General features: G+C 47.0%; 1 protein-coding gene across 1 annotated transcript; it reads right to left on the minus strand.

Moving 5' to 3' along the window:
* Positions 1-11,587: 11,587 nt before the first annotated feature.
* On the minus strand, positions 11,588-107,256 carry LOC147661192 (PAN2-PAN3 deadenylation complex catalytic subunit PAN2-like). The gene is made up of 5 exons (XM_086951249.1): positions 107,131-107,256; positions 98,097-98,174; positions 38,347-38,614; positions 17,127-17,469; positions 11,588-11,633 (listed from the first exon to the last, which is right to left on the minus strand). Exons 1-5 carry the CDS (start codon positions 107,248-107,250, stop codon positions 11,588-11,590), a joined length of 855 nt encoding a protein of 284 aa, XP_086807375.1. The 5' UTR covers positions 107,251-107,256.
* Between the last annotated feature and the right edge of the window lie 28,687 nt (positions 107,257-135,943).

Consider the following 135,943-nt stretch of genomic DNA (forward strand, 5'->3'; position numbering starts at 1 on the left):
AATGGCTTTTTACCAATTTGTCTTTCAAAGAGGGAGCTTTTCGGTATGTAATCTATACATATACACTATATATATATATACACACCCACATATATATACACACATATATATATATACACACACACATATATATATATATATATATATATATATACATATACACTAACACATATATACACACATATACACACATATATACATACACACATATATATATACACACATATATACACACACACACACATATATATACATACACACACATATATATATATATATACACACACATATATATATACACACACACACACATATATATATACACACACACACACACATATATATATAGACCGTGGTGGTGTGGTGGAGAGCAAAATAAAATAACTAGCACCAGTACCTGGGTTCGCCTCGTCTTTTTAAAACCTGCGTGACTGCTGGAGACGTCTTTTTGTCTAATAAATATATATATATATTTATACACACATATATATATATACATACCCACTCTGCACCAGAAACCCACACCAGAGTCCGAGTGGCTCACCTGTGCAGTGAAGCCTCCTCAGTGATCCTGACCATGTGTCCAGCACTGGCTGACCTCTCCTGATCTCCATGGAGGCACCAGCAGTGTTAATCCAGTTTCCCCCGACAGGCACCAGTAAGACTCCAGCTTTGAAAGGCACCCCTGCACCTGAAGCCCCCGACACCTTGGCAAGCTGAACCGACTGTGACCCCACAACCCCCTACATTTCTACTTACCTCTGCTGTAGTTCGTTTCCCTCCTGCAACCTCCAGAGCAACGCCTGCAGCCTGTTTGCCAACAGAAAAAATTCCATTGAAAAGCACAGGGCGCCCAACACTAATTTTGCACCCTGCCGCCCCTGTGCTGCTGGTAGTGAATGTTTGGTGCTGCTTGGTTGCCCCCTCCTGTGCTGGTGTTAACTCTCAAAGCTTAACCCCTGCAACCGATCGACTTACCTGCAAGCAGTGTGGCCCAGGCTTTCCCAGTCTTCATTGAAAAGCATTGGACTGAACTCCGACCTGTGCACCCAGCCGCCCGTGCCACTGTTGGTGCAGTTTTGATACTCACCTGACCCTTGCCCCTTGTTGGTCCCGAAGACTGGAGATTAAAGTGTATTACTTACCTGTATAACCGCAGTATTGTTTTCCCGATAAGATATGATTGAACTGTTCTGAAAAGCTTTTAAGTGTAGATTTTTCAAAGTGAAAAATATTTTTATTTAAAAACGTACTTACTTTACTGCGAAGATCTTGGGCCTAAAGTAAAATACAAACTAGGTATATTTTTCTAAAATTGATCTGGATCTCTTTCTTGAGTCGTGCGTCCATTATTGTTGTGCCATACATGTCTTACACTATTCTGTGTTAGGCCAAAGGTTGCTCGCCCACACTACCACTAATAGAACGCTTTGGGTTTTACATTGAGCCCTGTAAACTTTTGGGGGACCCCTGAACTCTGTGCATTGTATAGCCACCGAGTGGTCATACCATATACAGGTCAAGCTTCCTACAGACTCCACATTATCACAGTTTTTATCCCTTCCTTCAAGTTACATTAGTCACTAATCAATCATTATGTCAGCAATTTCCTCATATTACGCTCGCAAACGGCAAATGCAGAATTTCTTAAAGTTATAGAACTTTAAAATAATTGACTATGTAGAATATACTGCAAAGGGGGAAATCTTATATTCCCGGGAGTGCACCGTCATCTTTGTTTCTGTAATAAAATGTTGGGGTAATGGTCAACCCAATCCAATCCAATAGTTCTTTATTTCGGCCATTAAGACCATAAAAGATGCAATGAAAAACATTAAAATCACATGTTAACATACTATATAAAAATAATGCAAGGAGGAGAAACTACTTAATTCATAATATGTGAGGATCCGGGGAATTCAAGGTACCATTCACTGCAGTTCATTTCATGGTTATGGATTGCACTTTCAGTATTTTTTTCCTCTTCAACCCCATAGCCATTAGATACTTGGATTAGTGCAAAACAATACAGTGCAAAGTACTTGTCTATAGAATTCTATACAATTGTAAAAGTCTCTAAAGCCTAGATTCCTACACAAAGGCACAAGCCAATACTTTCTTGGTCTGCTATAAGCAGGGCAAAAAAACAGCACGTGTAGTTCATCCTCCACATTCGTGCTGCACCCAGGACAGGTTTTGTCGTCCGATGTAGACCATTTACTTGTAAAGTCTTTAAGAGGCAATGTACCAAACCTCCATTGGATAAAAAGTTTCCTTGCAGTAATGGGAAAAATAATGTCCATAAATTCTTCAAAGTTAAATGAACTTTTGGAGACCAAAAATTGTTCAGTGCGGGTGCCAATTTTCGGGGCGGACAAGAGCGTAGTTAGGCTTTTGTCCTTGTAGATCTTAGTGAGCATTTTGCAGGACACCCGAAAACAGCCTCTTTCAGGATCATCCCACAGATCAGCCAAGCCCAATCGGAAAAATTCTCGTTTTACATAGGCCAACCATGAGATTCTATCAGAACAATTATAGCTCAAGAAGTGCTTCAAATCTTGGCTGTAGTGGGACAGTTCGGTAGTGGACCATAGCCTGTGCCAGAACCTCAATGGCTTTAAGGCTAACTCGTCCCCTATTGAAGGGAGGACCAAATCTAATCTCAATGGTAGAAGAGGCATGCCTTGTGGTAGAGACAACAACCGTCTAAGGAAGTTGGTCTCCACCTTGACAAGTTCAGTCCCAGCGCTATGAGGCTGCTCTGGCTTGAGTTTTGTACATCTCCAGGGCTGGACTAACTGGCTTGAAGGTTAACCCCAAAATGCTTGCCCCAGCATCAAGATTGCACCGCCTTATGACGCATTATATATATATATATATATATATATATATATATATATATATATATATATATATATATATATATATATATATATATATATATATATAAATATTTATATACACACAAACACATATATATCGCAGGACCCATGTAATTGGTGTGTGCGTTCCCCATATAAAAAAAAAACCTATGCATTAAGAAAATAAAGCTCACATGCATAAGCATTATGTTACTCACCCAGTAGTAACTACCTGTTTATGGCATGTATCTTGTACATTCACATGCTCTGCCTAGTCCTGCCATCTAGTGTTTGGCTTGAACATGTGCAACTAATTTTGGTACGGTATAGTACTCATCCTATGACTGGTAACGGGCATTAACTTCATTTTTAGACTGTTTTCTGCACTACATGTGAGGAGGAAGATGAATCACAGAAAAAAGAAAGCTAACCATGCAAAAAAATAGAAAAAAAGACATTAGAAATAAACAGTGGTTCCCGAGAAGGAGGGTGCATGTGAATCTACAGCACTGCATGATACAAACAGATGCTTACAGGGTAATTAACATATTCCATTTGTGGCATGCTGTGCATAAACTGTAAGCAGTTCTCTCCTAAGCAGTGGCTAGCCGGAGGATGTTGCAGAGGCCTGTAAAAACGTTCGCAAGACAGCCTGGCCATGCTTTGCTTGTTGGTGTGCTAATACATCCAAACAGTAGTGCTTGGTAAATGTGTTTGGAATGGACCAAGTAGCTGCTTCACATAAAGCAGCTATGGGGATGTTGCCAAGCTAATCCACTGAGGCACCCTTTTTGGGGGCAATGGGCCTAGTGGGGCAGGCAATTGTCTTTTGGCTTTAGCGTAGCAAGTCTGAATGCACTTGACAAGCCATTTAGTTATGCCTGCTTTCGAGAGAACATGGCCTGTTTGGGGTTTAGTGAAAGCAACCTTTGTTTAGTTATGCATAATGGCTTCGTCCTGGCAATTTAGTTCATGAGGGCCAACTTGAGATCCAGTGTGTGGAGAGCTCTTTGTACTAACGAGTGTGGCTGTGGGAAGAACATGAAGCTTAATGGTCTTATCAAAGCGGCAGAGGGATACCACCTTAGTTAGAAACTTTGGGTTAGTTCAAAAGGACAAGATTGTCGTGGTGGACTTGAAAGAAAAGTTTGTATAGAGTAAGAAGAGCTTAAAGTTCATTTACACGCTTCAATGGAAACGAGGAAGGCAACCTTTCAAGAGAAGAACTGAAGGGGATCAAACGGAGGACCCTTGAGTAGAGTTAGAACTATGTTGGGGTTCCAAACAGGGACTGGGATACCCTGATGGATAACTCATTTAAGTCCTTCCATGTAGGCTTTAATGATTGTGACTCCGAATGAAAAAGAGTGTTCCCTGTTATGTAAGTAAAATGCAACTGCAGCCAGGTGGAAACGGATAGAGGTGTAGGCAAGGCCTGATGTCTGATGATAAAGCAGAAAACAGACGATCTTGGACAGCTGGTTTAAGCGGATCGATGGGTTTGGGAAGGCAGTAATGGGCAAAGAGTGACTACTTGACTGCATAACAGGCCAGTGTGGTAGGCCTAGGGGCCTCTAAGGATGGACATGCTTAATGAAGGCAGCTTGAGGTAACCAAACTTTAGACCTCAGAAGCCAAACTGCAACACTGAGCTGCCCGGGGCTGGGATGCCTGACCATGTCTTGGTTCGGTTTTAGATTGTCCAGCATGTTGGGCGGTTTCTTATGGGGAACAACAAGTAAGTTGAGAAGAGTCGTGAACCAGGATGGTCTAGCCCAGGTGGGAGCCACCAGAATAAGTGAAAAAGATGTTTGCTGAAGCTTTCGAACCACTCATGGAAATGGGAGGAGCAGAAAAGCGCAGGCAAATATTCCTGACCAGTTCATCCATAGTGCATTGCCCATGAACGGTGGGTGAAGGAACCTGGAGGTGAAGATTTGCACTTCCCGCAGTTGAAAAGAGGTCTACGTCGGGGGCGTGGCTTAGCTGGCGAGTATGAACGTCGTGTAGAGTGTGAGATCCGATCAGACAGCACTTATCCTGGTCTGTAATTCTGGCCCTGGTCATCTTGAAAGGTACCCAGTGACCCTGTATAGGTGCCCGGTCCCGATGGCATCTTCCGACGGCGAAAGGCGGCGCCGAAATCTGCTCCGACTGTCGCGGAGCGTCCCGGCAGAGTGCCGCTATCGGAGCGGTCCGGCGGGACCTATAAAGGTGGAGGCTGCTGGGGTTGGAAACTGGAACAGCGTTGGCCCGCTGCCCACCCGGGAGCCAGGAGATCTTGTGGACCACGTCTCCTGCGGGACGGTGACAGGAGGACTCGGAGACGCAGTGGGCAGATGCTGAGACCAGGGGCAGCCGGAGAGAGGGGACGCCATCTTGTGAGGTCTACGCTGCCGCGCTGATCAGCGGGAAGGCGCCACTGGACGGACGAGAGGCGCTGCCGAGTACCCAGGTCAATGAGGAGTGCTGAGAACCTCTGGGGCTGACTTGCTGCTGTGGACGGCCCAGTGACTGGCAGTGAGGTAGGGGCGGCTGGAGTCCGGGGTCTCGGGGGTCAGATCAGGCCCCGGTGCACACATATCATAGCTCTGGCCGTCTTGAGGGGACCCTCCTAAAACAGCGCCTTGAGCCTGTGCGGCCGTGGGGCTTGTGCCCAGTTCAAGTGAGCGCCTGCCAGAGAGACAAGCCGCAGATAGTAAAGAGTCGGCGCTGTGGCGACAGGTGGAAGCCCCCCCCCCCTCAGGCAGGTGACCAGCGGTTGGCAGCCACACACTTGGGTGTCGGGCCTGCGGCAGGCACAGGCCATACAGCGACCAGTGCGTCACCCCTCGCACCAAGGGCAGCATGACACGAGGCGGAGCTGGTGGAGGCCTGGCCAAACAAGGGACGATAGATAAATTCACGGAGACGGCTGGCCCAAAGGGACCACAGGCACAGGTGCCGGATAATACGGCGCTCTTGGCAGCGATTACGCAGTCAAGAGACGCCCTGAATGCCAAAATTGGTGCAGTCGGCTCTGATGTTATGCTCCTTCGACAAGACCTGCGGAACGCTGTGGAACGCATTACAGGCACGGAGACGCGTATATCGGAGGTGGAGGACAATGTTTCTACCTTAAAGAAGAGTGTCTTGGCATTGGAGAAAATTCAGAAAGGCCTGGCTCTGAGAGTTGAGGATGCGGAGGGGCGTGCCCGGCGCAGTAACCTTGTGATGCGGAGCGCTTCATGACACAATGGCTGGAGAGCTGGATACCAGCAGATGTCCTCTCTCGCTGCTTCGCGGTCGAGAGGACCCACCGTGCACTGACGCAGAAGCCCCCGGCTGGTACGCGCCCACGTCCAATGATCGCCAAATTTCTGAACTATGCTGATCGAGACACTATCCTGAAGCAGGCAAGACTGAAGGGCACGCTTACCTATGAGAATGCAAATATCCTTATCTTCCCGGACTACACAAAACTGGTTCAGCAACAAAGCCAATCCTTCATCGCAGCCAAGGCTCGTCTCCGGGGCCTAAAGCTTCAATACGCATTGCTCTACCCAGCGAGGCTGCGGGTCGTCTTCCAGTCTCCCACATTATTCTTTGACACTCCAGAAGAGGTCTTTCAGTAGACGGATGAAACCGTGAAGATTCGGACCAACACAGCGAAGGGAGGGGAATCGGACTCCTCCTCGAGTAGTATTACCAGGGGAGGCCTCAGGAATCAACGTCGGCGCCGTGGGAGATCGCGCTCGAGCCGTGGCTAGCGTTCTGGGTCGACCTCCCACCGGGATGAGGCTATGCCGGAAGAACAGGAAGATGTGCCTTGACTATGGGGGGAACTGACTCATGGTCCATTGTAAATGTCTGATTTAGATGACCAGGTGCACTATTGCTCAGGCTGGAAGTCACACTCGGCCTTGTTGGGGGAGGAAGCGACAGCCTAGTTCTTTATGGGCTGCCACGTGGGGATCCATTGGAGGGGGTGGTTCTCGGCTACCCGTTGGGTCCCTGTCCACGATCCGACCACGACAGGTGCTTCTGTGTTTGGGAGGTGCGAGTGGGGGGAGGGGGGTTGGGGGTTAGTTCCGGGGGGGGGGGGGGGGCCCACGCTGAAATTGCTGCTTGCTGACTGTCTCAAGATATGCCGATGTTGCTTGTGTAAGGCCAGGCTGCGACATGTAGTTCTACATAAATGTCTCTTGATGGTGAGGGAGTGCGGTTAGGCCCAGGTGGGATACGGATCATGAGCTGGAATGTGCGGGGGATGTTGGATAAGGTGAAAAGGGGGGCAGTATTCACGTGGGCTAAGAGGAGGGGGACAGACGTACTCTTATTGCAGGAAACACACTTGCTTGGTTCTAAAGCGTTGTGCCTTAAGCGATGTGGATTCACACACACACACCACTCAGGGTTTACAAGGGGATCCAGGGGGATCGAGGGGGGTGGCAGTCCTCATTCATCGTAGGGTTCCCTTTGCTCATAAACGCACCTGGACAGACGCGCACGGTAGATTGCTATTTGTGCAGGGAGAAATTGGAGGGGACACAGTACTCTTTGGCAGCGTATACGCCCCACCACCTTTACAGTGGCCACTAGTAGAGAGGCTGCTGTCCCTATGGGTTGACATGCCCACTGCTCTGTCCATTGTAGGCGGGGATTGGAACGACGTCATGGACATCTCGTGCGATAGATGGCGAAGTGCTGCTGGCGTCCAGGACCCGGGAGGGATGGAGGGCCCGGTTACCAGATTGCGGGCCTTGGTCACAGGTCTCGATTGGGTGGATACATGGAGGTATAAGCATGAGTCACATAGGGACTTCACATATTTTTCCACGTCGCGGGAATCCTTCTCTAGGTTAGACTATGTGTTTGTTACGAGAGTGTTTGCTAATAGAGTGTTGTCCGCTGAGATTCTGCCGCGGGCACTTTCCGACCACTCGCCGGTCTACGTTGTACTTGATACTGGTCGCGCTCGGCAGCCGTTTCGGTGGCGTATGTCGGCTTGGCAATTGATGCAAGACACCTACCGCGCTCATATGACTAGCGAAATTGATCACTTTCTATCTGTCAATGTAGGTACGGTAGACTCCCCGGCGACACTTTGGGAAGCGATGAAGCCCACATTGAAAGGCATTGATATTTCATGGTGTGCGGCGGCGCGTAGGGAGAAGCGTAGAGACCTGGTGCGGCGTGAGGCGGACCTGGAGGCATTGGAGCACAGGGGTCGGGAGGAGGATGGCAGACCAGCTAGGCGGCAGCTGGCACTGGCGCAACAACAATATGCTACGGCACTGCTAGACTAGGCACGGCAGGCTTGGTTGGCTACACGCAGTCGTATTTACCAATGGGGCGACAAGTCCTGCAAGATGCTGCATCGCCTGTGTCAAGGCATCATGCATGCCCAGCCACTGCCCCGGATAGTGAGCCCAGATGGGGCGCCTATCTTAGAACCTATTGCACTCGCTGGAAGCTTTGCTAATTATTATGAGGAGCTGTATGCGCCCCGGGATTGTTTAGAGGCTGGGGTCATACAACGATTCATTGATTATCTCCCACCGAGAGCTATCTAAGACGAGGCTCGTGATTTATTAGACCGTCCCCTTACAGACGATGAGTTAGCCACGGCACTGGGTGAAATGAACCCAGGCAAAGCACCAGGACCTAATGGGTTCCCTAGTGAATTTTTTCGGCGCTTTGCGACGCAGCTGAGTCCCCATTTTCGCCCAGTGATAGAAGAGGCGCGCAAGAGTGGTACGCTCTCCCCAGACTGGCGGCACGCGGAAGTGGTGGTGGTGTTCCTAAAGCCAGGGAGAGCTACGCGTCCTACCGCCCAATCTCCTTGCTAAATACAGAGGCCAAGATACTGGCTAAGGCCTTGGCCAATAGACTTAAACCACACATTACAGACCTAGTTCACCCGGACCAGGCGGGCTTTATACCACAGTGTGCCACCCGCCATAATATTAGACGGGCCCAGGTCGCGATATCAGCGTGGCGACGATTGGGGGAGCAGGCGGAGCTGTTTCTGGCGGACATGGACAGGGCGTTTGACTCCTTGAGCTGGACATATTTGTTTGCCCTATTGGGACGCCTAAACCTTGGCCTTCGTTTCCTGGCGTATGTGCGGCTCCTATACACAGATCTCACGGCCTCCATGCGGGTGGGGGGGGTGTCCCGGTTCTTCCGGATCCGGCGTGGGACGCGGCAGGGCTGCCCCCGCTCTCCATATCTATTCGCGCTCCCTATGGAACCCCTCGCGGCATGGGTGCGTATAGACGCTCAGCTTGAGGGATTTCGGTGGTCGGCGGGTCTAATGGATAGAATCGCCCTATACGCCGATGTGTTGTTTTTCCTTAATGACTTGAATCGATCTGGGCCCGACTCCTGTGTATCTTGCAAATCTTTGGCGAAACCTCTGGCCTATATATGAATCCCGGGAAATCCACGCTTTAGATATTGGGAGGTCCGCAGACGGTTGGGGACTGGGCATGAGGGCTCCAGTTTGCCACTGACGGAGTGAAGTACCTGGGAGTATTTTTGTCTGAAGATGCGGCCATAGCCCGAGAGCGTAACGTTACCCCGGTTTGGGAGCGTACTCGCGATGACCTGAAAGTGTGGTCTAAGATGCCGCTTTCTATACTTGGTAGGTCTGCCATCTTTAAGATGGTGGCGCTCCCGCGCCTGATATACCAACTGCAAAATCATCCACTGATAATCTCGCCCGGTTAGTTCTGGCGCCTTAACTCGGCACTGAGTGGGTTCTTGTGGGAGGGGGCGCCGCGCGAGTGGCTCTACGGACGTGCTTTCTATCGACGTATACTGGGGGTTTGGCCACATCAGATTTACTATCGTATCGTATATCCCACCTCTTAGTATTAAATGACTTGTGGTATGCGGACAGGAGCGACCCTGCATATGCAGTTGAGAGGGCCTTGATGGGCACTGCGTCCGTTCATACACTCCTATATTCAGCACCACTCAGGAGGTCCCTTCCGTCAATCACGCAGGTGGTCTTTCAGGTGTGGAGGCAGGCTCTGCATAGGATGGGCTGCTGGAATGTTCTTGCCCCGTTGTGGCGCAATGGCTGGTTACCCCAGTTGGGCAACCTGATGGGCTTCCGGGGATGGGATGCGATCGGCATCTCTACCCTAGGGGACGTTATGTCAGAGTGTGTGCTCAAAACATTTGATAATTTACGGGACGAATTTGGGATGCCACGTACTCAATTTTTTAAATATCTCCAATTCCGTCATGCCCTAAAACCATACATTGCGGGGTTGGAGCGACTCCCTAAGTTCAGTCCGCTGGAAGCTAAAATCTTTATGGGGGAGCTGCCTGATAAGAAACTGTCACGTATCTACCAAACTCTGGTGCGACACTGCTCCTCAGACCTGCAACAACTTAAAACTGCATGGGAAAAGGACGTTGGGGAATTAGATGAGGAAGATTGGGTGGAGGCACTGGAGGGTCCTAGAGGGGCGGCAATATCCACGCGCCTGCGACTCATCCAATTCAGATACCTACACCGCACATATTACACTAGACAGCGCTTGTGGAGGGCGGGTTTGGTAGCATCTCCCGACTGTCTTCGGTGTGGGACGGAGGTAGGAACATTGCTGCACACAGTCTGTGACTGTAGGGCATTACGGAGATTCTGGGATGGAGTGTTCCAATGTCTAGATGAGGTTCTGCCTGGGTGCTTCAGAGGGATCCTAAGCTGGCCCTGTTACATGTCAAGGCTGGGGTAGGGGGCAATAGGTATAAGCGCCATTTACTTTTACTGGGGCTAACGATGGCGAAAAGAGATATTGCACGATCATGGAAGGCGCCCCGAGCTCCATCGCTCATGGCCTGGAAAAATGAGATAGACTTCTGTATGGGGCTGGAACAACCCATATTTATTGCTAGGGGCTGCCCTCGGAAGCACTACAAAATCTGGAAGAGGTGGGCGGACTATCGTGGACTAGAGCTGGATCCGCCACCTGAGGACAATGCCCTCCAGCCCCTTTGACAGATCAACAGCCATGATAACAGTGTTGGCGCATTGGTGTGCATGGAATACATTACACTTGATGTAGATGATACAGGTAGAGCAGGCAGCGGCGAGCGGGGGGTGGGCCTAGCGGGTGGGGGGCGGGGGGTTTCATAGATATGCTTTTTCTGTTTGTAACTGTTTCATTATAGAAAATGACTGAAATTGATATTGGTAAATTGATAATGGCGAATGTCTCTGGATGGCAGAGCATTGCATAACATGTGCTTCTTTTACAGTCAATAAAATCTGTTTTAAAAAAAAAAAGAGGTCTACGTCAGGTAAACGCCAACAGACTGAGCAGATCTGCAAAGTTGTTGTCCACTCCCAAAATGTACTCCTCTAGAAGGACTATGTTTTGGTGGAGTGTCCAAACGTCAAATGTTCTAAGCTAGCTGTAGAAAGCTGGCTCTGTATATGGTATACTACGAAGTGGTTATACCGTGCAGAGTCCAGACATTCCCAAAGAAGTGTACAACGTTCAAAGCAAACCCAAAGTGCTCTAATTGTGGTAGTGTGGGCGAGCAGCCTTAGGCCTATCAGAGGAGTCTGAAGACATTTGTTGTACACACAATGACCAATGACACAACTCAAACTTGAGCCACACCAATTTTATTAAAATAAGCTTTGCTCAAGATTTATTTTAAGACCAAGATCCTCACAAAAAGATAAGGATAAGAACGTTTTTAAATAGAAATACTTTTCAGTTTTAAAAGTGGACACTTAGAGCAATTTTCAGTCTTTGCAATGTTAACCTATGGAGAAAAACAATAATGCAGTTACAGAGGTAAGTGTAAAACTTACAATTCCAGTCTTTGGGTTTCAGGGTCAGCAGGGGGGCAAGGTTCAAGTAAGAACAGACACTGTACCACCAGAGGCACAGGGGCAGCTGGGTACTGAGGTCAAACCTAGAGGTCGGGCCCAGTGTTACCCAATGGAGACGGGTTCTTGAAAACAAGCTGCTTTCAGGTAAATAAAGCGGCTACGGGGATCAAGCTTCGGAGGTTTAGGCAAGCACCACCAGCAGCATAGGGGCGGCTGGGTGCAGGGTGCAAACACTGTCAGGCACCCAATGCAAGTGAATGGAGGATCTGGGGGTTGAAGACCAACTGCAGACGTCTAACAGGAGGCTTCACAAACACCAGCGACAGCAGAGGTAAGTTGGAATGCCATAGGTCACAGGGTCACAGTCAGTCAAGCTCCTCAAGGCCCAGGGGCTTCGGGTGCAGGTGTGTCCTTTGACGTGGGGTTTCTCTTACCAGAGCAGGCTGCGGTTGGGGGGGGGGGTGGGGGGGGGGGGGGTCTTTGGATTCACACTGCAGGTGACATTGGGGAGTCCAGAAGGGGTCAGTCAACGCTAGACTTGGAATCGCGGGGGAACCTTTTCTAGATTAGTGGGCTACCTAGACATAGGCCAGAGGAGTGTGGTGCAGAGTGGTCGAGGATCGGCGTTCCGGGGGGCACCAGAGTCCTTTGTGTTGATTTCTGGTGGACAGAGCGGCAGTCCGAGAGTTCTGGTCTTTTTTAAAGGCAGGCCATCTTACCAGGGGTTGTGGCGGTCACTGCCTGCAGAACAGGCATGGTCTCGTCGCAGGATCTTTGAAGCTGCAGACAGGCCAGTAGGGCTGGGGCCAAGTCAGAGGGCGTCGTCAGTCTTCTCTGCACGGCATCTTTGTCCTTTTTAGGTCGAGCCTTGGCAGTGTATGCACTCCTCTGCGAGGCATGCTGTATTAGAGTATGGACTTTGAGCCCTACCCACTCCCCGCCCATATTTTTCATTGGCTTGTGTCATTGTCCTTCGTAAATGCTGGCTTCTGATACGTTAATAGGCTTGCTAGTCCCTCCTTAGTGCAGCCTTGTCTTCATTTGTAACCTTCCATGAGGACACCCTCTTTTACATTTGTTGTTGCCCACTAGGTTTGAATTACAGCCACCGAGCACTTATTTGTCTAATGGCTTTCTCCTGCCTGCCTTTTACATAGCATGCCACGCCGATAGTGGCGGCTGTTCCTTTGCTTTACTTGCTACGCCAAACACAACCCCATGTTTGTTTTTTTACCATTTATTTGTTTGTTTTCTTACCATTTTTTTAATTATTGCTCCATGCAGCACTTACACTTTAATGTCGGCCGCGCCCTTTCCTTAGATGAGCCAAGTCTAAAAAAAGAGGCGTACCCGCCATTAAAGTGAAAGTGCGGGCGAGGTCGACATTACAGTTAAAGTGCCACATGAGCGTTTTTACAAACTAGCATTTGTAATGCAACAGGTGTCGCATTTACGTAACTCTTGTAAATGCGAGACCTATTGATTGCATTGCAAATGCTTGTTCTTCTCAGGTTGGTAGGAATTCGTTTCATGGTCTGGGGGAGCCACCTGAATACTAGATTTAGGAGCGTTTTGAGCATGTGACAGCTAGGGCTGATGGGCACTTGACATGCAGAGTTTACACCCTCAATTATGCCACCCTACCGTGGGAGGAGGCACAGTCCTAGCCCTGACTGGAAGTGTCCCAAAATCTTCAAGATGGCGGGGACTGAAAAATGTGCTTCATCTCGCCTCCTACACCTTAGGGGTGGAGTTGGCAGAGGTGGCCACACCAATTCTTCCTAGTTTTTCCCCGCCGGTTTTTCCGCCCAAGTGGGGGTCTAAACTGGGAGCAGCCATCTGCTGCTAGCAGCAGAAGCTGGGGTTCACATTACAAAGGCAGCAGGCCTTTGCAGCTTGCCTCTCAAGCACTGCGGTCATCCTGGGGGAGGGGGTGTGCCACCTCCATCCAGGATGGGCTTAATTTCTGGTCACAGAGAGCAAAGGCTCTCGACCCAGGGGTCCAGAAACAATTCTGGTGGTGGCAGGCTGCCTAAAGCCAGTCAGAGACCAACGCAGGTTTGATAGGTTTTCAGGGGGCACCTCTAAGTACATCTTTTAATCAAACCAAAACTCATAAGTTTGGGTTTATTAAGAGTAGTTTGGCACCAAACACTCCTGGGTTCAAGGAAGCTATCATAGTGCTAGGAAATTCAAATTGTTGACTTTCCAGCCAATGTACTCTGTCTTCACTGGCACTTACAATATTGAAGACTAGACTCAAATATTGTAGGGGCATATCTGCACATGAAGATACGCCCACATCTATGATATAGTGCACCCTGCCTTAGGACTGTAAGGCCTGCTAGAGGGGTGATTTACCTATACTTTAAGCAGTGCTTGTTGGCATGGCACACAGGCAGTATGCCATGTCAATTATGTAGTTTTTCACTGCACCAGTGCATGCCAACTGCAGAAACATGGCCTTGGTGAGGGGTCCCTAGGGGACCCTTTTCCATTCACATGCCCTGTGTACCAAGGGTACCATTTACTAGGAACTTACAGGGGGGTGAAGTTGCCAATTGTGAAACAGTTTTAGGGAAGAAACACTGGCACAGTGGACCTGGTTGGCAGGGACCCCGTGAACTACAATCAAAACCACATCATTTTCCAGGCAAAAAGTAGGGGGCTTACCATGTCAAAAGAGGCACTTTCTCTCACTATCGCTGACAACTGCTGACCGCGCATGCCCCCTTGTTTCTGATGGTGATACTTGGCTGTCATGTCTGGTCTGATGAGGACTATCTTGCATTGAACCGGACAGGGTAGGGCTTTGAGTGCTAGCTGGGTACCAGCAATTTCAAGTAACTGATGTGGAAGCCCTGTTGATGAAGCACCCACATGATATGAACTGCCTCAGCTTGCAGGCGTGATCCCCATTCCATGAAGGATGCGTGCGTTGTGATGGTCACATGCTGGACTGGGGCTACAAAGGGCCGGCCCTGCAACAGATTGTTATGGTCCCATCACTGCAGGGTGATGAGTGATTGCCCACAACACCAGATCTTTCCAGTGATCCTCCTCTAATGTCCATAGTGCTGCCAGACACACTTATAGTGGACGCATGTGCAACCATGCACGGGGGACGATGGCGATATGGGAGGCCATCATGCCAAGGAGGCGCATGACTGTTCTAACTTAAGTGGTTATCTGGTTGAAAAAGACCATAACAGCTGGAACGCTAGGCCCCTTGCCTGGCTGAGATAAGGTTTACCAGTGACTGTTTTGAGAACCATGCTCAGGAAGGGCTGTACCTGAAGGAGTTGAGGATGGGATTTGACAGTATTTATTGTGAACCCTAGGTCATGTAAGAGGCCTATTGTGATTGAGTTTGAGTGAGGCATAGTTGTCTGTTTAAATTCTTGATCAGCTAGTCGTCCAAGTTAGAGAACATGTGGATGCCGCACCTTCTGAGATAAGTGGCTACCACTGAAAGACGTTTTGTAAACAACCTGGAGGTGGTAGTGACACTGAAGAGCAGGACTAAGAGCAGAAAATGCTGACCACTTACCACGAATCATAGGTAACAGTGGTGAGCAAGGTGGATTGGGATGTGGGAATATGCTTCCTTCAGATCAAGGGTGGTCATTGTTGCAGCAGAGGAATAAAGTCTTCAAGCGTCAACATATGGAGTGCTATGACAGGATATTCTCATTGAGCAGTCTGAGGTAGAGTGTAGGCCTGAGGGTCCCATCTTTCTTTAAGTTGAGGAAGTTATGAGAGTACACCCGTTTGCTGCACTGGATTGTGACAAGGGCTCCAATGCAAGGACCTCCACGCAAGTCAATTTCCTCTTTCTGGTAAGAGTCACCTTAGGAGACAGTTTGGAAGAGCTTATTCCCAGTCTACAGGTGGAAGAAGATTCTTCTGCCGAGCTGTTCCTGGAGACGCTGGAGGGTGGGCTGCTCCAGATACTCTGACCCCACAGAGGAACAGAGTTTTGTGTGCCAGATAACTCTAAGTCTAGGGAGCCTTTAGGCTTGTTGGCACAGAGGTAACTTTTGGTGCAGAGTGATGCTTTGGAGCCAAAGGGGTCTTTGAAGCAGATTTTGATGCCAGCATCAATGGTGCAGTGCTTTCAGCATTGAGTGATAGCTCAGTATAGGCTCCAATGCCTTTTGTTGGTGCTAAACGTGGTCTGCAGGTATTGAAGGATTGGAAGCTACAGGGCTCTGGGGCTTCTGGGCTCGACGCCCATCCCCTGCTGGAGCGGTGCTTGGCCTGTGCACGTTGTTGATGTGCAACCCGCGGAAGAGTGGCTGTACTCCTGGTCTAACACTTGACACCCTAAGGCGCTACAGATCGCTTTTTCTTTGACTAAGAGGTAGATCTTGGCTCAGGACTGAAATGGAGGGGTAAGTCTCCAGAGGGTGGGCCTCTGGCATCTCCTTGGTGCCCTTTCCTCAAAGATGTTTGGAGTGTCATCTTTCTGCCGGGGCTTCATTCTGCTTTGAGCGAGTCAACGATCCTGCTGATACCTTAAGGTCTTTTTGAGTGGAAGGCAAGATTGAACAGACTGTCTTGTCCTACTCCGACGAAATGCACAGGTTGCAGACCTGGTGGTAGCGGTTGAAATGACTGAGGGCAGTATACTGAAAAGGAGTACTTTTTTATCACTTAAGTCCTCGACAAGCAAAAATAAAAAATGGAAGATAAGGCAAAATGCCCCACAAGGGGTATTGAGTAGAAACCCATTTGCTGAGCTCAAAAGAAAGATGCAAAAACAACAATTGATGGACAGAATGCAGAACAATGTCATACATTCACCCCAGTGCAGAGACCTGGGCCTAAATCCATCGTTTCTTTGCACTCCACACCACCCCAGTTCAGACATGGCCATATGCAAATGAGTCTTGACCCTGTGCCTCATGGGAACAGTCCAGCCCGAACTGCCAAGCCATGTCTTTACTGGACCGGAATCAAGCATCCTAGGACCAGTTTCTGGCTATCAGCCTTCTTCAGCCAGGATAGCTTGACTTAAAAGAAAGAGCAACAAGGGGAAACCGATCACTGACAAAGGGTTTCAGGGCCAAAGGGGGGATGATAGACCAAAGATGTCAGATGGCCAACACCACGAGGCACTGACGTGGAACTCTATGAGTAACATCCAAACCTGACGGCAGAAAGAAAATCTAAGAATGGAGTCAATGCTCATGAACATTACCAGTCATAACAAGAGTCACTATACCTTATGACACAAAACAATACGAAGAAAAACAGGTTGCATATGTCCAAGACTAGATGACAGGAGTATGCAAAGCAAGTGTATCTACAGCTACACTTGCCACGAATATATGATTTACAAAATACAATTTTTAATGACGTGTTCAAAAACAGATCTGTTTCCTTCATAAACTGCTTTGGTACACAAACTCATAATGTACCTGGGGGCAGGAGCAGAGTTGGATGCCGGCCAGTCGGAGAGTAAGGGTTCACTGGTGAGGGGTACTGGGATGAGAGAAAGGGGTATCAAGTCCTGGCTCCAGTCCATGTGCGGCAGTGTGTCCACTATGCAGGGTAGAGCAAATTCCGTCTCTCTGGAGTAAGCATTAAAGGTGGCACTGGGGCCGTCAGCCCAGAGGTGCACGCAGCCCTCAGAGTCCCCAAAGGCAAGGGTTTGCTTGCTTGCTGACACATCGAAGGACATGATGAGCTGCCCCACTGTGCTGACGTGGAAGATGTCGGCGGGGCTGGCCAGGCCGGTGGGCTCACAGAACTGGCATTGACCTGGGGAAAAAGTACAGTGCATTGGGACCCAGTGACTGTAAATCCATTGCTAACGTGTTACTTTCACATTCATTTTATTAACAGTATCAGTATTTAGTGCTGTAACACTCAGTATTTGGGGCATAATCTTATTGAGATCACACAAGGACAGCAACTCGAAAAGCTACACAACCAATGTAATGTGACATTTCAAAAAGTGATCGAATAGCTCTCTGGGACCACCTTTCAAATACATAGTGGAAGGAAAATGCTACTTACCAGTATGCATCTGTTCTTGGCATGTACAGCTGCAGAGTTACACACTGTGCATGGATCGCCACCTAGTGTTGGGCCCGGATGTTTGCAGTTTGTTTTTCTCCTGAAAAGTTCTTTGGAAGTCACGAGACAGGTGACTCCTCCTTTGGACCATATTGCGCATGGGCATCGGCTCCATCCTCAGATTGTTTTTCGCCATTAGGGAAATGATGGAGCTTTGCAAGTAAAGGAAGGATTTCCATGTAGCTGTATCTAATTAAGATAATACTGGAACAGACAAGGGTAGCCGGGGAGGCGGGTGGGCATGTGTAACTCTGCAGCTCTACATGCCAAGAACAGATGCATACTGGTAAGTAGCATTTTAAGTTCGAGGCATATGAGTGGCACATTACACACTGTGCACAGATTGTATAGCAGTACCAACTCTTAGCGGCGGCCACCCCTATCTGTTGCAGCAGTTTGAAACAATGTTTTGAGAACAGCCAGGCCCACATTAGCTTGGTTTGCACATCTACACATTAGTATTTTGTGAATGTGTGCGGAGTAGACCATGTAGCTGCTCTGCAGATGTCATCTAGGGGAATGTTCCCTAAAAATGCCATTGATGCCCCTATTTTCCTTGTAGAATGGGCTTTAGGAGGGACAGATAACGTACTTTTAGCTTTGTGGTAGCAAATCTGTATTCATTTGACAATCCATCTAGCTATACCAGATTTTGATATGGGATTACCCTTGTGTGGTGGTGAGAAAGACACAAAGTTATTTGGTCTTACGAAAGGGTTGTGTTCTCTCAATGTAGTATAGCAATGCTCTTTTAACATCTAGGGTATGAAGAGCTCTTTATGCTACTGTTTGTGGCTGCGAGAAGAAAACAACAGTTGATGGACAGAATGCAGAACAATGTCATACATTCACCCCAGTACAGAGATCTGGGCCTAAATCAATCGTTTATTTGCTCACCATGCCATTTCAGTTTGAACCCAGCCATTTACAAATCAGTCTTGACCATGTGCCTCATGGGAACAGTCCAGCCCGAACTGCCAAGCCAGGTCCTCCCTGGACTGGAAGGCTGTTCTTGGCATGTAGGGCTGCTGACATTCATATTTTAGCATAGATCGCTACCCCAACACTAGGCGGTGATCTACGCTAAGATATGAATTCAGCAGCCCACATGCCTCGAACACAAGCATCCTAGGACCGGTTTCGCAGCCAGGATAGCTTGATTCCAGTGGCATGGAGAGCGCAGGACTCACGTCTGAGCATGCCTGTCCCACTCCTAGGATGCTTGATTCCGGTCCAGGGAAGACATGGCTTGGCAGTTCGGGCTGGACTGTTCCCATGAGGCACAGGGTCAAGGCTGATTTGCATATGGCCATGTCTCAATTGGGGTAGTGTGGTGAGCAAAATAACAATGGATTAAACCCAGATCTGACTGGGGTTGAATTGTTTTGCCATTGTGCAACATTCCGTCCATCAATTGTTGTTTTTGCGTTTGTTACCCCAAGTGGGACGGTTATGATCAGACGCGAGTGCCGTGCCCTCCATGCCACTGGAATCAAGCTATCCTGGCTGAGGACGGCTGATAGCCAGAAACCGGTCCTAGGATGCTTGATTCTGGTCCAGGGAAGACCTGGCTTGGCAGTTCGGGCTGGACTGTTCCCATGAGGCACAGGGTCAAGGCTGATTTGCATATGGCCATGTCTGAACTGGGGTGGTGTGGTGAGCAAAATAACGATGGATTATAACCAGATCTATGACTGGGGGTGAATGTTTTGCCATTGTGCAACATTCCGTCCATCAATTATTGTTTTTGCATGCGAGAAGAAAACGGGCAGTTCCACAGATTGAAAAACAGCAAAAGCAGTGAGGGAAACAAATTACAGCCACACTTACTCTTCTACCACTAAACGTAAAGTCACCTAAAAGTTTAGCTTGTGCCCTCCTGTGTAAGTCCACTGCCATAGGACCTACATTTAAACTATACAATACAATCACGCAAAGAGGTACATTGTTAATAGCATACAATATGCGCACAAATCACATAGATTAATGAGGAGTCTTGTCTTCATATAAACATCTTCTTTATTCTCGATTCACACAGCCAACGCGTTTCACCCCAGCGGGCTTCATCAGGGCTGACGTGAAAAAACTAAATTCCACATCCTTGCAAGTCAAAACGTAATCCTCCAATATACACTTCTAGCACAAATATCCTTTTCAATTTCAGAATTTTCTGTGAGGTGTCCCCACATTTTATTTTTATTTTATAAAAATAGAAGATGGTGTGGCATACCCTAATTTTCTAATGCAAATTCAAACAAAGTAGTCTTAGAAAACTCAGTGTGTTATTTTTGGGCGCCTCAGGAATGGTCTCTTATGGCTGGTGAGAGACTCAAATATTGGAAACAAGTAGCTAGGGAGCGTGGGGGATTCCCACACTGAATCCTGTGGTGCTCCTGTAGAGGTAATTACCTCAGTTTGTTCAAAAGTAATCGAATTAAACAATCCAATCAGTTCATCATAGTTTTAATCCATCAAGTCTTATATTGATATTCATATAGGCTGTAGAGTTTGGTTCAAGTCATTTAACATACACGTTTTGAAATGCCAATATCCCTATGCATTTCGGGACCTGGGTCCCTTCATCAGGGGAATGAGTTAATCTGTGGAGGAAATAAACATTGCTTTAGGAAGGGGACTCTTCCCTCAACTTCATTAAAAAAGGACAGTGGAAAATAGTGACTAGAGTGTGAAGATCACGAATGGTGGAAACAAAGATGTAAATAAAAATAAAAGCCGAACACTGATACAATTATAGGGTTCGCTGCATGGTTTTTATGTGCTCAAGAAAGGTTAACGTGAAAAAACGAACACCAGTGTGAAGATACCCGAGTGGCGTCAAAAACGGGCCAGTGAAGTCAAAACCGTTAACTGGACAGATCCTTAAGTTCCTCAAAGATTGACACCCGATAAAAGTGCGTCCCAAAGCGTGAGGGAAACATGCTGTCGTTTAATTAAAATCTTACCCAAAATGTTCTGTGAACGGCGTAATGGCGTTCTGCGGTTACCGATTCATTGACCAGAAGTGCCGAAGTTCACGCGATGTTAGTAACAGAACATAGATAAAGGACCAAGTCGAGTGAGGTGCATAACATCAAAAAAGGACTAAGACCATAAGAAGCGTTGTGATATTAAAGATAAGCGTACCACAGTGAAGGCGTCCCGCGGGTTTTAAATGTGCGAAGATTTTTCACGAGGAACGTGGTTGAAAAAATCAAAATAGTAGCAACAATAGGGTTGCACAGTAATAAAGTGCCAGAAAGAGCGATAATGATATGGAATCGGTGTCGGCCATGTTGGGTAGGGGAGTATCACGTGGTGTACAAAATACTAATGCGTGAATAATACATCACAAAATGAGTAATTCCAAAATACAACAAAAACATTATGCTATTTTTACATCAGCAACTAGTAAAACATTGGAGACAAAAGAATAAGCAAGAACTGAGACTATGTAGAGAAAGCAATGTAGAAAAGAAAGCAGAAATAAGGTAAGAATAAAAACTTTTCACAAGGGAAAAAGGTGGAAGTCAGAAAGAATAAATAAATGAAGATACTTGTGGGAAAAAATGAGTGACAGGCAATAAGGGAAAAAGAGATGAAATGAAGAAGTAATTTCAGACAAACAATTAATAATAATTATAAAGATGAGCAATTATAAACAAGTCAAAAATTGACGCATGTTCTTAAAGAAAGCAACTATATTCGATCCGTTCGTTGAGTCCTTTTGGTTGGCTTGATTTCAACAGTTTGATCCCAAAAAGTTTGCGTTGTAATAATCTCTTGCGATTAATAATAATAATAATAATAATAGGGGGTTTTATAAAGCGCTTGGTGACGCACAACGACGTGTCCCCGCGCTAAGGAGCGAGTGCTGTGGGAAAGTACTAACGCGGGAACCTGTTACCGGGTAAATAATAATGTTTTTAACTTGGCTCTGAAGATAAGTTCTGATGGTTCTAGACGCAACGCCACAGGAAGTTTATTCCAGCTTGACGCAGCCAGATACCTAAAGGATCTTCCGCCCATCCGAGCTTTAGACACCTTGGGAATAGACAGGCGCCCCGTGCCGGAAGATCTTAGGGAACGGGAAGGCTCGTATTGTGTCAGCAGTCCCTGCAGTGGAAGGGGTGCCTTACCATTGACAATCCGGTGGCAGGTGCAGAGTGCTTTAAATTCCACCCTGCTTCTCACCGGGAGCCAGTGCAGGGCCTGGAGCGCCGCTTTGGAGGCTGCTCTTCTAGGTAATCTGAGCACCAGTCGGGCAGCAGCATCCTGCAAAACCGGCAGGCGGCTCAGATTCTTCTCTAAGGTCCCTAGATAGAGAAGATTGCCATAGTCCATCTTCGATGTGACTAATGCATGCACTAATGTTTGGCGTGCTTTGATAGGCAGAAACTTCAGAACCTTCCTGAGGCTCTTGAGAGTCCCGAAGCATGATCCGACCACCCGATTGATCTGGGGTCCGAAGGTCAGGTTGGAATCGAACCAGATACCCAAATTCCTCGCCTCCTGGCAGGGGATTGGTGCTGGTCCCAGGCATGGTGGCCACCACGCCGACGTCCACACCGCCTGGCCTCCCCCCACGACCAGCACCTCAGTCTTGCCTCCGTTGAGCTTGAGGCAATTGGCAGACATCCAGGCAGCAAGATCTTGCATGCATGCTCTGAAGATGTCCACCGCGAGACTGGGCGCACGTGACAGGGAGATGACCAGCTGCGTGTCGTCGGCATACGACACCATGCGCAGGCCGTGACTCTCCACTATGGTGGCAACCGGGGCAACGTAGAGATTGATAAGAGTTGGACTCAGGGACGAGCCCTGCGGCACCCCCTGGTCCAAGGCTACTCGCTACGAGTAGCAGTCGCCCTGCCTGACTTGGAAACCTCGGCCAGATAGGAATGATTGGATCCATTTCAGCGCTGCACCTCTCACCCCTCCTTTGTTTAGACACTGTAGCAAGATGGAATGTGCTACAGTGTCGAACGCAGCGCTGAGATCCAGAAGGATCAAGGCCATAGTCTGGCCCTCGTCAGCACCCTGCCTGATGGTTTCGGATGCCATGAGGAGAGCTGACTCCGTTGAATGCCGAGACCGGAACTCGAATTGGGTGGGATGAAGAAGGTTGGTCTTCTCCACAAATTGCATTAGCTGCACGTTGGCCACCTTTTCCGCCACTTTAGAAAAATACGGTAGCAGGGAGATGGGGCGCAAATTATCCAGCTTCTCAAAGCTCATATTGGGCTTCGTGCGGAGGGGAAGCACCACAGTTTGTTTCCATACCTCAGGCATAGAACTGGACCGGAAGGAAACATCCAGCAGATGCCTAATGTAAGGTTCGAGTGTCATCAGGCTATCCCCCAGCCGTTTAGGAGAGGCTGGGTCCCGAGGAGAGCCCGATTTCACTGAACTGCATATTTTAATTAGGTCTTCTGCTGGAGGGGTGGTAAAGTTGAGCAGCATGTTTTGTCCAGCTTCCTCTCCTACTGATACTTCTAATTCGTGCCCTACTGAGGGTTGGGCAGGAAAGGCAAAGTAGATCTTGGACACTTTGTCCCCAAAGTAATTAGCAATTCGATTGCAGGTAGCTGCTGAATGATCTTCCCCTCCTGTGGAGGTTTTAGGGACGGCCAGGGATTTATATACACTGAACAGTTCCTTAGCTGAGTTCTCTGCACCCAGTATCCTGTCAGCATAATAGGCGGCTTTCACTATTCTAATCTGATTGTGATACGCCCGTCTATTGACGAGGTATCTCTCTTTCATCTGGCTATCATAGGCCACTCTCCACTGTCTTTCTGCACGCTTACAATCCCTCTTGGCACAGCGCAGTGCCTCGTTGAACCATGGTGCAGTTCTTTGTTTACGGACGCCCTCCTTCGACCGGCCTAATGGGGCTGTGCAATCCAATGCGGCCGTGATACGGTCATTAAGCAATTTATTTGCCGTGTCCGCATCGTCACCTCCAGGGGGTCCCCCTGCGGTGAGAGCCTTATTGAACTCCGGCAGGGAGAACCTAGCCAATTGACACCTGGGGTAGTTGGGGGGGTGGGGTCAGTGGCTTTTTGTTTAGGAAGATAGATTGAGAATGGTACAAAAAAGTGATCGGTCCAAGGCAGGGGCACAGGAGAAGCCACCGTGACTTCCTCCCAGTTGGCGAATATTGGATCTAGCAGGTGTCCATGCTGGTGTGTTGGAAGCTGCCCCTTTAACTGTAGGGTTTGAAGTTCTTGGCGCAACTCCATTGCTCCATTGTCGGACAAATCTTCAAAATGCGTGTTCAAGTCTCCGAGTAACAGAAACTTGTCTCTCCGCATCGCTGTCTCCGTGATGCCCTCTAAAAGGTTGCCTTTGAACCTTGCCAGAGTACCCGGTAGGCGGTAGATTAAATAGCCCTTCACCGTCGTGCTCCCATCAATATTTATGGTAAAGACACCAGCCTCACTTTCCGTCAAATGGACTGATTCCAATTGACAGGCAAGTTGCCGTTTAAAAACAATCGCTATTCCCCCCCCTCTGCCTTCAGGTCTGTCCAGACTCACCATCCGGTAATCGTCTGGTAGTGCCTGAATAATGTCGGGGTCAGAGTAGGCATCCAGCCACGTTTCTGTGATGAATAGCAGATCTGGTTGTATATCCGCAAGGAGATTGTATACGTTAAGCTTATGGCATCGGAGCGACCTCACATTGATCAAACCACAGGACAGAGTGGGCAACTATCCCGGGAATCAGCAGTCAAAGTACAAAAACGGAATTGGCAATGTCTGCACCCTTCAACCTCCCCTACTTTTATACTATGGTGGCCTGGTGTGCAAGTATACGAGGACAGACTTACTAAATCACTCCTGCTCCAGGTGATACAGCTTTCGGGGCCAGGGGTAGTGGCCCTAGGCCGTGTCGGGTCGCAGACGGGCGCAGACGGGCTTGGCTTAGGCGCAGCTTCGGCGCGCATTCGGCGCGCCCGCTGGGCCAGCCCGCTGCGCCGTCTAGCCGTGATGCACATTATGTAAGGAGTGAGGAGGGTGGGAGGCCGGCGCGCCTAGAGCGCACCCCCAGCCACACCTAAGATGGCGCCCACCGCCGCCAGACACCGATTCTAAAAACGTCTGGTCGAGGCAGGGAAGAAGGACTAAGAGCGTGTGGAGGGTGTCAGTGTTCCTGAATTACTAATCACATGATAATTACAATTTAAAAGCCCCCAAAGTTAAAAAGATGTTCGATTTTAAAATGCTCCTAAAAACAATTTAGCAAAGGTATTCCACCAGCAAAGTAATATTTTCCAACAACCAAGCTCGCAGCCCTAGTTGCACTCGCTAGGGAGAGCTCCAAATTATCAACGCCCGGTCTCGTGGGGACAACCTCTAGTACATGGAACCTTAGTTGGCTGATGTTATGTTGGGCAGATATGAAATGGGCTGGTAAAGGAGACTTCAAGTTCTTGTTCCTTATGGTGCTTTTATGCTCCGTTAAACAAATTTTGAGCTTCCTTTCAGTCTTTCCCACATAGGGTAAGCCACAAGGGCACTTTAGCAGATACACCAAATTCATTGAGTCACAGGTGGCGTTAGTTTTGAGTTGGATTTGTTTGCCAGATCGAGGATGATTCATGGAGTTACCTTTGATTATATTGTTGCAGTGACTGCAGTTATGGCATGGTTTGGTACCAGAAAAAACTGTAACTGTAGATTTTGGTTTGGATTCCAGCATATTTTTCAAATTATTGGCTCTTTGGTAAGCGAATAGTGGAGTGCAGTTGAAGAGACCCTGAAAGTCTGGTTCAAGTTGTATCATTTGCCAGTTTCGTAAAATAACATTTTTTATCATAGGACATCTTGAAGAATATTTAGAAACAAATACAGGTCTTTCAGTTTTGCGCTGTCCCAAATTGGGAGTTAGAAGATCTTTTCTGTCTTTGAGCGTGGCACGCTCACTAGCAGCCAGTAGAGTGGCTTCAGGATATTTTCTTTCCCTATATTTTTGCAAAATGTTTTCTTCAGTGTGCAAGTATTCCTCAGGTTCAGAGCAGATCCTTTTAGCCCTGAGTAACTGTGAGAAGGGTAAGTGTTTTTTCAAAGGAACCGGATGGCAGCTGGTGTACAGAAGAGCATTGTTTCGATCCGTTTTCTTGACGATCAGTGAAGTTTTTAGACTGGCATTCTCCAAGGTAACTAGAATGTCCAAAAAAGGTAGACACTTTGTATCAGTGTTGTAGGTAAATCGAATGTGATCGTCAACCCGATTGATGTAAGAAATGAATTCATTCATTTCCTCAGGAGGACCGGCCCAAATTAGAAAAATGTCGTCGATGTATCTCCAGTATGTCTCAATTTTGTTACCCCACTGGACATTTTCCAAGATATTGTCAATTTCCAACCGGTGCATGAACAAATTTGCGTAGCTGGGGGCTGCAGAATTGCCCATGGAAGTGCCAACTAGTTGCAAACAGAACTCATTATCCCAGCTGAAATAGCTGTGGTATAACATGAATTGCATAAGTTCGAGTAGTAACACTTTCAAATCAGCATCCATAGGATTTAAAAGTAAAAAAGATTCAGAGGCTTCAATGCCCCTGCTATGCGGTATTGATGTATATAAAGCACACACATCGATCGTAACTAGAGTGTATTGAATGTTGGAGTTTAATGTCACTTTGTTCAGTTGGTTCAAGAAATCGGTAGAGTCTCATATATATGTGGACATGCCTCTCACCATGGGCTGCAGGTACATGTCAACGAACTTCCCTGTGGGTTCGTGGATGGAATTTTTTGTCGACACTATGGGTCTGAATGGTGGTTGATGTAAAATTTTTGTGGATTTTGGGCAGCATGTGAATGCTGGGGCAATTTGGTGAGGGTGAATCAGATATTTCAAATCTTTTTGTGCGATGGTCCCCATTTCCATGGCTTTTTCCAAAATCGTTCTCAGAATCTTTGCGAAAACTTCAGAGGGGTCAGAGACCAGTTTCATGTAGAGCTCCTTATCATGTACATGGGTAGTTACACTTGCTTTGTAGAACTCTTGAACCAATACAACAACAGCTCCTCCCTTGTCAGCTTTACAACAGGTGATTTTTTGATTGTTGGTAATTTCCCTAAAAGTTCTGTAATCTCTGGTATTGAAGTTGTTGGCCTTGGGCGGTGATTTTTTGAAAACTTCTTTCAATGCATTGCGAGTAATGGTATCATAGGAATCCAAAATCCTATGGCTCACAGGGGCCATAAAGGAACTCTTGCTTCTTAGGTCTTTACAAGCGTGAAGTGTAAGAGGGCCTGTGGGAGGGTTCACGTTGGTAATAAAGTGGCGTAGTCGTAAGTTACGCATAAATTTGAATAGACAAATTTCCATCTCGAGTTCATTGAAGTGGTAAGTGGGGACGAATGATATCCCTTTTTGTAACACATTTATTTGATTGGTGGACAGTTGTGTTTGTGAAATGTTTATAACTAAGTTCTTTTGCTCCTGGTGGCCTGAGCTATAGACGTTGCTACTGTTGTGGTTGCGGTTTCTGCCCCTCCTGGTTCTACGCTTATGACTGGGCCTTTCTCTAAAAAAGGAACACCAGTGGTTGTAGGGATGTTCTGGATGTTTTCGGGTCGTTCTTTGAGCCCTGCCCTGTGGTGGGCCCCGTCTTTGAGTTGTTGATCCGTCAGATGAAGTCTCGTCAGATGATTGGTTAGTGAAAGGACTTTGTTGTCTCCGTGAATTTGGTGTATCTGCTAAAGTGCCCTTGTGGCTTACCCTATGTGGGAAAGACTGAAAGGAAGCTCAAAATTCATTTAACGGAGCACAAAAGCACCATAAGGAACAAGAACTTGAAGTCTCCTTTAGCAGCCCATTTCATATCTGCCCAACATAACATCAGCCAACTAAGGTTCCTTGTACTAGAGGTTGTCCCCACGAGACCGGGCGTTGATAATCGCAAGAGATTATTACAACGCAAACTTTTTTGGATCAAACTGTTGGAATCAAGCCAACCAAAAGGACTCAAAGAACGGATCGAATATAGTTGCTTTCTTTAAGAACATGCGTCAATTTTTGACTTGTTTATAATTGCTCATCTTTATAATTATTATTAATTGTTTGTCTGAAATTACTTCTTCATTTCATCTCTTTTTCCCTTATTGCCTGTCACTCATTTTTTCCCACAAGTATCTTTATTTATTTATTCTTTCTGACTTCCACCTTTTTCCCTTGTGAAAAGTTTTTATTCTTACCTTATTTCTGCTTTCTTTTCTACATTGCTTTCTCTACATAGTCTCAGTTCTTGCTTATTCTTTTGTCTCCAATGTTTTACTAGTTGCTGATGTAAAAATAGCATAATGTTTTTGTTGTATTTTGGAATTACTCATTTTGTGATGTATTATTCACGCATTAGTATTTTGTACACCACGTGATACTCCCCTACCCAACATGGCAGACACCGATTCCACATCATTATCGCTCTTTCTGGCACTTTATTACTGTGCAACTCTATTGTTGCTACTATTTTGATTTTTTCAACCACATTCCTCGTGAAACATCATCGCACATTTGAAACCCGCGGGACGCCTTCACTGTGGTACACTTATCTTTAATATCACAACGCTTCTTATGGTCTTAGTCCTTTTTTGATGTTATGCACCTCACTCGACTTGGTCCTTTATCTATGTTCTGTTACTAACATCGCGTGAACTTCGGCACTTCTGGTCACTGAATCGCTAACCGCAGAACACTATTACGCCGTGCACAGAACGTTTTGGGTAAGATTTTAATTAAACGACAGCATGTTTCCCTCACGCTTTGGGACGCACTTTTATCGGGTGTCAATCTTTGAGGAACTTAAGGATCTGTCCAGTTACCGGGTTTGACTTCACTGGCCCGTTTTTGACGCCACTCGGGTATCTTCACACTGGTGTTAGTTTTTTCACGTTAACCTTTCTTGGGCACATAAAAACCATGCAGCGAACCCTATAACTGTATCAGTGTTCGGCTTTTATTTTTATTTACATCTTTGTTTCCACCATTCGTGATCTTCACACTCTAGTCACTATTTTCCACTGTCCTTTTTTAATGAAGTTGAGGGAAGAGTCCCCTTCCTAAAGCAATGTTTATTTCCTCCACAGATTAACTCATTCCCCTGATAAAGGGACCCAGGTCCCGAAATGCATAGGGATATTGGCATTTCAAAACATGTATGTTAAATGATTTGAACCAAACTCTACAGCCTATATGAATATCAATATAAGACTTGATGGATTAAAACTATGATGAACTGATTAGATTGTTTAATTCGATTACTTTTGAACAAACTGAGGCAATTACCTCTACAGGAGCACCACAGGATTCAGTGTGGGAATTCCCCACGCTCCCTTGCTACTTATTTTTATTTTATAACCTTGCTTGATTCTGGCCGTTTTGGGCTCCAGGGATGTTTAGTGCAATTCACTAGCTCCTCAGTTTATTCCAAATTCAGTATTCCATTTCGCATACGATGCCAACAGGTGATGTGATCATCGCCTCTGGTAAAAAAAACTATCGTTTTGACTTGCAAGGACGTGGAATTTCGTTTTTTCACGTCGGCCCGGATGAAGCCCGCTGGGGTGAAACGCGTTGGCTGTGTGAATCAAGAATAAAGAAGATGTTTATATGAAGATAAGACTCCTTATCAATCTGTGTGATTTGTGCGCATATTGTATGCTATTAACTATGTGCCTCTTTGCGTGATTGTATTGTATAGTTCCACAGATTGATTGAGTTGGAAGGGAGAAATGACCTTGGGCAGGGATTTTGGATTAGTAAGGAGAACCACCTTATTATGATGCGTTTGCAACAAAAGTTCTTGAAGAACAAGTTACTTATCTTCAGTAACGATATATCTGGAAGAAACAGTAGTTAGTATTAGATTCCTTACCTTAGAATATCCCCAGGAGTCGGACTGGATCAGGAAACTTTTGCGTAGCAGTACCCCTGTGCGTCGGTAGGTGTTGTCTGCGGCTCCGCGTCTGTCCACGGCTTCGTTTGCGCTGGGATGACGCCACCCTCGCGCGTTGACGTCAGTTCTTATACACAGCTTTTCCACGCCAGAAACGCAGAGCCATGATAAAAACCAACACTGGTGCCATGAAACTAGGGCCCTGAAAGGGGATGACCCTAACCCTAGATATCGGTTCACAGAAGAGGGAGGATGGGTGGGTCGGTAAGGAATATAATACTAACTACGGTTTCTTCCAGATATATCATTACCGAAGGAAAGTAACTTGTTCATCTGAAAGAAACAGGTTAGTATTAGATTCCTTACCTTAGAATAGATACCCCAGCAATACCAACCCGGATGGTGGGTCTGCGAACCAATAATCACACCAGAAAGTCCTGGAGGACGGAACAGCCAAAGAAGCCATCCCTCCGGACTTGACTGTCCAGGCAGTAGTGTCTTGCAAACGTGTGCAGCGAGGCCCACGTAGCTGCCTGACAAATGTCCTAAAAGGGACTCCCTGGCCAAGGGCAGTAGTAGCCGCCGTGGCCCGAGTGGAATGGGCCCTCAGCCCAACAGGAGGTTCCTTCTTAGCCAAGGAATAGCATGCCTCGATACACAACACGACCCACCGAGAGATGGTCCGCTTGTGTACCGCCCAACCCTTCTTAGCGCCCACGTAACCAACAAAGAGTTGGTCATCCACCCAGAACTGGCGTGTGCGGTCCAGATAGAACGAGAGCGCACGTTTTGGGTCCAGACGGTGGAGCCGCTCTTCCTACTTTGAGGGATGCGGAGGCGGAAAGAAGGGGGGCAAGGTGATGGACTGCCCGATGTGGAAGGCTGTGACAACCTTCTCGAAGGGGAGGGAGTAGCCCCTTCGGACGATTTGCAACACCCACCTGTCCAAAGTGACACTGCGCCAGTGGAAGTGGTGATGCCGAATCCTGCCCCTCACTGGCGTCACATGGGCCTGAAAGCACGGACTAGGAGGCTTTAGAGGCGGATGCTGCGGGGGAAGGTGTGGACTGGCCACAGCGTTGTCCCCGATCGCCGCCACGGCGGTTTCCACGGCCGCCACCGCGTTGGATGTTAGTCTGCGGTGCGTGGCTGGCAGCACGTGTGGGAGCGCCCCTTCCTTGGCCAGAAAAGGAGCGAAAGGCACCCGTTTGCTGGTGCGGGGCCAAGAGGCCCAAGGACTTGGCCATAGGCCTGGAGTCCTTAAAGCGCTCAAGCGCATGGTTTGCCTTGTCGCCGAAAAGGCGACGGCCATCGAAGGGCATGTCCATAAGAGTGTTCTGGACATCAGCCAAAAAGTTGGCGGACCTCAACCAGGCGTGGTGACGAATCGCCACCGTCGTTGCCATCGCTCTGCCCAGTGAGTCGGTGGTATCCAGCCCACACCGGATAGAAAACCGTGCTGCATCTCGACCCTCCGCAAGGGCTTGGGTGAGTTTAGTCTGGACCTCCGCCGGACATTGTGGCAGCACGTCCGCGACTGTGTCCCACAGAGAGTGGGAGTAGCGGCCCAAGAGGCACGCGGTGTTGACTAACCGCAGTCCCAAACTCAGGGAGGAGAATACCTTCTTACCGTATTGCTCGTACCTCTTGGATTCCTGATCGGGCGGGGCCGTCAGGAATGCATTCTGGGAGGTGGAGGCCTGGATGACCAGGCTCTTGGGGGTGGGGTGGGTGGACAGGAAGCAAGGGTCGCCCGGAGCCGGGCGGTGGCGTATGGCCACGTTCCTATCTACAGGCTGAACTGTAGCGGGCTTGGACCACGTGCCCAAAAGAACGTCTGACAAGGCCTCTTTAAACGGCAACAGAGGCGCAGCCGAGCTGAACTGCGGTTTAAGGACCTCAGTGAGGAGGTTAGTCCTGACGGCTGCGACGAGGAGTTCCAGGCCCAAGGCCTTGACCGCCCGCGTCAGCACCACACTGTAGGCAGCCCCCTCCTCCGTAGCCACGGTGGGAGGGGAGACAAAACCAGTGTCTGGCAAGGTGTCCAGTTCACTGGCAGTCCCAAGCTCACCTGTCCAGTCCTGCTGAGACGGACACTCCCTTGTCAGAGGGTCCTCAGACCCCTCCCAATCCCCCTCGTCACCCATCTCCTGGTATGCAGGTTCAAAGGATGGGGACGGTTCGTGGAAGTAAAAGTCTCCATACGACGTCGAGAGTGGTGCCGAATCGAGGGCAGGATCAAGGACGGCCAGGGGCCGGTGCCGGTGAGGTCGTGAGGTCGACCAGCGACCATCCGGGACCGGATCCAGTGAGGACTTGCGGCACCGGGGCCAAAGCACCCGGCGGAGTCGGAGCCGAAGCACCGAACCCGCTAGACCCCCCATCCGGGGCCGCTGGGCATGAAGGCGCCACAGAACCCGGCGGAGGAGGGAGAGAACTCATGGCCATGAGTTACCGCTTGATCTCCTCTGGCGTCGGGTCATGTCCAGGGACCGGAAGGTATGGGGCAGGTTGCGACGCCGCGACGCCATCGGAGCCGCGTGGGTGGTGTCACCCGAACCCCCGGCCGCGTCGCGCGAGCATCGGGGTGGGTCGGAAGAGCGATGACGCCTTTCCGACCTCTCATGCCTCTTACCTGAGGATCTTGAATCCGAAGACCGATGCCGACACTCGGAGCTACAAGGGCTCCGACCCCGCGACCTGTCCCTCAACCTCCTGTGGGACCGGGACCTCGAACGGCGCGGGGCCGACTGCCGGAGCTCAAGTCGCTTGCGGGACCGCTCCCGCCTAGCCTTAGACGTCAGGGCCCGGCAGTCGGAGCAGGTTCGGTCGTCGTGGTCGAGGCCTAAATACTGAAGACACCGGCGATGCGGGTGGGTAACCGACATCAGTCGGCTGCACTTGGAGCAGGGTTTGAACCCGGGCATCCCTAACGGCACGTCGGAATCAATCGACTCGAAAAACAGATAAAAAAAATTAACGTTTTAGTCAAAAAATGACTAAAAGGTTACTACTTCTCCGGATCTGCGTTTAGCTGGCACGGAAAAAAGAAGAACTGACGTCAGCACGCGAGGGCGGCGTCTAAGTACTCCGGCGACGTCATACCGGCGCAAACGAAGCCAACGACTGACGCGGAGCCGCAGACGACGCCTACAGACGCGTAGGGGTACTGCTACGCAAAAGTTTCTAGATTCAGTCTGACGCCTGGGGATATTCTAAGGTAAGGAATCTAATACTAACCTGTTTCTTTCAGATTGGTTAGTGCTTGTACTTCACTAACTCTCCGTAGAGAAGTAATAGCTTCAGGAACGCAACCTTCCATGTTAAAAATTGTAGTTCACATTTATGTAAAGGTTCGAAGGGAGGTCCCATTAGCCGTGTGAGAACAATGTTCAAATTCCACACTGGTGAAGGTGGTACTCTGGGAGGAATTATTCTCTTAAGGCCTCCCATAAAGGCTTTAATAGTAGGCCCTCTGAACAGAGATATATGCTGTCTGTTTTGAAGATATGCGGCTATGGCCGCAAGATGTAGTCTAATAGACGAGTAGGCTAAGTTACATCTTTGGAGGTGTAGTAAGTATCCTATGATGTGTTGAATAGACATGTCTAGGGGATTAATATTGTTGTTGTGACAATATATTACAAAGCATTTCCACTTAGCTGCATAGCATGCTCTAGTGGTTGGACGTCTAGCTTCTTTTATGACATTCATGCAGTCTAGAGGAAGGTTAAGATATCCAAATTCTAGGATTTCAGGAGCCAGATCGCAAGATTGAGCTGAGCTGGGTCCGGGTGCCTGATCTCTCCACGGTTCTGTGTTAAAAGGCGTGGAGACAGGTATAGGTTTTGGTGCGGTACTACAGACAGTTGTAGCAGTGTGGTGTACAACGGCTGTCTGGCCCACGTTGGAGCAACTAGGAAAAGGGTCAGAGAATGCTGCTGTAGTTTGCGTACTACTAGTGGCATGAGTGGTAGAGGTGGAAAAGCGTATGCAAATTTGTTTGACCAGTTGATCCATATCGCATTGCCTGTGGACAGTGGGTGTGGATATCTGGCGGCAAAGCTTGGGCATTTGGCGTTTTCGTGGTTGGCAAAGAGGTCTATCTGAGGTTGTCCCCACATCTGAAAGAATGGTTGAAGAACTTGCAGATGAAGTTCCCATTCGTGGATCCGTTGTGTCTGACGACTTAACAGATCTGCTATGGTATTTTGTACTCCTGGGACATGCTGGGCTAAGAGGAATATATTTTGAGGTATAGCCCACTGCCATATGTTTTGTGCTAGCTGAGAGAGTTTCAGGGAGTGTGTTCCGCCCTGTTTCTGTATGCAATACAAGGCTATCATGTTGTCCGTGCGGACTAACACAGCTTTGTTTGATACTTGCCCTTGGAAAGCTTTCAGAGCTAGGAATATAGCTAGTAACTCCAGGTGATTGATGTGGAGTAACTTTGGTTGCGTTGTCCACCTGCCTTGCATGGTGTGTTGCAGTAGGTGGGCTCCCCAGCCGGAGAGCGATGCGTTTGCTGTCAAGACTATTTGAGGAACGGTCGCCCTTTGGAAAGGTTCTTGGTGTTCCACCATTGCAGAGAGCGATGAGTCCGACTTGTCTACCAACACTATGTCTGTTAATTGACCTAGAGCCTGGTTCCATTGATGTGATAAGCACTCTTGTAGAGGATGCATTTAAAGTCTTGCATGGGGCACTCTGAAAATGCAAGAGGCCATCATCCCTATGAGCTTCATGAACACTCGTGCTGGAAGGGAGTGTTGTGGCTGAAACTTTGTGAGAAGAGTTTGCATGCTGGCAATCCTTACTGGAGTGGGAGAAGCTAGCGCTGTTGAGGTGTTTATTGTAGCACCGAGGTACTGTTGTACTTTGGATGGTTGCAGATGAGACTTGGTGTGGTTCATTGTGAACCCCAAGTTGTGGAGCAGTTGGATCGTGGCATGGGTGTGTACCACACACTGGTTGTATGAGCTGGCTTTTATGAGCCAGTGGTCGAGGTACGGGAAAACGTGGATGCGTTGTCTTCGTAAATGTGATGCCACTCCTACTAGGCACTTGGTGAATACTCTTGGTGCTGTTGTGACTCCGAATGGGAGTACTTTGAATTGATAGTGCTGCCTGTCTATTACAAATCTGAGATACTTCCTGTGAGCTTAGTGAATGGGAATGTGGAAGTATGCGTCCTTGAGATCTAGAGTAGCAAGGAAGTAGTTTTGTAATAGGAGAGGAAGGACTTGTTGGAGTGTGACCATGTGAAAATGGTTTGACTGTATGTATATGTTTAGCGGTCTCAGGTCTAGAATAGGCCTTAGAGAGCCGTCCTTTTTTGGGATAAGAAAGTATACGGAGTAAACCCCTTTGTTTTGTTGGTGCAGAGGAACTGGTTCTATTGCACTTTTTTCTAGCAAAGGTATTACTTCTTGCTTTAACAGTGATAGATGTTCTTGTGACATTGGACGCTGTTTGGGTGGTATGTTTGGGGGGGTAGATGTTCGTTCTAGACAGTAACCTGACTGAATAATTTGTCGCAACCACCTGTCTGATGTGATGTCGGTCCAGGCAGGAAGGAATTGTTGCAGTCTTCCCCCCACCGGAGTGGAATGTTGGGGGGAAGGGGAGGAAAGTCATTAGGTAGGGGTGGAGGCAGAGCGGGAGTTATTGGTTTTGCCTCGGTCTTTGTTGTTGTTACCCTTGTAACCCCCTCTTTGGTAGCCCCTAGTGAATGTAGATTGGCTAGGGTCTTGTAGGAAGTGGGTGGGCTTTCGGAGGAGTAGCCTCTTACGTTGCCTCTGTATGATGAGTGACTAAGAGAACGTCTGGGAGCTTGCAGCTGCAAGGCTCCCATAGATTTAGCTGTGTCTGTGTTTTTTTCCATTTTCTCTAAAGATACATCGCCATTAGGGCCAAATAAGTGTTCCTCATCAAATGGCTGATTGAGGATGGAATTTTGTACCACAGGTTTAAAACCTGAAATACGTAGCCAGGCATGCCTACGCAAAAGGACACTAATATTGATTGCCCTTGAGGCAGTATCTGCAGCATTTGGGGCACAACGGATGGAAGTATTAGTGATATTTTTACCTTCTTGTATGAGTTCATTGGCCCTATTTTTATATTTGTCTGGTAGATGCTGCATTATGGACTCCAGTTCATCATAATGTGCCCTGTCATATCTTGCCAATAGCGCTTGGGTATTGGCAATGCGCCATATGTTAGCTGCCTGTGACGTTGTTCGTTTGCCTGAAGCGTCAAGAAGTTTTGATTCATTGTCTGGTGGTGAGGCCTCACCTGATATTTGTGAATTAGCATGTTTACGTGCGTTAGAAACTACTAAGGAATCTAGGGTTGCTGGGCCTCTAATGTAAGCTGGATCTGTAGGGCAGCTTTGTATTTTTTCTCAATGCGGGGGTTGAGGACTCAAGCTCCGACAGGATCTTTAAAGACCTCTGTTGCATGATTAATGACCCCCTTAAGCATTGGCAGAATGGTAGTGGACCTTTGTGTATTGTCAAACGTGTCCAATAAGAAATCTTCCTCCACAGTGTCTGTGTGCAAATCGACCCCATGGTATTGGGAATCCCTCTGGACTAGTAGGTTGAAACCTATAGTGTCCTCTGGGGGGGAGGGAGTCCTGTAGAGATATACATCGTCTTGAGGGACGTAAGGTACATCAGGGGTGTTATAATCATCCCATGGATTAAGTGACTAAGGGGGACTATCGTTCCCTACTGGTTCATAAGCACCCCCACCTGTGTCGTCAGAGTCTGTGTCTACATCATCATCTGGGTTAGGGGATGGTGTAGGAGAATGATGTGGTGGAGGAGGTGGAAGAGTATGGGGAAGTGGAGAAGGGACACTTAATGGAGAGGTTGCAATGTCTTTTCTGTGGAGGAGGAGGAGGAGGAGGAGGTGGAGGTGCAGGCACCTCTAGTGGTCTCTTCTTGGAGCTAAGAGACAGTTGTCCAGTCTTAGGATCCTTTACAAGAGTCTTTGGAGTAGGATCTGGTAGAAAAAGCTCTTCTGTGGATAGCCAGTCCTTCGGTTCCGGAGGTTTTTTCGACACAGATTCGGTAGCTGGTCTAGGGTCTTTTGGCTTAGAACTGTGACATTTTGAAATGTCTTTAACCGGAACGTGTTTTTTCAGTTCCGTGGGTTTTTTCGGTTCTGAAGAGTGGGAGTCGGGACCTTTAGATAGTTTTTAACTCGGCTCAGAGTGCGGTTTTGACGTCGATGAGCCGGTGCCAGCCTTCGGCGCAGAGTGCTTTGGTGTCGAAGCAGCGGCCGGCGGGATGAGGAAGATGGCTTCTTTTTCGGTGTCGGTGTAGGATCGACACGGGAATAGGCTGACTCGAGCCCGAGCCGCCTGAAGGCTTAGTAGGCTTCTTTGCCGAGCCCGAGGGCGGGGCTTGGGAAGCAGTCTCTCGGTGTGCAACCGGGCCCGAAGTTGAGGGTGGGACCGAAGCCTTTTTGGAGGGTGTAGAGGAAGGGTCAGGGTTGACGTTCTTACTTACGACCCGTTGAGCTGGAGTGATGTCCTCGTCGTCTGAGTCTTGGGCATCGGAGGTGCTGGCACTTATTTCTGCCAGCTGCTGTTCTGGCATGTCAACGGCCTCTTGGAAGATGTCGTCCGGGATCGATGCTGACGAGCGAGCCATTGTTCTTCGAGCTTGTCGGTCCCGAATTGTCTTCTTGGAGCAGAAGGAGGCACAAGCGGAACAGTCTTTGGCCTCGTGCTCCGATGAGAGGCAAAGGTTGCACACATCATGTAGATCGGTGTGGGGAAACTTCGACCTACATCGAGGACACCTCTTGAATGGCGTTCTTTCCATGAGCCAGAGAGTAAGGCCTAGGTAGGCCCGAAGGCCTTTGTCAACAACTGGAATCGAAGACTTCGAAGTGGTGAAGAGTCGGGTCGATGGGGACCGAGATCGAAACAATACCGTCAAACTGGGTGAGGATTGCGCGCCGAAGGAAAATCGGTTCCAAACTGGAGCACTGGAAACACATCGGAGCCCGATGGTGGAAAAAAACAATCTGAGGATGGAGCCGATGCCCATGCGCAACATGGTCCAAAGGAGAGTTCACCTATCTTGTGACTTCCAAAGAACATTTCAGGATAAAAACAAACTGCAAACATCTGGGTCAAACACTAGGTGGCGATCTATGCACAGTGTGTAATCTGCAGCTCATATGCCTCAAACACAATTTTCAGGAAAGCATCCTCTAAGTCAGTCTATTCAAAACTAAGAGTACATCTAATAGCTCAACATTTCAAACTAAATGAGGTACTAGAATTTAGAAATTGTTTCCTCTCCTTGGAACCTTTAATGTGGAAAGGTTCTCACGCAATAAATTAAAAAGTATAGGTCACTCTTCAAATTGCACGTTTTCCCCCGGATCTATTTCTACACTACTTCCTATATTGCGGGCACCATCAACTCAAGAGTTGCACATATCATCCAGTTTCACAGTTTGTTTTATTGCCCTAGAAAGGATGAGAGCTTGAGCTGGCCTACCAAGATTCAAATCTGGGAGATGCAGGCTACCCACTTACATAAGCAGAGGTATAAACACCCTAATCTAGGTTACCAGCTTAGTCATTTTATCATACCCAATAGATAGTCATGCTTCCATGGACTCACCAGTCTGAGAAATGATGGCCAGACGAGAGGTGTAAGTGGGAATGAATCTCAGAAAGAAGGGGTCCACATGCACCTGCAGTGGGGTGATTGCCCGCATCACACGTAAGTCAAACACCTTTAGGAAGCGGTCACAGGCTAACCCATTCATGCGACTGGAGTAGCCACAAGTCACCAGCAAGTTCCCATGAATATCGAAGTCGGAGAGGCCACCCGAGTAGGCGTCGAACTCCTGCTCAGCCTGATATGTGCGCACATCTCTGAGGGACACCTTGAGTGGAGGGAACAGGAAGAAAGACAAAATTCATTAAGAGTTTACAGACTGGCACAAGTCCTCCAGCTTTTGCATCACAAACGCAAAGCACCTTAGGTAAGACTTCTGTGTAAGCTTTGTCAACATGGGGTTAGTGTCTAACTGAAGGACGGGTTATCAGGAGGGCAGTCAGCTAGCTGCTAGACAATTCTGCTGCTTGTGGGCGGAGCTGGCGAAGTCCCTTCACTGATGGAACAGATCAGGGCTTTACATAAACTTTAAGTAATGTGGCTCAACCATGGATGCAAGTTAGATTTAGTTTAAAAACATGTTACAACTATTAAAAAATGCAACATTTCAACAATAACAAGTTGATAAGGTAAGTCGCATTGTTGAGTGGTACAATTTACCATCAAGCAAAGTTTAAGTTCATTAAAGCAAGGCTAATGACAAATTGTTCTGCTCACAAAACAGCAACAATCTTAAATTACGTAAATAAACTTCTCTCTACGAATAAAAACCCTAACACTTCAACCATTTACAAAAACAACTCAGGGCAGCCATCAAACGGACCTCTTTATTAACTGATAAAAAGTCCTTTGCAAAAAAACATCATGCCTGGGCTGTGATTAAGGATTACCAGAGGCTGAAGCCGCAACAATACCTTTTGGAACAATTCTCCCATCAGAAAAAACACTATCTGACTTTGATACGCATGGGGTCTTTCCCCTCAAAGGACTTGACCCCAAAATGGAAACAAACATGGCCATCCAAGGAGTGTCGTCTCTGTGGTCAAGGGGAAGAGACACTACTACATTTTCTATGTACTTGCTCTTTTTTATTGGAAGCCCGAAAATCCATTCTCCGGGAGGCTCTAAGGAAGGAACAAATAAGAACATGTAGAGCAGCGGTCATTAAATGTCTCGGAGGGATGTCAATTCCTTTGTCCTGTAGAGTCATAATACTATGGAAAATCGCAGCAAAAGAACTGGCAAAATGCGACCCTGCCAAGCAGCTAACTAATTAGCAGATTTCTCCCATTGTTATATTCGTTATTATTTTTAAAATAATAAGCATCTCCCTATTCTGACATCATCCTTAAGCCTTTTTAGGTTTAAAAAAAATGTATATTCTAAAGCACTGCGTTTTATGATGGTTGTCCATCCTTTTATGATTTTTTTAATGAATCAAATAAAAGTATATTTTGACTTGACTTGACTTGAACTCAGGGCAGTTCTTCACGTTTACTTTTTACAACCAATAACAATTACTTCCTACCTCTCAAATTGGTTGCAGTTTCTTTGCATGAAAGATGGCTGTCTTCTACCATCACTGCAAAAATACCCTCACTGGAGGACTATCAATCAGCACCTGTTCATCTCACTTCAGAGCAAGGTTATTTAAGGCATGCCTCTGTATTGGACCCTGCCTTTTGTGGGGTGTCTACAACACAGTAGTCTGGAGAATATGTCTAAAACTGTATTTTTATGTAAAAAGCGAGAAATTTGGCAGAAGAGTTATATATCCCCAAATTGTCATTTTAAGCATTGTAGGCCTTGACACCAAGTACATTAAACAATATTGGAAAATGGCTGCTGGAATAAGTATTTTTACTTACATCTCCTGAACAGATCAACACATTTCACTGTTATTTGGTCAGAAATCTATTCTCTATAAAAACAACTTTTCCCCAGGAGCCACCACTGTACCTCAAAATTGTGCTGGCATACTGATATAATGAATTAAATGCCTTGCTCAAGTCTAATTCGCAAATGAAGAAAAATATTTTAAAAGGGACAATAATTTGTAGCCTAAATACCCCAATGCCGGATTGCAACACTTGGTTTGATTGAAGGCCTAGGGGATTCATTTTTTGATCCTTTATAGCTTCATTTGCGATATGTAAGTGGTAACAAAGGTGCTGCCAGGTTTAATGAGGCTCCAAGTTCAAGGACAGTGGAGTAAGTGGGACCTTTAGCTGTATGAAGCTTGCTAATTGGAAGAATAAGTTATTCACCTTTGGTAATGATCTTTCTGGTGAAAACTATTGAACCACAAATTCTTCACCTTAGAATGCTCCCCAGGCGCCACACTGGATCCAGAAACTTTTTTCAACAATACTTCCACATACAATTATGGGGCACTGTGCAGCTCCGCACTGCTCTTGAAGGGACAAATTGGAGCCGCATACAAGTGCCCTCCTGTGCATGGAAGTTAGTTTCTTGCTAATCTCTTACTGGGACGTCAGACGTGGAGCATGAACAATTGTTAGCCCCAGTCAAAAGATTATATATTTGGGACCTTTTTAGATGTTAAAAAGAGGCTACCCCACACACTAGGAGGTTGGAAGATTAAAGCCTGCAGTTAGTATCTATCAGAAAGAGCATTACTGAAGGAAAGTAACTAGTTCTTCTGAAAACTGCAGATTTGTCACCCTAGATGCATACCAAAGCAGTACGTTCCCAGGTGTGGGCTCTATGAAGCGGACTCAGACCAAAAAGACTTGCATGACCAAGTGGGCGAAATGTTCTTACTGCCAGACATGGCTGTTACGGCAGTAGTGATTCATGAACATATGCACCGATTCCCACGTAACAGCCTGGCAGATTTTCAAGAACAGGCACTCCACACGGCAACCCAGTGGGAGCAGCCTTAGCCCTGGTAGAATGAGTCCACATACACCTTACAGCAGCTGCTTCTTGGCCATTGTGTAGCAGATCTTATTGCAGGGGACTGTCCAACTACATAGGGTTCTCGTCTGCATAGCCTTCCTCTTCTTCACCCTAAAGAGCCTGACAAAAAGTCAATCCACCGCACAGTGTTGATAGATTGCCGAACATGGAAAGGTGTCACAACATTAGCAAAGAAGGCCGCCAAGGTTCTCAACACCAATTTGTCTGAAATAAAGCTGGTAGTCTTCAAATTCAAGATACACCACAAGACTATCGGCTCAAAAGGCGTGCACATGAAACGTGAAGACCAAATTAAGGTCCCACTGTGGCATCACAAACTGTTTAGGAGGTAACAAGTTTGTCAAACCTTTCATAAACTCATCACAACAAGTGGTTTAAACAAGGATACTTGGTCCGGCAAAGGTAAAAAGGCTGACTGCTTAACGGTGACCAATACAAGGCCTGAGAGACTCAATGACCAAAAGAACATCTGACAGATTGGCTTATAAAAGGTCAACCTTGTGGCTGCCACACCAAGCTAAAAACCTGTTGCAGCACACAGCAAAATGGACTTCATAGAAGAGGGGGTCTTGCGGCAAGAAATGACATCCAACATTTCAGGCAGAAAATCAAACTGAATCATCTTTCACCACTCAATCTCTACACATGAAGGTGTAGATTGCCAAGGTTCGAATGACGGAAACCTGCCTGTTGCTATAACATAAGTTCCTCTCAAAGTGAAAGCCTATTCAGAGGACAGATGTCCGTGCCCAGAAGTGCCAGGCACTACACCCTCCTGGCCTAAACCAAAGTCACTAGGATGACTTGGGCCAGGGCATTTCTATTTTTTACCACAACTTGGTGGAGGGAGAGGAGTGGGCTACTAGGCTTTGTGGGTGGAGATGGGAGTGGGGCGCATAGGTGGGTGGGGGTTTAAAGCATACAGACGCCCGGTGTTCGATTCCAGCGAGTCAGCGGCAAAAGATCTAGCCAGAGTTCTTCTCACTGTCGTAAGATGCTCAGCATCGCCTCTGGATGTATACGCCATTCATTAATTGTTAGTCATGGCTTGCTTCGATCATGCACTTAGGCATTTATGGACACTGCCAGGTGGTTCAGAAAAAGGCCTCGATGCTCAACCGACTCCAGAGCTTCCAGGACCCCACTTTGCCCTGCTTATTGCATTATCACATGAGGTGGTGTTGTTCGTGAGCCTCCCCCTATGTATGACAAAGGCCTTCAGAACCAGGCGAATGGCCTGTCCTCTGATCTCCACCTCCCCCAGATGGCCTCCTCAACCCAGTAGTGATGAGTCCGTCACCATCGTCAGCTCTGGGTAGGGAAGGGAAAGGAACGGGGCCTCCAGCTTGGCCAATTGCTTTTGAGCAGCCACTACTGCAAATATCAAGCTGTGTCTTCCAAAATGTGGATGAGATAAAATAGATTGTTTGTGCTGAGCCTACCGGAACTTAAGATACCATTGCAGAGACCACGTGCCACCTGCCGTAGTTGATCATGAAGATGCAGGAGGACTTTAAGAGTCAATGAATTTGCAGTGCTGCTCCCAGTGAGATCCAGGACAAAGGCTGAACCATCAGGAACACATCTCAAACGTACTGGGCTGGTTGTGGAGGATGGAAGATCTGGAACTACACTGTATCCAGGACAGCTCCAGTGAATGGCAACCTCTGGCAAGTAGTCTAGTGCAACTTACATTTCTTTTGATCGCAAACCTCAATGATGTCAAGAGGTTCACCAACATCTGGGGGGGTCCACAATGTACTGTGGTGAGCCTGTCTTCAGCAGCAAGTGGTTGAGGTAGGGGAAAACTAGTATCCCAACATACCAATGTGTGCCACATCCACAGTCACCCCTTTCATGAACACAAGTGGAATGCTGGGGAGCCCAAAGGGGAACACTGCATACTAGAAATACTCATGGCCAACCTTGAACCGTTAGTAACATCTGGGGGACTGCAGGATTGATAAATAAAATGTGTGTCCTGTAAATCCAGGACACCATACAGCCCCCCAAGTGAGTGAGCATTTTGAATTTGTATTTCCACAGTAAAGCATTCGGAGATCAATGGTCCAGTATAAGGCAGTGACCTACATTCATTTTCAGCACAAGGTAGCAGCAAGAGTAACAACCTTCTAGTGTTTGAGTACGGAACCCTCTCAATAGCACCTTTACAGAGCAACATTTGCACCTCCTGAAACAAAATAGGATAGTTCTGTTTTGTATGGCCCATCTGACTGATGTAATGCATTGCCACCCTGAGAGGAAAAACTGAACCCTGCCCCCTCACAAGATAAGAGTGCTCAGCTGAGGGAAACCGAAGCAGCTTAGTGGTTGCTGCTGCAGGGGAAGGGGCCAGAGATGACTGATACCATTGCTGGCCTGCATGTAGCCTTTCAGACCCACGTACCCTTGCTCGAAAAGACAGTGATGACTGATGCAGCAGTTGGAATGACTGTTGCTGCCCAAGACAGCCCCTTGTAGTAGCCCCTGAATTTTCTGAACGTATGTGGGAATTGCTTGGCAGTGGTCAATATACACAGGGAGCTTGAGGGAGTCTAATGTCATTAAAATACACTAGAGCACAGCTTTTTCACCCAAAAGTGATGTGAGCCATTAAAGAGCATATCCATGAGAGAGGCTTGTAAATCCTCAGAAAATCCTGTGGATCGCGCACACACGGCAGCAGAGCACAATGCTGACTGCCAACCGCCCACACCAGGAAATCAGTAGTATTGAAGGCCAGCACAAACCATGTATCTATCTACGGCTTGAAGAAGGTCTTCTGAGACCGCTGACAAGATGTCACTGGTGATGTCCCAGAGGGCACGCATATAGAGATCAAACAGACTGCACTGACCAAGCTCAATGCTAGGCCAGCTGAGAAAATTTGTTTTCAGAGCGCCTCAATCTTCTTGGTCTCCTTATCTGGAGATGTTGTGGAGAATGAATTGGGACTCACCTTGCTGGTTGAAGCCTGAACCACCAGGCTCTATGGGGTTGAGTGTTTAGTGAGAAAATCCGGTTGCCAGGTTCTGGTGAGTGATGCCTGGCCACCTTCATATTCACTGGTGGGCAAGAAAAACTGTCTGACCAACTGGCCATCAAGGTATCCATGAGGGCCATGCCAAAGCGAAGCAAGGGTTAAGATGCGGCTGACCTGTGTTGCAGAATTTCCGCAAAAACGTAGTCTTGTTCTTGACAGAAGATAGCTGCACTTCCAAGACCTCAGCTGCTCAGCGGACCATTATTGCAAATGATGCACTCTCTTCTGTTGGTGGTCCAAATGGTGAGTCCAACCCTATCAGAGGAGGTATCAAGACTACTGGCCTTTTTTTAAGTCCAAGTAAAAATTATCATCATCATAATGGGGGGAGAAATCCCCCTCCCCATCATCATCATTTTCCTCTGGTGGTGTACCTTATTTAGAGTCAGAGACAAAAAGATAATAGAGCCACTGCTGGTCTGTTCACTGTGGTAGAGACATTGGTACAGAGTCAGGCTGTATGACAACCAGTTGCACTTTAGTAATTTCGTGGCAAGAAATCAATTGCTGGGAAAAAACTCAAAAGCAGGATTCCGACAGAAGGCCCCTGCCATTCCTTAGGACTTAAAAGAACACTATAGGGGACAGAGGTGAACCAAAATCTGCAGCATGCCTCTTTGAAACCCTCAATCTGCTGAGGCAATGCCGATGATTTATGAACTTTGATGTGACCAAGTGATCCGTTTGGGACTGGCTGACATTATGATGCCCTTGGGCTCTCGTTTTTATGTTAATAGATGACTTCAAGTATGAGATTGAACCCTAGGGGTAAAGGCCCGGGGAGCAAGGAGGCAAAGCCCCTGAACTAGATCAGGACTTGCATGAGGGTCTCGACTCCTTATGGTCGGCGGCATACAGCTATGCCACTTTGTCCTGGATCACCTTCGGTTGAATGAGGGCACACTTCTAACATGTGTTTTGTGTCCTGAGTCTTTAGACAGTTGGTAAGCTAGCAAATTTGGGAGTGGAGAACCGTAATTGCTTCAGAAGGCACAGAAAGAAAGGAACTGAAGCAGGAGTGGCAATTAAATGCAGTTCCACGCTGTCACTTCCAGGGCAGAATGGAGTCCGCATGGAGCCACACCGCACCTCCTACTAGAGTGCAGGAGCATTGCTGGAAAAAGATTCCAGATCCAGAATGGACCCTAGGGCGCACTCCAAGGTAAGGAATCTGATGTGATAAGTATCCATCATAAAATTTCTGCATGGGATGAAACTATGAATAGACTTTTTAAGAAGTGGAAATTGATAGTGTGTCTGACACAAAAGGAAGGTCTGCTACCAACGGAGTGAAACATTTTTAGTCAACAAAACAAAACCTGAGAAATATGCTATGCTGATTATGCTAGTGGAAACTCAGCTTCAGGCTACTGAATCTCCAAGAAAGTGGGACAGCAATGAATCGAAGGCTTACTTCATCCAGTTGAAGCAATATTCCACAGTAAGGGCAATGTGTGCTCCAATCAGAAGAAAGTGCACTGTGCTACTCAGGGCTGGAGGAAGAAAAGTAAGCAAAAGGATCCTTCCACATCTAATAATGCAAAGGGATCGGAATAATGAATGAGAGCCCCAACAAATCAAGTTGGGAGTGGAAAGATGTTTCAGCCATGACAAGAACATAACTGTTTTTCTGTGATAGTATAGATCCAGAGATGCAGCAAAAACTACCCATTACATCATCTTTTAATATGGATACCCATTTAAGACAGTAAACCGTTGAATCTGCAAGATAAAGGACTAATACCCAAGCTAAGTGCCGGAGACACGGCTGCTATGGGTGTATTAAACTATGTAGATTGCTGTACCTGCTTATATCCTGAGAACAGCAAACGAGCCAGAGATTACAATTATTAATCAGTGTTTAATATTCAGAAACCCATTTGAAGGGCTTATAGCTTTCATTCAAATCACTGTGAAGAAAATAAGCAAGCTTTTAAACTTTGTGAGATTAAGCAGCTTAAGGTTATGACAAAAAGTAGGCACATTTTCCTAAACCTGAATAGTTCACAGTGGGGTGGGATATGTTAATACTTGCAAATAAGAAATTCAGACACACTCTGCTGTAATGTACCCGAGTTAGGTCCCTGTAGCAGTGCTGCACATTTTCTAACATTGCAGTCTTTCTACACTATAACATTTTACGATGACCTTTTGCACACATTCATGTGTGTGACAATGTTGGATTCGTTTCTCTGAAACTGCTTTACTTGCACATTTCGCTTCGCGCAACATTATCATGATGTTTCAAACACGGAGTACAAGGCCTTTGCACATACTGTACAAATGTCATTCTGTCTTCATCCATGGGGAGACAGGTCTATCTCAATACACATAACAATGCTAATCTGAACATACATCAAAAGGATGCTTTTTATTATGAATAAGCATTTTCGCTGATTAGCCAGATGACACTTCTGCTGACATCGAGAAGTCCCTGCATGCAGATGCTTTGCAAAGCAGCTGCCTAACATCTCCTTCAGGGGTGACGAGTTCATGACCAAGGCGAAGTCCTACATTCTGTCACGCCAGGTAATGGAATTGGATCATACCATGAGAAGATTCTTAGCTACACACTCATGCACACCTTAGAAACACACCGGGTAGGGGTTGCACAATAGGAGTATGCCGGATTACTACCTTGTTTTATATACCTGCATATATACCCTGTTCTAGCACCATGGTGGAACTATACACGGTATTCACTATTTCGGTGCTTTTAGTCACTTTCATATGCTTCGGTCTACTGATTATCGCAGCACATGTATTCTATACAAGAATAATGTTGGTTCAAGAAATATATTGAAACTGTCCCATTGTGTATTATCTGTATACTTCTCTGAGAACAAGAGAGCATGATTGAGCACAAGGGTTCTAGATCACTTACCACAATCCATAAAGGGGTCAGCGTTGTCATGTTCAGTGGTTTCCATAAACCATTTGCTCCCTGTTGGGTTAGGGGAGCTTATGGTGGCGCTGTGAGCTAGCTGGTCTCTAGGCCAACATATACTACGGGTGCAAGGAATCGGTCTAGGCACCTCACCCAAGTTTTAAGTTGTCCAAACATACAGATTCTACGGATTAGTGAAAACTACACAACACTGCAGCAAATCTTTCATCTTGGCGATTTATAATCATGGATGTTAGCACAAGCAACAGTCATATTGTACTCAGATACTCTACAACACAACCAATCATCCTTTTCTGGATAGCAAAGGTGGTGATCAAGAAAATAATTCCATGCACAGCTCCGACTCCAGCACCTGCACTAATGCGTGGCTTAAGAATACAAAGTGAGGTACCATACGGCTCACAACCAAGTCTTGCCATTGTAAAACTAACTACTTTCGAAACATTCACTCAGTAGCATCACTCCGTAAAAATAAAAGAAACTAAAGCTCGAGACACCATTTCTGTCCTTTTTTGGCTCTTACATACACTTAAAAACAAGATCCAAGCGCCTTACGGAATTCCTATTTCGTTTCCACATATCTGTCTCTTCAGCTTCTCAGCTGAACTGCAGAAGTTAATTGTGGCTCACTTTCATGATACTGATGATGTAAACCTTCAAATTCAAAAACTGGTATCTTTACACCCTTGCTTTTGAAAACACCGATCACAACCCAAGTGCAACAAATGCAGAGATGGTATTCCATCAGACTGGAATTTTGTTACAATGAAACCAGTGGTACAATTAAAATGATCGAAATTAGCAAATGTTCCTCCAACAAGGGGACAAAATTGCCTACAAATTATTCATTTGAATTTCCAGTTGCTGTTATCAAGACAAAAAGTTCTCCTCCGAAATCGCTGGTCTTGAATGTCTTTCAGAAAAATTGGCAGATTAAATAGTTGCTGTTGAGAATACTTGGAACAGGCATACATCTGAGCTGCTTGAAAAGAAAGAGCAATGATAAAGCAAACTACATGCAGGTTGCTTTACTTTCTACTCTGATCAGTAAAAAGAGAAATAACCTATGGCAACCATTAAAACGCGTCTCTTCCCCTTATTTGAAGGGTATGCCGAGTAAGCTGCTATGATACATCATTCACAGAAACAGTCTTTTTAAATCTTTGGCACTCTAGGAAAATGCCCCTTTCTGCATCGTCACCGCCCTAACCCCACTAACTTTTTGCCTGATATCTGATGCACTTTGACAGCCCTAAGGCAGGGTGCACTATACCACAGAAGAGGGCATGACGGACGAGTGACTTACCTTCGGTAATGATGTATCTGGTAGAGACACAGTCTAGCCGCAGATTCCTTAACTTAGAATATCCCCAGGCATCAGACTGGATCCGGAAAACTTTCCGCAGCAGTACCTCTGCGCGCCGGGGGGCAGCACCACACGGCTCCGCCCTGACGTCGTCCTTGGACATGACGTCAGCGGAGCCATATATGCCCCTCCTGGCGCGCTGACGCCGTTCTAGTTGGAAAAACTTTTCCGCGCCACAAAGCAGAGTCACCACCAAAAACTGTGAGTATGGGAACAGTGTGCGTAAAGAATGGAAAAAGAAATTGAAGGGTGAAAACAGCAGCATAAAGGATAGTGCTAGGCAATGTATACTGCAAATGAACGAAGGGAAGAGCAGAGCACCGCTCTGAGAAGCAACCCTGCAAAAGCAAAGGCTAAACCCTCCCTGGAGGCAGAAGACGATGTGAAAAAACATCATGGCAGATGACCGAAGTCTGCAACCACAATATATAACCGAGAAGGACCTCAAGTCTGGAACACATGAGCAAAGAAAATCCACCACAAGACGGCACCAGAAAGGGACGTTGTATCCCCAGTAAGAGACCTTTAGCCAGAGGCAGATCCAAGAGACTTCAAACCAATGGACACCAGGGGAGGTAAGAGACCCCAAGACGATTGAGAAGGGGATATCGGGGGTGGTGAACCGTGAGCACATCCCACACAGGTCGTTGGGATGTAAAAGTGACACATGACATACGGGCATACCGTCCAATCACAAGAATGGGCGGAGTAGAGCAAGGAAAACAGAATGAAGTATTCAATGTAGGAGTTAAGTGAAAGACGTCACCCCACAGAAAGATAAAACAACCCGGACGGAGGCGAATGCAGGAAGGATCAGTTACTTACCTGTAATCCTAGTTCTCTTCCAGGGGTATCCTTATCAAAGTCATAAGCACTCGAATATTCCCGCCCATGCGCGGGTCCCCGGAAACACAATCAAATATATATATATATATATATATATATATATATATATATATATATATATATATATATATATATATATAATAAGAAACTGCAGCCTTATACACACCAGAGCTGAATAATGCTGTAAGGACTCCCCATTATATCATAAAAGCATACATTAGAAACAGGGAAAAGCAAAAGCAAAACATGTTTTGAATTTGTTTTAATGCTTAGCCGTAAGAAGAAACTCTCACATAGGACTGAAAGCATATACAGCTCCCAGGCTGCATTGCAGAAACACAGTCTACAAAAAGACTGAAAAGCTAACTCATAGCAACATAGAGATAAACTGGAACCGTGCCTATAAGGCAGTCATGACCCCCAGCTTCCCATCATGCCTCAGGGGTGACAGTTAGGTCAGTTCTTTGCCGTGACTCAAAAAGCTATGACACAAAGAGTTGACATTACATCATTAAAAAACACAATGATCCTTTGCTCGGGGAGGCAGGAGGGTTGCTTATGACTTTGATGAGGATACCCCTGGAAGAGAACTAGGATTACAGGTAAGTAACTAATCCTTCTCTTCCAGGGGAACCTCATCAATAGTCATAAGCACTAGAATAGAATAGCGAGCCTCACCTCATCTACCTGCAGGCAAAGGGAACATAACGGTACATCCAGAAGATTGGTTTCTGTTTTTAGCGCCAGCGGGAGAGCATTCCACATCTTAGGTCCTAGATATGCGAATGAGCGGCCTCCCATTTTTGCCAGTCGGATTCTTGGAATCACAAGATTGCCATTGTTGGATGACCTAAGGGAACGGCCAGGCAGATATGGCTGGACAAGGTTGTGCAGGTAGATGGGAGCAGAACCCTGACGAATCTTGAACAGGAAGCACAGAGTTTTAAAGACCACACAATCAGAAATTTTTAACCAGTGTAGGTCACGCAGAGCTTGTGTTGCAGACGTTCTCCGTGGAACATTGCACAGAAGGCGAGCGGCTGAGTTCTGTACCACTTGGAGTTTATTGATTGTAGCTTTATCAGCTCCTAGATAAAGTACATTGCCGTAGTCGATGCGAGACATCACAAGGGCCTGTACGACAGTTCTTCGAGTGGACTCAGGCAACATCCATATGATCTTCTGCAACCAACGTAGGGTATTGAAACAGATTGCAGCGACCTTAGTTGCCTGCTGCCTCATCGAAAGTTTATCGTCGATCAGGAAACCGAGGTTACGGGCAACAGGCACGGGGATAGGCAGCGGACCCATATCACTGGGCCAGTGTCTAGAGCCCCACAGATCTTTATATTTGCCTAGAACGATCACCGCGGTCTTGTCTCCGTTGAGCTTTAGCAGATGGACTTGCATCCAAGCTGCAACACGAGAAAGGCCAATTTTAAGGGCAGAAGTGTCCTGAGCCCTGCTGCCAGAAAGAGAAAACACTATCTGCGTGTCGTCTGCATATGAATATATAGACAGACCGGCGTCCTCAACGATAGAAGCAAGTGGTCTAATGTAAATATTGAACAACAAAGGGCTCAATATAGACCCTTGAGGGACGCCGTAAGCAGAAGAATGAATCGCAGATTCAGCTTTGTTTGAGAAAACCTGAAAGGTGCGCTCATTGAGAAATAAGGGCCACCCAGGCAAGCGCTGATCCATCGACACCAAGGGAGCAGAGGGACTCCAGTAGAGTGGAATGAGACACGGTATCGAAAGCATTAACCACATTAACCAATTAGCTCAGATAACTAAGCATGGATAGATAGATTACTATCCGAATAGATTCCTCAAGGAGGCATGGCCCACTTGAGTATCAGCCCTGGAATCGGATTCTAGACAATAATGCCTTGTGAAAGTGTGAACCGTACTCAAGGTTGCAGCCTTGCAAATTCCTGACATTGGAACATCATGCAGGAAAGCTACTGTAGCCGCTTTTCCCCTAGTGGAGTGTACTTTAGGAGACCACAACAAGGGTTCGCGCACCAATTGGTAAGCCAATTTTATACAGGACACTATCCATCTTGAAATGGATCTTTTGGAGGCTGGGAAACCTGTTCTCATGGCACCATTATTGAGAAACAATTGATCCAATTTCTTTATGCCCTTGGTACCCTCCAGATAGAATTTAAGCCCTCTTTTGAGGTCCAAGGAATGTAGCAACCTCTCCGCAGGAGTCGCGGGGTTTGTTAAAAAGAACGGTAGGTAGATTGACCGATTAATATGGAAATCAGATAGAACCTTTGGCAAAAAGGCAGGGTAAGTCCTTAACACTACCCTGTTGTGGTGAAACACAGTATAAGGTTCTTTTGTACACAGCACTTGGATCTCAGTTACTCTGCCCGCTGATGTTATTGCTACCAGAAAAGCGGCCTTCCACGTCAGGTGCTGCAAAGAGGCTTTATGAATGGGCTCAAAAGGAGGACCCATTAATCTAGACAGCACCAGATTCAACTCCCAGGGAAGAGAAGGGTTTCGAACGGGGGGGGGGGTACACTTTCTTCAACCCCTGTAAGAAATCCTTAACCACTTGTATTTGGAAAAAGGAAGGTTGACTGGGTGACTTCCTGTATGCCGTAATGGCTGACAAATGAACCCTGATTGAGGCATATTTCAAACCCGTTTTTGATAAATATAGAAGGTAAGGAAAAATGATGCCTTCGTAGGGTCAAAATTATTCAGCACACCATAGAAAAAACCTCTTCCATTTAAAGGCGTATGATGCTCTTGTGGAGGGTCGCTTAGCCTCTTTCAGGATATGTATGCAGTCCTGCGGCAGATTCAAGTGTCCGTATTGTAGGACCTCAGGAGCCATGCTGCCAAGTTCAGGGAGAGAAGGCTGGGATGGAGAATCCTCCCGTCCATCTTGTTCAGCAGGTCCGCTCTGTACGGCAGCCTCCTATAGGGGAGTACCGATAACTGAAGAAGGTCCGGGTACCACCACTGCCGTGGCCAGTCTGGAGCTATCAGAATCATCTTCATGTTGGATCTGATGAGCGTGGACAACACCTTCGTGATCAGAGGCAGAGGAGGAAAGGCCTAGGCAAATGTCTCTGACCAATCCATCAAAAGCGCATTCCCCCTTGTCCCTAGACGGTGGAATCTGGATGCAAAGGCGTGGCACTTTTTGTTTTTGTCGTCTGCAAATAAATCTATTGATGGACGACCCCACTGTTGGAAAATGTCTGGCTGATCTTCTAAGTGCCAACTGAGTGTGTCTGCTTTGACATTCTGCTCCTCAGGAAGGTGCACTGCCACTATGGAGAGGTTCCGAGCCAGAAGCCAGTGCCAGATCGCTTGAGCCTCCAGGGAGAGAGGGCGAGAGCGCGTACCACCCTGTTTGTTAAGATAATACATGGTGGTGGTGTTGTCTGTTTGGATCAGGACCGAGTTTGACGTGATCGAAGGCAAAACAGCTTTCAGAGCAAGTTAAACGGCCCCCCATCCTTGTAGAGATGCATCCGTTATCAACGATTGCACTGGAACTGGTTGATGGAAAGGGACTGCCAACAACAGATTCTGCGGCCGAGTCCTCCACATGATGGAGGATTTTGCTGCTTGGGAGAGTACAAACCGATCCTCCCTGCGACCCGTTGCTTGGTCCCACTTGTCTTCTAGATCTTATTGCAACGGACGCATTCTCAGCCTGGCGTTGGGGATGAGAAATATGCAGGCCATCGACCCCTTGTCGGACTGCTGGGCGATCTGTCTGAAGCAGAGCCTTGCACTTCTGCTGCATTGAAGAAACTCTCCTCCGAAGGAAACGCTCTTCCTTGGTTTGTATTCATAGTCGATCCTAGATAGTGGATCTTCTGGGTGGGCTGTTGTACAGACTTCTCCATGTTGACATGAAGACCCAGTTTGTGTAGTCGCTGTAGACAGACTTGGAAATGGCTCCGTACTTGTTGAGGAGATGGCCCTTTGAGGAGCCAATCGTCTAAGTTAGGGTAGACGAATAGACCTTTTCTGTGTAGGGCGGCAGCCACCACTGCCATGCACTTGGTAAAGACTTGTGGGACAGATTTCAGCCTGAAGGGTAAAACCTTGTATTGATAGTGCTCGTCTCCGACCACAAACCGCAGATACTTGCGATGACGTGGAGCGATGGGTATATGGAAGTACGCATCTTGGAGGTCCACCGAACACATCCAATCTCCTGCTTGCAGATGTGGACATATTTGATGAAGGGCCAACACGCGAAACTTCTTCACGATGACTCTGTTCAGCAGGCGAAGGTCCAGGATATGTCTGAACTTGTGCTCCTGGTGTCTTTTGGGCACAAGAAAGTACCTGGAGTAGACTCCCTTCCCTTGCTACGAGGAAGGAACCTCTTCTATGGCTTTTTTTTCGTAGAAGTGTTGCCACTTCCTGCCGGAGCAACTTTAGTTGGTGAGGATGAGATCTTTTTGGAGGAATGTCCTTTGGAAGCACAAGAAAACTTAGTGCGTATCCATTGCACAGTATATTGAGCACCCAACGATCTTTTGTGATTTTGCACCGCTCTGCCAGATGATGTGAAGCACTTCCTCCCACCCACTGGAGTGGGCAACGGCGCCAGAGGAAGCTCCTGCTCATTGCTTCCCTGCAGATATGCCCGTGGTAGAGGACTGTTGCTGGTGACCACGTCTACCTCGGTTGGATTTACGGCCCTGATACTGCAACTTGCCTTGGATTTTTCCTTGGGACCATTGAGGGGTTTGAATCCTCTGCTGGTATCCTATGCGCTGGTTGGGCCTGTATCAACCTTTGTACTCCTTCTCCAAGCCCACAACTTTGAGGGTGTCGAGTTCCGCCTTCATCCTGCCCATTTCCTCATCTGTATGTGTGCCAAATAGAGAGGAGCCGGAAACCGGGACATTTAGGATTCTTTGCTGTGCATCTGGCTTGAGTGCTGTCAGCCTCAACCAGGAGGATCTCGTGGCACAAACCCCATGGGCATATGAATGCGCCGATAGAGTAGCGCCATCCGCTGCCGTACTGATCACTTGGTTGGCAACAAGTGACCCCTCGGTGATGATCTCTTTAAAGTCCTTCTGATCCTCTTTTGGCAGCTTCTCCTTGAAGCGGTCCAAGGATTCCCACAAGGCCCTATCATAGCGAACTACTAAGGCTGCTGCACTGGAGACCCTTAATGATGAAGCTGCCGAGCTGCACACCTTACGTCCCCAAGAGTCCTGGGACCTACCTTCCTTATCGGGGGTGCCGATGAAGACGCAGCCACAGCATGAGTTTTCCTCGCTGCCGCAATGATCACTGAGTCTGCAGGCGGATCCGTCTTCAAGAAGACAGGGTCTGAGGAAGCCGGCTTGTATTTTTTCTGAATTCGAGCCGGTGCGGCCTTGATCGTAGCTGGAGTACGGAAGATGTCCATCACCTGTTCCAGAAGCCCAGGAACCAAGGCAAGTAATGGAGGAGACAATGCCCTCTGATGCAGAGTCTCAAAGATCACCGTTGTTGCCACCTGAGGGGCAGACATCTCAATGTTCAGCTTCTGAGCCCCTCTCTGAAACACATCATGGTAGGTGTTGATGTCATCTATCGGAGACACTCTCGATACAGGGCTGTCCGATAGGGTAGGGGAATAATCCCTCTTCGAAGATCGGGTGGAAGAAGACCACAACGGTGTCCTTCTCCTTCTGCGATGGGTACTATGTCTTCGTTCCCGGGACCTGCCTGTGTGTTCCTCATGTCTGAGGGAACACAATCCGTCCCCCTGCTGCAACAACATTTGTAAAGGTGACCTATGGATGGGACTGGCATATTTTTGCATCCGCTGTGTCGCCCCTGTGTCCTTGTTCCAGTGATGCATGGGGAGGAGCCATCTTGGAGACAAGTGCACGGCAGGGGAAGCCTCCCTGTGTGATGGAGACTTATGAGCAGGTCTGCTGGACCGCCCTTCTGGAGAGGCTGATCTTGTGGAAGGATGTCTGGAGGAATGAGAGGAAGAATGGCGCGACGTGCTTTCCGTCACCGGAACTACCGATCCTTCTCTAGACCTCACTGAGGTAGGCCTTGACATCAGGCGTGCGCCTCTCGACGTCGAACAGGACCTCCTCCTCGACGTCTATCTCTGGTCTGATGTTGGAACCGGTCTCCACGCTTCTCTACTCCTTGATGTCGGATCCCTTGCAGACGATGCCTGGACATCCCTTCGTCTCGACGTCGAACGTCGACTGGACGGAGAACGCCGTCGTGCAGATCCAGATGAAGGGGCTCTGCTCCTCGACGCCAAACGTCGTCTTGTTGACGACGGCGGACGGCTCTTCTTCCTCGACGCCGATTGTCGTCGAGATGACGGCGGGGGTGTCAATCCTCGACAGCGATCGTCGTCGAGACGGTGGCGGAGTTCCCATCCTAGACGCCGATCGTCGCCGGGTTGACTATGGCGGAGGACTCCTGCCCCTCGACGTCGATGGACTGACGACGACGGAGGTGAGCCTGCCCTAGACGCCGAACGTTGGGCTGATGACGGCGGGGGACTTCTACTCCTCGAAGCCGATCGTCGCCGGGTAGACGACCGCAGAGGGCTGATACTCCTAGACGCCGATCGTCGCCGAGTTGAAGATGGCGGAGGGCTTCTGTTCCTCGATGCCGATCGTCGCCGGGTTGACAACGGGGGAGGATCACGAGTCTTCGACATCAACAACTTACCCGAGTGTCGATGTCTTCTCGACGGCGAGCCTGCCGTCGATGGCCTTTTCTTGGACAAATGACCTACCGGTGGTAGATTTTTCGGCACCGAGCCTGACGCGGAGGTAGAAGGGAGAGGGATCTTGGTTCTGGATGGAGATCTAGACCTCTTGGAACCCTTCTTCCAGCGGTGACCTGCCTCTTGAAGACTTCTCTGCCAGCCCATTTGGACAAATTCTCTCTCAGTCCTTTAAAGTCCTTTTGGACAGGGTCTGACAATGAGGACAAGCCTTGGGGTCATGGTCCTTAGGCAAACAAAGGATACAGACTTCATGAGAGTCTGACCTGGCCTTCTTTTTACCACAAGAAGGGCAGGGGTCAAAAAGTGAAGGCATTTTGAGTGGAAAAAAATGCCCAAAACTGTCAAAAAAAGACAGAACCTTAATTCAGAAGGTGAAAAACGTCAAAAGTGTTAAAAAAAAAGTGAAGATTTCTGACTAAAATCAGAAAGAAGTGGAGCTGGGTAACCATGATCCTTCCTGAAGGAGCCGGAAAGAGAAACTGACCCAACTGTCACCCCTGAGGCATGATGGGAAGCTGGGGGTCACGACTGCCTTAAAGGCACGGTGCCAGATAATCTCTATGTTGCTATGAGTTAGCTTTTCAGTCTCTTTAGACTGTGTTTCTGCAATGCAGCCTGGGAGATGTATATGCTTTCAGTCCTATGTGAGAGTTTATTCTGACTGCTAAGCATTAAAACAGATTCTAAACATGTTTTACTGTTGTTTTTCCCTGTTTCTAATGTATGCTTTTATGATATAATGGGGAGTCCTTACAGCATTATTCAGCTCTGGTGTGTATAAGGCTGCAGTTGCTGAATATATTATATATTATATATACATATATACACATACACACATATATTATATGTGGGGCACATATAGGATTGTGTTTCCGGGGTCCCGCGCATGGGGGGGGGAAATTCTAGTGCTTATGACTATTGATGAGGATCCCCTGGAAGAGAAGCCCAGCCTCAAAAGGTCCTTGCAGAACGGGGAGGATGGGCGGGCTTTAAGGAATCTGGGGCTAGACTGTGTCTCTACCAGATACATCGTTAACGAAGGTAAGTAGCTCGTCCATCTGATAGAGGCATCTAGCCGCAGAATCCTTAACTTAGAATAGATACCAAAGCCATACCCACTGCGCTGAGGTCAGAGTGCGGTCTGTGTGGCTGCGTGTTTGGTGGGGGCTGCCTTGCCCTGTCATCTGACAGAAACTACCTGCGGGGGCCAGAGCGCCGAGGAGGACGCTATTTTACGTCCGGATTTGCCCCAGGAATCACGAGGACTACCACGACCAGCAGCCCCTCTGCAGGCCACAGCACCGGGAGCACCTGAGGCTCGTTAGCCTCGCAGGACTCTTAACATCTTGCAGCACCCGCTGGCGCGGGTGCCGCTGCGCTGAGGTCAGAGTGCGGTCTGTGTGGCTGCGTGTTTGGTGGGGGCTGCCTTGCCCTGTCATCTGACAGAAACTACCTGCGGGGGCCAGAGCGCCGAGGAGGACGCTATTTTACGTCCGGATTTGCCCCAGGAATCACGAGGACTACCACGACCAGCAGCCCCTCTGCAGGCCACAGCACCGGGAGCACCTGAGGCTCGTTAGCCTCGCAGGACTCTTAACATCTTGCAGCACCCGCTGGCGCGGTTGCCGCTGCGCTGAGGTCAGAGTGCGGTCTGTGTGGCTGCGTGTTTGGTGGGGGCTGCCTTGCCCTGTCATCTGACAGAAACTACCTGCGGGGGCCAGAGCGCCGAGGAGGACGCTATTTTACGTCCGGATTTGCCCCAGGAATCACGAGGACTACCACGACCAGCAGCCCCTCTGCAGGCCACAGCACCGGGAGCACCTGAGGCTCGTTAGCCTCGCCCTATCCTCTACATCACTGCCTACGCAACGCGGGACGCACGTGGGCGGCGCCGGGCTAAGCCCGGGACAAGGGCGGGGCCATCTGCGGCCATCAGAGGCACGAGGAGGCCGGGTCGGGCCACCCCAATTGGCTGCTACGAACTTGGAGGTACTGTATTTATTCATATTGATTCAGACATTGCACTGGTTGTACACCATGTCTATCTGGGAGGAGCTGAACGCCCTGTGTGGAACGAACTACGCCCTGAATGTACCTACCCCCCCTATAGTGGGTAGAGTTGCCGACGAGGTAAATGTCATGGATATTGAGAACACCGATAAAATGTGCGTTTCTCCCTTACTACAACCTTCCAATCCACCTATAATATTGGCAACTGAGGCATTGAACAAAACAACTGACCCCGTTTCACCACTTCAATTGACCCTGCTTGCACAGATCGAACAATTGCTAACAACCGCACTTTCACCCCTGATTACTAAAATAAATGAGCTGGGAGACAGGTTGACCAGTATTGAAAATACACTATCAAGGAACCCTATCCCAACTGAAAAAATTGCCGCATCCATTCACCCTATTCCCCCCTGCATCAAAGAAAACCTCAAACCCACGCAAATTCCTGAACTCCTCATCTCTCCATCCAATCCAAGATGCCGGAACATTATTACTAATTCCGTACCTGCACCCCATAGACTACCCAGGTTTGCACATGAAAGCAGGAATTGGATCAACCTACCTCCAGAAGCTGCCCCCTTCGTGACTGTTCTTTCTGGGGTCCCTGCACCTATTCAGGGCAAATTTGAATCTCATAAGGACTTGTTAACTAAAACCATCTCCTGGCTAAAACAACACAGACCATTGCCACCTGCTTTAGATGGCGGCATATTGAGGGTCAGGAGGGTGGGGTGGCTTGGTACGTCGCCTAAAGACATTCCGGGCGACCTTATTTTAATTAAATTCAAAACTATGAATATCGTCCCCTATTTACGATTCTCTCAACCCAAAGAGGGAGATGGTCCCATTCGCATTTGGGACTTGTACGATTTTTATCCCGACCCCCGACCCTACCCGTCCCTAAGGCAAGCGACATGGAACCATAATTCTTGGTAACTACCTCTTGGGGATTTTACTAAAAAGTGGGGAGTTGATAGGTCTGGGCACTGTCCTAAGTGCAAAGGCAATAATGAAACTTAGACGGGACATTACGCTAGAATAAGTCACATTATACTGATGATATAATGGCTCTGACCGAGTTTAGGCTCACTTTATCATTGAACACCTAATTCCCACATGTTGTTCTAATATCACTGTATGCATGGATTTTAATTAGTGGCTTTTTCCTTTTTCTTTTTAATGCAATTGAATGACTTTTCTGTTTTACTTTTTTGATTGTATGTATGCTTTTATGAATTGTTTTTAACATTTCGAATAAAGCTTTTTGAACTGAACTGATAACATACCCACAGAGAAGGTGGGTCTGTGACCGAACCCCACAAAGTTCCCAAGAAAACTTAGCCGTCAGCAAGGTGACGAAACACGGTGGGAACCAAAAGCCAGCGCAGCTACACCAGACCAGGAAGCCCTGAAAAGAGGGGGAAACAGTGGGAGATCAAGGCACCGCAAGCCATTAAAGAACAGTATGAACACATTGTATGTAGATGCGGGCTCAGAGAAAGGAAGCAAAAGTTAGAACTGTTGGTGCGGAAGTGAGTTCATGGCTTCGCAAGAGGAGGAACGGAGGCTAGGGTCTGATGGATCTGCAGGTTCCGATGTGTTGACTAAGTAAAACCCAGAGACAACAAACTTTTATGACAGGGCCAGCGCATACTTGTCCAGTATGCACAACAGTGGGAAAAAGACACTGTTAAACCCACACCAGGCGAAATACGTGGGACAATAGTGACAGGATGTCGACCGATGGCCAGCAAGTGTTGGTAGCACCAAAAACACAAGACACTCCAGCACACAGGCGCCCTGTCACAAGATATGTGCGAGGGCTGACGGTAACAAGCAGAAGCACCCAAAACAGGACTACAGTAAAAATGATAGTCATGAGGAAGACAGGAACACACCTAAGCATACAGTGTAGGCGGTAGAACAACACGAAGCATAGGAAAAAAAAACATAGGGTAGCAGGAGCAGCCCAGACGTGAAAGATGCATTAGCAAGCAGGCTATCGGTAAAAAAGGGTTATACGGGAAGCTGGACACCCACACAAGAGCTCATAGAATGAGCAAACCGGGGTGAAGACCACGGACACCACAGGAAGGAACGTTGCCTGCGCAACTCCGCTGTGTGAAGAGCACAGAGCAGATATAGATTAAGAGGAGAATGTAAAAAGCTGTGTTACATAACACAAGACAATGGTACGCAAAAGTACCAACAGTCATGCGGAAGTAGAATTGGACAGGACAAAGTCCGGACCCATAAGCGACATCAGCCACCCGCCCGGGAGGAGCCACGGTCCCCCGCTAGACAGATGAGGAGATGGAGCCAAACACGATAGTGGAAACAGTCAGGACCAAGCTAATGGCCTAGGGACTCGAAGAGCTAGTATCCTGAAGAGAACACTCCCCTTGAAAGTGTTCCAGCAGGAACCCAAAGCAGAAGTGAGGAAGACATCTGGGCAGAAGGCAGCAGGAAAAGAGGAAAAAGCTCCTGTTGGGTCAGTGCCCAGAATAGAGGGCACAAGGCAATGTACAGCAGAGACGGACATGGCGAAGACGCCACATTTAAGAACAAGACCAGACATAGCTGAAGTATGAGAAATCATTACCCATCCCGAAGAGGGGAGGGTAGAACCAGTACCGCAGAAGCGGAAGAAAGAACGTAAACACCCTATGATAGCAAATCATATTAGGGTGCACTCCCAGCACGTGCAAACGCTAAAGAAGCGTGCCGCACAGCCGCTCCACCCTGGCGCCAAACGATGACAGGGCATCAGCCGTGGTAAAACTGTGCCTGAACAGAACGAAGGCCCCAAGGTACAGTGGCTGACTAAAAGAGGAGCAGCCAAGATGGACAAAGAGTAGCACAGTGATGCTAAAAAAATGCCCCGGTGAAGGGCAGGCGAGGCAGAAGCCTCAAGGTAAGAAACCTATACTGATGGGCCGAATGAGTACGGACAACCAGAGATCACAACCTTAATTGAAAATGCAATAGATCAACGCCAACATGTGTGTCTCATACAGCAGTAAGAGAGAAAACGGAGTGATCCACAGAAGATCTTCTGGTAGGAATACTCCACAGGAGCGTACCAAGCCTTCCTCGTAGTAAGGCAGCTACACAACAGCCACTGAATACCTCACAAAGTGTAAATCTGAACCCCAACAAGGGGGCCTCCAATGGAGCCAAGCTCACAGACAGAGGACTTCAAAGAAGGCAGAACCAGCTGACCAGCTGTACCAACCAAGGCAAACATGGCGGAGCATCCGCCCAGACCATCTGCGTATTAAGTCATGAACCCAGGGTCCAAAACAAAAAAGGCAACGCTGCCTACCAAGAAAAAGCAACATAAAGCCACACAGTGTGTGACAAAGACAGGCCACCAGGTCTAGAAAGCCAGGCAGTAAAGGTCAGCAAATCACGGGAGACCAGATATGAGGCGGGAGACCACTGAATCAGCATGACAATAAAAAAGGTCCACAGCATTGAATGGCAGATCCCGAAGAGCATCCCGAACGTTCTCGGGACAACGACCATCACGCAGCCAAGCATGGCCGCGCAAAGCAACCGATCGGGCCATTGCTCTAATAGAGTCTGTAGCATCCAGGGCCGATCGAATGGAATATTGTGCCAATCTGTGGCCATCAAGAAGACCACGTTTCAAATCAGCTAGGGGCCATTCTGGGAGATAAGGAAGAAGGAGCTCAACTAAGTCCCAAAGGGCAAAGGAAGCATGTGCAAACACGCAAGACGTATTTAAGGCACGGATGTGCGCACTGGCGGAGGCAAAAAAGAAAATAGTGCTCCCCAACTTATAAAGCAGACTGTGTAACAACCAAAGTAAAAGGGGCAGCCTTGTGAGAGGTTACAAGTGAAGACAAGGCGGTACTAAGGAGGGACTAACAAGCCTCTGTACGAATCAGAAGGCAGCATTTACGAAGGGCAATGACATAAGCCAATTACAAATATAGGGTGGGTCTTCAAGAGCAAACTCCAATACAGCATGTCTCGCAGAGCGAGCAGTGCATGTGCGCTGCCCTTAGGCTCGACCTAAAAAGAAATCAAAATAAACTCGATTTTCCATAGAAAGCTTGGTCTTCATTAAATGACAAAACAAAATGTAAATTGCTTTGATACAATACTAACAATATGAACTATCTTTGCTAATTGAATGTAGGTTTTGAATAAAACCCTACTTTTGTAATTTACTACTCTAAAGTAGTAAGATTATGTGTTTATGAGGCAAAATAGAAATTTTTCAGTGTTAAGAATTTAATAGACAAATACTCATCCTGCAAAAAAGCAGGTCTATTTTTTGTAGAGAATCGATAGCTGTGCAAGTTTAAATTAGCATTGGAAATGCCAATAGGTTTGGTTATGAATAAAAGACACTTATGTCACTGATGGGTTTATGCACTCAATAGTTCATCATTTATACACTACGTTGAACAAGTTACTTACCTTCAGTAACGATTGATCCATAAGAAACATTAGTTAGTTATAGATTAGTTATAGATTCCTTACCTTAGAATTACCCCCAGGCGTCAGACTGGATCCAGAAAGTTTTTTCGTCAGCAGTACTTCTTCTCGTCAGAAGGTGGCGTCGCGGTAGCTACATAGACGCCGCCCTCGCGCATTGATGTCAGTTCTGTACGCGACTTTCCGTGCCAGAACCGCAGAGCCATACAAGACACTGACCACTGGGTAACAAAACTAGGGCCCTGAAAGGATATCCTTAACCCTAGAAATCAGTTTGCAGAACGGGGAGGATGGGTGGGCCAGTAAGTAATCTATAACTAATGTTTCTAACAGATATATCGTTACCGAAGGTAAGTAACTTGTTCATCTGAGAGAATCACGTTAGTTATAGATTCTTTACCTTAGAATAGATAACCCAGGCAATACCAACCCCAGTGGTGGGTCTGCTAACCAAGATCACACCAGAAAGTCCTGGAGAACAGAACGGCCAAAGAAGCGGTCTCTGCAGACTAGACTGCCAAGGCAGGGTGTTTGGTAAAAGCGTGCAACGTAGCCCAAGTAGCTGCCTGACTAATGTCATTTAGAGGAACTACACGACCCAAAGCAGTAGTTGCTGCCGTCGCCCTGGTGGAATGGACACGCAGCCCTACTGGAGGCTCCTTCTTTCCCGGAGAATAACCGGCTTTGATACAAAAGACGACCCATTGGGAGATAGGTCGCTTGTGTACGGCCCGCCCTTTCTTACCACCCACTTACCAAACAAAGAGATGCTCGTCGACCCGGAACTGTTTGGTGCGATCCAAATAAAAGGAAAGCTAACGTTTTGGGTCCATACGGTAGAGCCTCTCTTCCTCAGGGGATGCTTAGCCGGAAAGAAGTTGGGTAAAGTGATAGTCTGCCCGATGTGGAAGGCAGTGACAACCTTGGGCAGGAAGGATGGACGGGTCCTGAGGACAACTTTTTCCGGATGGACAGAGAGAAAAGGAGGCTTAGAAGAAAGCGGCTGGAGCTCCCTCACTCGTCTGGCAGAGGTGATGGCCACCAGGAACGCAGTTTTTTAGAGTCAAGAGCCTCAATGGACAGTTGTTAAGCGGCTCAAAGGGAACGCACATCAAATAAGTTAGAACTAGGTTCAAGTCCCACTGAGGCATAACGAAAGGAATAGGAGAGAAAAGATGAGTTATGCCCTTCAAGAAACGATTTACCACCGGGGACTTGAAAAGAGAAGGCTGTTCTGGAAGCCGACTGAAGGCAGAGATGGCCGAAAGATAGCCCTTGATAGTGCCCAGAGCAGAGCCCTGCTGGGCTAAAGAAAGAAGAAACAAGAGGACCTCAGAAAGAGGGGCAGACAGTGGATCCACAGCCTTTGCTGTGCACTATGCCACAAACATGTTTCACCAGCAGGCATATATCGGCTTAGTGGAGGGACACCTGTCTGCCAAGATTACATCACAGACTTCAGGCGGTAGGTCGAAAGACGTCAACTGCCGCCGCTCAATCTCCACACAAGGAGGTGGAGGCTGGAAAGTTTTGGGTGGAGGACCGCCCCCTGTTGCTGCGACAGAAGATCCTCCCGAAGAGGCAGTCGGGTGGGTGGATCGATGGTCATGTTGAGCAGATCGAGATACCAGACTCTTCGTGCCTAATCCATAGCCACAAGAATGACTTTGGCCCGGTCGCGCCGGAACTTCTTCAGCACTCGGGGCAGAAGTGTTATAGGCGGAAAGGCGTACAACAGACAGCAACTCCACTTGCAACGAAAAGCGTCGCCTAGCGAGTGCCGCTTTGGAAATTCCAACGCGCAGAATTGCTGACATTGCGCATTCTCTTCGGTGGCAAATAGATCTAACCAAGGCTCTCCCCGCTGTTTAAAGAGACCTTGCACCACCTCATTCATGATCCATCATGCACCTGCGGCTGAGTTCGTCCGCCCTGGCGTTCAGGGAACCTGCCAGGTGCTGAACCACCAGGGATATGCCCTGATGTTCCAGCCATGTCCAGAGGCGAAGGGCCTCCTGACATAGGGTCCACAACCCCACCCGCCCTCTTTGTTGCAGTACCACATGGCGGTGGTGATGTCCGTGAACACCTGCACTACTCTTCCCTGGACAGAGTTGAAGGACTGGGCTTTTCTAAGAAACAGCGGTGCCAGGGGACAACACCTGAAACCTTCGTGGGTTACCTGTTCCGGCGTACAAATGACAGAGACACGGGACACTTCCTTCGGCGTCAAAGATCGAGGTTTATTTACTGCAGGGAACACAGAAGTCACAAGAAGTACAACGAGTGTAGGTTCTAGGAGACTGCTTCAAATTGCAACTGTGGATCGCTCCTTTTATACAGTTTTTCGTCATAGAACGACTTGGCAAACAAAAGGTTACGACTCAGTTCCCACAGTAAAGTTCAAAAGGGTCGCTTTCATCTATTCAGGGTCCCGGAACATAATTACAGTAGCATCGCCGGTTCCCAACTGTAAAAGTACATAATCCCATCATGAGTGCATTCCATTCCGGCTGTAAAAGAGTTAAAGTAGAAGACAGAAACAGGTGCAAAGGAAGACAAAGATAGTCAACAGATTGAAAAGAGTGTAAGGGGGGTGATGTCGGAAACACGATTGCAGGATCAAAGGAGACGTGCCTAATGAATGCACGGCTGAAACAATAGACCGGCACGGCAAGATGAGCCTCTAGCGAGGCCATATGCCTCTGCAATGTCATCCCCCTCGTCATAAAGACACCCTCAAAGGAACACGTGTCTTCCGCAAGAGCTTTGGAATCCCAGGGTCATGAAGCGGACAGCGTCCGTTCGCTGGCTACTTGAGGGCAAGAGACAAAATGGATGCCGTATCTAAAATGGAACCCGTGGGTTCAGATGAAGAAACCCACGAACAAGATGAACGGTTCAGGTTAGCGTAGCGAAAACGCGTACACCCACTAAACTCGTCATTTGCGGTTCATAGATACCAAACTCGTCCATATTCGAGCGAGTCGAAAACACCACTTTAATTGTCACGGAACCTCAGAGTGAAGGAATGCTTTCATGCAAGACGAATCGCCCGGAGCGCCAGAAGGTTGATGTGGAGCCCGGACTCCGCTGGAGACGAGAGGCCTCTGATCTCTGCCTCCCCTATGTGGCCGCCCCATCCCAGAAGGGACGCATCCGTAACCACTCTGTAGTCTGGTTGGGTAAGGGAGAGGGATCTGCAGTTGACCCAATCCTGGTTCGTGAGCCACCACTGCAATTGATGTGCAGTGCCCTCTCCGAGATCTAGACGCAATTGGACAGATTCCCCTGATGCTGCGCCCACTGGAACTTGAAGTCCCATTGCAGAGCCTGCATTTGCCACCTGGCATGATGGACCAACAGAATGCAGGAGACCATGAGGCCCAGCAGCCTCAGGGTCATTCTGACCGAAACCCAGAATAGAGGCTGAAAGATGGGAATCATAGCCTGAATATCCCAGACTCGCTGTTAGGACAATAGACCCGAAACCGTGTCGTGTCCAGAACCGCTCCGATGAAGAGGAGCTTCTGAGAGGAATCAGGTTCGACTTTAGCACATTGATGGAGAACCCCAGGGAGTGCAGGAGGTCGGCCCTAGTAAGGAGGTGAGAGACGACTGCCTGGGGCTAGCCCACCTTCGACAGCAATTCGTTGAGATAGGGGAAGACAGAAACCCCTGATTTGAGCAGATGAGCTCCAACCACCGCCATCACTTTCGTGAACACCCGAGGGGCGCTGGTAAAGCCAAAGGGGAGCACGGTAAATTGAAAATGCTCGTGGCCTACCGTGAACCAGAGCTAACGTCGATGGGCCGGCAGGACGAGGATGTGAAATAAGTATCCTGCAAGTCCAACGCTACCATCCAGTCTTCCGGGCAGAGGGCAGACAAGACCTGAGCAAGTGTCAACATCTTGAACTTCACCTTCCGGAGGAAGCAGTTGACGTCCCTGAGATCCAAGATAGGACACAGGCCCTGTGTCCTTCTTGGAGACCAGAAAGTAGTGGGAGTAACAACCATGACCTACTTCTGGGACAGGAACGTGCTTGATGGCTCCCTTGGCCAAGAGAGCCAAAACTTCCTGCTGGAGAAGGGCCAGATGATCCTCCGACACGCAGTGGTATCTCGGTGGCATGGCTGGAGGGGTAGTCTCGAAGGGGAGGAAGTAGCCCCTTCGGATTATTTGCAAAACCACCTGTGCAACGTGATGGTGCGCCAGTGGGGGGGGGGGTTGGGGGGGAGACGGGTGATGGCGAATCCTGCCACCCACTGGCGTTTGATGGGCCTGAAAGGTCGGACTAGGAGGGTTTGGAGGCTGCTGCAGAGGGGGGATGGTGGACTGGCCCGCCCGCCCACAGGCCCCGGAACCACAACGGTTTTTCCTACGTCCCTGGCCGCATGAAGGTTGGGTAACATGCTGCATCCTGTGGCTCTGGGCGGGACGTAGAGGGGCTCTCCTTCCGTAGAAACGAAAGGGGCGAAAAGCAGACTGCGCAGGACGGGTGGAGAGGCCCAAGGACTTGGCCGTAGCCTGCGAGTCCTTGAAATGCTCTTGGGCATGGTCTGCTTTGTCGCCCAAAAAGGCGACGGCCATCAAAGTGCATGTCCATCAAGGTGTTCTGGATATCCCCTGAAAAGTCAGCCGACCTCGTCCAGGCATAGTGACAAAGTGCTACTGATGTTGAAATGGTTCTGCCCAGAGAGTCAGCGGGGTCCAGCCCACAACGGATGGTAAATTTTGCTACATCCCTCCCGGCGGCAACAGCCTAGGTGAACACTGCCCAAGCCTCCTCAGGACACTGATGCAGCACCTGCGCAACCATATCCCACACCGAGTGGGAATAACGGCCCAAGAGACATTCAGTGTTTAACAACCGCAGTCCTAAGCTAGAGGAAGAGAACATTTTGTTTCCAAGTCAGTCAAAAAGTGACTGGAGGTACCGCTCTTCCTGGATCTGCACTGGCTGGCATAGAAAAAGAAGGAACTGACGTCAGCGTCTAAGTAGCTACTGCAATGTCATTCCGGCGACCACAAAGTCAACGACGGACGCAGAGCCAACTCGACGCACAGTGGTACTGCTGACGAAAAAACGTTCCAGATCCAGTCTGACGCCTGGGGGTGATTCTAGAGTTATGAATCTATAACTAACTTGTTTATTTCAGATAATCATTTTGCACTCGTGCATCTATTCATTCAGTCACTAACTGAAAAGAATACAAGTAGAAAAAAGATAACATGCTGTAATCTAGCTAAACATAGCAGCGATGCCAGTCTTGCACATAGTCTATTGCGGTTTTAAATTTCGAGATTGGCCGCCACATTTGGAACCAACGCTTTGGCATCTTGAAATGGTAAACAATGATGCACTATGGACAACAGCATTCCGTAATGATAGCCTCGTTTAGAGAAAATGGGGCATTGCACGTAGAGTAAGAGCCAAGCAAGCAACCGGTTAGCACTGCCCAGGGAGCTGTAGTATCCTCCTAAGAAATATTAAAATAAAAAGAGGAGAGGCAATTAAACGAAAGAGGAACAATAAAAGAAGAAAACTTAAAAATAACACTAGCTGACCAGCCCTACCAACACGACAACCATTTCCCCATTAAATACACTGACATGGATGGAAACAGAGTGTAAATGAAACTTTGATAGACAAACAGCAGACGAAGGCGGACCCACAGGCTCCCGATGCATCTGTACTGATATATATTTAAATATATAGATTTATGTATTATTTAATGATTTAATTCTTACTAGACCCTGGCAGACGGCTAAGTCTGTCAGGCTTTCTAAAAAGATTCTAGCAAGAATTATTAAAGTGGTACATTCGATCCCTAGGGCTCATCACAGGAAGGGTTAACACCAAATTCCTTCCCTAAAAAGTTAGATTTCATGTAATATAACACCGATCTCTAGGCTTTAATACAGGGTAATAACAATCCACCCTTACACCGCAATTTACTTTCAGCTTTTCGTACTCAATAGATCACGCCTACTGCCTTTATCGTAACTTTCCATTACAAACAATCTGGCCTATGGCCTTTATCATTGGCTTGTCACCATAACCAACTCAGACCTATTATGCTGGTCATGAGCTTTCCCACAAAGCATCAATAAGACATACCATATTAAAATTAAAATGTGTACAAAATTACATTTGTCAAAACAATATAAATAGCCTATTAATAGATATGATACTAATAAGGATTACCATAGTGTAAATCTTCTAATCTAGCGATTTATTTGGTCACCAAAACTCTTGCCTGCTATAGTAAATCTGCAAGAATCTGTAAAAAAAAATACTAATCCCAGACAGAATTTAGATTACACCAGCATAATTCACGTAATTTCACATTATACTTACAACACAACATTCCTGAAATTATGCCGCTTTGTATAATTATGAAGCTGTTCATAGAAACATTATAGCGCGGGAACAGCCAGAGCGCTAGTAAATGTTGTTCAGTGCGCTTAGGTTTTTTGCGCTTTTTTGCATGAAATTAGTCCTTATGTAATACAGGTTAACTTCCCAGAAATTCTGTGCAGTTGCACTAAAGTAAATTACACAAATTTCACATCCCTCTACAAAATGCCTACAGTTTTAAGCAAAGTGTAATAACAATCTACTATTAAAAGCCTATTTTCTTTAACGCACACCGTTTTCTCGATCAGTCAGGCCTATTTGCTTTGTCATAACTTTATTATAAACAGATCACTCCTAAAGAATCTGAAACAGCTTTTCCCAGTGAACTGATAAGGCCTATAGTCTTTACCTTTACCGTTACACAATAACCAACACAGCCCACTCAGGTGCACGTAAACTGGCAACCATCATGCATACAATTATAAAATTACAAACATGCAGAGAATTACAACTGGCAAAACAATATATAACCCCTCTCAGTAGGACTCAAGAAGAATCAAAGAGAAAATCTACTTCTAAGGTTTGTCAGAGTGGGTGACAAACACCAAAACACTTACCTACTATATTAATCGGTGAGATTGCATGTAACCAAATTCCATTCTGTAGCTTTCAACATAATGTGATAAACAATACACTGTTAGAGGCCAATTGGCTTTAACAAATGCTTTTCACAACAAATAAGCCAGCTAGTGTCTTTGCCATCTTTTTCAAAATAAACAGACCAGACAACTGGCATATGGTTTCCCTGTGTACCAATCAGGTCTAAAGTTGTAATAAACAGCTTGCTTCCATTACCAACTTGGGCCTACTGTACTGAGTGTACACTGTCCCATAAGACAAACATCAGCCATACATTATAAAATTACAAATGTATAAAAAAAAATGATAGTTGGCAAGCAAAATACTATCTCTCTCTCCTAATAGAACCTGATGAGAATTGTCACTGTGCATCTCTATTATCCCAGCAGCTTGTTGGGGTGGGTCACCAACACCAAAACCCTTCCCTAATACAGTAATCTGCGAGAGTCCATGTAACAAAAAAATAACAGCCTGCAGACTTTAGCACAGTACAAAAGCAATCCATCCTTAAAGGGCTATTGCCTTTAAAGCATGTTTTTCACAATAACGATGTCAGGTCTACCGGGTTTGTGTAGGAGGGTTACTTAGTATATGGTGCACACTTATTTAAGTGGTGCACCTTGCTCTAATCCAGGCAGCCCATATTGTGATTTCAGTGGTCTTTGATAACCATAGAAAGTTCTCGAAGTGGTAGAAGTGGAGAACAGCCTTCAGGCTTATCTTTTTTTTTTTTAAGATATATTTTTATTGTTTTATTACAAACAAACGTACAGATACGATCCACAATTTCCTCGGATTTACAGGCAACCAGAGTAGTATATGATGAAGCATGACATAGTCAAGGATAATCATTAACATCAATCAAAGACTCAGATCACTATATTGACAGTTGTACGAAACTTCTATGCAACTAACTCCATCATAGCCTTCAGGCTTATCTTGAAGTAGTGTTAAGCAGCTTATTTTACCAGTTTAATCATGTAGTACAAGTTAAAAGAAAAAGAACCACACAGTGTTTATATAAGGAATATGCTACTTACCAGTATGCATCTGTTCTTGGCATGTAGGGCTGCTGAGATTCATATCTGTGCATAGATCGCTGCCTAGTGTTGGGTCCGGATGATTGCACTTTGTTGTCCTGGAAGAGTCTTTGAAGTATCACGAGATAGGGGACTCCTCCCCTGGACTACAGTGCGCATGGGCATCTTCTCCATCCTCAGATTGTTTTTCGCCATTGTGGCAGAGATGGAGATAGTAAAGTAAGAGATGGCCATGCAAAAGATAATGCTGCAGCTGCGACAGGCACCGGGGAGGAGGGCGATATGAATGTCAGCAGCCCTACATGCCAAGAACAGATGCATACTGGTAAGTAGCATATTCCGTTCGAGGCATGTGGGCTGCTGAATTCATATCTGTGCATAGACTGTATAGCAGTATCTCCTCTAGCGGTGGTTACCTGTGGCAGCTGCAGCAGTTTGAAAAAGAGTTTTTAGGACAGCTTGGCCTACAGCAGCTTGCTGCTTTGCTTGCATGTCTACACAGTAGTGTTTTGTGAAAGTGTGTATGGTAGTCCATGTGGCTGCCCTACATATGTCTTCAAGAGGAATATTCCCTAGGAAAGCCATGGATGCCCCCATTTTCCTTGTAGAGTGTGCTCTTGGGGGGATTTTAAAGTGTGTTTGGCTTCTTGATAGCATATTTGAATGCATTTAACTATCCATCTGGCTATTACTGACTTTGATATTGGATTCCCTTTATGTTGTCTGAAAAAGCAACAAATAATTGCTTTGTCTTTCTAAATGCTTTCGTTCTGTCCACATAGTAAAGCAGAGCTCTCTCTACATCTAGTGTGTGTAGGGCTCTTTCGGCTACTGACTGTGGATTTTGAAAGAACACTGGCAGTTCTATTGATTGATTAATGTGGAAATTTGATACAACTTTTGGCATAAACTTAGGGTTTGTTCTAAGAACTACCCTGTTAGCATGTACTTGCATGAAAGGTTCTTGAATTGTTAGTGCTTGTAATTTGCTAACTCGCCTTAGTGAGGTAATGGCAATCAAGAAAGCTACCTTCCATGTTAAGAATTGCAGTTCGCATGAATGTAGAGGATCGAAAGGAGGCCCCATAAGTCTGGTAAGTACTATATTTAGATTCCAGACTGGGGAAGGAGGGTGTCTTGGAGGGATCACCCTTTTAAGACCCTCCATAAAAGCTTTTATTGCTGGTACTCTAAACAGTGAAAGGTGTTGCCTGTTTTGAAGGTATGCTGCTATTGCAGCTGGTGTAGTCTTATTGAAGAGTATGCTAGGTTGCATCTTTGAAGATGCAGCAGGTAACATATAATGTTTTGTATGGAAGCATCTAATGGGTTGATTTGGTTATTGTTGCAGTAAATAACAAATCTTTTCCATTTAGCTGCATAGCATGATCTAGTAGTTGGCCGTCTTGCCTCCTTGATAATGTTCATGCAATCAGGAGGCAAGTTAAGGTATCCGAACTCTAAGACTTCAGGAGCCAGATCGCTAGGTTCATCTGATTGGGATCTGGGTGTCCGATTTCTCCATGGTTCTGAGTTAGAAGATGGGGTGCGAGGCACAGCCTTTGATGAGGAACTACTGAAAGCTCCAGGAACGTTGTGTACCATGGTTGTCTCGCCCATGTGGGAGCAACCAGGATTAGCGAGAGTGACTGTTGCCGCAGTTTGCGTCCCACCAGTGGAATCAGTGGTGCTGGGGGAAAAGCGTACGCAAATCTGCCTGCCCAGTTCATCCAGATCGCATTGCCCTGTGACAATAGATGTGGGAACCTGGCGGCAAAGTACTGGCATTTCGAGTTTTCTTTTGTGGCAAACAGGTCTATTTCTGGGTGACCCCACTCTTTGAAGAATGGCTGGAGAACTTGGGGGTGAACCTCCCATTCGTGTAGTTGTTGGCTGTGCCTGCTGAGCAGGTCTGCTATCGGATTGTCTTTCCCTGGAAGGTGTTCTGCTAGGAGAAAGATGTCTTTGGAATTGCCCACTTCCATATGCTCTGTGCCAAGTGGGACAGCTGTCGAGAGTGTGTTCCTCCCTGTTTCTAGATATAGTACATTGCGGTCATGTTGTCCGTCCGGATCAACACAGTCTTGCTGTACAAGTATTTCTGGAATGCTTTCAGGGCTAGGAATATCGCTAACAACTCTAGTTGGTTGATATGCAGTTTCTTTTGTTTGGTTGTCCAGAGCACTTGTTCTGTGTAGTGAAGGAGGTGGGCTCCCCAGCCTGTCAGAGATGTGTCCGCTGTTAGTACTAGTTGTGGAACCGGCTCTTGGAACATTCGCCCCTTGGAAAGTTTTTGTGGGTTCCACCACTGCAGAGAGCTGTGAGCGCGACTGTCTACCAACACTAGGTCTTTTAGTTGTCCTTGAGCCTGGTTCCATTGCCGTGCTAGGCATTCCTGCAATGGACGCATTTGAAGACTGGCATGGGGGACAATGAATATGCAGGAGGCCATCATGCCTATGAGCTGCATGAAGACTAGAGCTGGCAGAGAGTGTTGTGGCAGAAATTTGCGAATGAGCATCTGCATGCTGGCTATCCTCGCTGAGTTTGGGTATGCCTTTGCCACTGAGGTATCTATAGTGGCTCCCAGATATTGTTGTATGTGGGACAGTTGCAGATGTGATTTTGGGTAGTTTATCGAGAAGCCTAGGCTGTGTAGCAGCTGGAGTGTTTGGGACGTGTTTTCTGCACATTGTTGGTATGATTTTGCTTGTATTAGCCAATCGTCCAGATACGGGAACACATGAATGTGTTGTCTCCTGAGATGTGTCGCTACTGTCGCTAAGCATTTTGTAAAGACTCTTGGAGCTGTGGTTACCCCGAAGGGCAAGACCTTGAATTGGTAGTGTTGACCTTCTATTGTGAACCTGAGATATTTTCTGTGAGCTGGATGGAAGGGTATGTGAAAATACGCGTCCTTGAGGTCCAATGTTGCTAGGAAGTCTCCTTGCTGTAGTAGTGGGAGGACTTGCTGTAGTGTGATCATATGGAAGCGCTCCGACAGTATGTATTGATTTAGGGGTCTGAGGTCCAATATTGGTCTGAGGGAACCGTCCTTCTTGGGAATAAGGAAGTATAGGGAATATACTCCTGTCCCTTGATGTTGGAAAGGGACTGGCTCTATGGCCCCCTTTTCCAGCACGAATTTCACCTCTTGTTGTAGCAGGGTGATGTGTTCTTTGGACATAGGACGGTGTCTGGGTGGTATGTTTGGGGGTGTAGAAGGGAGTTCGAGGCAATAACCATACTGGATAATTTGTCTCACCCACCTGTCTGTGGTAATTGCGTTCCAGACAGGTAGGAATTGTTGGAGTCTGCCTCCGACCGGTGTTAGGTGGTCTGGAGGTAGCGTGGTGAAGTCACTGTTTTGTGGCGGTGGAGGCTCTGGTGTTATTGCCTCCACGTCCTCTTCCCTTATTATTGTTTCCCCTATAACCTCCTCTGTTGGAGTTTTTGGTAAAGGAACTTTGTGTGTTGCCTTTGTATGATGACGACGTTTGGCAAGTATTGCCTCGTGTAGCTGCCCTGTATGAGGAGCGTCGAAAGGAACTTCTGTGTTGCTGAAACTGCAATGCTCCCATTGACTTTGCGGTTTCTGTGTCCTTCTTCATTTTATCTAAAATGGTGTTGACAGCAGGGCCAAAAAGGAAGTCTTAATTGACTGGCTGATTAAGGATGGTGGACTGCACCTTGTTCTTAAAGCCTGAAATACGCAGCCATGCATGTCGCCTAAGTAAAACACTAGTGTTAATAGACCTGGCTGCGGTGTCTGCGGCATCAAGCGCACATTTGATGGAGGCGTTTGTGATGAACTTTCCCTCCTGTATGAGGTCATTAGCTTGGGCTTTAAAAGGCTCAGGTAGGTGTTGCATTAAGCTTTCAAGCTGGTCATAGTGTGCCCTGTTGTAACGAGCTAGCAGAGCTTGTGTATTGACAATCCTCCATGAATTGGAGGCCTGTGCTGCTACCCTTTTACCTGAGGCTTCTAGTATCTTTGATTCCTTATCGGGGGGAGGGGCTTCCCCCGTTGTCTGTGAGTTAGCCCTTTTGCGTGCATTAGCCACCACTAGTGAGTCTAATGGTAACTGCCCTCTGATGTAGGTAGGGTCTGTAGGGGCTGCTCTATACTTTTTCTCAATCCTGGGATTGATTACCCATGCCCTGACTGTATCTTTAAATAGGTCAGGTGCGTGTTTTAACACTCCCTTTAGCATAGGAAGTGTTCTGACACTTTTTTCTGAAGTAGGGAAGGTGTCAAATAAGAAGTCTTCCTATACAGGGTCATTATGCATATCTACATTGTGGTACTGTGCTGCCCTGTCTATTAATTGGTTGAAGGCAATGGTTTCATCAGTAGGTGAAGGCTTAGTTGGATAAGAGGATACATCAGGGATGGGATGGGTGTTATAAGGGTCAGTTGGCTCCTCCCATGGTTCATTTTGGGGCTCAGGATCCTGTGGATAATCATAATCAGGCTGAGGATCCTCCCCTGTGTTCCCCTCATTGTCCCCATAGTGAGAAGGAGAGTAAGGAGCAAAGGGAGTAGTAGGCATAATGGGATAGAATGGAATGAAGGGTCTAGATGGAGAAGTCCCAAAGTCCTTCTTTTTTAGTGGAATAGGGGAATGAGAGTCCGTGACCAGTGGCCTCTTCTTCCTGTGTAGGATTGTCACTTTACCAGTCTCAGGATTAATATATATTTTTGCCTGGTCGTCTGCTGGATCAGGATGTAAGAGTTCTTCCTCCACTGTTGTTGGTTGTGCATTTTTTGGGTCGACAACACCTTCTGCTTCGACGACTTTTGGTGCCTTAGTGCTTTTCTTCGGCTCGGGCCCTTTTTTCGGGTCGGCGAGTGTTTTTGGTTCGACCGGGTCTTTTGGTTCGACATGTTTCTTGTGCTCGGCAGGCTTTTTTGGTTGACTGTCTTTTGCAGAGTCGATGGTCTTTTTAAGATCGACTGGTGTTTTCGGAGCACTGGTCTTCGGGTCGTTAGCCTCCTCCGGCCAGATTATAGGCTTCGATAAGGCACCCTTCCCATCGGCGACCTTCTTTGGTTCGGCGACTTTTGGCATAGCCATTTTTTTAGGGTCGACGTCCTTTTTTGTGTCGGCGCCCTTCGGCTTGGCGTCCTTTTTGGGCTCGACGGCCTGTTTCGGGTCGGCGCCCTTCGGCTCGACGGCCTTTTTCGGGTCGACAGTTTCTTGGGGTCGACGCCTTTAGGCTGCACGGCCTTCTTCGGCTCGACGGTTTTATTTGAGTCGACGCCTTTAGGCTGTACGTTTTTCTTCAGGTCGACTGTCTTCAGGGTCAAAGACCATTTTAGGCTCTGGAACCTTCTTTGAGACTGCGGTACTTGGCCCTGGGGTCTCTGAAGGTTTCGGTTTCGGAGCAGAGTCGGATGGCGGGGCTGGCGAATGTTTCTTTGGATCTTGGCTAAGGCCTTTTGGCGATGCCTCGACCGGAGTCTTCGGTAACGGGGTAATCGGTGTCGGGGGCAGTGTACTCACGATTTGCCCCGGTGGGATCTCGTCATCGGAGTCCGAGTAGTCCTCGACGGTGACAATCTCTAGGTCCGAATACGGAGCTTCTGGAAGTTCTTGGTCATCATCGAAGATGTTGCCCGGTTCCGGTGCCTGTCGCTGCATCTCTTGCCTAGCAGCCCGTCTATTCCGTATGGTTTTCTACGACCGAAACTGGGCGCAGGTTGGGCAGGTTTCTTCCTTATGGTCTGGAGAAAGGCACTTGTTGCATACTTGATGCTTGTCAGTATGCGGGAACTTGGAGTGGCATTGTGGGCATCTTTTGAACGGGCTCCTTTCCATCGACAGCATGCCCACGTGGCGTCGAAAAGGCCCAACGGCCCGCGTCGATGACCGATTCGAGATGGAAAGCTTTATCGAGTCAAGAGGTACAGAGCCAAAACAATACCGTCGAAGTCGAAGGCCTTTTGGCCTTTATAAAAGTTTTGTTTCAATTCCGAAGTTGGAGTGTAGGAAGAACATCCGAACCCAATGGCAGAAAAAAACAATCTGAGGATGGAGAAGATACCCATGCGCACTGTAGTCCAGGGGAGGAGTCACCTATCTCGTGATACTTCGAAGACTCTTCCAGGACAACAAAGTGCAATCATCCGGACCCAATACTAGGCGGCGATCTATGCACAGATATGAATTCAGCAGCCCACATGCCTCGAACAAATACTTCTGTTTATTACACAACACTCATCAACACATTGTTATATCTCCGATCCGGAGATATTAACACAATACACCAAAAATACTTAAATTGCAATACTGTAAGTAGAACAAAATACAGTGATCTCCAGAAAGAGGACGGGACTTGGACCAGAAGACCCAGAGCAGCCGGGGACACAAGAAACTAACTAAGGTAAGTAATTGAGAATGAGGGGTTAAAGGTCCCAATCCCTTACTGGCCGAATATTGCGCAATGGTCCCTCTTTTTTGGTAAGCTTGCCCTTGACAGGGGGAACCCCCTAGTCCCCTAATGTAGATAAGGTTTGAGAAAAGGTTTGTCAGGGCAAGATTTGTTTCTTATAGTTTTTTATGGAAAAATTCCAGTAACACGTTGGTTCATTTTATAGTTTTTATAAAGGTGTCACTATATTCGAGATAGTAAGTAGAAGAACAGCCAACACGTGTTTCACCCCTTTACATGGCTTCCTCAGGGCTGTACAGACATTCAAAGACAGTGGGAAAGTGGTATTTTTCCCCGCGAAGAAGGAAAGGAGAAAGGATGGTAACCCAATTGGAGTGAAAAGGGAGAAAAAAAAGAGGGAGAGGGAGATTTGTTGGTTATTGGGACGTTTAGAAAGTTGGAAAGACGGGGCAAGACGAGGGAGAGGAGAGGGAAAAGGGGAGGAGCACAACCAAAAAAGTTGGGTTGTATGGACAATGAGGTAGGGTATTCATTCAGTTTCAAATAGTGATCCACCAGAAAGTGCTCGGAATAAGTGAGTATGCCGGAAGAGGGATAGTAGAGCCATAGTTGGAATGCACCCGGTGCAGGAAGAGAGACATACATTTTCAGTTTGTGATAGCAGAGGAAGTCAAAGAGTAGAAGGAAAGAGAAAGAAAAGGTGAGAGTGGCAGGAAACATTAGGAGCTTAAATCATATGGTTTCATATACAATCACGTCAAATGTAGAGAAATACAGGAGGGTATAGTAGGTGCATGTACAATCCAAACAAGCATTGGCAACAGAATTAGATTTGGGTAAAATGAAATTTGAATCATTTGGTTTCATATACAATCAGGTCAAATGTGGACATAATAATGAGAGTTAAAAAGTAGTTGTAGTAGGTGCATGCACATTCCAAAAGAACATTTAGCAACATAAATTGATTTGAACAAAGATGCAATATAGAATTGACAGGATTTAAACATGAATTTTTGTAGTGGGAAAAGATAGTGATCAAAACGCAAATTAAGGATTAAAAGAATAGTATCAAAAAATAATACGGGTGGCGCGTTCATTTTGTTCAAACAATTAGGGTTAAACGTATGTGGCCCCAGATTTCAGGTTACGAATGGTGGCAAGATACAATGGAGAATTCGATAGTGTAGCCAAAAATTTGATTAGTGCACAAGTGACAAATTAGTTATTATGGGAGTAGCATACGGAAAAAAGGTACGGCAGACAGGCCGAAATCGAGGTATCAGGCGCGATTCACAGAATTTTTTGAAGAAACACATTTGCGGCAGTACAACGAACATCATGAATATACATAGAGTCTGTGCAATACGTGAGGAGAAAAATACAGTAGTGTTTTGAACAGAATTACTATCATGTATGGCGATGTACCATATATGCTAGTTAGACAAATATATGTTTTGATTTGACGGTGGGTAGCAAATATTTACAATTTTGAACCCTACCTCATAAAAACTTCAAAATTGTAAATATTTGCTACCCACCGTCAAATCAAAACATATATTTGTCTAACTATCTCATATGGTACATCCCAATACACTATCGTAATTCTGTTCAAAACACTAATGTATTTTTCTCCTAACGTATTGCACTGACTATGTTTATTTTTTGTTTTTTTAATTTTGCTTTATTCGGTTAAAAAGTTTAAAACCATCAAAGAACAAAACAGTATTTCATTCAGGGATTATTCATAACTACATGATTATATACAAACAGATGGCACCACTAAATACATTTCAAAGTGACAATGCTATACAATTGGCTACACAATAAATAAATAGAAATAAAAACAGTTTGTCATCCACAGAGTATTTCAAAATCCATCTTAATACTCATTTCAGTATCAATTTTGCACTAAAAACTGTCCATGCAAGAAGGGGCCTGGCATGTGCGAATTAAGATAACAATAACTTGTTTCGGCATCTGATAGCCCCTGTAGTATAACTCACTACCCCAAAACAGACCACCACGGACCCAAGCATTTGTAAATAGGTCAGGGCCGGTCTGGATTGCTCAAAATGACAGACCTTTAATAAAGGGACAAAAAATTTCTGGAAGCTTGGAGGATCTACCTCTTTCCATCTTGCAGATAAAATTATCCTAAATACTGCCATACCAATAAAGATTAGTCTTTCTTCAGATTTCGTTAGATTTAAAGAATGGTCATGGCCGAGTAAAAATAAAGATTCTGATTCTGGTATTTTGTGCCTAAATATTTCTTCCCAAAAGGAAATTATCATATTTTTAATTAGGATCAAATCGGGGCAAGTGTAGAACATGTGAGTGAGAGTTGCCGGCCCTTGAGTACATCTAGGACATAGATCATTCTCACGTTTACCCCACATAAACAGTTTAGCGGGGGTGAAGTAGAGGTCAAAAACAGTTTTATAGAGTTGTGCTTTAAGATTACTCGCCATCAGTAATTTTTGACTCATATTTAATACTTTATTGATGTCTACATTAGGATTATTTAATTTTAAGGCCCACTTTCTTTCCGTTTTATCAAGATCATCATTCTTCATGCTTAAAAGAATATTATATAAGGTTCCAATTCTAGTATTTGATCTAGGTATTACATCCATGATTTTAATTTTAGATTAGGGACTCTTTGGCCTTTAATTTAGCAAATATCTGTGCAAATTTAAAAAAATCTCCATTGGGTAAATTATATTTTACTTTTAGAACAGGAAAGGTGGTGTCAAAATCATTTATTAAAAACTCGCCAATTGTTCTAATTCCCCGCTTATCCCATTGCTTTAAGATGCCAGTGAGGTCCTGTCCTTGAATGACGTTAGAGTGCCAAAGCGGTGTATATCAATTAATTTTCTCAATTTGCATATATTTAGCAATTTTATTTCAAGTTTTCCATTCATTAACCATAATTTCTCCTTTAAAATCTTTATAATTTCTTGTCTCGGTCTTTCGTAATAGTAAGCCCTTAGCCTCCTGACCTACAAGAAGCTCATATATTGAAGGTATTTCATCAGAGCCTTCTGAGTTCTCTAAATTATAGCCTCTAATCATAGGTGTAAGTTGTTTTATCTGTGCTGCCCAGTAATATAGTATCATATTGGGTATAGTAAGGCCACCTTTATCAAGAGGAAGTGATAATGACACAAGGGATCTCCTAATCTTCCCATTTTGCCACACAAACTTGGATATAAGTGAATTCATCAATATTCATGTTTCATGTTATAGCTAATGGAATTGCCCGAAACAGGTAGAGGCATCTAGGTAGCGTATTCATTTTGACATAATTAGCTCTTCCTATAATGGAAAGATGAAGACTGTTAACCCTTTCAAAGTCGTTCTTGATCTTAATCAGTAATGGATCAAAATTGATTTTTGTGATTAACTTAGTGTTTGCGCAAAGTTCAATTCCCAGATATGTAGCTTTTTCAGTTCTTCGTTGGTCCATACAGGTTGTATTATCTGTACTTATAATAATCGTTTTTCCTTTATTAAGAGAGTATCCTGAACAGGGCCCGAATTCAGAAGTGACTTCCTTTTATTTCACGAATAGCCTCTATCGGTTCAGATGTAATGATCGCGATGTCATCGGCGTAGGCCAGTACTTTTGTTTCAAAATGATGACTAATAACAGGTTTAATATTAGTATTTTCTAGCAATTTCAAAATAAGAGGATTAATATATAATGCAAATAGTAGGGGTGAGCATGGGCACCCTTGTCTAGTGCCTCTCGTTATGTTAATATATCCAGAAAATAGCCCTGCTGCCAAAACTTTTGCTTTGGGGCGATGATACATTGATTTAATAGAGTTAATAAATTTAGGGCCAAAATTATTGTGTATCATAACTTCCCAGAGAAAGTTCCAAGTGACACGATCAAAAGCTTTCTCAGCATCAAGCAGGATCATCGACATTCGTCCCGCCTTGGCAGCCATGGCGTCAAATAAAGCAATTGCCCTGCGGATATGTTCTGTGGTTCCTTTCCCAGGAATGAAGCCATGTTGCCAAGGGGACACGAGATGTTCAACGACCCTGCTGAGTCTGAGCGCTAGTACCTTTGCATATAATCTAGAGTCCGAATTAATTAGAGATATGGGGCGATACGAGGTGAGCTGTTCAGGGGATTTTCCCTTTTTAGGAAAAACGATTATATTAGCCTCCTCCCAGGAGATTGGAGGTACACCATTACACTGTATCCCAAGGAATAGATCATGCAAAATAGGAACTAATTGATGACTAAGAAACTTAAATAACTCAATCGGTATTTTATCAGGGCCTGCTGCTTTGCCGGATGCCAATAATGATAATGCGGCACCCACCTCTGTGAGTGTAATTTCTCTTTCAAGATCATCCTTTGTAGCGTCATCTAGTAATTTCGTGGCCTCAGGATTAACAAGAAAATTATCTAAATAATCTTTTATATCCTCCTCGGAGATTAAAGCTTCCTCTGTATACAATTTCTGATAGTACCTCTGAAACTGAGAGTTAATTTCAACGGCATGAGTAAAGGTCTGCCCATTTTCTATTATAACAATAATATCTTTTCTTGTAGTTTTTTGTCGAGTACTAAGTGCCAGTTGTCTACTCACTTTCTCTCCACTTTCGTATACTTGTTTCCTGTGTGATTGATATGTTTGGGCAGCTTTCTGGCTAAGTTTAGAATTTAATTCTGATTTCAGTACTGCTACCTGCATCATCACGTGACTAATATCTTGTTTTTGTATGATTTTGACAGTATGTTCTTCCTCGGCTTTAGCTAGAGCTGCTATTCTTATTTCATATTCCTTTTTTTTCCTTTTTTCTGATTTTGTTTTGGTAGCTGATAGTTTCCCCCCTCAATGCAGCTTTATAAGTATCCCATATGGTATTTCTTGATGCACTAAAGCGATTCATATTAAAGAATTCCTCAGTCCAGATTATATATTCTTTGTTAGATAGCAGTTTCCTATCAAAAGACCATGATGTTTTTTGAGTGAGATTAGTATCATAAACAATTAGTAATATTAAGGGATTATGATCCGAAATTATTTTTGGGAATTTATTTATATGTGAAGAAGGTGCTAAGTCTCTAGAAGTGAAGATATAATCTATTCGTACATGTTTTTGGTGAGGATGAGAGTAGTAAGTATAGCCAGGGTCAATTGGATTATTTTGCAGCCATATGTCAGTTAGTCCAAGGCTGCATATTAAACTACTAACAGCGCGATAAACCTTCGGTTTCCGGCCCGTATATTTCAGTTTGGATGAATACGCCGATAAGGGTGGTATCAAGGAGATGTTAAAATCACCACAAAGAATTAGCGGACCTTGCCACATAGCTAGTTCTGTTTCCAAAGTTTCAAAGATTGTAGGATCATCCTGGTTTGATCCATAAACAGTGCATATAATGATTCCATTTGCTAATTTAGAGATCACCCACCTTCCATGTGCATCAGATAAAAAGCGTGTTCCTTGCCCATAACAGTTTTTAACAAAAATTGCCAAACCCCTAATATTGGTCGATTGAGATGAAGCTACCACTAAATTATATCCCTTAAGTCTTATTAACGCTCTTTTACTCCAAGGAATATGCATCTCCTGTACACACAAAATGTCTACAGGATGTAATTTTACTAATTCCTCTAACCGTAGGCGTTTATCTCTAGACAGTAACCCTCCTACATTCCAGGATTGTATACTAAGCTTACCCATTGTTGATGTGGTAAAGTTGACTAATAGCATTGCTCAAATAGTACTCCATATCCGTGTCCTGCTGTGTCTTCTCAAAAGTTAATTTTATTCCTGCTATTAAACCTGGTTTGTTTTTCTCATTTTCCGCCTCCCCCCCTTTCTCCACCCCCCCTCCCTTCCCACTGTCCCTCCCCCTGACCCGCCCACAGCCCCTCACCTTTTCCCTTTCCCCCCCCCCTTACACAGGCATTCAGACTCTACCAGAGTCTGTGTGATGAAATCGCTGCACTTCTACTGAGCTACCGCTCCTTGCCATAAATAACAAAGAAAACTTTTTAAGTGAGTAAGATTAAAGCTTAACATAAACAAGAAAAAATGGCGTTATATATCATATATATCATATATCATATGTCACCATCCTGTCATCCACATCTAATCTATGCCTAATCAGGCTTCTGCCTAATTTAAACCAAACAATTTTTTAAAGTATCAAACAAGCTATCAGAAAGAAGCACAAAGAAAAAAGAAATACTGAAATCTCATTCTTTCCCTCCCTGTGCATTTGTAAATTATGTAGTATGTAGATTATTGCTGCAGTTATCGGTGACTTATAACCAAAACTGTCTAAGATATTTCGTCTAGATACGCTTTTGCTTTTATCTCAGACTGAAAAAACTTTGTCTGACCACCATGAATAATCTTAAGTCTAGCAGGGTTGTTCAAAAAAGCCAGAGCACCCTTTTCCTGAAATGGTTTTATCAGCAGTCGCAACCTCCATCGTCTTTCGACGGTTGCGTGACAAAAATTAGGTCTTGAAAAAAAGGAAAAATTACTAAAAGTTAATTTGCAATCTGGTCTCGCTTTCTCCGCCACTGCCTGCCGAAGTAGAAAATTGCCAAAATATACTAAAATAGCACGTGGGTATACCCCTGGCTTCGGTGGTGGATTAAATGGGACTCGATGAGCCCGTTGGACAAAAAATTTCTTACGATGGAATACATAGAACTTACAGAAAACGATCTTGTGAAGCATATCTTGCTCAGAACAGTTATCACACGGGCAAGGCCCCAAAGTCCCACTTTTAACAAAGCCTTTTGAAAAAGATAACCATGGAAGCATATTGTGCTTAAACCTTAATAGCACAAAAAGATGAAACGGCTTGTTTATGTAAGTTAAGTACGGCTGGATCCCTTGGCCCATACTCAGTATTACAAAACATCTCACTGATGGCTTTACCAATTCCTCTCCTTCCCTCTGTAGCTTTAGCCTGTTCAGAAACTGGGATTTTACGGCTTTTATGGCCGTTTTATTTAAGGCCCTAGGATTCGTAAACAGCTCAGGGCTACCCTTTACATCCATTTGGGTTTTAATATAACGGATCCAGGGAATAGCAAAGGACAGACAATCTTGAATAATTAATTAATTTAAATTCAGAGTTTTCTGCGCCCATATGCTCAGCCACCCCAGTAACGGGGCCACGGCGATCTGATCTGAGATATAGCCAACACCTAAGTCTTCATGTGCGTTAAAAAGAGCTACAGTTTGAGGGAGCGACAGCACTTTTCTTAAAAAGATGTTTTCTGTGGTTTGTATTTCGCTCACATCAGTGTAACCCCACACCTCACTCCCATATGTCACCATAGGTACACATTTAGCATTGTAAATTTTCAAAAGAGCTGGGAGTGGCTTGCAGCCCAGCCGTTAAGCAAAACCTAGCAGGGCACCTGAGGCCCTCGCTAATGTGTTCTTTTTCAACGCACGTTGTGCGACCCATGACCTTCTGTCATCAAAAACAATCCCCAAATACAGGAATGTAGGTACTTTAGAGAGCGCCTGCCCTTTACAGAAAAAAGATGCCTTCTTAGCCCGCCCTCCACCTACTGACATAGCATGTGATTTTTTTAAATTTGTTGTTAGATCTAAAGAGTCCATAAAATTTATAAAACAATCTAAAAGATTGTGAACCTCTCGCCATTCTCGCTAGTAAAACAGCGTCGTCCACATATAATAAAGCTGGAATCCTTTTTTGACCGACTCTCGGGATATCTTTACTTGCTAGAGTTAATGCATCCCCCAGATTGTTTATGTAGAGCGTGATCAACAAGGGCGCCAAAATGCACCCTTGCCTTACTCCTCGCTTTACAGGCTATGCATCAGTCAGACTCCCATTCTCGTCGTAACGGACTGCTGCACTGGTGTTCTCATGAATTTCTGCTAGGAAGGAAATCAATACAGGGTCCAGCCCAATGTCAGACAGGGAAGTACATAGTTTTTGCCGCTTTACAAGGTCGAAAGCAGTGAACAGATCCATAAATGCTAAGTGTATGTCCCCCTGCTTTGCGACCGTATATTTCCCTATAACAAGATGTACGTTTAGACACTGGCTAGCAGTACCTCTTCCTTTTCTAAACCCGTACTGCAAGTCCGAAACGACAGAGTTCTCTTCCAACCAGTCTGACAGTCGATCTAAAACAGCTTTACCCATTATTTTCGCAGCTGAGTACAAGAGTGAGATCGGCCGGTAGCATGCCGGATCTTCTCTTGAGCCCTCTTGGGACGATAACTGCTTTGCCCCAGGACACTGGGGGGCCAGATTTAGTAGCTGCATTAAAAACAGAAGTTAAAATCTTTGCCCAATATTTCGGATCAGCCCTGTACAAGTCCGCCAGGACCCCGTCCGGGCCTGGAGCTTTCCCCTTTGTAGTGGACTCAATTGCCTCCAATACTTCCTCCTCAGTGAAAATAATTTTGGCAGCCTCTGCAATACCCCCTCGTGATATAGAACATGAGGGGTTTATTTCTGCATAAAGACCACTAAAATGCTCCATCCACTTTTCTGGGGCAATAAGACAATCCTTATTTGTGTTATCTGTCTCACTAAACAGTGGACTATTTATCACTTTCCGAAATTGAGTGCTACTCTTCAGAACACTCACTTTGGTCAGTTCCTCCAATGCCATATTTTTCAGCTCAATTTTCCTCTGTTTAGTAGCATTTTTATAGGCCCTTCTAGCCTCAGCTATCTTATGTGAGTCCCTATCTGATTCTTTTAGAGCTTCCAGGAGAGCCGTGTGCGTAATACTACAAGCTTGGTCAAACCAATTTTTCAGCTTTTTATAACTAGGCTTACTTTTCCTAGTCAGGTTTGCCGCTACCTGTGGTGTTAGGCGATTAAAAGCACCAAGGATTTCAATTGGGTCTGAATTTATATCTATACATATACTTAAATCCTCAGCATTACTCCTATACAAATCTTCTAGAAAGTCCGTAGGGGTAATCATTTCACACTGACTATGTATATTCATGATGTTTGTCGTACTGCTGCAAATGTGTTTCTTGAAAAAATTCTGTGATCATGCCCGATACCTCGATTTCCGTCTGTCTGCCGTACCTTTTTTCCATAAGCCACTCCCATAATAACCAATTCCTCACTCCTGCACTAACAACATTTTTGGCTACACTATCGAATTCCATTGTATCTTGCCACCATTCGTAACCCGAAATTGGGGGCCACAAACGTTTAACCCTAATTGTTTGAACGAAATGAAAGCGCCACCCCTATTTTTTGATCCTTCATTTGAGTTTTGATCACTATCTTTGCCCACTACCAAAATTCTCGTTTAAATCCTGTCCATTCTATATTGCATCTCTGTTCAAATCAATTTCTGTTGCTAAATGTTCTTTTGGAATGTGCATGCACTTACTACAACTACTTTTTAACTCTCATTATTACACATTTGACTTGATTGTATATGAAACCATATGATTTAATATAGTCTTGCTCTTAATGTTTTTGCAATTTGCATCACAATTATCTATTTTAACCTAGTCCTAGATCCCAGAATAGTAAGTTTGTTATAAAGGATTTAAAAGCTATTTTTACTCAAATCAAATCAAAAGAGACTTTATTTCGGTTATATTTCAAACCATAAAAGTACACATATAAACAATACACTTAAAACACATTGTTCACATTATTTCCACAGATTCTATCCACAATAGAAAGTCATATTACACATGTCTCAGTAACAATAGATGAACGGGATGGCTGAAAAGTGCAAGAGTGCAAAGTAAAGTACAGAGGGCAAAGTTTATGTAATCCATGAGCCAACCAATTAGTCAGACAAAATAGAGCGGTCATTGGTCCAGAGAGAGTCTCAGTCTAACAGCTAGTTTTAAAAACGCTATTATTTGGAGAACACTGTCACTGTGCAAGAGCTGCAGATAAATAAGAGCTGGTCTAATTTGATTAAAATAAAGTCTTCTTAGGAGGGCAACAAGATAACGTTGGCGGGGATATTAAAAAAAATTACATAAAATGCAGCATGTCCTGTGGAGACTTCCCGTCGCAGCCACAGGGCGCTGCAGACTTATTAAAAGTATCCGATTTGGGTCTGATTAAAAGATGATGAAAGATGTTGAATCTGAACCTTGACAACAGAAATTTTTCATGTGAGGTAAACGATCCTGCTAAATAAGGTTCCATGCTATCACAGGTCTTCAACATCACATAATTCCTAACACTAGGCTTCAACAATTGCTCACTTTCTCTTTGGGCAAGCCTGTCATTACAAAATGCATATTTAATGGCTGCTACATCACCCTTTACAATACCACTAGGATGGTCAAACAGTTCTGGCCGTCCCAACCTTTCAAAACAGGATTTTAAATATTTTAGCCAGGGGATACACATAGAATTGTCCTGAGATACAAGATCTCTTACAATCTGGTGAGTAAGAGGTATATCCTGATTCAACCACAGGTTAAGCCAACAGGTCAATGGCCTTAGAGCAAAGTTGTCACATAACTACTGTGTTCCCAGTTCTTCATGGGCATGGACTGCCAGATTAGAAGTACTGGCGGGCACACATAGGAGACGTTTTAGGAAATAGTTTTCAGCGACCTGTAACTGTTCTCCTGTTGCATAGCCCCATACCTCACTGCCATATACTGCTGTAGCAACTGATTTGGCGTTATATAACTTGACCATAGCACTAACAGGTTTCTTCCCCAGTTTCGTGGCAAAATTGAAAATGGATGCGTTGACCCTCGCCATTTCTCCCTTTTTCTTGGCTAAGTGAGGGCCCCAGCTGAGTTTAGTATCGAATAATACGCCAAGATAAGAAAACGTTTCAGTGACCGGGATTGGCACATCATCAAGTTTAAACACAAAATTCTTTTTTGGTTGCCTGCCAACATGCATAATATATGATTTTGAATTGTTGACCAGTAAGTCCCTATCGGTCATAAAAACATTAAAAGCATTTAAAAGCATCTGGAGTCCCCTCTCCGTTCTTGAAATTAAAGCCGCATCATCTGCGTATAAAAGAACTGGAATGCCCCGCCTGCCCACTCTAGGGCAGTCTGCCTGTACCTTCTGTAAAATAGCATCATTTACTCATTCAACCCTGCCTTCACCCACTGATACCACTCAAAGTGCTCCACTTACAAACGTGTCTTGCCCATCCATTCACGTTCAGTCCCTGGGTGAGGGTCCAATGATGAAGCATGCCACAGGTGGAACCTGTGGGTGAGGACCATATATAGATCTAGATATATATTGGGATAGATATATTATAATTTTTTACACCATCTCAGAAAAAGTTTACTGTCCGTGAAATTGTGAAGTAAGCACAGATTTACCTGTGTGCATTACGCAAACTTGTCTCAGATACAGGCAAGACAAGTGTCCCAAATAACCGGGTCTCCACTCTCCTTGAGCTTTTTGCATATGACAAAGGTAAAACATGGCTTCCAGTCTGCCACTGCGGAGTGGAAAGGCAGTGTTTAACTGCTAACTCGACTGACATTTAAAGCAATGGCAAAGCACAATTCTCTCATTTTAATGTATGTAAATGCCCCCTAAAGCAGCTCAATCGAGCACTAAGGCAGGGTATGGTATATTAGAAATTGAAACATGTACATTTACATGTTACAATGGTAAAAACCCGCAATTGTCCTTTAACCGTGGAAGAGGCTAGTGGCCCCACTGGCAAGTGCAGAGTTACAAGCTGACACTTCGGCCTTGCTAATTTCTAACTGGGTTTACTAAAGTTGATGAGCGCAAAAGAAGGGGCCCCCTACCATTCAGATGAGATTCCTTAAAGTATGGGAAAAAAATCAGTGTACAGATTTAAGGCAACCTTTCAATAAGCAATAGATGATTACCAATGGATAGACCGTATAGATCAGAATAAACCAAAGACTACAGATTGATTATCAAAAATACAAAAATTGACATTTATTGAGTATTTTAACAATATAGAACGTGGTAATAATCATACACTCCCTTTTGTATCTATCATATAAACTTACATGCATACTGAATGCAAATTTAAAAACATTGGTAGAATGATAACATTTTGTTCAACATTGGTAAAGCACAAGTTACTACTTGTAGAACGATATATCTGTAAGAGACATTAGTTAGTGATAGATTCCTTACCTTAGAATATACCCAGGTGTCAGACTGGATCCGGAAAGTTTTTAGTCAGCAGTAACCCTGCGCAGCGGAAGATGGCGTTGTGTGGCTCCGCATCCGAAGCGCCGAGATGACGCCACGAAGACTACTTAGGAGCCACCCATGCACGCTGACGTCCGTTCTGTACACTACTTTCCGTGTCAGGAACGCAGAGACATGCAAGAAACTGACCACTGGTGCCATGAAACTAGAGCCCTGAAAGTGATGACCTTAACCCTAGAAATCAATTTTCAGAATGGGGAGGATGGGTGGGGCGGTAAGAAATCTATCACTAAATAATGTCTCTTACGGATATATTGTTACACAAGTAGTAACTTGTGCATTTGAAAGAGACACGTTAGTGAAAGATTCCTTACCTTAGAATAGATACCCCAGCAATACCAACCCTGGTGGTGAGTCTGCGAACAAGATTACACCAGGAAGTCACGAAGAACAGAACGGCCAAAGCAGCTGTCTCTCCTGACTGGACTGTCAAGGCAGTAATGCTTGGCAGACATGTGCAGCGAGGCCCACGTAGCTGCCTGATAAATGTCCTGCAAGGGTACGCCGCATCCCAAGGCAGTAGTGGCTGCCTTTGCCCTGGTAGAATTGGCACGCAGCTCCACAGGAGGCTCCTTCTTAGCCAAGTAACACGCTTTGATGCACAGAACGACCCACCGAGAGATGGTTCGTTTGTGCTCAGCCCGACATTTTTTTATCGCCTACGTAGCCAACAAAGAGCTGGTCATCCACCCAGAACGGTTGTGTGCGCTTCAGATAAAACGAGAGCACGCATTTTAGGTCCAGACGGTGGAACCTCTCTTTCTCTTTTGAAGGATGTGGAGGCAGAAAGAAGGTGGGCAAAGTGATGGTCTGCCCAATGTGGAAGGGCGTGACAACATTTGCCAAGAAAGAAGGACGGGTCCTTAGAACCACCTTGTCCAGATTAACAGGAAGGAAAGGAGGTTCAGAAGAAAGAGCCTGGAGCTCACTCACTCTTCTGGCAGAGGTGGTAGTTACCAGGAAAACCATCTTTAGAGTAAGAAGACGTAAAGGACAGTTATGAAGGGGCTCAAAGGGAGCGCACAGCAGATAGGTCAAGACAAGATTTAAGTCCCGTTGAGGCATTATGAACGGCACGGGAGGAAATGTGTGTGTAATGCCTTTCAGGAAACAGTTAACAACCGGGGACTTGAAAAGAGAAGGCTGATCTGGAAGCCGTAGAAAGGCGCAGATGGCCGAAAGATAACCTTTGATAGTGCCCAGACCAGAGCCCAGCAGGGCCAACGATAAAAAGAACAGAAGGAACTCAGAAAGAGGGGCAGAAAAGGGATCCACAAACTTTGCTGTGCACCATGCCACAAATGTGTTGCACCTGCAGTCGTATACCGTTTTAGTGGAGGGACACCTGGCTGCCAGAATGACATCACAGACTTCAGGAGGAAGATCGGAAGCTGTCAACTGTCGCCGCTCAATCTCCACGCATGGAGGTGGAGGCTGGACAGGTTCGGGTGGAGGACCGCCCCCTGCTGCTGTGACAGAAGATCCTCCCGAAGAGGCAGTCGGATCGGGGGATCGATCGCCATGCTGAGTAGCTCGGGATACCAGTATCTTTGTGCACAATCCAGAGCCACAAGGATGACTTGGGTCCGGTCGCGTTAAATCTTCTACAGCACTCTGGGCAGAAGTGGTATAGAAGGAAAGGCCAACTCCACTTGCGACGAAAAGCGTCCACGAGCGAGTGCCGGCTTGGAAATTCCAACGTGCAGAACTGATGACATTGCGCGTTCTCTTCGGTGGCAAATAGATCTAACAAAGGCTCTCCCCACTGCAGAAAGAGACCTTGCGCCACGGCTGAGTTCAGACGCCATTCGTGATCCTTCAAGCACCAGCAGCTGAGTTTGTCCGCCCTAGCGTTTAGAGAACCGGTCAGGTGTTGAACCACCAAGGTAATGCCTTGATGTTCCAGCCATGTCCAAAGGCGCAGAGCCTCCTGACACAGGGTCGACGACCCCACCCCGCGTTGTTTGTTGTAATACCAAATGGCGGTGGTGTTGTCCGTGAACACCTACACTACACTCCCCCGAGAGAGGGAAGGAATGCCTTCAGTGCAAGTCGGATCGCCCGAAGCTCCAAAAGGTTGATATTGAGCCGGAACTTCGCCGAAGACCAGAGGCCTCTGATCTCCGCCTCTCCCAAGTGGGTGCCTCATCCCAGGAGGGACGCATCAGTCACCACTGTGTGCTCCGGTTGGGTAAGGGAGAGGGATCTGCCATTGACCCAATCGTGATTAGTGAGCCACCACTGAAATAGTTGTGCAGGGTTCTCCCAGATCTGCACATGATCGACAGGTTGCCCTGATGCTGTGCTCCCTAGAACTTCAGGTCCCACTGCAGAGACGGCATATGCCACCTGGCATGCTGCACTAGCAGAATGCAGGAGGCCATCAAACCCAAGAGACGGAGGGTCATCCTGACAAACCCAGGATAGAGGTAAGATCGGAATCTTAGCCTGAATATCCCGGACTCACTGCTCATGGGGATAGACCCAAAATTGCGTCGAATCCAGAACTGCTCCGATGAAGGAGAGCTTCTGAGGGGGACTCAGGAGCGACTTCGGCACATTGATGGAGAACCCCAACAAATGCAGGAGGTCGGCCGCAGTCTGGAGGTGGGAGACGAATGCCTGGGGCGAGCCCGCCTTCAACAACCAGTCTTCGAGGAAGGGGCAGACTGACACCCTTGACCTGCGCAGATGAGCTGCAACCACCGCCATCACTTTTGTGAACACCCGAGGGGCTATGGTAAGGCCGAAGGGGAGCACGGCAAACTGAAAATGCTCCTGGCCTACCGTGAACCACAGGTAACGACGGTGGACCGCCAGGACGGGTATGTGAAAATAGGCGTCCTGCAAGTTCAGCGCTACCATCCAGTCTCCAGTGTCGAGGGCAGTCAAAACCTGAGCCAGAGTCAACATCTTCAACTTATCCTTCCGGAGGAAGCGATTGACATTCATGAGGTCCAAGATGGGGCCCCTTTCTCCTTCTTGGGGGTCAGAAAATAGTGGGAATAATATCCACGTCCTAATTTTGGCCCAAGAACGTGCTCTATGGCCCCCTTGGCCGAGAGGGCCGTGACTTCCTGTTGGAGAAGAGCAAAGTGATCCCCAACAAGCGATGGAACGGAGGTGGAGGGGCAGACTCGAAAGGGAGGGAGTAGCCCTTTCGGCGATTTGCAGCACCCACATGTCTGAAGTGACAGAACGCCAGTGGGGGAGGTGATGTTAAATCCTGTCGCCCACCGGCATGGGATGAATCCCAAAGCTCGGACTAGGATGGCTTTGAGGCAGATCCCGCAGGAGCGGAGGTGGACTGACCCACACCCTGGCCCAGTGTGCCACCACGCACTGAGGTTGGTTCTGCACAGGCTTCTGGCTGAACAAACGCGTAGGGGCACCCCTTCCATGGCCACAAAAGGAATAAAAGGTAGAAGTGGCCGGGAGTGTGGTGGAGAGACCCAAGGACTTGGCAGTACCCCGAGAGTACTTGAAACGCTCCAGTGCACTGTCTGCCTTATCGCCAAACAGGCTAGTACCATCAAAAGGCATGTCCAAGAGGGAACTCATGCTCACTACGCCACTGGAGTCAAGCTATCCTGGCTGATGACGGCTGATATCCAGAAACCGGTCCTAGGATGCTTGATTCCGGTGCAGGGAAGACATGGCTTGGCAGTTCGGCTGGGCTGTTCTCATGAGGCACAGGGTCAAGACTGATTTGCATATGGCCATGTCTGAACTGGGGTGGCGTGGTGGACTAAACCCAGATCTGTGACTGGGGTGAATATTTTGCTAATGTGCAACATTCTGTCCATCATCTTGTGTGTTTTGCATGAGGGAACTCTGGACATCCCCCGAAAACCACGTGGACCGCAACCAGGCGTGGACGTAGGGCCACCGTCGTGGAGATCGCCCTACCCATGGAGTCCGCAGTGTCCAGCCCACACCGGATGGCTTACTTTGCGGCGTCCTTCCCCTCCGCAACAACTTGGGAAAGTACAGCCCAAACCTCCTCGGGGCACTGGGGCAGTGTCTGGCCACCCTGTCCCACACAGCGGGAGAGTAGCAGCCCAAGAGGCATGCAGTGTTGACTGATCGCAGCCCCAGGCTGACAGAGGAAAATAATTTCTTGCCAAACTGCTCCAGCTTTTTTGATTCCTCATCAGGTGGGGCGGTAAGGAATGCACTCTGGGAAGTGGAAGCCTGGATGACCAGGCTCTCCGGAGTTGGATGATTTGTTAAAAAGGCAGGGTCACCCGGTGCCAGGAAATGACGCCTGGCCACGTTCTTATCCACGGGAACCCCTGTGGCTGGTCTAGACCAGGCGCCCATCAAAACATCCATCAAGGCCTCATTGAACGGAAGCAGAGGTTCCATAGAACTTGCCGCCGGATGAACTACTTCAGTAAGGAGGTTTGTTTTCAGAGTGACAGTAGGCAGATCAAGGTCGAGGGCCTCAGCTGCTCTACGAAGCACCACAGTATATGTGGCGCCCTCCTCCATGACAGCGGGTGGAGACAGAAAACCAGGCTCAGAGGAGAGGTCGAGGCCACCTGCATCCTCCGATTCCTCCACCCACTCCTGTTCGGACTCGCACTGCCGTGCAAGAGGGTCCTCAGACCCCTACCAGTCATCCCCCTCCTCCATGGCCCGAGGCACAGGCTGCTGCGGCGGGGGAGGGACAGGGGAATACAAATGCTCCAACGGCATCGGTCAGGGCCGATCAGGCTCCATGTCCCAATTAGGTTCCCAAGCCGAAGCAAAATTGTCCGGAAACCCGGGTGAAGGAGGAGGTGGGATGAACAGGACCCTTTGCGGCGCCGGGAACAGAGCCGCAGGGGACGCCAGGGCTGTAGCCGCCGGCGGAGGACCCTGCGGCACCGGAGCCACCGGCCAAGGACCTTGCAGCGCCGGAGCAGGCGGCAAGCAAGGGCCCTCAACTGGGACCGCGGGCCCGAAGGCGCACTGGAGGGAGCCCTAGGCCTAAAAAGGAGGCCCATGACAGCAAGAAACTCTTGCACCTGGGCCAGAGTCGCCGACGGACCCGGGTAAGGTGGGTCGGCCGCAGGACTCTCAGGCTCCAGCGGAGCCAAGGGGGAAGAACCTCTGGACCCCTCATCTAGAGACCGACGGGGGGACTTTGGAGAGAGTAAGCGCTTCGTCAACTTTTTCTTGTGACTTCTCTTACCCAATTAAGAGGGTGAAGACTTCCACCCCAAGGAGCGATGAGGATGGCTCCGCGGTCAGTCCCTCGAGGGACCCCTGGACCCAAACCGCGCCGAGATAATGCTGTCAATAGATTGTGTGTATGGCTGATATATAAAAAAATCCTCTAATATTTCATGCAGGATTGCTGTGTGTAAGAATGGCAATAGAGATAAGAATTTAGGCATTAATGAATAGAGAACAGGATAGCGCAGCGGTGTCCATAGTAGACTGATATTATCTGTTTAATTTTACAAGTTCCGATGTGATACGGTGAAGTCTGCTCAACAGAATGCTGTTATGTGCATTCGAAGATTATTTGCGGTCAGATGGAAGCCTCCGGATATGGGGTTCCTTCTTTCATTAAATCGCCTGGAACTGGTAAAATTAAGAAGAAAATATCAGTCTACTACGGACACTGTTGCGCTATCATGTTCTAGGTGGGCTAGGGAGTTCTACACACAGATGGGGTTCTGCCTTCATGAGAGTGGCAGAAGAGACTTCTGGGAAAGCTAGATGCCATACTTTGTAGGAAGTTATCAGGCATGAAGGAAACGCATAACCCGTTGGATAAGCACCATAAACCCCACTAAGTGTATTTTCTGTGCATAAAAAAGGGCTCCCCTGGCACACAGTACTTCATTCTTGTTAGGCTTGAGAAGAGGACTGAAGAAGGATGTGGAGAGGCTACACAGTCGTGGACTGCACCTGCTGTACCTGCTGGCTAGGAAAGGAGAAGGGACTGAGCTTGCTGTGTTCTCCTAGTGGAGAAGTCGACTCCTGAGCCCAACTGAAGACTGACTCAAAGGTCCAGTTGAGCGACATTTGCAACACAGGGCCACAACAGTTGAAGAACCCTGCTGGGGGAAGTTGGTATCCCAGACTCCTGAATTGCCATAGTGCAGCCGAAGGGAGCAGACACAGACCATGCAGTCCAAGGGCTCAAAAGTTGCAACAGAGCCTGCTGGACCCAGGATAGTCAGAGTGCAGCGAGTTAGTCCAGAAGGCAGGTTACTACCAGATAAAAAAAACCACTAAAACCGATTTAGTGGGTGAATGATAGCCTAGTGGCAACTAGACTTCTGCCAAGTTCATGAGGACTTCCAGGGACGTAGACCGCTGTGGCTAGGACCGCCTCACCAAATTTGTGGGCTCTTTGCCAGAGTTGGTTGTCTAAAGTAATTAAGTAACAGCATTGATACTTACCTCAAGTTTTTCTTGAAAAAGTTTCTAAACATGAAATTTGTTGCATTTGACAATGCTTAATCGCGGTTAAGTGATGATTTACTATACCTTGTAAATTCAGTATCTCCTGAACCCTCAAGTGTATCTTTTTGGTTTTGTGTCAAAAAGATATAAAATCTAAACTATTTTTATAAAATGGTGTCAGACTTCTTTAATTGCTCGTGAATTTCTTATTCAATTGTTTTAGTGCGGTGTACATGCTTTACACTTCTTTGTGTAAGGCTGACTGCTCAGAGGTACCCAGGGTTGAGCTAAGGGTATAACAAATCAAACCTACTGGTCCTAAACGGGTTGATAAGTGTATTGCACACTGAGGTCGCACAACCACACCATATAATACACCTCACACAATGCAAGTTACATGTTTTTAAATTGTACCAACTGGGGATATTGATGCTTGCCTAAATGTATGTGTGCTGTTAGCAGTTCATAGGTTGTACACCTCAATAACATGTCATATCATACTCCTACAATAATGTACTATACAATACTGGGCCATAACATACCATATTCTACAAAAACATATCATAACATATTATACCATACTATACAATAACAGGCCATACCATGACATACCATACAATGTAATGACAGATCATACCATACAGTACAATGACGTGCCATAGCAAACTATCCAATCACGACACCCGCACCTCCTTTTGCCTCTACTCACCCCTGAACCCTCAATTAACTCTCTTCTCCCTTGACCTCTACCCACTCCTGAACCCTCAAGTCACCCTAACATCCTTTTACCTCTACCCATTCCTAAACCCTAAAATCACTTTTTTGTATAAAAAGTATTGTATTAAAAAAAAATACTTACCTGCGTTGTAAAGTACTGCATGGTAAAAAATACAAATGCTTAGCTGCATGGTATTTACCTGATTGGTAAAGGATGTTTCCCCTCAGGAAGGACACAAATGTTTGGGGGCAATGTTGATTACTTTATGCCGTTCAGTAGGTCTGGCAGGCACCTTCACCTGACAGTTACCCCCCCAAACCCCTATAAGTTAGATCTTGCCTGAGACAATTTATGCACTGTCACTTGGGAAACATTTTGTTTACTTAGGTGGCTTAGAGCCCACCCACTGCTTACCATTGGTTGACTTCCTGGTCACTCATTTCCTTGCTTCTCTTCGGTCAGCGATTGTAAGCTTTACTTCCACATCAGGTTTCTTGCCACCTTGAAGCATGCCCCCAAGAACAGCTTCCTTTGCCCAGTGTCTTTACACAGCTCGTAGCTCTCAGGCATACTAGTTTCCCTTTTACATGCAACCCCTCCCGCATGGTTGCTTAACCTGCCCAGACCCCGGCCTCCAACGCCCCGCAACCTGTTTCTGTATTGTCACTTGTCTGGTCCGCCCCTTTTCTGCGGTTGCTTGCTGTGTACACTCCCCAGTCCCTCCTCCTCCATTGCTTGGTCCCTCATCTCCCTACAAAGGCAAACAGCACTGCACTCTCTGCTCTATATGGCCTTTCTGGTGCTGTCTTAATGCGGGCCAAAAGGCGAACTTCAGTTCAGACGTAAGCTAATTACACCTTTTTGTGAAGGTATTGAGTAATCCCATACTAAGAAAACTGATCACTGTCCCCCGCGGTCAATGCTGGCATAGCATATCACTTTCACCCTCCTAACTTTCAGGCGTGCTGCTGAACATGGCTAAAAGAAATGGACAAAGCCAATAGGTCTTACATAAGCGAGACCTAACGCCTTTGCCAATGTTTGTTCTGTTGAAGCACACAACTTCTGCCCTATCAAAACATGTACTCCTGTCCACCAACATGTGCGGGGAGACCAAGCTCCTCAGTAGTAGTTCTGAAAGCTCTTTTGGGTAGGTTGATCACATAAGGTCAGCCAAGAGCTGCACCATCAAGCCAGACCTAGAAAGCAAAATCTGTTGATCCATTCGAGAGTTATTAAAATGTAATTTTGCCCCCATTTTCCAACATGGTAGTTAGGGGCTCTTAGGGCCAGTTACGACAATGTTTCAAATTACAATTTGGGTACAAACACTTCTGCCAAATGTCATGCTTTTACCTAAAAAAATCCATTATTCAGTCTTTGATTGGGAAGTATCCTCTAGACTACAGGAACATAATAGCTGATGACATCCCACTGCACAGACACATCTCACCAAAGCAGATCATGTGGCAAGAACTATGTGGGAAAATCAAATCTGCCTCTATTTTAGCACAAAATGGAAAACAGCGCTCTCAGCAATTTGTACACAAAAACTGTAAAGGTCTGAAGGTTAATAGTGCACAACTTCAACTGCCACATAAAGTTTAACCATGAGAAAAGTGCTTACCTTCCCTGATGTGTGTCCACAGAAAAAGAAGCGGTTGCTCTGCCTCATAATGGTGATGCCCGGAGTATCCACTGTGAACTAAATGAAGTAATTAAGAACATGTGAGAAAACACAGCAGATCACTAGAGCAGCTTCAAACAGTGTACCAAAAAGAATCTATGGGGCAACTATCCAGATTATTATTTTTATTTTAACTTACCAACAATGCAGAATGTTTTACCAAATAGTCATAGGGTAATATAGCCCCAGAATTATAATGCAAATGCTACTTACCAGTATGCATCTGTTCTTGGCATGTAGGGCTGCTGACATTCATATCTGTGCATAGATCGCCGCCTAGTGTTGGGTCCGGATGATTGCACATTGTTGTCCTGGAAGAGTCTTCGAAGTATCACGAGATAGGTGGCTCCTCCCCTGGACTACAGTGCGCATGGGCATCGACTCCATCCCCAGATTGTTTTTAGCCATTGTGGCCAAGATGGAGTAAAACTCAGTGAATGATGACCATGCTATGAGTATATATGTGAATACTGCAGCTGCTACAGGCGCCGGGGAGGAGGGCGGGCGATATGAATGTCAGCAGCCCTACATGCCAAGAACAGATGCATACTGGTAAGTAGCATTTGCAGTTCGAGGCATGTGGGCTGCTGAATTCATATCTGTGCATAGAATACATAGCAGTCCCTCCATTAGTGGCGGCCGCCCGTGCCAGCTGCAGCAGTTTGGAAAAGTGTCTTGAGAACAGCCTACCCTACAGCTGCCTGCTGTTTGGAGTGCACGTCTACACAGTAATGCTTAGTAAATGTGTGTGTGGTAGACCATGTGGCTGCTCTACATATGTCCTCTAAGGGAATGTTTCCAAGGAAAGCCATAGAGGCCCCCAACTTTCTGGTGGAGTGGGCTCTTGGTGGAATGGTAAGAGTGCGTTTTGCCTTTGCATAGCAGATTTGAATACATTTCACGATCCACCTAGCAATACCAGCCTTGGAAATAGGGTTACCTTTGTGATGTGGCGCAAAGGCGACAAAAAGCTGCTTAGTCTTTCTATAATCCTTGGTCCTCTCAATGTAATACATCAGGGCCCGTTTAACGTCAAGGGTGTGGAGCATCCGCTCCGCCAGTGACTCAGGATTTTGAAAGAACACCGGCAACTCAATGGTTTGGTTGATGTGGAACTGAGACACAACCTTGGGTAGAAATTTAGGGTTAGTGCGGAGCACTACCTTGTTTGAATGAACTTGGAAGAAAGGCTCTTTGATTGTGAGGGCTTGCAGTTCACTAACCCTCCGTAGCGATGTAATTTCTACAAGGAAAGCGACTTCCATGTCAAGAACTGAATCTCGCAGGAATGTAGTGGCTCAATGGGAGGACCCATCAGTCTTGTGAGAATCACATTGAGGTTCCATTCAGGAGCTGGTGGAGTCCGTGGCGGAATGACTCTTGAGGGCTTCCAGAAAAGCTTTGATGGCAGGCACCTTGAAAAGTGAAAGGTGCGGTCTATTTGGAGGTATGCGGCCATCGCAGACAGGTGAATGCGAATGGAAGTATAGGCCAGATTACACTTGTATAGATGGAACAGGTAACAGATGATGTTCTGAATAGAAGCATCCAGCGGATCAATGTTGTGGTTTGCACAATAGATGACAAACCGCTTCCATTTCGCCGCATAGCAGGCTCTAGTAGTGGGCTTCCTAGCCTCCCGAATGATGTCCATGCAATTGGGAGGGAGGTTGAGGTAGCCAAACTCTAGGACTTCAGGAGCCAGATAGCCAGGTTGAGCTGTTGCGGATCTGGGTGCTGAATGTCGCCATAGCTCTGCGTTAGAAGGCTGGGTGCGAGATGTAGCCTTTGATGCGGTACCACGGACAGTTCCAGAAACGTGGTGTACCATGGTTGGCGAGCCCACGTTGGAGCAACTAGGATGAGAGTCATCGAGTGCTGCCTGAGTTTGCGTGCCACCAGCGGAATCAGAGGTGCTGGGGGAAAAGCGTACGCAAATTTGCCTGACCAGTTCATCCATATCGCATTGCCCTGCGACTGTGGGTGTGGGAACCTGGCGGCGAAGCTTTGGCATTTTGCGTTCTCCCTTGTGGCGAACAGGTCTATCTCCGGATGACCCCACCTTTGGAAGTACGGTTGGAGTACAGAAAGATGCATCTCCCACTCGTGCATTTGGTGGCTGTGCCTGCTGAGCAGGTTCGCCATCTGATTGTCCTTGCCTGGGAGATGCTCTGCCATGAGGAAGATGTTCCTCTGAATGGCCCACTTCCACATGCTCTGAGCCAGATGAGACAGCTGCGGAGAGTGTGTGCCTCCCTGCTTCTGAATGTAGTACATGGCCGTCATGTTGTCCGTCCGGATCAACACGACCTTGTTGCACAGATGTACTTTGAATGCCTTTAAGGCCATGAAGATCGCCATCAGTTCCAGAACATTGATGTGCATCTTCCCTTGCTGTTGCGTCCATAGTCCCTGCACCGTGTATTGGAGTACATGCGCTCCCCATCCCTGGAGAGAAGCGTCCGTTGTCAGGATAATCTGTGGCACAGGCTCTTGAAACGGTCGGCCCTTGCAAAGGTTTCGTGGATTCCACCAATGCAGAGAGTTGTATGCCCGACCGCGCACCAACACTAGGTCTTTCAACTGGTTGTGAGCCTGCGTCCACTGACGTGCTAAGCACTCCTGAAGCGGACGCATATGTAGTCTCGGGTGCGGAACAATGGAGATGCAGGAGGCCATCATGCCTATCAACTGCATGAACACTTTCGCTGGAAGCGAGTGTTGAGGTCTGAATTTTTAGATCAGCGATTGAATGCTGTCGATTCTCACTGAATTCGGCTGTGCTGTAGCCGCCAGAGTGTTTATGGTCGCACCCAGATACTGCCGTATGTGGGCGGGCTGGAGATGGGACTTTGGGTAATTCAGTGAGAACCCCAGATCGTGCAGAAGGTAAATGGTTTGGGACACGTGGTCGGCACACTGCTGGGCTGACTTCGCTTGAATAAGCCAGTCGTCCAGATAGGGGTAGACGTGAATGTTTTGACGTCTGAGATGCGCCGCCACCGTTGCTAGGCACTTTGTGAAAACCCTGGGTGCCGTGGTGACCCCAAAAGGCAAAACCTTGAACTGGTAGTGTTGGTTTTGTATGGTGAACCTGAGGTATTTTCGGTGTGAAGGATGTAGTGGAATGTGGAAGTACGCATCCTTCAGATCTAGAGTTGCCAGGTAGTCCCCCTGTTGAAGCAGTGGAAGAACCTGCTGCAGCGTGAGCATGTGGAAATGCTCCGATAGGATGTAAAAATTGAGTGGCCTGAGGTCTAGGATGGGCCTGAGGGATCCGTCCTTCTTTGGAATCAGAAAGTACAGGGAGTAAACTCCTGCACCTCTTTCCTGCAAGGGCACGAGCTCTATTGCCCCTTTTTGCAGCATGACGTTGACTTCTTGCTGCAATAAGGTCAAGTGCTCGCCGGACATAGGACGGTTTTTTGGGGGTATGTTGGGTGGAGTGGATGTGAGCTCCAGACAATAACCGTATTGGATAAGTGTTCCGACCCACCTGTCCGTGGTGATGGACTTCCACATGGGCAGGAACTGCTGGAGTCTCCCCCCGACCGGTGTTGCGTGGTCGGGGGGCAGTGACAAGGCGTCACTGTTTGTTGGCGGTGGAGGACCTAGAGCTGTTGTTCCCCCGTCCTCTGCCTTTGACGTTGTTGCCACGGTATCCACCCCGACCTTTGTTGGTATAAGAAGTTTGGGTGTTGCTTTTGTAGAATTGCGTCGACTGTGAAAGTTGACCTCTTGAGGTGCCTCTATTATTGGAGCGACGAAAGGACCCACCCCGAAACTGCTGGGATTGCAAGGCACCCATAGACTTCGCAGTGTTGGTGTCCTTTTTCATCTTCTCGAGGGTGGTATCAACCTCGGGGCCAAACAGGTGGTCTGGGTTGACCGTCTGGTTCAAGATGGTAGTTTGAATGTCCGGCTTGAACCCAGATATCCTTAGCCATGCATGTCTACGAAGCAGAACGCTAGTGTTAATTGCTCGCAAGGCGGTGTCAGCCACGTCCAGAGCGCACTTAAAGGAAGCATTGGTGACAAGCTTCCCCTCCTGTATCAACATCTCTGCCGCTTCTTTATATTGATCGGGTAAGTGCTGTAAAAGGGTCTCTAGAGTATCATAGTGTGCCCTGTCATAACGCGCTAGTAGCGCCTGTGTGTTGGATATGCGCCATATGTTGGCTGCCTGCGCCGCCACCCTCTTCCCAGAAGCTTTAAATACTTTTGATTCCTTGTCTGGGGGAGGAGCATCACCCGTAGTCTGTGAGTTGGCTCGCTTGCGTGCATTGGAGACAACCAGGGAATCCAGAGGCAACTGTCCTTTGATATAAGTAGGATCGGTGGGCGCTGCCTTTTACTTCTTGTCGATTCGTGGGTTGATGACTCTTGCCCGGGTGGGCTCTTTGAACACCTCAGCCGCATGTTTCAACACCCCTTTCAGCATCGGCCGAGTTTTTGCAGTGTTTTCAGAGACCGAAAAGGTGTCAAAGAGGAAGTCGACGTCCACTGGGTCAGCATGGAGATCGACGTCGTGATTGGCTGCCGCCCTCTCAATGAGGGCATTGAAAGCCGCAGAGTCCTCTGTTGGGGAAGTTTTGGCTGAGAAAAGCTGAGGCTCCTGCCCTGAATGCGGGTCCCCAGGATCGCCACCTGCAGACCACGGTTCAGTCACATCCTCTGGGTCTGAGTAGACGGGATAGCTATACTCATCCTCGTCGTTGCCGTCACCTTCCTCGACATGGGAATGAGTGGGTGAAAGTTCTTGAGCCTGTGGTGATACGGGCTCCATAAAGGCAGAGGCACCAGCAGAGTCCATCTTTCTCTTGAGTGGAATCTTGTAAGGCTCTAATTGAGGTTCAGGGGTGATCTTTCTCTTGAAGAGAGAGAGCCTGCCCGTGTTGGTGTCGATGAAAACTTCTTGACGCTCCTCTTCTGTCAGTTGTCGTTGCCGTGGGCCAGGGACCACTAACGATGGCTTCGGCGTTGAAGACACCTTCACGGGCACTCCGGCCCCTGATTTTGCTGCGAAAGCTTTCGGCGCCGTCTTTGGTGGCAAGGTGAAAAGAATCAGCGTCGGCGCCTTCGCCGGTTTCTCTAGAGGCTTGGGCGGCACAGGGTCCTTTGGCTCGACTGCTGCGGCCCCCTCCCTAATACGCTGAAGGGACTCCGTAACCTTCTTAGTGAACGAGGCGGAGGGACGCGCCGGCTCGAGAGAGTCTTTTGCAGCTGGTTTCGGGGTGGCGACCGACGATGCGCTCTCCGGAGTCGACGCCGTTGCCCCCTTGGCTTTGTCGAGTGGAAGCGAGGCAGTGAGGGACTTGGGGTCGTCCTGCCGCTTCTTTGTGTCGAGAGTGGACTTCTTATGGTCGTCGACCTGCTTCTTGGGATCGAGTCGACCCTTATTTGCGTTGACCGTCTTCGGCGCCGATGCAGCTGCGTCGGTCCCTTTAACCTTCGATACAGTAGCCTTTGGGTCAGCCATTTTGGCGTGGCTCTTGAGTTCGACGGCCATTTTAGATTTCTTCAGCGCCGAGGCCTCCGAAGTGTTCGGCCCGACCAGCGGGATCCGCGCTTTCGGTTTTGATACGTCTGGCGTCGAGACCGTTGGTTTCACTTTCGGTTTTGGCTGTACCGGCGCCGTATCAATGTCCGTGGCCGGGCCGGAAGGCGGAGCCGTGGGACGGGTATCAAGGTCTTGGGTAAGGTCCGAAGGCGATCCCTCGACCTGGGACTCATAATGGCGGATAGCCCCGGAGTCAGTCTGAGGAAGCTCCTCATCCGAGCTATCCTCTACGGTGTCAAGGGCCCCGTCGTCGTCCCCTACCTTCATCGAAATCCTCGTCCTCCGCGTCGTAGTCGTCCTCGACCTCCGACGCTGGGTTAGATTCTGTGATCTCCTGGATAGCGCGTCCCCGACATCCTCATCGAAGATGTCTGTAGGAGGTGGTGCAGATCGTTGGGCCTCCAGGCGCGCAGCTCGGCGGAGCTTGAGTGTCTTTTTGGACCGGAACTTGGAACAGGCCATACACTTGGCCTCGTCGTGGTCCGGCGGCAAGCACTTGTTGCACACCGGGTGTACATCGATATGCGGATACTTCGAGGCACACACCGGGCACCGTTTAAATGGACTTCGTTCCATGATGGAAGAGGTTGGAGCGTCGAGTAGTCCTGTCCGCGCCGAAAGCACGCGGAAGGGCAATGTCGGTTCGGAGCCGAGGAAATTACGAACCCGAACGAGAGACAATACCGACGCAAGTCCTAAAGACCTTTTGGTCTTAAACAAAGTAAGTTAACAACTATCGATTCCGACAGAGGGAACCGAACGCATCCGAACCCAATGGCAGAAAAAAACAATCTGGGGATGGAGTCGATGCCCATGCGCACTGTAGTCCAGGGGAGGAGCCACCTATCTTGTGATACTTCGAAGACTCTTCCAGGACAACAATGTGCAATCATCCAGACTCAACACTAGGCGGCGATCTATGCACAGATATGAATTCAGCAGCCCACATGCCTCGAACACTAACTTACACTAAAACTTACTTTGTATTTACATTAGTAAAATATTATACTACCATCAGCTTTTCTGTGTTTAAACGACTAATGCCCACAAAACGAGTTAAGAGATTATAAGCGGCTTCTCCTTGACAATGTCACAGTCAAAAAACTGTGGTTTTCTAAAAGCAGCACTGGAGTGGAATTAGACAAAATTATTGACACTGAGTTCCTATACAGAAGATCTTCAAGAGGGAATGTTCTCCATGTGAGCGCCAGTTTGGCTACAGTTTTTGACAAACAGACCCAGACAAGAGAACCGCCCATGTGCATGCAAAGACTTAAAGATAAAACATTATGCCCCACTTTAAGTAATGAATAGAGGCTTCCTATTGGAGCCTTCACTTTGTAATAGCATGGCGAATTAGAGTGGTAGTCATATTATTTGTGGCATCGTAAAGGTGACCTTTTGGAACCCACTAACAATTTCACTTGTGAAACATGGGCGGCTCCATTTGTTGTCCTGAGGACCCTGCCTGATGATTAATTGCCACACAGAATTATCGGGGTTGAAATGTCGACATATATCTTGGTCTGTATGACTCCTGTGGGATCGCATTTAAAGAATGTACTCACGACTGAATCAGCCCTAACTGTTGTACACTGGTAAGAAACCCGTTTTAACATCTTGTATACAGATTTTTTTAATTCACATGCACTTTTTTGGATGGAATTGATTCCTGTTTTTTATGTGTATTTCAGACTCTGTGGGGTGGATGGGATAATAATTTATATACAGACTTTCCGAAATTGACATTTTGTAAAAATTATCCGAAAGAAGCATATTTTTAGCCATATAATGCAATATATGATGCATAAAGCTCTCGTACCTATTTCTATTCTTTTTCTCTTGTATCCTATTTGAGGGTGGTTCAGCGCCAAGACGCCAACGGGTATACGCAGCGCTTTACAAATATTAAAAATAAATAAATAAATAAATATTGGTCACGGCGCGGAGCACTTGCCTGTAGTCACACATTTGTAAAGGGATTCATGCTGCAGTCAACCCTATCTTTCTCCTTGTCTGCCAGTCGCCGTACATTCTTTTGATTACAGCATAAAGGTACCTTGCGCAAAAACTTGAGCTATCTTGTGCGGCAAGAGACTCAAGGAGAGCAAATACTTTCCTCTTGAAACCATCCATCCTTAGGAAAAAGAGAACCTGTCACAGAGCCTTCTCAGACGCCGCCCCAAAGATATGGAACCCAGTGACTTGAGACCCTCATGGGTGACCCCGATTGATTGACTGATTGATTGATTCAGTCTTCCTCCAGAAGTACGCAGAATTTCTTTAACAACGGCAATCAAAGTGGAAGCCAAAAGATTCTTTATGAACAAATTGTTACCCTAATTGGGCATTGCCCACCTGCTCGAAGTCACTGCTCTTACTTCCTTTGTATCATCTTTTGTCAATTCTCCTCTTTTCCTATACAATGACCCCTACAGGGAACGCTTTTACTTGTTTACTATATTACCCTCCTAGGACATTACTCTTACTTCCACTGTACCTTCTTTTGTTACTACTTCTCTTTTCCTCTTACAATGACTCCATCTGGCTCGCTTTTATTTGCCTAATGTATTACCTTCCATGGTGCAACTGTCCCTTAATCAGTGATCATTCCGGTTTGTTTTTTATGACTACTTGTTGGCGATATTGCATGTATGTCCCTCCTCCCATCCTAATGTAAAGTGCTCTAATATCCCTTGGGGTCTTGTTCGCGCTATATAAAAACTTTATAAATAAAATAAATAAATCCCTTGACAGTGTGTGACCACAGGGAAGTGCCTCCCCCTCACCATGACCAGTAAGCATTAAAACACTCTCCAACAGGGTACAGGAGAGAAGACAGAAAAGGGTATGAAAGCATTATGTCTTAGAATATTGCATGGTATGAACACAACAGGCAGGGATGAAACTAACTTTGAAGAAGACTGTAGGCCAGTATGGGCTTTACATTGCCTAAACATATTGTCAAAACCCATGGACTTCATCAACCATCCAAACAACCTTTATGTAACCATATCTAGGGTACCACTGAATAAAGAGAAGCCCCTGAGCGTATACCCAACGATATTCTTACTAAACATCTGGCTCCCTGCTGGCATCCTTTAACAACGTATTTAGGTTTATGCATTATTGGTTGAGCCTACCAGGGTGGTATTCACTTATCTTTGGTGTAGATAGATTGCCAAAAATGTAGCATGCCATTAAGTTGTGGGTGAGGCGACCTTTCCAACTATCTTTTGTTACCTGCGAGATCTAAAAAGAAACTACAGGCTCCCTCCTCATTAATAAGACCTAGGCATTTCCTGTGTAAACAGGTGTAGGGAGTGGTGCTTATGCTGTTTCTGTTCTTTCTCCATTTGTGAATATAGTTTTACTTTCAGACACAGAAATTTCCCTTATGGTTAAGTGTCTTACCTTCTGGGTCTCCTGCACGGTGTTCAAGTCAATTTCTGTGATGTGATCCTGCATGCCCCCCATAAGCAGCGTGTCGTTATCGGTGAGCAGTAAACTGTGCATGTCCGAGCCTTCATCCATGCTGAGAACAAAATTTTTTACACATTAATTTTCTGATCAGGAAAAAATTATTATCTTTCTAGAGAGAAGTGGATGGATCATGTTCTGATAGCGTTAATCTATGCAGCGCACATTAATATTTTGTATACATCCAGTTTCATGGCAGAGTTGGCCTACACCAAATGCATCATCCGTTTATTACATTTTACAAGGGATGTTTACAAAAACTATATTATACAGACAATTCATCCAGGAATATGCCATTAAAATTAAACATTTCCAGTGTTGCTGTTAAATCTATGAATTACACAATTGTTAATTCGTAGAGTATACAAGTTGCAGGAAAGTAGGGATAGTTTCTTTAAAATAAATTGATCTTCATTTCATGTGCGAAAAAAGGCACTTTTTTCTTTGCTCGTAAATCTAAAGTTTGTTCCGTTGTGTCAACTCTTTCAGCCTGGTTATGATGCACAGGCACCTCAGGATGAAGATATAAAGTCAACTTGATAAATTAGCAGTGAGCTCATTAATGTTTCCGTGTTATGCAATTGATTGTCCTTCGCTTATGTTGGGTTCTCTCCATTCTTCAATTGTTATTCTGTTTGTAGCATATAAAGAACCCCATTGTATCTTTAGGAATGGGCGGGGAGGCTTAATACGTTGTCTACCAATATTGAAAACAGTTATCGAGTTTATTTTTTCAACCTTGGTGGTGAACTGATACTCTAGGTCTTAGATTCTATTAAACAGTGGCATAATTCCTCAATGCGCCCCTGTAACACAGACCTCCTCGGCGTGCTCCAATATGAACAATTGTTACTTACCTGTAAACAGGTAGTTCTCCAGTATTGATGTCTTTCATAGATTCACATGCTTGAATATTCCCCGTCGAAGTGGGAGTAATACGGTACATAAAAATAGCAATAAAAATGCTAAAATATATGTATGTGAGAACATAACATAAGAAATAATAGAAATACACAACTAAAACCTCTAAAACAATTCCTACATAGGCATGCATGATAGAGAGAGAAAACACTTGCAACATATCACTGTCATTATGTTAGTCCAAACTACAGCCAATCAGGCGTCAGCACCCTCTAGAACCTTCTCCTCAGAAGCTCAAGCTCTCAGATTTTCGTAGCACCAAAGTGACCCAAAGATCATGAGGAGAAGAGAGCCTCTGAGGGGAGGAGGGTGGGTCGCATGTGAATCTATAAAAGACACCAATACTGGAGAACCACCTGTTTACAGGTAAGTAACAATTGTTCTTCTCCAGTATTAGGGGTGTCTTTCATAGATTCACATGCTTGAGTAGAGAGCAGTAACCTCCGAAGAGCTGAGATTGCTAAGAACAGCATGGAAATGCTCAAAGACAGTAATAATACAGTCATGGAAGAATTGATAGCAATCACAGAAAAACAAAGGAGGAGGGAACAGAGGCTCACCTTATTTGAAAAGATGACAAAGTACTGCCTGGCCCACTGCCGTATCCGCCTCATTGATGGCGTCCAAGCAGTAATGCTTGGTGAATGTGTGCCTGCTGGACCATGTGGCATCACGGCAGATCTGATGAAGCGGCACTCCAGCAAACAGGGCGGTGGATGAAGACATTGCCCTGGCAGAATGAGCCCTCACTGAAGACTGCAAAGGCTTGCCAGCTTGTTGATGGCAGAAGACAATGGCTGAAGAAATCCAATGGGCAATCGTTGGCTTGGTAACTGGATGCCCCTTACGCATACGTCCGTAAGCAATGAACAGTTGGTCGGACCTGCGGAAGGGGGCAGTTCTGCTTATGTAAAATTTAAGGCATCGTTTAATGTCCAAGGAATGTAATCGCTGTTCAGCCGGAGACTTTGGCTCAGCAAAGAAAGTTTTCAAGAACACAGGCTCATTTAGATGGAAGTCCATAGGCACCTTTGGTAGGAAAGATGGGTTGGTGCGAAGCACCACGCCGTCAGGTTTGAATTGAAGAAATGGTGGTTTGATAGTAAAGGCGTGGAGGTCACTCACGCGACGAGATGAGGTCAGAGCAAGAAGAAGAGCAACCTTCCAGGTAAGGAACTTTAAGTCCGCCCTATGGATGAGCTCAAATGGTGTTTTCATTAGTTGTGTTAAAACAACGTTGAGATGCCACGTTGGAGGAGGGCGCCGAAGAGGCAGGAACTTCCGGAAAAGACCTTTGAAAAACTGACGGCTAATTCGGGGCGAGCAGAGGGAGGAGGAGCCATCTTGCCGGAAACGAGAGATAGAAGCTAGGAAAACTTTCAAGGTAGCATGCGAGAGCCCAGATTGAGCTAGACTCAAAAAGAACGGAAGGAGCTGCTCCGGAGCAGAATGGATTGGATGAACATTTGCCGCCACGCACCAATGACAAAACCTTTTCCACTTGAGTTTGTAAGTTTTGATGGTAGATGGAGCTCTAGCATGAGCGAGGATCTCTCTGCAGTCTAGCGAGATATTTAAATGCGCCAACTCAAGGTGCTCAGGTTCCATGCTGACAATTGTAGAGTGGATGGACCTGGATGGCAAATCTGGCCTCTGTCCATCGTAAGGAGGTCTGGACGAGGACGAAGAGGAATGGGCTCGCACTGGGACAGAAGGAGCAACTCCGAGAACCACGCCTGTCGGGGCCATCGAGGGGCGATCAGGAGAATGTGGCAGGGCTGCCTCTGCATCTTCCACAGCACCCGTGGCCCTAACGGGATCGGCGGAAAGGCATAAGCAAATAGATCGCACCAATCGATCAAAAGGGCATTCCCGCACGATCCGGGGTGGGGATGCCAACTTGCGTAGGACGGGCATTTCTGGTTCTCTGGTGTCGCAAAGAGGTCTAGAGACGGACGACCCCAGCGGTGAAACACGAGTTCCAGAGTCGGCTGATGTAGCTCCCACTCGCGTGTCGATGATGCGGACCTGCTTAGGGAATCCGCCAGAATGTTGGAAACGCCCGGCAGATGCACCGCCGTCAGGGTTATTTGATGACGGATAGCCCAATCCCAGATCGACTGAGCCAGTCGAGACCAGCGTTGAGACTTGGTCCCGCCCTGTTGGTTCACGTACTGCATACTGGTGGTATTGTCTGTCTGAATAAGCACTGACTCCCCTTGAACTACAGGAAGGAACGACTTGAGTGCCAGAAAGATTGCTATCAACTCTAGCCATTTGATATGCCAAGAGCGTTGGGGCCGAGACCATTTGCCTTTGATGGAGAGGCCTTGAAGGTGAGCACCCCAGCCGTTCAGAGAGGCGTCCGTTGTGAGCGTGAGATCTGGCGCGTTGACTAGTAAGGACGTTCCAGTCGCCAGGTTGGTCGGCTGCGCCCACCAGTACAGAGCTGTCCTCATGCGAGCGGTAACGGTCACCAGGTCGTTGAAAGAACCGGAGACCTGACGCCACTGTACATCCAGTGCCTCCTGAATGGGACGGGTCCGCAGTCTGCAATGTGGGATCAGTGCAATAAAAGATGATGCCATTCCCAGAAATGATTTTTATGTCCAGACAGAAACGGACTGTCTTGATCGAATGAGAGCCACTAAGCGGAGGATCTTCTGTTGACGTTCTGTGTTTAAGGTTGCCCCTAAGAAACTCCTGGTTTGAGATGGTGCAAACTGTGACTTGTCGACGTTGATGGCCAAGCCGAGGGATTGAAACACATCTTGACAAAGACGAGTGTCTTGGCTCAGTTGATGGCGGGATTGAGATTTGAGGAGGCCATCGTCCAAGTATGGAAAAATTTGGAGCCTTGGAAGCGTAGGTGAGCCACCACTGGAGCCAATACCTTCGTGAACACACGAGGGGCAGATCGGAGGCCGAAAGGCAACACTTTGAACTGGAAATGCGTCTGTCCTACTCTGAAACGCAGGTACTTTCGATGATGTTGGAGAATTGGGACATACAAGTATGCGTCCTGAAGGTCGATGGTGGTCATAAAATCGCCGCTGGAAAGAAGACGCGGGATCTCCAGTAGTGTAAGCATGCGGAAGGATTGGCTCTTTAGGTATCTGTTGAGAGCCCTCAAATCTAGAATTGGTCGCCAATCTCCAGTCTTCTTGAGTACGAGGAAAAAACGAGAGTAAAACCCCTCTCCTCTCCGAGACACTGGAAGCACTTTGACTGCTCCCTTTTGAAGAACACAGACTTGATGGTAAAGCTCCTTGAGATGGGGAGGAGGCGGGATAGACGGTGGAGTATGAGGAGGAAACTTGATGAACTCCAAAGTATGTCCTTTCATCACAATGTCCAAAACCCAGAGGTCTGAGGTGATGGAGGACCACTGAGAATAGAACAGAGAGATTTGACCAACACTTGGGGGAAGACAAAAGTCATTGGCATTTGGGAGTGGATCCCAGATATGAAGACTTTCCCCTATATGACTTTGCGACTGTTGTCGGTTTGACTGCTGTTGGTTGGAAGAGTAACGTTGGTTACTCTGATTGTAGGACCGATATTAAGATTGTCCTCCTCGAAAAGTGGAAGAAGTGCTGCGTGCGTGCACTACAAAATGGCTGTTTCCGAAATCGCAAGGTGCCCAATGATCGAGCCGTATCGGTGTCCTTTTTAATGGACTCTAGACCCTCGTCTATGTGTGTCCCAAACAGCGATTCACCATCATATGGCATATCAAGGATCCTGGACTGGACTTCCTGCCGGAAAGAGGTGGACTTCAACCAACCTGGGCATCGTAGGGCAGCCGCACTAGCAAGCTGACGGAAACCAGTGCCCGCAATATCGACTGCGCAGTCAATCATCTCTTCAAATGTTCTTTCTCCGTCCTGGAGGATTTGCAAAGCGTCAGCTTTCGAAGCGTCAGGGATGAGGTTGACAAAGGCAGACATGTCCGACCACATCTGCCGGTCGTAGCGGCCTAAGATGGCTAAGGCATTAGCCGCCCTTACTGTTGTAGAAGCCATGGTGGAGAATTTGCATCCAATAGCGTCTAGGCGCCGACCTTCTCTATCTGGAGGTGCTGTGATCGGAGATGCTGGATTACGGGACCGACGCTGTGCCGTCTCAGTTACCACTGAATCAGGTTTTGGGTGAGAGACCAGGCATGCTGGTGAACCTGTTGGGGCCTTATACATCTTCTCAAGGCGCGGCAGTTGGGCAGGTAACGAATTTTGAGCCTGCATGAGCTTCACTCCCTCCTTCCAAATAAAATCGAAGATCGGAAGCGTGTGGACTTGCTTGAATGGCTGATGCTTGAAATCGTAGAGGAAACAGTCCTCCTCTCTCTGTGTCCTGGGTAATTTGAAGCGCTGAGCCGCTCTATCCATTAGCTGATGAAAACTGGCAATATCTACTGGAGGGGAATCTCCAGGTTCTCCTGGCGGAGGGGAGGGGGGTCTGTATTTGGTAGTCGTCCCACTCTGCCATGCCGGTTGCGGCATCATCATTGTCCGTATCATCGTGGACCTCTACGTCTTCCCATTCTGGAAGCACATCATCATCATCATCCTGTGGATACACAGTTGTGTGTATCTTGACCGATGATTGAACCTGGGGTGAAGGTGTCGGTGGCAAAGGTGGCGGAACAGAGGGTGGAGCCGCCGCAGCAGACGGTGGTCTAGGAGTACCTTGTGACGTAGGTGGAAATCGCCGGTTATAGTCGTCCAGCATATGCTGGAGGTTTGAAATCAGAGACAAAGGCAATGTAGCCGTTGGAGCTTGGATGAACTGTTCCTCAGCTTGAGACTCCTGGTCGTCGCCGTCGTCGTCACTGTCATAATCTTGGCATTTGATGATCAGATTTGACGGACTGTGTGCCGCCCTGAAAGTGTCATCCACATCATTACCAGAGTCCGAATCGTGCTCAGAGCCAGTGGCAAACAACTGGTGGCATGGACTTTGACGGCGATGGTGTGAAAGTTCTGTGGCGACAGATGCAGAACCTGAAGATGGCAAAGGCACTAGAGGCAATGAGGCAAACTAGGATGGTGCCACCGTCGACGGAGCCATCGACAGTATCGTTGACGGTGCTGATATGGCCGTCGATGAAGATGACTTCAATGGATCCATCGTCGATGGAAGGACCGTCGACGGAGCCGTCGTCGACGGAGTTTTCGTCAAAGATGAAGACTTTTTGATGGCTTTCGTCGACGATACTGGTTTCTTCGTCGACGATGAGGTGATCGGAATCGTCGACGAGACAGTCTTAAAGGCCAATGAGACTCTCGTAGACGTGGAGGCCGTCGACGAGACCGTCGTCGACGAAGTAGAAGCTGACATCGTCCTCAGTGTCGTCGTCGACGATGTAGACACTGATGATCTCGTCGTCGGGACACTCGTCGACGCTCCAGACGACGACAAAGCATGTTTTTGTGTGGAAACACGCTGTGAGGCAGCAGAAGACGCCTGAGAGCCAGGTCTCGTGGGCATAGAAGTAGTAGGAGCCGGTGGAGACACCACAGACACCAAAGGAAGGGCAAGTTTCTTCCTTTTAAGAAAAGGAGAGGGCACATGCTGCACACTACTACGCTTAGATGCTGCAGTGGAAGGTCCAGACTGAAAACTCTCAGCATCAGACAGAGCTGAATCCTTGTCCTTAAGACGTTGGAGCCAAAGGAGGAGACGGCCTTCCCTGTCCTTAAGAGTTTTTGTAGAAAAGGTTCTACAAAACTTACAGCTGCCAACTTCATGCTCAGGGTAGAGACAATAAATACATTTCTTGTGGGGGTCTTCTTTAAAAAGACGCAACTTCCCACAAGAAGAGCAAGGTCGGAATAAAGACTTCTTACTTGACATGATGAGAAGACTGGAAACTAGAAGAATTGAGGAAAAAACTGAGCAGAGCTCAGGGAGACTCCCTTCACACGACGTGCGGTGGAAAATCGGAGGGCTTGAGCTTCTGAGGAGAAGGTTCTAGAGGGTGCTGGCGCCTCATTGGCTGTAGTTTGGACTAACATAAATACAGTGATATGTTGCAAGTGTTTTCTCTCTGTATCATGCATTCCTATGTAGGAATTGTTTTAGAGGTTTTAGTTGTGTATTTACTTCTATTTCTTAGGTTATGTTCTCACATACATATATTTTAGCATTTTTATTGATATTTTTATGTACCGTGGGACTCTCACTTCGACGACGGGGAATATTCAAGCATGTGAATCTATGAAAGACACCCCTAATACTGGAGAACAGCGCTTTCCCGTCTTACCTATTACAAACGTGGTTCCTTTCCCTCCTTGCAATTCAACGGAGCCATCTTGTTATTCATAGTGTCAATATATCACTTGTTGTTCAACAGAGCTCCCATGTAAATCCAATTCACTCTTTTACTTATGCGGGTAGCCCGCTCCTCACATTAAAAACAGTCCGTTTAAGAACTGGATGATACATTGCGGTCCATAACATGAAAAAAAGCACTGGCATAGCCAATAGGCCTTGCCTTTTGGACCATATAAGTGTTTAGCTATGCAGGGTATTATCCTGGGTGGTGTGCCTCTAGGACTATTTGAGCTATACAACAAATAAACACAATGATGGACACATGCATACAAGTGCACTCAATTTCACTACTCACAATGACATATTTTATCTCCATATTAATAATCCTCACCCTCAGTGAATGTTTCCATCTACTGCCAGGTTGTTTATATCACAATCACAGTTCACACACTCTTCACAAGACTCTTGGGTACCGAAATTCACGGGTCACCGCCAGTCAAAATTAAAAGACTGAAGATAGTTTTTTTCATATGTCAAAATATCATTAAAAAACCATTAGGACTTATTGCATTCTAAAATTAAACAGGTTGATGGGGAAAGAAGTATGGCTTTATAATATTCTCTTCCACTGAAAAAAACATGCACTTTATCACAGAAACTTTAAAAGACGAGCAATGAATAATACACATTTACCATTGCACACATGCGCCTAAGTGTCAGCTACCCCGAATCCCCTCCGTGGTACGGGTGCCATTCTGAATTAGACTTCCATATATGTGCCATACAGAACACAGCTTGTGTGTGGGTGCAATGAGAAATGGGATCTGGACAGTCATACACCCCAAGTTTAACACGCTTTCTAAGGTTTCGGAGAGCAGTCAAGGTACACAGCAGGGTGCGAATCGAGCCAGTGTCGGGCAACAACAGAATAACCATGAGACTTAGAGTAGGTCACTCGCATCTTTTCCAGCTTCGGTCACGCCGCATATGGCTGTCACAACGACTTGAGCAGAAGCTAAGAGGGCCTGCCTATTAATTGCTAACAGGGGTGATATTGGAGAAGGGGTTATTTCTTGACCCAAACATTCCTCATGTCAGGAAGGGCAGATGATAATGAAACAAGCTGCCACTGTCCAGTAAGTAACCAAGTAATCTCAAGACGACCTCCGGTAGCCAAGCCAAAACACCGACAGACAGCACCAAGCGTGGACAGAGTCCTGTTCGGAATGCTCAACCAACAGCACCTGGGAATTCTGTGTAGCGCACTACGATTGGGTGAGGTCCCACCCCGATTCTACAATCCGAGCTCCTTTTACAGATTTGCCTAACCTCCCGCTCCAAGACGACTCGTAGAATATGTTCTGCCAAGAGATTCTTTAATAACTACTCACAAGTTCTAAAGTAATGGCCAAATGAATCGGTTAAAACATCAACACCAGCTATAAGGCAAACATGTTCACTTGAAGAGTGAGGGCATTGGGGCTGGAATAGGTTTAAGTGGGTTAAAGTGAAAGCATTTGGGCAGTTTAAAAGCAAGTTGCATTATTTGCGAGACACTACAGTCCCAGCCAAGCCTCTTTTAGTACTGTTTACAGTTAACTCGTGCACCCCCAGACAACCCACCTGAGATTATCTAGGAACACACACCTCAAGACGGAGCACAAACGAGGGGCGGGTGTGAAGCTATTTATTTGAGTAAATTGATTTTGAGTCAACATGATGAAGAAACCTGGTGAAAGCTTGGTAGAAGCTGGTGGGGGACGGGAGCAGAGCAACCACATAAAGATTAAACAAGCGCAACCGCTAAAGTGACCACACACTGTGTTTAATTAGTAACATGGGCAATGAAAAGCGAGGCATGCAGCTGGCACAATGCGTGCCGCTGCTCGCTTTCAAGACCCAAACGCTGTGGGAGGGAACCTTTAGAGAAAAGTTGGGACATGCACCGCGTTTGGCCATTTGCATGCTTTCATTATTGAAAGCCACACGCAAAGGCCAATAGAATGTGTGGAAGTTACCAAACTCACACAAAGAAGTTTAGGGGAAGTTTGAAGTTGTCACAAGAAGCTTCCCGTAGAGCAGCGCATGCACGCTGCGCTAGGCTCGATCTAACACATGTCACATATGTCGCAACCAACAGACGCGAAAACGCATTGCAGGGAAGCCCCTCCTCTGATTTGGGATTCCCTGACTATCAACTTACCAAAAAAGCCTATCCAGACCAGCCAACAGCTCGCCAAATACCAATGGCCATAAAGTGCAATTCAAACTACAAGGATGATCCTGGTCCAGCAAAAAAGTAACTGCCATGCCAAGAAACAACACATCTTGGGTGCTACTAACCACAGAGCTTCACATTCTCTTGCAGTCAGAAGTGCCTAGTAATGTTTACTTAAAATAGGTAGATAGAACTTCCTGGTCCAAAAGTCTTTCTCAACAAGCGCCTTTACGAAGCGGCAAGCTCTAGTAGGCTAACCCACACTCTGGATGCGAACTTGCAGAACCACAAATGTAACGGTCTGCTGATGGGACCAGAGTAGTCCAGAAAGACTGCTGACAAAATCATGTGCCAGCTTGAAGAAAAACATCCCCCATGCAAAGCCTATGTACTCTTTACTGTGACTCCGCTGCTCTGTGTTCATAAGCACTTTCCCATTGCCAACCTGTAAGTGGCCCTGCCACATAGTTGCGGGACCAGAAACGGTTCTTATAGCTGTTTAATACAAATCTTTTGCGTGCCTTTATCGTGCGTGAAAACATACATTGCATGCAGCAAAGCTCAATTTCTGGAGCCAAATCCCATTAGTTAAAAAAAAAAAAGTCAATGGAATTATCTTTCTGACCTAAAGCCTCTGGGGAAACCTCATGGACAAACTAACAGTCACAATAACAACAAGCATTTGCAATGCAATAGGTCTCGCATTAGGAAAGTTTGAGCTATTGGTATTGTAAATTACACAATTTGTATTTATGTTTTGTTGCATAAACCCATTTTTGTGTGTACATGTATGTGGGTTGCCCTACCTTCCTCTATGTAAAGCAGTCTTTGACATCCAGTGTACACATTCCATAAACTGAAACTGACCAAAAACGCCATAAGTACTGGACAACTCGCTAGCTAGTCAAATGGTTTGTATTACTGGGACAGGAATTTTGAAGCCTCTTACCTCAGATTGCTTGTTATAATTCGGCGTAAGCTGAAACAAACATCAATAGCCCACGTCAATAACCGTAAAATATCAGAATTGCAATTAGTTATGCCAGTGCGGTTCTCAGTCGCGCTTACCTCCTGCTAAAACCCCTGGTCACCATCTAAAAAAGATCGAAAGAAACAGACGGTGAGCACTTGTGCTCAGTACTACAATGAATATTGAAGCGTTAAGAGACATACGGTCTCAGTAATCCTCTAGGACTGTACCTGTATTGCCGGTTATCCTTGACGCATCCAACTAGCTTCCGCGTTTGTACTGTGAATACCGTGCTGGTATCACGGGACTCATACTGGATTGTTAGAGCAAAAACAATTGAAAACAGACTGTCAGATCCTACTCTCCGTCGGTGGCCGCCATATGTAAATTATAGATAATCAAAATATAATCAAACGCACAATGAGAGGCATCTACATTATTCTTTCTCAGGGTCCATCTGGGAGAGTACCCGCACTTCTCACCAGAGGTACAGTACTTTAAACTGGAGAGTACCGGCACCTCTCAGAAGCAAGTACTTACCCTGGGAGAGGATACCTGCACTTCCATTTTTCCATTATATGCACTTACTGAGAGACCCGGCTCTTGGAATAAAGTTTCGCAACAGCATGACTAGATTTCTCACAAATGCAAACTGCAGGCGTGTCAAAGTCCTCTGACTTTCATTCCTACGGGGAATGTAGAAATGCGCCGTTCGAGTGCTAGACAGCTGTCAGCAGGCTCCGAAGTCAGTGGCACTAGTGGCAATAAATACGTAACTGAGCCGCCACTCGCCAAAAAATAGACAAAGTGCCAAACTCCTACCGATCACAAACAAGTGCGAAGACAGTGGGCCACGGGCACTAGGGCACGGAAGGAAATGCCCCCTGGCTGTTGCATGAATTATAAAATATAGGTATAATCAGGGTTCTTTGGGCCCCTCGGGACTCTGTGCCCAGGTGACACTGCACCACCTGCACGAAAGGAAGCTACGCCTAGCGTCACAATGGGGTTGAGATGTGGCGCAGCGACCAGAACTGCCGACTGGGAGCTGCAGACCCGAGCTCCAGCCTCGGCATCAGCGCAGCAACCTGCCATGCTAGGCGAATCACTCGATCCCCGCACCTATGGGCAGCGCCTGGATACGCACACAGGTGACAATCCGCGCTATATAAATACACTAACAAGCAATACAATTAAATAAACCATCTCAGAGCCTCACCATGGCAGTTTCTAAGAGGCATATATTCCCCGAGCTGTTGTCTTATGTTTGATCATTGCATTGCTGCCACAATTTCCTGAGATCTAATTTAAAACACAAAGCTATGCAATAAATAGTCTTACCAGTCAGTGGCGTCACTAGGGTTGGTGTCACCCGGTGCGGGTAACTCATGGTGTCACCCCCTTACGACTTACCGCATGGACTCGAGTCTCCGCAATGACGCTGAACATCCTGTGATTATACGCAAATAACTTAATTTCCCCGTGCCTATCAAAAAATGAATGTGTCTTCATGTAATGCAACTGGTGCTATGTAAAGCACTCTGATACCCGATTCGGGTCAAGTTTGCGCTATATAAAACTCTGTAAAATAAAAAAATAAAATAATATTACTTAACTCGTAGTCTGTCGGCTTCAACCACCCGCCCCCCTGCTCATACCTCTTCAAGCCGGTACTGGGTCTAACTCGTGAATGCACAGTACCATAGCTTCCAAGGTTTCTGATTGCTAACGTGTGACCTTTTCATAATTGAAGTGTAATTATGAGTGACATTCAACGACTATGAGTGACACTTTCTCGCAAGCAAAATCAAGCAATGAAGAAGTGCAAAACATTTAAATAACAGACATTACACCCATTTGGGCAATGAAAAACTCAGATCTTGAAAGTGCTGTAAAGTGGTAGAAATGGAAGGGCACTAACCTAGTAAAAAGCAGTAGCTCACAGATAATCCTCATAAAATACAGTTTTGTGAACGTGTGGTTCATGTTCTTTCTTTCCTTCCTTCTCCCCTTTTATCCTCTTTCTTGCTTTTTCCCTCCTTCCCATTGTCACATTTTTCATTTTCGTCTCTAGTAAACTTTTTCTTTCTCTTTCCTCACTCAAAAGTTAACAGTGGTAAAACGGGTTAGCCATGTGGCATCATTTGGGATCAAAGCGTGCATGATGTTACTTCCGCTACCCCAGACGTTTGGACTGACACTTTATAAGTCTAACTAGTTCCTCTGTATGCTAATAGCACCAAGAGGCCTTATTGATCCAGAGCCCCTGTGCAGGCGTCTCTGGAGGGCGAAAGGGCGCCGTAAGCTGCCATCGACCCTGGCTGACTTTAGCACCCCGTTCAGGACACAAGCACAGCTGTCCACGTGAAGCTATTAATGTATATAATTGGTCTAGCTACTGCCAGACAAGGTGATCAGGAAGGTGCAGCTAAACCTGCTCGAGCAATGTACTGTAAAAGAAAAACGTCTCTGGAGCGTCCAGGCAAGGAAGCACTTTCCTGGCTCCATTCATTAATTGTATTGCCCCTTTTCTGCAGTCTTGGCCACGGTGCCCTGCCCCACTTTAAGTAGAGATAGGTCAGTTGCCCTCGCTGCCTGCACCCTTCGACCGCTGGTGTGTGAAAGCTGCCGCCTGATACGCTCTAATTAGGTTTTGCAAGGTACAGGTGATGGCGATTGTGCATTTAAACTTGTAGCGCAGCAAATAAAACAAAATGCTGCACAACCATTCAACGTGCCCCCAAACAGCCCCCACTTTCTTGTAATATCGGTGAAAACACCGTCCTGTGCATAAGACCCAGCAAGGCCTGCAGGCAGCCAAAATAAACAAAGCAGAAACCACTGACCCGCACAGTATCTGACCTCTTGGAACTCCGGCACTGCAGTGCCAGCTGGGGTAATACCGCGCAATCAGCACAGGGCGACTACCCTTCAGCCCCCTAAGCACAGTTATTCGACTGGAGTACTGTCTTGGAATATTTGTTGCACAGTTTCCTTCCCTGGCATTTGCAATTTGGGGCGGCGGTGACTCGGCAGCGCCCGAGGACACTCAGGTGCCTGGTGCCATGCTGCTGAATGATGCTGCCCGTGAGAATTACGGTACTCCTGCTGTGTTTTTATTACACAGCGAGCCAGAGCATCGTAACCAGATTGGTGTCACCCCATGATGGGGTGACACCCGGTGCGGTCCGCACCCCCCGCACCCCTCTAGTGACGCCGCTGTTACCAGTTACCGCAAAACTGTGTTTCTGCTTCCATATTCAGCCGCGTTCAAGATCTGTTCTGCCGCCTCTCGCCCTCGTTTCTCTTTCTTTTACTCGGGATGAGAAATGAAACCGAAACACCCGTGCAAGTTTAGCTGACTCCTCCCAGACTCCCCCCGAAAGAAATCACCGCCGCAGCCCTGCTCCGTGAACACCGGAAGTCAGGCATTTTTGGACGAGACGGGGGCGGGGCCTGCAATCCGGCAGGAAGTCCCGCCCGCCGCCGAGGAAATTAAGTCCTGCCCCCTGGTGCCGCGAGCGCTGCAGAGGAGACACGGAGACACGGAGCGGGCTGCCGAAAGAGGCCGGTGAGTGGGAGGGGAGGGGGGTGTACATTGGTGTGTGTGTGTGGGGGGGTCTCTGTGTGTGCGTGTAGGTGCGCTAGTGTGTGCGTGTAGGTGCGCTAGTGTGTGCGTGTAGGTACGCTAGTGTGTGCGTAGGTGTGACGGGGGGTGTGCCTGTGTATGCGTGTGGCTGTGTATGCGTGTGGCTGTGTATGCATGTGGCTGTGTATGTGCGCATGCGTGTGTGCTGTGTATGCGTGTGGCTGTGTATGTGCGCGTGCACGCAGTGAAATCCAAGCGCGTGGCACTTTCTTGTCCTTCATTCCCCCGAGTCAGCTAGCTATAAGTCTCCGCCTGGACGTATCCTTCGGATGCTAATTCCAGGCGAGCCCTAAAAAGGCTACCTACCTGCAGCTATAATTTTTCAGTTTTAAGTGTTGTATTTGTGTGGTTTGCACATTCTTGTGACCTGTAGGGCGTGAAAGTTACAAGTTATTTGTCTTCGAAGTAAAAGATTCTGATTCGAGATGTTTAGCAGTCTCTCCCTGAAACCCACAAAGCACCAGGACACAGACTTTGACTAGGATTGTTTTTCCTGCCATTGTGATTAGACATACTTTTCACAACTTGTGGGCAGATATCGCAGCAGTTGAGGAAGAGAAAATACAGCAGTGAAAAAAAAAAGGCAAACTAGTGAGAAGAACCTCCTGGCTAAACGCTGTTCCTAAAGTGTAGTGGTGGCAGTTGTTTGCGGGGCAGCCAACATAGCCTCTGGCATATGTACATTCCTGTAGAATGCTACAGCTGTTGCCTTACCTCTATTTCGAGTATTTCTCGGCACTGACGGAGCCACACAGAGTCTACCACTGGGAAGGGCAAGAGGTTATCCATCTGGCATTAGCAGCCTCTGCAGTCGCTCAGCAGGTACAACCGACTGCAAAAGTCACAAAGAGATGGCCTAAAGACCTTAAGTCTTTGGTTAATATAGATAAAAGGGGGAGAGAATGCTTGAAATCCAAATTATAGATCGCTTCCTCAGCCGAGGCTGCATTTGGATGTAGAAGGATCGGAAAAAAGTTTCTCCATTCAAAAGGAAGGCATAACATTTTTGGAATGAAAGAGTCGAATGACCCGAGGACCCTCCTGTTCTTGTCAAAAACTGAACAGCTCTGAGACGCAAATGGCATGAAGACTGCTTATGCATTGGTCTGGTGATCTAGCCACTAGAAACGTCCAGGGCATCAGCAGGAGTCTGCTCCACAGTTTCTTTGTTCAAGTTTACCATGAATGCATCCTCTTCCTGAGTACAGTCCAGGAGCAAGGAGGCATACCAATAAACTTGTGCCAGAGACCAAGGCTATAATTAGCCATGACTGCACTGTCAGTGGTCTGCCACAGTCAATGGACTGCGCCATAGTCCATTGAGCACACATTCTTGAAGGAAGGGTTGTTATTGGGGACTGTGTTCCGAAGCAATGAACCGCTGGTACCAGGTGACCCATGTCAAGTCATCCTCCTCCAGGGAGTGGACTGGCAAGGCAGGTTGCGTGGCCACATACTCCATTATAAGGTATGGCTATACCATCAGTGTGTCTTCCCAACAGGACTAGGACTATTTCCAGAGGAGCTACATCAGCAAGGGTTGGAGCCTCCCAGTGCTTCAACTTCTTTCTGTGCCCACTGTGCTTTGGGTTGAACCCTAGGTGTGCAAAGACACAGTGGCTTTTGTCCTGCGCAGCTGGCTGTTACACTCCAAAAAGACCACCAGCAGCGTGCAGGCCTCAAGTTCAAACTTGGAAGCAGAAAAGTTGTCTGAAGAGGGACCGATGCCAGACTAGACAGGGGGACGTGGGGCAGAAAGGTTGCTAACCTCCAGACTCATCACTACTGTTAAAATTCTATGTCGCGTTTGGGATTGGAGTACTCTTATTCTGGATCGCTACAGATGATCTAATGATGATGGTAGCAGAAAGAGCATGTGGGAGCACTTTGCATCTCCTATTGGGCTAACCAACGTAGAGGTCATGGGGCTCAGCTTCTGCAGCTGTTTGATGTGTGTGACTTACAAATGGATGTTGTGGCATAAACTACCCAATATGAAGGAAAAAAGCGATCAATGTGAAAAGCTACTATCAACAAGACACTGGACATGGGTCAAAAATCCCCAAAACGTTTTTCACTTGTACTCCATGAATTCCAAACGACCAAAAAAAAAAGGGAAGTGGCAAGGATGCATATGATATACTTAAGTATATGAGGTAACAGCCTCCAGAAGGTCTGTATCAAAGAGGAGAAGCAGTTTGTGGTCCCGACACTAGACAGCAGACCTATGTGTAGTATTCTGTCCGGACGCCACCTGCACGTGGACACACTGATGTCATGGCTCGCGCTGCACCCCATCTCGCGCTGTGACAAGCTTCGTTAACCGTTGGGGTTTGACAGTTCATGATATGTTTGTTGGCGCTGTGCTTGCACGCATGGTTTTGGCTGTCTGTGGGATCTTACTGGACTTATCCATTAAAGCTTACTTACTCCTACAATTAGATCCTGTTGTTACTACACGATTTGTGGCGGTGAGCTGGATCACACAAAGGACCTGCATTGATTTACCTCTACTCAGTCGCCCTCGTGCTGTGGTGCCCCTCTGTGAAGTATCTGTGTCCGGTACGAAGGAAGGCTGGTGTCCTGTGTGGAGAGACTGGCGCACACCCGCTGCCAACAACGAGCCGACGAAGAAATGCTGACAGATTTCAGATTAAATTTGCTCCCACTGACTTCTGCCAACAGGGTCTACAATTTGGCAGTCAGGGCATGCATGCTTTGTGAGTCTAATAAAGGAGAAATATGCATGCTGTTACCCCTACACCACCCTTTCTCGACTCACCAGGTGAACCACCTACTGGCTGGTGTCACCGGCTTGCTGCATTTGAAACATATCTCAATGCCATAGGAGCTCATAGATTTAGGCTAGAAAGGAAAAAGTTTCTATTGTTACATTCGCTAGGTTTTGAAGGGAGAGCAACACAAACACCTTCCAGACCCCGTGGGGGGTGTTGAAGATCTAGATGAATACCAAAAAACAAAGAAACTAGATTGTATATGTGATTTTCAGCTAAGTATAGTAGTTGTAAGGCATTAATTCTTCAAAAGATAACACAAAAGTGATGAAGATCTTGACACATATATAAATGCACTTAGGAAATTAATAGCAGTTAGTGAATTTGAAAAATGTTGCGAGCAATTGGTAAGCGACCAATTTGATAGCCATTACAGCCATAGAACGATTCGACAAAAACTTTTGTCTTTAGGGAATCCCACACTGAAGAGTATCTGTATTGCCAAGAGCATTAAGCAGCTCAAGTGTCTGTGAAGAAATTAGAGAACAAAACTGTAGAGGTAGTTACACCCGTACACATCAACAATCCCCCTAATAAAAGGGAAGCTTTTCAAAATAGCTTTTTCAAAAGGTCTGACATTTGCTACCGGTGCGCGGTGCGGTAACAATACGCACAACAAAAATAGCTGACCATGCCCTGCAAAGAATGTAGTGTGTAGGTTTTGTGGCAAAGTGGGGCATTTTGCAAAAGTCTGCCTGGGGGAGAAGAAAAAGCATGTCAGGGTAGGTTACGTGAAGGACAGTAGTGACAGCGATGCCGAAAACCTTATGTCAGAGATGAAAGCAATGATACTTACTAGTTGTCAGTGAGAAGGGAGTTAGAACTGGTGATCCTGCAGATTGCGTGGATCCCTATGCACACATACTGGTTGGGGAAAAGAACTTATGACTTCTAATAGATTCAGGTACACGTATCACCATGGTAAGCAAATCTCTGTTTACCGCCAATTGGGGTGAGAGACCATTAATACCCCCGTTCGTGCACCAGTATCCTACGAATAGTGTAAAATCGATCTTCTAGGATGTTTTGAAGAGGTCATAGAATTTAAGGGCCGACGTATCCAAGGAAAAATATACGTAGCCATCAAAGGTCTGAACATATTTGGATGGTTCACCAAGGTCTGATTGATACGATGCTATGTTCGGGGGCTAAAGAACAAGTGTTGGCCATACGGGATTCATCTCAGGTTGAAGAGCTGTTTAACAACAATCCTGAAATGTTTGAAGCACAAGATAACTCAAGGAGGGTGCAGTCCCTGTCAAACACAAGCTAAGAAGCGTGCCTTTTAGTGTCCGAGAAGACCTTGAAAAATAACGGGTGACGCTGTGCAACAGATGTGTAAGAGAACCGGTTGAATCAGACTGGTTATCTCCACTGGTCGTAGCACGCAAGAAAAACAACGAGCTCAGGATTTGCATAGACTTGCAAAGCCTGAATAAAGAGATATGGTTAGATTCTCACCTGCTACCCAGCATCACTGAAATGGTGGCTATGGTTGCAGGTGCTAAGTTCTTCACCAAACTTGACCTCGCATCGGCATACCACCAGGTGGAGTTAGACAATGGATCACGCCATCTCACCGCATTTAATTTTCCAACTGGTATTTTCCAATTTTGCCACATGCCGTTCGGACTAGCATAGGTGGCATCATTTTTTCAGCGTCTTATGGTAAAATTACTCAAGGGCCTAAAAAACATAGCCATTTTTAAAGATGATATCCTCATACATGCACCAGACAGGTCGACACATGACGAAGTCTAACATAAGGTTTAGACAATTCTTCAAGAGCAAAGTGTTGTACTCAAACAAGAAAAATGCGAGTTCTCAAAGAATTCGGTGGAATACCTAGGTCTCACGATCGAGTGCAGGAGTCACACCGAGACCAGGGTTACTACAAGCCATTTTAGATGCACCTCCACCCACAGACAAAACTGGTGTAAAAGCATTCCTAGGTTTAAGCAAATTCTACTCATGCTTTATCCCTTAGTATGCCACGAAAGTACATCCCATCTCCAATTTGCTAAAGAAGGAAACAGTCTTTGTATGGAATGAGGAATGTAAGAGTGCATTCCAATGGTTAAAAAGACAACTTAGTTAAGTAAAAGCATGGAAACCATATGATCCAGCGGTACCTTGCACATTAACTGTGGATGCCAGTTGCTATGGTCTCTGGGCAGTCTTAACACAGTCCAGAGGCAATCAAGAACACACAACTGGATTCGTATCCACGGTACTTGGGGACACTGAGACTCACTACTCTGTCATCGAGGAAGAATTACTGTCATGTTGGTGAGCCATTGAAATATTCAAATGCAATCTTTGGAGTAGGAAATTCACCCTACAAACCAACCACAAACCATTAGTTTCTATTCTAGGCAACACTAATTATGACACCAGTACACCAAGCATAGCAAGACTTTCTTCTAAGCTCCTCCAATTCCAATTCTATGTCAGGACCGGAGGCTTCAGATTATGCTATATCTTCCTTCGCTTTATTAACATAAAGTCTCCACAGCAGCTTAGGAAAAGATATAATAAGAACCAAAAAATGCTTTAAACATAAAGCCTTGACGTAATGTTCAACAAATCAACAACAACTCCCAAGAGTCTCTTTGCATAACAATAGTCCATAGTCCTTCTACTCTGTCCATGATCACTATATAACCGGACTTCTCATCATCTTCCTCCTCTTTCTTCGCTGCTCCCGCAGCCAGATAAGTGCTTTTCCTATTTTTCCCTCTTTTTTCAATGTGATTGATTGTATTGTGTACGATCGTTGGGGGACTCATTGCATGGTTTATTCCCTTACAGAGTCCCCGGTTGCGGGAACGTTCTTCGTTCCTACGCGACTTTGTTTCCCACTTGTGTGCGGTGTGTACATAGACCGCCAGAGGGCGGCCTGTCGTCTCGCCGACCCTTCGGCGCGCCTCCGCTGCGCCAGGAGCCGCGCCGTGGAGTCTGCTTGCGCAGGTGCCAGCCCTCGCGTACCCCTCTGACACCTGGTGACCCGGGTCTGTATTTCCTACTCTTGACGCCCCGTTGGGGTCGGTATAGCGGCTCAGACCGCGTGAATCACCTTCGGGTGTCCTTTGTGCACCTCTTTATCCGAAGTGTGGCCTAGCGCGCTTGAGGGGTGCGTCGACCCGGTCCCGGCGAGGAGGGTCCGCGCGCTTGGGGGTTGGTGCAGCCCACCTGCCACGTCAGTTGGCCCAAAACGTGATCGCAGCCGCTTGGCCTGCCCACATTCGAGATCTTTCTCGGTTGCCGCCCTCTTGGGTGCCCCACATTTGCCCTTGGTTCCGAGATGGAAGGGGAATACGAGGAGGAACCCTGCCCCTATCTGCAGGACGACGAGTTCTACCAGGCGGTGGACAATTCCATCTACTGCTGCGTGACGGAGGTGGTAGGCCCCATGGAAGACCGCCTTTCCGCCCGCATCGTGGAGGAGTGCGCGAAGCTGGCAGCGGCGCAGGTGCCTCCGTCCCCCGAACTCCCGGGGACGTCCGGCGGGTTGCCACCCGCCCCAAAGAGGCCTTGTAAGGAGGGGCCGTCATCGGAGGCCCAAGGTGTGGACAGGGGCGCTTTTGAGCGTCTTCGAGACGCCTTCCTGGCTAAGGCGACAGCGGTGCCCCCTGCGCCCTTGGTGGACCCGAGTGCGTCGGGGGACGTGTCTACGGCCCCCGCCTCCCCGATCTACGACTCTCCGGACTCGGATGACGACGGGGAGTCAACCCGATCTTGGCTTCCGGCACCCTCTGCCAAGGAGATGCCCCGGGATGAGTCGGGCATGCTGGACCCGGACGAGATAGTCCACCCCCGCTCCGCGGCCTGGGCGCCGGGGGAGACGGTGGCGAAGTTTGTCGCGGGCAGGCTGCGCAAGCCCCTGGAGAAGGAAGCGAGGGGCTGCCTACGTGGGGAGTGTCCTCGGCCAACTTTGGAAGGGAAAGTGGCAATGACCCCGGAATTGGACCCCAAGATGGCCACCTTCTTAGCGAAATTCATGAAGGACCCCAGGAAAGGGATTGACCGGTCCTGGCGGGCCTGCCAGGACAAATTGTTGGATGCGGTCGGGCCCGCCACGAAGATCCTCGACATGGCGGAGGAGGCTAGGGCGAATGGCACCGCCATTTCACCGGAGGTGCTCTCGAATTGGGCCCAGAGGGTGATTGTGTTCTTGGGCAACGCCAACTGTGCCCTGTCCACGGAGAGGCGGCGTTCGCTCCTAATCAAGCTGGACCCGAAGTTGGGGGACCTGGCCTCGTCGGAGGCGGGTGCTGTGGCCCAGGGAGGCCTCTTCGGCGAGCTCTTCATCAGGGAGCTGGGCAAGTTTGTGAATACGTTCACGTCGCTGGATAAGGCCCAATCTAGCATCAAGAGAGTGTTCCACCAGCGTTTCTCTGGAGGGGCCGGTCGCGGTAGGGGCCGCGCGACCGGCCGTGGTCAGCAGACCAGCAACAGAGGACAAGGCTCCGGAAGAGGTCAATACCAGACCTCTGCCAACTATACGAACTTCAACCCCATCAGGGGACAGCGCTTCGGTGGCAGAGGGTTCAAGAAGAACTCCGGACAAGGCAATGCCCCCGGTAAGTGTACTTTGTTTGGACCAGGTTCCAATTGGGGGGCGGCTGGCAAGCTTTTACGAGGAGTGGGAATTGCTCACTGCCGACGCTTGGGTTAACTGTACGAGGTTTCTACATCGAGTTTTACGACCAACCCATTCAAGCGAGGCCCCCGCGCCCGATGTGTTTTCAGAGTCAGACGCGCGATTGATAGACGGGGAGATCTCGGACTTGCTGCGCAAGGGAGCCATCCGTCTATCAACGCGCCACCCGCATGGTTTCCTCAGCAACGTCTTTTTAGTGGACAAGACGGATGGGGGCAAAAGACCTGTGATCAATCTCAAAGAGTTCAATGGGTGGTTGGTTTACCGGCACTTCAAGATGGAGGGTATCCACCTCCTTCGAGACGTGCTCCTCCCTCGGGATTGGATGGTGAGACTAGATCTCAAGGACGCCTACCTGGTCGTCCCCATCCACCCCCCTCATCGTCGTTTCCTACAATTCCTGTGGGACGACAGGGTGTTCGAATTCACCGCTCTGCCGTTCGGTCTTTCTTCGGCCCCGTGGTGCTTCACGAAAGTCCTCCACCCGGTAGTGGAGTTTCTCAGAAGTCAAGGGGTCCGTATGCTAGTGTACTTGGACGATATCCTCCTCATGGGGCAGTGCCCAGAGGTGCTGGCGGGTCAGCTGCGTCACGCTGTCGGCCTGCTCCAGAGACTGGGGTTCGTGATCAACGGCTCCAAGTCGGTTTTGGTTCCCACCCAGCAGATCACCTTTTTAGGTTTCGTGGTGGACTCGGTACAGGCGGTCTTGAGCCTGCCGGGTCGGAAGGTCGCAAAGATACGACACCTGCTTCGGCAGACGGTCGCGAGAGATCGCACGTCCCTGCGACATATCGCCAAGGTGGTGGGTCTTCTCTCGTCCTCCATCCAGGCGATTTTCCCAGGCCCGCTGCACTACAGGGCTCTCCAGCGCCTGAAAGCGCAGCATCTGCGCCATGGGATGGGTTACGACCAGTGGGTTCCCCTCACGGACGAAGTGAAGGAGGAAATGTCATGGTGGCTGTCTCACATGGAGGCGTGGAATGGTCGGGACGATCTTCGGTTCGGCTCCGGATCTGATCATAGAGTCCGACGCCAGCAGGTCCGGCTGGGGCGCCAGATGCGGGGATTTTTCCACCGGAGGCGCCTGGTCTTCAGAAGAACAACAATTGCATATCAATTGTTTGGAGCTCCTTGCTGGCTCCTTCGCGGTTCGTTGTTGGACCAAAGATTCGGTCAGAGCTTGTGTCCTGTTACGGATGGACAATGTTTCAGCGGTCTGTTATGTGAACCATCTAGGAGGTCCTCGGTCCCGCGCCTTGGCGGACTTGGCGAAGGACTTCTGGGATTATTGCCTGTCCCGTCACATTGCGGTGACGGCGGAGTATCTGCCGGGTCAGTGCAATCAAGTGGCGGATTGGCATTCCAGACATCTCCGGGACGCCAGCCAGTGGAAGCTGGATCCGGAGGTTTTCCGGTGACTGCACACCCTCTGGGGTCCCTTCTCGGTGGACCTCTTTTCGTCCCGTCTCGACCACCAGCTGCCGCGTTTCTTCAGCTGGAGGCCGGACCCTCTAGCGGAGGCCACGGACGCGTTCTTGCAGGATTGGAGTCGGGAACAACCGTTCGCGTTTCCCCCGTTCTCCATGATAATGCGCACGGCGGCCCAAATACGCCGCCAGGGAGCGGAGCTGGTGTTGATTACACCGCTCTGGAGGTCTCAAGTGTGGTTTCCGGTTCTTCTGGAACTTTCTTGGGATTTTCCAATCCTACTCCCCCGGTTTCCTCTGCTCCTGACAAATCCGGAACCGCATCCCCTCGTCATGCAGAAATCTCTCCGCCTCGTGGCGTGGAGGCTCTCAGGAGACGCTGGTCGCTCCCGGGCCTTTCGGGGTCGGCTGAGCACTTGCTCTCCAAAGCATGGGCCGATAGTAAGGCGAAGCGTTACAGATCCGCTTGGCTTAAGTGGATGCGTTGGTGTTTACGAAGGGATCTGGATCCCTTGGTCGCAGGCCTCGTTCCCGTGCTGAATTTCCTGGCACATTTGGCCGACAAGGGCCTGGCGTATAGGACGATCAATGCTATTCGATCGGCGATTTCGGCTGGCCATGACAACATCGATGGCCATCCAGTAGGGGAACATCCTTTTGTGTGCCGGCTTCTGCGGGCTATCCGCCTCGCGCTGCCTCCGGAACCCAGGTACTCCATCCTTTGGGACGTCAATTTGGTTCTGAATTTGTTCCTGTCGTGGCCGACTAATTCCTATCTGTCTCTTAAAGAGCTGTCGGCGAAGTTAGCCATGTTGTTATGTCTGGTCTCTTGTAGACGCGTCTCTGACGTGCGCGCGCTGGATGTCTCTGCACGCATTTTTTCCCCGGATGGGGTTACTTTTACCGTGGGCCGACGCACTAAAACGTCGTCGCGGTCCATTTCATATCCAGCCTTTCTTGACACTCCTAAGTTGTGTGTTGTGCAATGCCTCAAAGCATATGAGGACCTGACCTTGGATTTGCGCCCTCCGGGCGAGCGTCAGTTGTTGATTGCCCTGCGGAAGCCACACAAAGCTGTCTCCTCTCCCACTATTGCTCGGTGGGTGCGGTGGGTCATGCAAGAAGCGGGCATCAATACTTCTCTTTTTGGAGCACACTCCGCCAGGGGGGCCATGGCCTCTAAAGCATTCTCGGTGGGTGCTCGTTTGGAGGACCTCATGCGAGCGGCGGATTGGTCCTCGGATTCCACCTTTAAGAGGTTTTATTTTAAGCCGGTGGTGGATTTGGCCCAGTTGGTGGTAAGTAAGCTTTGAACTAGCATAATCTGAAGCCTCCGGTCCTGACATAGAATCGAAATTTGCCTAACTTACGTAACGGTAAGTTTCAATTCTATTAAGGACACGGAGGCGAGGATTATCCCACCCAAGATACAGTGGTGTCTCTACCCACCCGTATGGCAGTAAGTAAAGCGTTTTCCTTTACGTTGTCGGTACTGTATTAACCACTGAATGCTCCTCGCCTTGTTGTCGCATTCCTGGCCACCTCGCTGATGCTGTTCCTTTTTTGACAGGCAACGACGGTGCTAAGCAGGACCAATGAGGCTCAAGCGTGATCTGCGCGAAGAAAGAGGAGGAAGATGATGAGAAGTCCGGTTATATAGTGATCATGGACAGAGTAGAAGGACTATGGACTATTGTTATGCAAAGAGACTCTTGGGAGTTGTTGTTGATTTGTTGAACATTACGTCAAGGCTTTATGTTTAAAGCATTTTTTGGTTCTTATTATATCTTTTCCTAAGCTGCTGTGGAGACTTTATGTTAATAAAGCGAAGGAAGATATAGCATAATCCTCGCCTCCGTGTCCTTAATAGAATTGAAACTTACCGTTACGTAAGTTAGGCAAATTTCGATTCAATGTCGAACACATCCCTGGTGGGAAATATGCCCGAACAGATGCTCTTTCACGGTTGCCTCTTGTATGTAACAAAACAGATTGTGGTGACAGACCAAATAGTGATGAAGAACTCACAGATTGTTTAGTTGCTGCTTTAGAATTGCAACACATTTGTACCATAACTGAATGCGATTGGAAAAGGCAATGCAAAATAATTAAACTCTAAAATGTGTCAAGAAATACACTGCTGAAGGTTGGCCCAGGGAGACAAATGTAATTGTTGTCATCCAACCAGTTGTCAAAATTTGTGAGAGGATTTATTTATTTATTTATTTATTTATAGTGTTTTGTATAGCGCGAACAAGACCCGTGGGTATCAGAGCGCTGAACATAAAAAAGATTACAGACTTGACAATTATCACATTAATTATAGCAACAAACAGTTATGAGGTAGAAGCGGTGTGGTAAAAGGGAGACTAGCTAAAAGGCATTGAACGGTGTATTGGTCTCAGCTTGTGTCATAATTCGTATCTTCAAGCTCGTTGAGGTAGGGTTATATAACATAATCAAAACAATTGCCTATATAGTTAGCAATTAGGAGTTGCGTAGGTTAAGAGTGTCATAGTAGTCATAAACATAATAAAGTGAGGTATAGCTTGTCATAGTAGTCATAAACATAATAAAGTGAGGTAGAGGTTATATAGTTTGAGCTGTGAGATACAGTATATAAGCTCCCAAATATATGAGGTAGTAGTACATTGTGTAGCCGAGGCTCGGACGGGGGTCTTTCATTTGTTTGATATTGAACTTCCAATTATTCAAGATGAGTACCTCCTCTTTGGTGTAGATGTTCATATCCATAGTCTGTAGTTTCTCTACGTAGGGTATTTACTCATCAAATGGCTCTTTAGTTCTCGTTTGAATGTTTCCGTATTTTGAATCTTCCTGATGTTTGGAGGGAGTGAATTCCAGATTCTGGGTGCAGCTCCGGAGAAGGCCCGATCGTATGTCCTTTTCTTGCGGAAGAAGGCTGGTCGCAACAGCAGCTCTTTAACGCTTCTGCTTGGTCTGTTGCCTCCCGAAAGTTTAATTTTCTTGGCTAGGTATCTAGGCATGTTGTAGTGGACCGCTTTGTGGGTAATGCAGGCCATTTTCATTTGAATTCTGGCCTCGTAAGGTAGCCAGTTTAGGGCTTTCAGGTGGGGCGATATATGATCGAATTTCTTCGTTCCCGTGATGAGTCTTGCCGCTGCGTTGAGGCAGGCTTTTAGTGGTGCTATGGATGTTTTGGGTAGGCCAGCTAACGTGGTACAACCATATTCAATCCTCGAGATAACTAGCGATTGAGTGGCCAGTTTTAGATCCGCCTCAGAGATAAAGGGTTTTAGTTTTCTCAGATAGTTCAAATGGAAGCGGGCACTCTTAGCCATTGAGTTAATGTGGGCTTTCATGTCGAGGTTCTCATCTAACGTGATTCCCAGTGATTTAGCTGAGTTAACTAGGGTCGGAGTGCAGTTTAACGCAGTCACCAATTTCACCCATTCCTTTACTTCAGGTTGGCTCCTTGTTGGTGAGATTAGCAGGAATTCAGTTTTTTGGGCATTTAGTTTCAGATGATTAGTTGTTAACCATTGCAACGCTTTCTTTAGTGTGTCATTCATTCGATCAATGTCATCATGGGAGGCGATCTTTATATATATTTGCGTGTCGTCTGCATACATGTGGTAGGATATCCGTGATTTTTGAAGAATCTCCGTAAGGGGTTCTACATATAAGTTGAATAGATCTGGGGATAGAGTAGAGCCTTGTGGGACCCCGATTGTGTTAGGGCATGGGGAGGAGGTTGCTTGGTTAATCAGGAATAGTTGAGTCCTGTTCTGTAGGAAAGAGTTGAACCATTTCAGTACGTTTCCGGACAAACCCATCCTGTCTTGAAGCCTGGTTATTAGTAATTCGTGGTTTACCGTGTCAAAAGCTGATGACAGGTCTAGTAGGATCAGTAGGCATGCCTGATTTTGGTCAAGGGCTTGTAAGGCGTCATCAACAATGTGCAGGATCGCAGTTTCAGTACTATGTCCTGTTCTAAATCCTGATTGGCAGTCGTCTAGTAATGCGAACTTAGCGATGTGTTGACTCAGTTGGCCTTGCACGCATTTCTCAATAAGTTTGGCCAGTAAAGGTATGTTGGTTACTGGTCGATAGTTATTCGGGTCTGTAGCATCCGCTGTTGGTTTTTTGATGATGGGTACTACCTGCCCCGTTTTTAGGCAGTCAGGGAGGGTCCCTTGTGTGAGCGAAGCATTTATTATCTGGGTCCAGATCGGAACTAGAGTGTGGCTAATTTCTCTTACACACTTTGACGGTAGAGGGTCTTGATAGTGGTTGTTCGGTCTAAGTTCCGCTAGCTTTTTGGCAATCTTACCCTGGTCATATAGTTCAAATGTGTCCCAATTTGCTTTATTTTTTGTTTGAGGACCCTCTGTAGTCTCGTTAGCCTTATTTTTAGGTGAAGGAAGGGTCACGAGGTTGGCTGCTGCACTTGTGAGCTCAACTTCTAGTAGTTTGGTTTTTTCCGAGAAGAATGAGGAGAATTCCTCGCAGCTTATGGGGGTTTTTGGGTTCTCTTGGGTCGTTTTAGTTAATTTGTTTGACTGTTGCTTTAGGATCTCGAAGAGTTTTCGTGGTCTATTTTTGGCATTATCCAGTTCAGCTCTTATATATTCTTTTTTGGAGTCGATTATCTTTTTGTTATATTGTTTTCTGGTTTTTCTGAGGGCTTTCAGACTAGAGAAATTATACTTCCCTTTGACCTCAGGAATACGCTTTTGTCTAAAGCACATGAAGAACATTTGGGCACTATGCTCAAACGCAGAGTACACAAATATTTTTCATGGCCCCAAATGGACGGAGACATTGACACTATAGTTCAGGATTGTGCAATTTGTGCTAGTAGCGACAAAGCTTTACGTGTTTGTTATCCTCCTTCAACACCCATCCCTCTGCCTGACAAACCTTGGGAAAAATTGGGCTTTGATGTAATTGGCCCCTTCCATGTTTTACCCCACCAGTCCAGCTTCGCTATAGTTTTGGTTGATTACTACTCAAAGTGGCCTGAGATCAAATTTGTAGCTAAGGCAGACTCTAGAAATCCTAGAATTTTTTAAAGAAGTATTAATGCGGGAGGGTTTTCCTAAAACCTTAGTTTCTGACAATGGGGTAAAATGTATATCTTCTGAAGTTCAACTGTTTCTAAAGGAATCTTGCATCAACCACCTCCAGATCTCACTATCAATTGCAAATTAATGGTTTAGTTGAAAGGCTAAACCGAGTGATTGGTGATTCATACAGTGGGCATTCTCACATAACAAAGTCATACCTGTTGCGGTTATGACGATGTTGTGGTTCTATAGAAACACACCACACTCCTCAACGGGTGTGTCACCCTTTGAACTGCTTAAATCAGAGAAGGCATGTTCTGAATTCAAACCAATATGTGTGTCCAACTGATTTAAACACAGTGTCTCTGCACAAGAGCTAGATGTGATTGTCAGAAACAAAGTTAAAAATATTCAAACTTAACAAAAAGCCCTACTTTGACAGAAGGAAAAATGTTTCCACAAAAAAATGTGCAGGGGGTGGTTTAGTAAAGATAAAGAAAACTGGTTTTGTAAGAAAAGGTGACTCCAAGTTCAGTGAGCCTGTACGCATTGACAAAAATCTGAGGCAGTGCTGTTTGCGTCAATCTATGCAACTGGTGGAACATGAACAAAGTTGTAAAAGTTGATGCCCAGGTACTAGATGAACCCCCACAAGGTATTGATGATGATGCCATGCAATCCTTAGGTGTAAGACATGGTAATTCTGGCTTTGAGGATACTCCTCATGGTCCTCCCAGGGGGAGCTGTAGGGACATCAGACTGCCCACACTCTCTCTT

This window comes from Lissotriton vulgaris, unplaced genomic scaffold (genome assembly GCF_964263255.1).
Source record: "Lissotriton vulgaris unplaced genomic scaffold, aLisVul1.2 SCAFFOLD_4101, whole genome shotgun sequence".
Lineage (NCBI taxonomy): Eukaryota > Metazoa > Chordata > Amphibia > Caudata > Salamandridae > Lissotriton > Lissotriton vulgaris.

Excerpts from the sequence above, each read along its gene's own strand:
- LOC147661192 (XM_086951249.1), bottom strand. The coding sequence starts at position 107,250 with ATGGATGAAGGCTCGGACATGCACAGTTTACTGCTCACCGATAACGAC. Across the intron at positions 98,175-107,130 it reads CCGTGCAGGAGACCCAGAAG|TTCACAGTGGATACTCCGGG; the intron begins GTAAGACACTTA and ends TACTTCATTTAG. Across the intron at positions 11,634-17,126 it reads AACTCTGCTCCTGCCCCCAG|GTTAACATTGCAAAGACTGA; the intron begins GTACATTATGAG and ends TTTTCTCCATAG.